This window comes from Oncorhynchus clarkii, chromosome 27, assembly GCF_045791955.1.
Source record: "Oncorhynchus clarkii lewisi isolate Uvic-CL-2024 chromosome 27, UVic_Ocla_1.0, whole genome shotgun sequence".
NCBI classification, from domain to species: Eukaryota; Metazoa; Chordata; class Actinopteri; order Salmoniformes; family Salmonidae; genus Oncorhynchus; species Oncorhynchus clarkii.
In genome coordinates, this window is record NC_092173.1 from 2,054,553 (window position 1) to 2,186,557 (window position 132,005).

The 132,005-nt window shown below is 41.4% G+C and overlaps 5 protein-coding genes and 1 long non-coding RNA gene across 7 annotated transcripts; 4 read left to right on the top strand and 2 right to left on the bottom strand.

Moving 5' to 3' along the window:
* Positions 1-5,253: 5,253 nt before the first annotated feature.
* LOC139386082 (clarin 1) lies at positions 5,254-21,146 on the top strand. 2 transcript variants are annotated; one of them, XM_071131503.1, is made up of 3 exons: positions 5,254-5,750; positions 18,163-18,342; positions 19,921-21,146. In XM_071131503.1, the coding sequence occupies exons 1-3, from the start codon at positions 5,498-5,500 to the stop codon at positions 20,184-20,186; spliced, it is 699 nt and encodes a 232-aa protein (XP_070987604.1). In that variant the 5' UTR covers positions 5,254-5,497; the 3' UTR covers positions 20,187-21,146. The 2 variants fall into 2 exon arrangements, with proteins under 2 accessions (XP_070987604.1, XP_070987605.1); XM_071131504.1 differs by having other exon boundaries at positions 5,367-5,750; positions 18,259-18,342; positions 19,921-21,036.
* LOC139386083 (uncharacterized) lies at positions 10,528-12,111 on the top strand. Its single transcript, XR_011629000.1, has 4 exons — positions 10,528-10,846; positions 10,993-11,128; positions 11,601-11,634; positions 11,988-12,111. It is a non-coding gene; the product is annotated as an uncharacterized lncRNA (long non-coding RNA).
* Positions 21,147-39,549: 18,403 nt separating the features above from the next.
* On the top strand, positions 39,550-65,351 carry LOC139386322 (MINDY family member 4B). The gene is made up of 12 exons (XM_071131845.1): positions 39,550-39,671; positions 39,856-39,883; positions 44,668-44,847; positions 48,307-48,426; positions 50,096-50,193; positions 53,530-53,695; positions 54,156-54,221; positions 54,364-54,434; positions 63,395-63,467; positions 63,787-63,963; positions 64,687-64,867; positions 65,209-65,351. Exons 1-12 carry the CDS (start codon positions 39,568-39,570, stop codon positions 65,349-65,351), a joined length of 1,407 nt encoding a protein of 468 aa, XP_070987946.1. The 5' UTR covers positions 39,550-39,567.
* A 13,721-nt stretch (positions 65,352-79,072) lies between these two features.
* On the bottom strand, positions 79,073-84,066 carry LOC139385895 (TSEN34 tRNA splicing endonuclease subunit). The gene is made up of 4 exons (XM_071131188.1): positions 83,521-84,066; positions 83,125-83,263; positions 82,750-83,034; positions 79,073-82,552 (listed from the first exon to the last, which is right to left on the bottom strand). Exons 1-4 carry the CDS (start codon positions 83,815-83,817, stop codon positions 82,350-82,352), a joined length of 924 nt encoding a protein of 307 aa, XP_070987289.1. The 5' UTR covers positions 83,818-84,066; the 3' UTR covers positions 79,073-82,349.
* A 15,849-nt stretch (positions 84,067-99,915) lies between these two features.
* On the bottom strand, positions 99,916-107,163 carry LOC139385654 (eukaryotic translation initiation factor 2A-like). The gene is made up of 14 exons (XM_071130894.1): positions 107,123-107,163; positions 106,702-106,771; positions 106,533-106,604; positions 106,173-106,291; positions 105,658-105,757; positions 104,783-104,865; positions 104,459-104,532; positions 104,221-104,365; positions 103,977-104,093; positions 103,085-103,659; positions 101,606-101,719; positions 101,292-101,408; positions 100,730-100,795; positions 99,916-100,589 (listed from the first exon to the last, which is right to left on the bottom strand). Exons 1-14 carry the CDS (start codon positions 107,148-107,150, stop codon positions 100,524-100,526), a joined length of 1,746 nt encoding a protein of 581 aa, XP_070986995.1. The 5' UTR covers positions 107,151-107,163; the 3' UTR covers positions 99,916-100,523.
* Positions 107,164-107,578: 415 nt separating this feature from the next.
* Positions 107,579-111,947, top strand: LOC139385821 (stress-associated endoplasmic reticulum protein 1-like). The gene is made up of 3 exons (XM_071131068.1): positions 107,579-107,792; positions 107,965-108,040; positions 111,315-111,947. Exons 1-3 carry the CDS (start codon positions 107,709-107,711, stop codon positions 111,353-111,355), a joined length of 201 nt encoding a protein of 66 aa, XP_070987169.1. The 5' UTR covers positions 107,579-107,708; the 3' UTR covers positions 111,356-111,947.
* The last annotated feature ends 20,058 nt before the right edge of the window (positions 111,948-132,005 follow it).

A 132,005-nucleotide genomic window follows, 5' to 3' on the forward strand; every position in this document is an offset into this window, starting at 1 on the left:
GAGAAGGTACGGTGGGATTCGAGATGGTCAGTGACCTGTTTGTTGACTTGGCTTTCGAAGACCTTAGATAGGCAGGGCAGGATGGATATAGGTCTGTAACAGTTTGGGTCCAGGGTGTCTCCCCCTTTGAAGAAGGGGATGACTGCGGCAACTTTCCAATCCTTGGGGATCTCAGACAATATGAAAGAGAGGTTGAACAGGCTGGTAATAGGGGTTGCGACAATGGCGGCGGATAGTTTCAGAAATAGAGGGTCCAGATTGTCAAGCCCAGCTGATTTGTATGGGTCCAGGTTTTGCAGCTCTTTCAGAACATCTGCTATCTGGATTTGGGTAAAGGAGAACCTGGAGAGGCTTGGGCGAGTAGCTGCGGGGGGGGCGGAGCTGTTGGCCGAGGTTGGAGTAGCCAGGCGGAAGGCATGTCCAGCCGTTGAGAAATGCTTGTTGAAGTTTTCGATAATCATGGATTTATCGGTGGTGACCGTGTTACCTAGCCTCAGTGCAGTGGGCAGCTGGGAGGAGGTGCTCTTGTTCTCCATGGACTTCACAGTGTCCCAGAACTTTTTGGAGTTGGAGCTACAGGATGCAAATTTCTGCCTGAAGAAGCTGGCCTTAGCTTTCCTGACTGCGTGTATTGGTTCCTGACTTCCCTGAACAGTTGCATATCGCGGGGACTATTCGATGCTATTGCAGTCCGCCACAGGATGTTTTTGTGCTGATCGAGGGCAGTCAGGTCTGGAGTGAACCAAGGGCTATATCTCTTCTTAGTTCTGCATTTTTTGAACGGAGCATGCTTATCTAAAATGGTGAGGAAGTCACTTTTAAAGAATGACCAGGCATCCTCAACTGACGGGATGAGGTCAATGTCCTTCCAGTATACCCGGGCCAGGTCGATTAGAAAGGCTTTCTTACAGAAGTGTTTTAGGGAGCGTTTGACAGTGATGAGGGGTGGTCGTTTGACTGTGGCTCCGTAGCGGATACAGGCAATGAGGCAGTGATCGCTGAGATCCTGGTTGAAGACAGCGGAGGTGTATTTGGAGGGCCAGTTGGTCAGGATGACGTCTATGAGGGTGCCCTTGTTTACAGATTTAGGGTTGTACCTGGTGGGTTCCTTGATGATTTGTGTGAGATTGAGGGCATCTAGCTTAGATTGTAGGACTGCCGGGGTGTTAAGCATATCCCAGTTTAGGTCACCTAACAGAACCAACTCTGAAGCTAGATCAATTCACAAATGGTGTTCAGGGCACAGCTGGGAGCTGAGGGGGGTCGGTAGCAGGCGGCAACAGTGAGATACTTATTTCTGGAGAGAGTCATTTTTAAAATTAGTAGTTCGAACTGTTTGGGTATGGACCTGGAAAGTATGACATTACTTTGCAGGCTATCTCTGCAGTAGACTGCAACTCCTCCCCCTTTGGCAGTTCTATCTTGACGGAAAATGTTTTAGTTGGAAATCTCAGAATTTTTGGTGGCCTTCCTGAGCCAGGATTCAGATACGGCAAGGACATCAGGGTTAGCAGAGTGTCCTAAAGCAGTGAGTAAAACAAACGTAGGGAGGAGGCTTCTGATGTTGACATGCATGAAACCAAGGCTTTTTCGATCACAGAAGTCAACAAATGAGGGTGCCTGGGGACATGCAGGGCCTGGGTTTACCTCCACATCACCCGCGGAACAGAAGAGGAGTAGTATGAGGGTGCGGCTAAAGGCTATCAAAACTGGTCGCCTAGAGCGTTGGGGACAGAGAATAAAAGGAGCAGATTTCTGGGCATGGTAGAATATATTCAGGGCATAATGCGCAGACAGGGGTATGGTGGGGTGCGGGTACAGTGGAGGTAAGCCCAGGCACTGGGTGATGATGAGAGAGGTTGTATCTCTGGACATGCTGGTTGTAATGGGTGAGGTCACTGCATGTGTGGGAGGTGGGATAAAGGAGGTATCAGGGGTATGAAGAGTGGAACTAGGGGCTCCATTGTAAACTAAAACAATGATAACTAACCTGAACAACAGTATACAAGGCATATTGACGTTTAAGAGAGACATACAGCGAGGTATACAGTAATCACAGGTGTTGAATTGGGAGAGCTAGCTAAACAGTAGGTGAGACAACAACAGCTAATCAGCTAGCACAACAACAGCAGGTAAAATGGCGTTGACTAGGCAGGGAGGGTCGCATTAACTACACACAGAGCCTGAGTGCGGCTGGGGCCGACAGATAAAACATAAACAAGCATAATGGAGTACTGTGATTAATGGACAGTCCAGCATGCATCAGCTATGTAGCCAAGTGATCAGTGTCCAGGGGGCAGCGGTGGATGGGGCAGGGAAGCTAGACTGGCGAGTATTATCCAGGTTAAAAAAACTGGCTGGCTGTGCAGAAGGTAAAGCCGCTAGCAGTGGCTAACAATGACTAAATAGCTTGTAGCTAGTTAGCTGGTTAGCTTCTGGAGGTTCTTGAATGTGTTCTAAAAATTTAAAAAATTAAAAAATAATAGCGATTCCGTATCACATTGGGTGAGGCAGGTTACCGGAAGGTATAATCGAATTAAAAATCGAAAAGAGATTGAAAGTAAATATGGGTCCAGTAAATGGTTGGGACGCGGCGATTCAGACAGTTAGTAGGCCGAGGCTAAACAAGGTAGCAGTTAGCGGACCGGGGATAAACAAGCTAGCAGTTAGCAGGCCGAGTTAGCAAGCAAGCAGATAGCAAGGGCTAGAAAGTTAGTCTTTGGGGGACGTCGCGATGGGGTGAGTCTGTTTATGCCTCTTCATGCGGTGACATCGATAGACCGGTCGTGGGTCCGGATATTGTAGCCCAGGAGTATGCTTCGGTGGTAGCACAGGAGCTCTGGCCGGGCTAGCTTCAAGCTAAGTGGATGGAAACGCTAGCCAGGAGTAATCATCCGGGGTTGCGGTTAGCTAGTTAGCTAGTTGTGAAGATCCAGCTGAAGATGTTCCGTTTGCGGTGGGAATCCGGAGGGAATCCGGGGATAAAAATAATAGGTCCGTTATGCTCTGGTTAGAGTCGCGTTGTTCGAACTGGCGAGAGCTTTCCGAGCTAAAGGTTAGCTGATGACCAGTTAGCTGATGACCGCTAGCAATGGTTTGCTGGTAGTTAGCTGGCTAGCTTCAGTTGAGGGGTTCCGGATCCGAAGTAAATATGAATACTTTAGAAAAAAAAAGCAGATCCGCGCTACATTGGGTGAGGCGGGTTGCAGGAGAGTATTTCGAAGTTGAGGTTTAGCAAAATGTTTTAAAAGATATGCGAAGAAAAATATGTAAAAAAAAACGATATATACAAGGGACACGACACGACAAGACGTCTGACTGCTAAAACGATATATACAAGGGACACGACACGACAAGACGTCTGACTGCTACGCCATCTTGGATCTCTTAGAGGACAGTAATGGTGTAGAGATGGCAGGAGCAGTGGAATAGAGATACTAAGGGCAGGCAGAGCCCCACTGTTTGTTTTTAATTGGGGGGGGGGCTTGCATGTTATTTTGGCATTAATACGTGTCACATATCAGTTTGCAAACAATGTAAAAACATATATATATACAACTGAGTTAATAAAGCCGCATACAACCATGGTCTCTTTTTTATTTTCTTGAGTAAGGCAGCTCCAAAATGCAAGTGTTTCAGCCTAGCTCAAGGGCTTTCTGTGGTGGTGGGGCGGGCCACCAGAAAATAGGAGCATTGCACCATGATTGGCTCAGTATTGTTTTGGTATTTCAATTTATTAGTTTGTTCTTGTATGACCAGAAGACCTATTTTGTTTACAAACTTATGAAGAAGATTGAAAGCTGTATTTATTTTTTATGTATACAGTAACTAAGATACTGTTTTAAAGGGCATACAGGTCTGCTCTGACTTTACACGGTTATTGTGTCAGGATTTGGCCAGGGTTGTTCCGGTTTTTGGTCACTAGATGCCCCCATTGTGCTTTTTGACCTTTTGTTTTCCCTTGATCCCCATTATTATTTGCACCTGTGCCTCGTTTCCCCTGATTGTATTTCAACCCTTAGTTTTCCTCAGTTCTTTGCTCTGTGTTTGTATGTTAGCACCCAGCCCTAGTATTCTGTGAGATGTTTTCCTGAAGGACTTTTTACTTCATTAAATACACCGTCTCAAGTACTGCTGTGTCTGCCTCATCTTCTGGGTTCTGCCGACTATTCGTGGCTCAGTAGGTTAAGTGACTGTTTCTCACTCCGGAGACCCGGGTTCGTAACCGGGTCCTGACATATTGTTCTATTTAGTTATTAATACTTATTTCCAAAATAGGTCTTAGGGACGTTTATATGTAAAACATTTTGTTATTCAATTATTTTATGATCAGTTTTCATATATACTTAAAATAGTAGGTACCCTTTTATTTAAATTATTTGTTGTTTTATTTCTCAGAATAGTTCCTGATTACACTAAAGAGGGTTTTTAGTCTCTCTTACTACAAGAACCCTTGGTTTGGTCTTGAACATAATTTCCAGTTGAGTTGAATTTCAAAGCCAGATAATGTCTAGCTCAAAGGTTATGGAATAAGCCCACATTTTTAGCAAAAAAATAAATTATATATATATATATTTATTTGTTTGTTTTTAATTGGGGGGGGGTTTTAGATGCCATTCCCTCAGGTGTTGCTATGTTATTCTTGCATGTTATTTTGGCATTAATACGTGTCACATATCAGTTTGCAAACAATGTAAAAACATATATATATACAACTGAGTTAATAAAGCCACATACAACCATGGTCTCTTTTTTATTTTCTTGAGTAAGGCAGCTCCAAAATGCAAGTGTTTCAGCCTAGCTCAAGGGCTTTCTGTGGTGGTGGGGCGGGCCACCAGAAAATAGGAGCATTGCACCATGATTGGCTCAGTATTGTGTCACTCATGGGGACATTGCGCAATCGCCTAGCTTCAGTCCTTAAATTGAATTGTTGTAAACATGTAACAATTACTGACAAGGCAGAATCGGACGGGATTAAAATTACAGATGTGGTGTTTTGTGCTCGTGGACATATTTACATTACCCGACCTCCCCCAGTAAAACGAATATTGTACAAACAGGGCTATACATCTACAGATTAAGTCGATATAAATCCTTCATTCCCTCTGAAGTTATGGAAAAATGTGGAAACTCATTTTGCTGCGAAAAAGAAATGTGTGGGCAAATTCAGGCCTTGTGGGCGGGTTTTGAGAAGTCATTGTGCCAAAAACTTCTCGACGATAGCGAGAAGCACTCTCCCAAATGTAAAACCTTGGTTACTTGGAGATAATGAGCAAGGGGGAAAGACGATCAATGTAATTGAATATGCAACGGCCATTTTAGAACAGCATCACTACGGTATACAAATTTAGCTATTTCAATGACACTTGTCATAATATCCTAACACAGATAATTAGCAACTTGGTTTTGGATTATTTGGGAGTTGGCTACCAACTGGAGATGAATTGAACACCATGGACTGGTCAGACTAATTATTTTTCCACACTTCACACTCACCATGCCAAGTTGTCAAAAGAAAATTATATTCTCTGTTGCCGGAGTGTTGAGTTTCGGTTGCGTCCTCATTATTGCCGCCGCGATGGGGACGCAGTTTTGGGTCCAGGGGACTGTGTTGTGTACAACCGGTGCGCAACTTGTTAATGCCACAGGACAAGAGCTGGATAAATTTGTCGGTAGGGTTAACTATGGTCTTTTTCACGGACAGAGAGTGAAGCAATGTGGACTTGGTGGAAGACCCTTCAGATTTTCATGTGAGTAGAAGACCCTGTGAATTGCATGAAAAGTATGTGAAAACCGGTGTATTTAAAGATTACTGCTGGGTTGAAAAGGTATTCTCATTTGCGCATCTATTATGAAAAGTAAACAATGAGATGAGCAGTCACCCACTACATTAATAATTCAAATTACTATAATTACTACACCCTGTTTTAAGTCCTATCCCTGTGACTTAAGGATCCATTTTACTAAATTAAATGGAATGTTCAGCATAAATTATCTTGGTAGCATTGGCACAAAATATAGCCTAATTATTGGGTGTTGGAAAAAAAGTCACATTTTATAATAAAGTATTTGCAGGCTAACAATACAATACACATAATGTAATTAATTACCCATTGGGCATACGACGTGATAAAGACGTATTTTACTGGTTGAAACCCGGTCTGGACATTATATGACCAGATTAATACGTTTTCTATATGATGTCTTTTTGACATCATGCAAAATACGTCTTATTTTGGTTGATAACTGGTGTGGAGTTCAACCAAAAAACATATCTAAATGCTACTCAATTAATAGAAACCAATCTATATAAACATGTGCATAGTCTTTGTGGGCCATGCACCCATTGTATATAAGATGCTAGAACCATTACAATTATATCAATTTGAGTAATGTTCTTTTTTCAGCAGGGTTTGCATGATTCAGTTTAGCACATTTGGCAAACAACAGCTGGCAGAACTCACCAAAGGGGTTAGGGTCTCGTGGCATACTGTACCCAGTCAACCACTTGAGGTTAGTGGCACCTTAATTGGGGGAAATGGGTTTGTGTTAATGATTGGAGCAGAATTAGTGGAATGGTATCAAGTACATGGTTTCCAGGTGTTTGATGCCATTCCATTTGCTCTGTTCTGGCCATTATAATGAGCCCTTCTACTCTCAATAGCCTCCTGTGCAGTCTACACACTTGACTCAGACCCATTTGAGTACTAGGGGACTGGGGCTCAGGGGGCTTCATGCGGGCCGAGCTCTTCCCGAGTCTGGCAGAATCATATTACTCTGGCCTCCGGCTAAAAGTACTCGGCTCAGCCTACTTCAGTTTATCCGGTCCGATTGACTTTTTCAGGAATAGGGCCATTTGAGGTTTTTAATTCGTCAGAGAAATGTGATATATTTCACCTCCAAGTCATCGAATTTGCTAGGTCATTAAAAGCTCCAATTTATGAATCCTATAGTTATCAGAGATGGCCCCTAATTTAGAGAATCTCCGATGTTATAAATGCTTTTGCTTTTCCTACAGGCTATGTTTTTAGTAGTTGCAGTCCACCCAATTGAAAAGTGCACATTCACTTCCATAACATTTGTTCTAGGCTACCAGCATGTAAGATAAAACCTGAGACATCTGTGGCATTGTGTTGTGTCGGATGCGTGCACACCAAAACACCCTTTCGGTGACATGAGGATAAGGATATTTCATATTTTCAAGTTTTAAAAGTCAGTTCCCAACACTATAAATGTGTTTGCTTTAACATACAGTGTTTTTTATAGTTTCAGTCCACTGAATTGAAAAGTGCACATTCACTTCCATAACAATTGTTCTACGCTACCAGCATGTAAGATTAACATGCACAATAATACAGGATATCCTTACAAAAATGCACTGTTGTTAAAATGCAGTGAAACTGCAGTACAATTACATTATGTCTTTTAAATTTAAGATTATCCGGTGGCTTGCTGTATGGCTTCTAATGGTAATTGTTTGTTTGTGTTAACTAATTGCACTGTTTTATTGTGCTGCACATTTTCTTCTGTTCCACTGAATGCTGTTTTGACGTTCTATTATGACTAACTAAATTTGTTTTCAGAATTTAACAAATAACATGTAGGCCACCTATGTCTTATGGTGGTTCATTTCTTTATCAATTGAGGAGAGACAAACCTATCACACCAGTCAGAGTTATACTTAAACTAAATCTTGAATCACATTCACGCTCAGATGGCTGGTCGATTTCGTTGATTCGAGAGCCCAAGACAAAAGTACAAATGTCTTTTTTATAGCCCAGATACACCCCTTTCAACCTACATGACCAACAACAGATATATAGAATAGGTCACAAGGTTAAGATTTGTATGAAAGATACTTATAATTCACAGCAGACAGTATCTGCTGTGTCAACAGTTATCTTTCATTGTACAGACCAGGGTCTGGCCCTGGGGTCATCTCTACCTGGTACCATATAGAACAGAAACATTAACTCATGCTCTGGAATGCGGTCTCTTTAGGTTTTATCACCCAAAAGACACCATAAATCTCCTGTCAGTGTTATCTCCCAGAGGCCCATCCTCAGTAGAACACACACAGATGAGTGTTATAACAAGCCCTTATTATGTTGCATACAAGAACCATTGGATGCAATAACAGCATTATAACATCATCTTGCAATTTTCCACCATAGTCTTTTATTTCAAATCAAGTTGTATTTGTCACATGTGGCGAATACAACAGGTGTAGTAGATCTTACAGACCTTACTTACAAGCCCTTAACAATGCAGTTTTAAGAAAAATACCTGCTAAGTAAAAAAATAAAAGTAACAATGTGCGGGGGCACCAGATAGTTGAGGTAATTGAGGTAGTATGTACATGTAGGTAGAGTTATTAAAGTGACAATGCATGGTTAATAAACAGAGAGTAGCAGCAGCTTAAAAGAGAAAGGGGGGGGGGGGGTAAAATGCAAATAGTCCTGGTAGCCATTTGATTAGCGGTTCAGGAGTCTTATGGTTTGGGGGTACAAGCTGTTAAGAAGCCTTTTGGACCTAGGTTTGGCACTCCGGTACTGCTTGCCGTGTGGTAGCAGAGATAACAGTCTATAACTAGGGTGGCTGGAGTCTTTGACAATTTTTAGGGCCTTCCTCTGACACCACCTGGTATAGAGGTCCTGGATGGCAGGAAGCTTGGCCCCTGTGATTCATTGGGCCGTACGCACTACCCTCTGTAGTGCCTTGCGGTCAGAGGCCGAGCAGTTGACATACCAGGCAGTGATGCAACCACCACTATCCTACTAAACTCAGCAAAAAAGTCCTCTCACTGTCAACTGCATTTATTTACAGCAAACTTAACATGTGTAAATATTTGTATGATCATAACAAGATTCAACAACTGAGACATAAACTGAACAAGTTCCACAGACATGTGACTAACAGAAATGGAATAGTGTCCCTGAACAAAGAGGGGGTCAAAATCAAAAGTAACAGTCAGTATCTGTTGTGGCCACCAGCTGCATAAAGTACTGCAGTGCATCTCCTCCTCATGGACTGCACCAGATTTACCAGATTTGCCAGTTCTTGCTGTGAGATGTTACCCCACTCTTCCACCAAGGCACCTGCAGGTTCCCGGACATTTCTGAGGGGAATGGCCCTAGCCCTCACCCTCCGATCCAACAGGTCCCAGACGTGCTCAATGGGATTGAGATCCGGGCTCTTCGCTGGCCATGGCAGAACACTGACATTCCTGTCTTGCAGGAAATCACACACAGAACGAGCAGTATGGCTGGTGACATTGTCATGCTGGAGGGTCATGTCAGGGTAAGCCTGCAGGAAGGGTACCACATGAGGGAGGAGGATGTCTTCCCTGTAACACACAGCATTGAGATTGCCTGCAATGACAACAAGCTCAGTCCAATGATGCTGTGACACACCGCCCCAGACCATGACGGACCCTCCACCTCCAAATCGATCCCGCTCCAGAGTACAGGCCTCGGTGTAAATGCTCATTCCTTCGACGTAACTGTGACCTTAATTGCCTGCCGTCTGTTAGTGTCTTAACGACCGTTCCACAGGTGCATGTTCATTAATTGTTTATGGTTCATTGAACAAGCATGGGAAACAGTGTTTAAACCCTTTGCAATGAAGATCTGTGAAGTTATTTGAATTTTTATGAATTATCTTTGAAAGACAGGGTCCTGAAAAAGTGCCATTTCTTTTTTTGCTGAGTTTACAATCCATCAGGATTTACAAACCCTATTTTTATTGCATTTATTTCCATCAATAATTAGTTGAATTATTGCACCTGAATTGCACCCTGAAAATGACTGTTATATTTTTCCTTAAAGCGTTCAAGCAATTAACATAATGTGTCTGGTAATTGTATTTAATTTCATTGGCTACATTTTTTTATAATTGAACCTTTTATTTAACTAGGCAAGTCAGTTAATTGAGAACAAATTCCTATTTACAATGACGGCCTCCTGCAGGGACGGGGGCTGGGATTAAATTTAGGAGGTAGGCATATCTTTTCCAGCTAAAACTTAGATTGGAATCTGTGCTTCATGAGCAGCAATCAATCTGCATGCAGGCAGCCTGCTCCAGCTCATTGGTCAAAATTCCATATGGCAGTTGGAACAGACACAGCTGGAAAACATAGACAGTTTCTGTAAATTTACACAATTTTCTACATTTGACTGCTAAATGGTAGTCCCTGTTCTCCTGCATTCTTGTTTTACTTTTGTAAGTAAAGCGGCAGTTTGTTGGGGAGAAGAATTTCAAGGAAACATTTGCTAGCAATTTAACATTAGCTCTCTGGCTAATCCTCCATGGACATGGTAAGTTAAAATGTTTACCTTTTGTAGGTGTTGGTTCTAGCTAGTCAACATTTTGATATCGGTTTAGTTAATGATAGCAAATGTGTGTATGCGTGTGTTCTGTGTGTGAGATGATGATCACAATAACTTGAAAACATTGTCATGTCAACATTGTCCTGCTAGCTATGTGTGTGTGTTCGGTGTTCTGTGTGAGATTTGACGATGATTATAATCACAATAATTTACAGAAAAGATTTGTACATAAAGGAAACATTGTGTGCATACATGTGTGTGAGACAGTAAACTATCCTAATTCTTGAAGCGTGTACCCCCAATATGAATGTGAAGATTTTCTTGATTCATCAGAGTTCCTTGTATTTTCTATTGGACAATACAATACATTTTGCCTATCCCTGCTCCCCCTCAACACTCATTCTAAAATTACACCTCTCAACTGCCTTTTTCAATTCTTGATTCTCATTTTTTGCAGGAATCTTCTAGCTTGGATGGAGGAAGGAACATAGGGAATGAGTATAGAAATGCAATGCTGAGTAAGAAATGTAAATAGACAGCAAAACATAGGCAGACAGGTGGCGAGAGCTAGCCTAACTGCCAGATTGCTGAGGGGCAACATAGTCAATGTACTTGCTAGTCTAAGTCTAACTTTGTGTTAACCATGATTCGTCTGTATTTACAGTTCCTGAAACATGTCAATGACCTGATGCATGGCCTCTACAGGGGTGCTTGGCCACACACTCAGGTACCAGTGACCTATTCTGCCACATCGCCAGGGAAGGAAGAGAGCAGAACCACTCTTCCATAAATCCATGACAGTAAGTTATGTGCAAAAGTATTTTTATTTTATTTTTCGGTTTGATACTCTGACATTCCGTGTGTATTGATTCCTACTAACCAGCTTTGTAAGAGCTAGATTTGTACTAGCTATGCTGATGGTCATTATCTTTTTTCATTGCATCAGGTCTCACTGAGACTGGATTCCCCAAGAGACATGCTGTTCAGCTGCCCATTATTGCCTGATCTTACCTAGAACCTAAAAAGGTTAATCGTCTGTCCCCATATGAAAACCCTTTCTGTTCCAGATAGAACCCTTTGGTTCCAGGTAAAAGTATTTTGGGTTCCATGTAGAACCCTTTCCGCAGAGGCTTCTACATGGGGACAGCCGAAGAACCCTTTTGGGGAAAAAATGTCTAAGAGTGTAGTGTAATTAGATCCAATTGAAATAGCACCGCTTCTAATATAAAGCAAAAATAAAATCCTATTTTTAACTGGCCTTTTTTATTTCAGGTGCGAAACCCTTGTCCTGATTCATGTAAAGTTGGTGAGTCATGTACAGTTTTTCCCCTTTCTCTCTTGCTCATTCTCCTTGTCACTCACTCAAACTCACACACGTGTGCAGTTGCAGAGAAGAGGAAGCGATTTGCGGATTACACCCATTTCTAACAATGTTTGTTGCAGGAGTGGTAAGACAGACACAACTTTTGAACAAGATTGCCTCTTTTACTTAATTTGTTGCATTTAGTTTCTCTTTTTTTACTGCCACAAAATGATTCAACTAGTACCATGGAAATAATTTTAGCTAGCTGAGTCCACAAATATTCTTCAATTAATGTCCTTTTTTTAGTTTGCTTTTAAAATCTCAAGTTGATAATACGCTGATTCTCTTCACTGCAGATCTGACCCATCAAACGACTCTTCAAGAGGGTCACCACGCTCCAGATCTCTTTCTGTGCTCAGAGGTACTTGATGAGGATCTACCCCATCACACCACTAATGAATTATTAATCAAATAAAACAATGGGCCTTTGTAAAGTCTGTCCCAGTCTTTATTTTTGCATGTAATGTCTGTGGTTGAATTATGAAACGATTTCTGTATGCAGATGTATGTCGTTTAGTTTTTTACATTGCTTGATCTATTTTAAATGTAAGAATATGTTACAGGTTAACTTTAATTGGTGACTATGGAAACAATCAGAAATGTAACGAGCAATGTTTTCAATATCCAACTTTATCCTCTGCAATACGTTTTACCACACTTTTTTCTAAGGGCGCTATCTGGAACCTAAAAGGGTTATTCGGGCAGTTTCCATAGGAGAACGCTTTGAAGAACCCTTTTTGGTTTCAAGTAGAACTGTTTTTGTTTCAGGTAGAACTCTTTTGGGTTCTATGTAGGACCTGTTCCACAGAAGATTCTACATGGAAACCAAAATGGTTATACGTTGAACCAAAAAGGCCTTTCCTATGGGGACCACCGAAGACTCCTTTTGGGACCCTTTATTCTAAGAGTGTAGGTAATAAACTGTAGTCAGGTAGTCCATTATTTTTTTTTAAATTTAATTAGGCAAGTCAGTTAAGATCAAATTCTTATTTACAATCACAGCCTACAAAATTCCATGTTATGATGAGGTCTTAACAATGACCAGTAGGCTACATAATATAGTGGTCAGAATCATGACCAGCTGGTCAGATAGAGGTCACAGTTATGACCAACTGGTGGTCAGAAAATTGTCATATTCTGGTCCAGTAAAAATATGTTTAAAAAACCTTCCCTTTTAAACCAGTTTGCGACCAGAATAAGATGTCATAAAAATACATTTTCAGCCAGAGTTTGCACACTGGGTAGTAACCGAAGCATAGGACAAGATTCAGTAGCCACTGCAGCCTAAAGTAAATGGAAATAAATTTGTCAAAATGTTATAATTACTCCTGTCTATACAGAAATGAGTAAAGTAATACAAGACAAGCAAGACCGAGGACCATTTAGTTTCTTTCAAAGCTGTGGATTGTTTCAAATCCCAAGCATGGCCTATATGACTAGTTGGGAAGCCCGCAATTTGCAGCTGTTAGTGAAAGAGCAATGCATTTAAAATACGTGTGAAGATAATGTTTCTTGAGTACAATTTGAAATGTTGCGAGAAGAAGGGGAGGGGTGTGTGGTGAAGATATTGGTGTCTCTCCAGAATGTGCTCAGTCCTCCAGAATGAACTGAGCTGCCTCCCGCCAAATTCTTGCACATTCATAGTTTTATTGTGTTAATAGTTTGTCCTTAGATTTTTTATTTTTGTATCAATTCCCCATTACATACAGTATATCACCAGTAGTAAATTTGGTTGCATTAATTTAGGTTAATGTATGCATGTATTAATTAGGTCTATTTTTACCGTTCTCATTCTCGGAGTGGTAACATTGTAGAGTTCACAATAACTTTTGTTTTATTAAATATCATTTGACTTCGGCCAGACCCCCTCTCCCCCGCAGAGAGGGGAGCTGGTGGGGAGTTGACTGTTGTAAATCATGGATTGGAACTTTCAGCTATTTGCCTCTCAAAATTCACACAGGAATGTGCCTTTGTTCACAATGGTTTTCCCGCTGAAACTCTTAACATGTTCTAAAGTGAATACTGGAACAATATTTCTAACAGAATGTGGGGAATGTTCAGACGATCTAAAGAAATTGATGTCCTTTCGGTTGTTATTTTGTGATGCATTAAAAATGTTAAAGGAAATACTGTAACTTGAAAAGTGTATATACACTACAGGTACGAAGTCTCCATTCTCTATGTTGTGTATGAAAAATGATTAGTGTTTTTGTTAAGAGAAGGATGTGATCTTAGAAACTATAAGAGGAAATTGTTTCGATAACAAGTGAGTAGTCACCGCCCCCTTGAGTGAAGTCAGAGCCTCACAAACCGCCCCTATTCAATAACTGTATAAAATCAGGGGTTAAAAATGTACATATCAGACCAGAGAGACATTTTAGCTGCGGCTCACATCCAAAGTGGTTTGAACTCTGAAATCTCAGCACGAGGTAGAGAATAAAATCACCTCCCGGACAATCACTGGTACGGCTGATTAGCTGTCCTAAGAAAAGTATCTAGAAAAGCGAATTTAAGTGGGACCATTCTACTATTCTTCAAAACAACATATACTACTACTCTTATCACCACTGAGAACCATCGAGACGGCTGGCTAACCTATCTTCAAATAAGTATCTTCCAGAGCGAGTGGAAGCAGAGTGAGAGCTGTAGTTCTATTCAGGACAGGAGACAGGACAGACAGCTGATCGAACCTTGATGTCTTGGTAATGGCTAATGAAATGACCTTGACTTCTTTCATCCCATCATGTATCACTAGCAGTAGGAAGTGAGCAAAACGGGAGAGTCACCGTCTGGATCTCCGGAGGTTGATGTTCACCTCATCCCATGATACATCCTCCCATAGGTGTTCATCGTCCAGGTTCCCATCTTTACTGTGCTCCTCCTGCTGTGGCAGCTTTACTTTGAATGCACATTTCATATTTCATGTGTTATCTGTGATAATAGGATACTTTGTTTGTGATGCGATATTCATCTGTGATTTCATCACAGCTATAACTAGCTATTTTCTCTGCGCTATGCCGCCCAGTGTACCGCCTTCAGTCTAGGAGGAAGGACTCCAGCTCATTTCTATTTGGGTTGTTACTGTGAGTGGTAACTGAAGAAAGAGCACAAGAATTTGGATGATTCATTTTCTGTGCAAATGCTGCCACACTTGGCTGTGCAGTATCTGGTGTCTGCTGTCCTGCCTTGTACTTCCTGAATCTGAAAATAAATTGAACAAATATTCTATAAAATTTCTGGTAATATTAACATCAAATCTATGAACCTTAGCTAAAGTCGCAGCACCAATTTTAATCACGCGTATTGCAACCGCATTGCATAAGTTGCAATAAACTGTTAAGTCACATAATGATGAAGACATTATGCGAGAAGCAATGTTAATATATGTCTTAATTTAAAAATGCAACTCTGGGCCCGCGGCAGAGATGGCGGAACAGAGTTTTGACTGGGGGTTCAGGATTGTTTTAAAGCCTAGTTTAGATGTTTCTGTTTATTTCTGACATTTTGGTAGGCTATTTGTTTGTCAACTTGTCTATAATTAGATACTCTTCTGTCATTACTTGTTGCCCCAGAAGACTCATTATAAACTGTGTGGTTCGAGCCATGAATGCTGATTGGCTGACAGCCGTGGTATATCAGACTGTATACCACGGGTAAGACAAAACATTTATTTGTATTGCTCTAATTACCTTGGTAACCAGTTTATACACTGAACTAAAATATAAACGCAACATGTAAAGTGTTGGTCCCATCTTTCATGAGCTGAAATAAAAGATCCCAGAAATTTTGAGGGAGAGCATGCAATTGGCATGCTGACTGCAGGAATGTCCAGCAGAACTGTTGACAGAGAATTGAATGTTCATTTCTCTACCGTAAGCCACCTCCAATGTCATTTCAGAGAGTTTGACAGTACGTCCTACCGGCCTCACAACCACAGACTGTGTATGACATCACGTGGGTGAGCGGTTTGCTGATGTCAACGTTATGAACAGAGAGCCCCGTGGTGTTTGGATTATGGTATGGGAAGGCATAAACTACGGACAATGAAAACATTTGCATTTAATCGATGGCAGTTTGAATGCACAGAGATACCGTGACGAGATCCTGAGGCCCATTGTCGTGACATTCATCCGCCGCCATCACCTCAAGGATCTGTACACATTTCCTGGAAGCTGAAAATGTCTGTTCTTCTATGACCTGCATGCTCACCAGACATGTCACCCATTGAGCCTGTTTGGGATGCTCTGGATCGACGAGTACGACAGCATGTTCCCGCCAATATCCAGCAACTTTGCACAGCCATTGAAGAAGAGTGGGACAACATTCCACATGGCACAATCAACAGCCTGATCAACTCTATGTGAAGGAGATGTGTCGCGCTGCATGAGGTAAATGGTGGTCACACCAGATACTAACTGTTTTTCTGATCCACGCCCCAAACCTTTTTTTAAGGTATTTGTGACCAATAGATGCATCTGTATTCCCAATCGTAAAATCCGTAGATTAGGGCCTAATTCATTTTTTGCAATTGACTGATTTCCTTATGTGAACTGTAACTCAATAAAAGTTTTGAAATTGATGCATGTTGTGTTCATTTTTGTTCAGTATCTTAGCAATAAGGCACCTCGGGGGTTTGCGGTATATGGCCAATATACCACGGCCGTGTTAAACCTGATTGCTGACAAGCAAAAAAAATTGGAACTATGTCAACAATGGATTAATGAAACAAATACTAAAATATTGTTTTGGGGTGCAGGTTTTCTTTAACAGTTTAACAATCCTTTAAATGGAACGCAGTTGTCAATGGTTTTAGCGGAACTGGGGGGTCTCTTTTCCCCCCAGCAGCAGGCTAATCGAACGCTCTGCACTTTACTGTGACATTTTCTATATCATGACCTATTGGCATGTAGCTTTGCAGGCTAGCTACATCTCCTTTGCTAGCTAACCAACTAAAGCTAGCACACAATGCACAATCACATCAAGCAACTGAAGTGACAGCAAACTATGAGCACTTTCGTTTGTTTTACCTTTGTTTCTATTGACATTTCTTGAGGTATATCCATTTATAATGATCCTGATAAATTAATTCACCTGGCTCAGAGAAGCTGTCAGTCTCTTCACATTTATATGCATGGCACAGTGTAAATCGCAAAAAAACTGAAACATTTTTCCACAGGTCGGAGAGGCAGATGGCAAGGTTCAGACAAACCCCAACTGTTGCAAACCAAACATTTATAAAAGTACAGACATCAAAATGCTATATCATACACTACAGTTGGGTGAAACATGGGAAAGTTATGCTTCTTTAACATCTGAGAAGCTTGTTAACCCACTAGAGACAAGTAGGAGAAAAATACTAGATCTTGAATCTGGTCACAAATGTTAGCCTAGTGGCATGGGACTATCTAATGGAACTGTTAACAGGCATTACCCGGAGAATACGGGATTGTGGTGCTATAACTCCTTGCTATCAACCAATCATAATCCTGGATTCAAACAACCTGTTTTATGATAATGGTTTTACAGGCTGCGGAGATGCATAACGCTGCTGTAAAAATGCATTGAACATTCACATCTGATACTAGGCTACACATACAGTAAGCCTGTACACAAATGTGGGTCACGGAGACATGGCCACGTGTAAATGTGCACATAGCCTACCCTCGCAGGGGGTAGAAATACCTCAAAGGAATATTTTTAAAACTTCATATTCATCTACAGCACTACCCCAACACCAATGCATTTGAAAATGGCGCATTATCAGTAAACATTTTTGACATAACTTTACTAACCTATGCCAACTCATAGTTGGTTAAAATTCCAATAAAGGTTACAACAGATGATGTAAAAGTGATGTCTAAACTACTGGTAAGCTTAAGTTATGACATACAGAAATCTGTTCTTCATAGAAATCCGTTTTCACATATGATGAATATGAAGTTGACACGTTTTGGAATGTCAGAAGAACATTGTTATTTAGTGTTAACAACAAACTCAAATCAAACAAAGAAAGAGAAATGTAAATGGAGTGAAGAGAAACCTGTTATCAAAATGATGAAGGCTAGCCTTACAGGGGAAACCCAACTGGCTTCAACTAGGTTAATTGGTCATTCATAAGAGGGCATCTCTTATAACTCAGCAAGTAGCACTAAATAGCAGTAAATGCAGTAACACATCTTACACAAGCACAATGGAGTGAATCATCAGCAATTTTTTCACTAATGAGATTTGGCACACACACATTATCTTTTCGCTTGACCGGCAGGCTTGCTAATCATGGTGAGGCCTTTTTAGATGAACAAAAAACAATCTGTTCTCTGACTGTTTGTTCCATCTGCCTTGCACATTAAACTAATAGAATACAGAGACGCATGCATGTGTTTCATCACGTGAAAGTTGTGGGCGGAAAAAATACTATTTAATAATTGTAGAACATTCCCACACCTCTCTATATTGTCCCTCTCCTTGTAGTTTTTCCGAACTTGGTGGACGTCATCCCAGCCAGTCTTCACGTCACTGTGATCTTCTTCTGCGTAGTGCTCATCTTCTTCTCCTCTGTGGCCACAGGCTTCTTTATGTACAATGCCTTTGGTAGTCCCTACGAGACTCTGCACGGACCCCTGGGACTCTACCTCTGGAACTTTGTCTGCTGTAAGCACAAAAAAGTCATAATTTCATAACTCACATCACAGGTAGATGTAGGCAAACAGCTCTCTTACACACGTGCATTCCATCTTCAGATATAAATAGCTCGCAGTACGCTACACAGGAGCCACGTTTATTGGTTCTAACATGTCTCCTTATGTTCCGATCTTGTCCACATTCTGATTGTGCCCACATTTTCAGACAGGTGTAGACAATTAAAAGATGCATTGTGATCTTATTGTGATCAGATCTTCCTGACCACCTCCGGATGTAGTCAGGCACGGATATGTGTAGCCGGATCTGGACATTGAAATCATTTAAATAATCATTCTCCCGCCCTCAAATCATTGACAGGTGGCACCATTGTGTCTTAAAACAAATAAATAAATATTATTTTCTAAGAAAAGCTGTCAAATAATTTGCATACAGGAAGGGATCAGGAATTCTGGTCACGATGTGGATACAGTGTGTAGACTAATTTCTGAAAATGTGGGCCCAATCAGAATGTGGGCAGGATCAGAATGCATGTTAGCCCCAGGTATGAACGGGGCAATAGAGCAATGGTTCTCAACCAGGGGTACTAGTACATTTTGACATTTTTGTCATTTAGCAGACACTCTTATCCAGAGCCACGTATAGTATTGAGTGAAAACATTTTCATACTCTTCCCCTGTGGGAATGAAACCCACAACCCTGGCATTGCTAGCTCCATGCTCTACCAACTGAGCTACACGGGACAGCCGTACCCCTTGGGGGTACTTGGCCTATCCACAGAGGGTACTTGAGAAGACTCATGAGACCATACGCTTACTGGTAAAAAATGCACATGAAAGGGGTACTCTGGACAGAACAAAATGTACTTTGTTGTAAAGTAACCAAAACAAATTGAGAACCACTGCTATAGAGAACATGATTGGGGTCCAACAAAGGTGTCCTTCAACACTTCAACATTAGTTAGAAATGCATATCAGAGACGTTCAAACACAACAGCCAAGCCATGAGTGGTTGGCTGTACGTCACTTTCCTTTTGCCTTTTTCAGCTTTAAAACCAGTATCCGGTAACCTACCATTTATTTAATCAGGACAGTGGGCTACTTGACCTCCCATCCAAATAATGGCACCAATTAAGAAACACAACACCAGAGTTAAAGGAGTTATTTCTCAGTTATCTATAACTGAGACCCTACCTTAGCGGGCCTATTAAATCAAAACCGCTTACCAGGTTTCAGGGGCAAAACTAAACAAACATTTTTATACACTAGAATGCAAGTTTGGATTCATCTGATCAGTGAACCTATATTTACGATGATGTCACATGAAAATTAATCTCTCGCAGCAGTGAATGACCAAAGCTTAATTGTTTTGGTAACCTGTTTGGGATTGCAACTACTGTAGCGTTCACATATTTTCTTTTAATGTGGCGTGGGCGGGAAGTAGTATTCTGCCTTATAGGAACGTGTTTACAGTAACTGATCATTAGGCTGCCTTTTACTTCTTATTTGAACTCCCAGTGTTGTCAACTGTAATAGTGTAATATTGCCTGTCTGTCTGTCTGTCTGTGGGTTTGCCCATCTGTCTGAACAGGCCTCTGCAGCTGCCTGGTGATGATTCTGTTTGCCTCCGAGGTGAAGCTCCACCGGCTGTCCGACCACATCGCCAACTTCAACGAGAGCACGTTTGTGTACAAGACGCTCACAGAGCAATTTGACCACTCCTTCTGGCTCATCTTCCTCACCTTCCTCGTCCATGGCCTTAACATCCTGCTGATCCGTGTGGCCGGGATCCAGTTCCCCTTCCAGGAGGCCAAAGAGTCGGACGTGAACACCGGGGCATCAGATCTCATGTACTGACCAGGGCTTTTGTTTGTTTGTGTGGCCGCTTGCCGGGCCCCCCCACTATAGTGACACTGAGCCTCAGCTATTAGCGTGTCTCAATGGGAGACTTGGGGCCATAGCTTTTATGTGCCCATGTGCTGTTGAAAGGTCCAAGCAAATGTGACCCTCCTGAACCGCTTCTTTTCCGAAATCCAGTGACAAGCTGTCAGTCCTTCAGACGACAACTGGAGACGTGTCCCTGGCCATCTCTGTTAGGGAAGCTGTTTTGAAACTTTGAGTGAGTTGGGTCTTGTTTTTCTTTCCGTTGTTAATTGGTTGTATTTCGTTAGGTGGTGGGCCAATTAAAGGCCAGGATTTCACTCTGTTGCTGTTGAAAAGCAGAGACTTGGTTGGTTCCACTCCATCATGTTTTTACGTGCATTGGCAGTCCTTCCCTTGGCAGTCCAAAGCTTTATCAATGAAGGTGGACCGTTCAACAGTGTGTCACGATTGATTGACCAGAATAGGTACCATGTGTATTATGGATTGACGATATCGTAGCCTTTCAATTTTGCCCCCGAAATGTATTGAAAGACCATAGCTGTATAAAGTAAACCAAGCAGTTTCTTTAGCCCTGAATATTGGTTTTTACTTACTCAGATTTAGATGTTGCTTCATTGTTTGATCAGATGATGTATTCAGAATCATGTGATGTGCCAATTTTTATGATTTTAATGATGATCATTCCTAATACAACATTTATTTTATGAAATGTGTAGAGCTACTTAGATTTGTTGTAGATTTATATGCTGTTATTGGTGTAAGTCCGAGGTATATGTATTCTCTGTCGTAGGAAGAACAATTGTATAAATGTCCACCTACAGTATCTGTGTAAATGTTCCTTGAAGTATAGCTATTTTTGATTGATTGATCAAGTCATTGTATTTCACTATTTAGCATTTTTCTAAGGCACTGAATATTAAAAAACGAATCAAATTTGTAAGTACATTTTATCAGAACTATGAGGTTCCAGATTATTCTAAATCAGTTGAGTTTCAGAAAATGACAAATGTCTTATTTCTTTCCCTTAATTCCACAATGTGGCAATATCTACATACACTATAAAGTACATCAGTAGACAGACCAAATCTTAAGTTAAAACTGAAAAGGGAATTTAACAAATAGGACAGTAAATTTGTACGACAACATCTACAGTGAAAGCAAAGGGTTGTTTTCTGTGTGTAATGCAATACAGCACAAACATGTTGCATTGAAGCACATTAAACATCATTGACATACATGAGCACATTCAAAGAGAAGCCACTCCCATCAGTGCCAAACAGTGCAATAGTGTCCAAACAAGATTCAAAGTTGTCTTCTATGGGGGCTGTGGTTACGTGGTCATGAATATGCAACAGGTGCCCATAAAAACTGCCAGGTTACATTGGCCTTCTGACAGAAAACCTTCAAAGGCTTCATTCAACTTGACTCTTCCCCAGCAACAAGCTTCTACAAAAGCAGCCCAAATAGACTGTCCTAGAGCCTTCCTCACCTAGCTGTTTTAAGTCTACATAGTAGCACTGAGACCCAAGGTAAGTTTTTCTTATTCTGTATTCAATTGGGTACAAGTGTTTCTCATGTTTAATTCATAAATGCTAAAATGCATCTTAATAGAGCCTAATCATTGCATTGACTTCATTGCACTTTAAAATTGAGCTGCATGAAGTGAATGTTATTTTTCTGACTTAGTATCTAATGAAAAATGGGTGTCAGATTTTTATGGTTGATTTTTACTTACTCAGATTTTGAGATATTCTGCATTAAACAACAGATTCAATAATTCAAGTAGTCTAATGTCAAGATGAATCAACGTACCAGCTATATGCCCATTTCCCCTCAACCCGAAATGAATGGAAAGCTGAGCATAAAAAAAGTATGTGGTGCTTATCTAATCCATTCATTTTGGATTGTGGGATGTGACTGGAGCTACTAAACAAGGGACTTATCTCAACAGAAGACCACCTTCGAAGTCTGAAAACATCAGACAAACTTAGATTTTGGAGTGTAGCCTAGTGGCATTTTAATTATGGTAATTCAACTAGGTAAGACACATAAAAGTGGTTGCAACTCCTCAAGAAAATTGTTGGAACTAAAACTCAAAACACTTCAACGTTTCAAGTGGAAATATAACACTGTACAGGTCCTGGTCAGCTTTCAAAGATTTCACACTATCTGACTTGATGGTTTTCAAAACAAATATTTTTTGTTGTATAATTTAGCGCAATAGCGTTTACTTGTTTTATTGGGTTACAAAATATTCCACGTGTTAAGGGACGAGGCACATCTTGTTATTTTTCTTGTTGCATTCACAAGTGCTTTGAATGCAATGACACTTCATCATACAGAGGTACTCCCATAGATCATGTTTAATAATAATATTTCATTAAGTTCTGCAGGTGCAAAACTCCAGTGACTGGTTCGTTCATTCAGTAAGAGGGGGGTAGTGACAGAGAAGTCTATCATTTCTGTTTCCTTTTTTAGCCTCACAAGACATTCTGTATTTACTTTCTAATTGGACAGGCTGGTAAGGGTCTTACCTGAGGGGAGTGGTGGAGGCTTTAGCCAAGCAAACTGCTTTTAAGTCACAATCATGGTCTTCACTGTCCCCTGCAGTGGGGAGAAGATTTGCAGGGTTAAGAATTGTGCATCGTTTCAGAGTAACATGGGACATTGTCAACAGAATGTTCTGATAGCCTAGCAGTCTCGCAGGTGTCAAATGAGCCGTTCTTGCCTGTGTAATATTGCGTGCACAGCATGAGGCACATGGATGGTTAGGGGAGACATAGCCACAATAGCAGAACATGCCAAAACAGACTCAGTAGCAGTCGCTACCGATCTCAAACAGGAAACCCTTCCCTTGAATCGTCTAGAATAATAACCAAAAGGTCTATATCCCACACCATCATGTGTCAAAACTGCTGACATAAACCCACCCGTCTCAGAAACAAACAGATGAAAAGGTTTTGTATGGTCTGGCAGGCCCAGGCATGGGGCGGACATCAGAGTGTGTTTCAATTTTACCAATGCCGTCTCAGTCTCATCCGTCCAGACCACAATTTCACTCGCCTCCATCTTTCTCCCATAGTTCAAACATAACAGGATTGTATTTATCTCTGCATTGTCTTTCAACCAAGGACGGCAGTAACTAGCCACACCCAACAAAGACATCATGTGCTGCTTAGTAACAGGTTTAGGCAAAACATGAATTGTCTCTAATCGATCTTTGGAGCTGGTGCGACCTTCAGAAGTAATGTCATGGCCTAAATAAGGCCCAGCATAACTGCATGTTACTTGGGGAAACTTTACGACCATTTTCTGCTAAGAAAATCAACAATGCTCAAGTGTCCTCGTGACATCTCTCCTCTGACTGTGAGCAAACCAACAAATCATCAGCATATTGAACCAAAATGTTTACAACAGGGGCAACAAAACCCTCTTAGCTTCCGAGCTATTTCTTGGGCAAAGATCAATGGTGATTCAACATAATCCTGGGGCACTACGCAAGAATCGCAAACTAGAATCACTCCTGTGACTCTTCAGCCACAGGGATACTGAAAAAATGATTTGCCAAATCAATCAGTGAAAAACAACAACTACCTGGAGTCACCTGGGATAAAATGGTAACAGTGTTAGGCACCAGGGGTGCTCTAGCATGTACAGCATCGTTTACTATTCTAAGGTTTTGCACAACACGATAATCACCAGCTGGTTTCCCAACAGGTAAAATTGGTGTGTTACAGGGTGAATTCAGACAGGGAATCAAAGATACCTCTTTCAGCTAACTCACTGTGAATTGGAGTAATACCCTTTTTGGCTTCTTTGCTAAGAGGGTAATGAGCTTTGTAAGGCCTGTGGGTGCTTTTTGGAACGGCCACAATTGGTGCCGTTTCGTTAACACCCACATCTTTCCATTGATTTCCAGGAGCTTTTGATAAGCTACAATGGGGAACAGAGCCAGGGACTTCATACAGACTTCTCTTAGTATCTGTCAACACTCCAGCTGCTACAAAGTCTTCTCCTCTGTATATCAAATTCATGGTTATCTCAACTTTCTCTTTTTGGTTTAACCATCTCTGTTGGTATTCAGGGTCTCTTCAAAATAAGGGAACAGCAGCAGTACAATGTACAATGTTCAGAAACTTCCCAGTTAGCATGCAGTGGTGAAGAGAGGGATTGATCTCTCAGCTGTCCCTCAACATGTTGATAATTTAAATGCCAAGCATAGTAACAGTTCATTAGGCAGAGGGAGATTCCATTTTCTCTCGATCCCAATGACAATCTTTCTTCAGTACATGCAACAGATACATTCATTTTACACATTGAATCTCTTACTTATACATTCAGGCAGATGAATATAGGAATTGGTGTTTACATTTCCACTCCCCCTAAGGGAAAGGTCAAACATTCTTCAGAGGGAATTCCAGACGCTCCAACTGTGCGCATTGTTTTCTTTGAGGGGAAAACAGATAGCCCCAGAAACCGTGGCCCCAGTGTCCACCAAAAATTCAATTTTATGGTTTTTACCTAAAATGTCAATCAGGAGGTTTTGGGTTGACATGGTGGTCAATTTTAACACTTGACAGGTTTCTTCTGCTTCTTCTTCATTGTTTTCTTCATTAGTGTCTTCTGTTTCCACCTCATCCTATGTTTGGTAGCCCCCTTGAACTCCTCTTCCAAATTTTATGTATTTATTTATTTCACCCTTATTTAACCAGGTAGGCAAGTTGAGAACAAGTTCTCATTTACAATTGCAACCTGGCCAAGATAAAGCAAAGCAGTTCGACACGAACAACAACACAGAGTTACACATGGAGTAAAACAAACATACAGTCAATTAACAGTAGAAAAATGAGTCTATATACAATGTGAGCAAATGAGGTGAGATAAGGGAGGTAAAGGCAAAAAAAGGCCATGGTGGCAAAGTAAATACAATATAGCAAGTAAAAAAATAAACACTGGAATGGTAGATTTGCAGTGGAAGAATGTTCAAAGTAGAGATAGAAATAATGGGGGTGCAAAGGAGCTAAATAAATAAAAACAGTAGGAGGAGAGGTAGTTGTTTGGGCTACATTAATAGATGGGCTATGTACAAATGGGTTGTCAACCTGTACACCAACAGATGGGGAAGGCCAATCGTTTTGTTTTTCTCCTCCTTCAGGACAATCTCTTGAGAAATGCTTCCCACAGCTCCAGTCTGTCGTTCTGTCAGCCACAGCAGGGGCCCCTCGGCCTCTTCCTCTGCCTCTTCAGTGTCCACAGTTACCACAATTTCATTCTCTTCTTCTTCCAGAGTAGTACATCAGCTGTGCCTTCTTCAGTGTCTTTCCGTCCTTTAGTTTCATGTTCATTCAACTGTCTTTCTGAATGCATGATGTATGGCTTTACATCAGGCAGTGGTTTTGTTTCCCATTCGTTACAGCTGTCTTCAAATCTTGTCTCAGGCTGCTGTATTAGTCTTGGTCAGGCGTCAGGCATGAGTGTTGGAGGAAGACTGTCCCTACTCTTTCCATGCAGTCACTCAATTTTTCATCAGTTACCTGTTTGGTAGAATGGATTTTCTGCCACTCTGTGTGTTTAGGTAGAGCAGCCTTTATAGCTGTAAACACTGCATCCAGCTGGTCACCACGATACATCGCAATCCCACATATGTTTATAGTCCTTCCATTTAAATTTTTAACAGTGGCAGAGTATTTCTTCAATTTCTATGGTGGTGGGGTTGTACATGGAGATGATTGTTTTTACCTCTTCTTCGAACTTTACAGCATCAGCTGGGTCAGTGACATCACCCACTAGCTCTTTAATTTCATCAACATCCCAGTCTCTTCAGTTCTTCAGTTCCAACATGCAACCACCATCATTGAGGTTTGGGTAGCATATTATCGGATATATTCCCAGGGGATGCTTTATCTTCTTTCTCGTAACTTTCCAGTTTTTTTCCCTTGTTGCTGTCCTCACTGCTGCTTGTTTCGTCTTTTTCGTATTGGCTACTTTCTTCTTGACTGACATTCTTCCTGCTGCTTGCGCTTCTTAAGGGTTCCCTTAGTGAGAAGGGCTTCTTCTTCTCTTCATCCTCCTCTTTCCTCTCTGGTAGTTCCACTTGTTTCACCATCAGTCCTCTTACAGCTTTATCCTCTGCATTTTCTGCTTCCCTCCCATTTTCTGAAATTGTCCCACTTCACTTTCACTTTACAGTCTCTTTTCTCTCAAGTTGGCTTCTCACAGTTTAGCAGTGCTCAGTGTCACGTCAGCTAGGAAATCTCCAAATGTCCATTTTGTCCAATCTTCTGTTTGGTTCAGTACCCCCCTACTAAATGTATTGGACATTATTTTACGCAGCCCCCTTGGTTCCCAGTTTGGATTGTCCATGACCCATATTTCAAGCATTTTGAGAAAAAATAAATCAAAACACAGCTTTCACACTGGAGCTAATTTCCTGTTCAGTAAATTAGTCAAGCACACAATACTCCTACATTGCCTTGAAACTTCTTATGGTATAGGAGACGCTTGCGTCCCACTTGGTAAAAAAAACAGGGAAAATGCAGCGCGGCAAATTCAAATAATGATATAAAATCAAACATTCATTAAATCACACATGTAAGATACTCAATTAAAGCTACACTCGTTGTGAATCCAGCCAACATGTCCGATTTTAAAAAGCTTTTCGGCGAAAGCATAAGAAGCTATTATCTGATGATAGCACAATGTCAACAAAGAGGGTAGCATATTTCAACCCTGCAGGCGCTACACAAAACGCTGAAATAAAATATAAAACATGCATTACCTTTGACGAGCATCTTTTGTTGGCACTCCAATATGTCCCATAAACATCACAATTGGTCCTTTTGTTCGATTAATTCCGTCCATTGATCCAGAAAAAAACAGATGCCAAAAAACGCAACGTCACTACAAAACATTTCAAAAGTTGCCTGTAAACTTTGCCAAAATATTTCAAACTACTTTTGTAATACAACTTTAGGTATTTTTAAACGTTAACAATCGATCAAATTGTAGAAGGAGCTATCTGTGTTCAATACAGCAAGTAAACAAACCATGCTCCTTTTTACATCTTGCGCAACTCTCAATAGTGTAACGTTGTTCCAGGATGTGCTTCTTCTTCGTTGCACAAATGAATAACCTCAACCAAATTCCAAAGACTGGTGACATCCAGTGGAAGTGGTAGGAACTGAAAACAGATTTCTATGAAATATCTCTTGGCAAAGACAAGTCAGGGAACAGTCAGGGGCAAAAAATAATAATAATTCTGAAGAGTTAGTCCTCTGGGTTTTGCCTGCTACATACAGTGCCTTGCGAAAGTATTCGGCCCCCTTGAACTTTGCGACCTTTTGCCACATTTCAGGCTTCAAACATAAAGATATAAAACTGTATTTTTTGTGAAGAATCAACAACAAGTGGGACACAATCATGAAGTGGAACGACATTTATTGGATATTTCAAACTTTTTTAACAAATCAAAAACTGAAAAATTGGGCGTGCAAAATTATTCAGCCCCCTTAAGTTAATACTTTGTAGCGCCACCTTTTGCTGCGATTACAGCTGTAAGTCGCTTGGGGTATGTCTCTATCAGTTTTGCACATCGAGAGACTGAAATTTTTTCCCATTCCTCCTTGCAAAACAGCTTGAGCTCAGTGAGGTTGGATGGAGAGCATTTGTGAACAACAGTTTTCAGTTCTTTCCACAGATTCTCGATTGGATTCAGGTCTGGACTTTGACTTGGCCATTCTAACACCTGGATATGTTTATTTTTGAACCATTCCATTGTAGATTTTGCTTTATGTTTTGGATCATTGTCTTGTTGGAAGACAAATCTCCGTCCCAGTCTCAGGTCTTTTGCAGACTCCATCAGGTTTTCTTCCAGAATGGTCCTGTATTTGGCTCCATCCATCTTTCCATCAATTTTAACCATCTTCCCTGTCCCTGCTGAAGAAAAGCAGGCCCAAACCATGATGCTGCCACCACCATGTTTGACAGTGGGGATGGTGTGTTCAGGGTGATGGGCTGTGTTGCTTTTACGCCAAACATAACGTTTTGCATTGTTGCCAAAAAGTTCCATTTTGGTTTCATCTGACCAGAGCACCTTCTTCCACATGTTTGGTGTGTCTCCCAGGTGGCTTGTGGCAAACTTTAAACGATACTTTTTATGGATATCTTTAAGAAATTGCTTTCTTCTTGCCACTCTTCCATAAAGGCCAGATTTGTGCAATATACGACTGATTGTTGTCCTATGGACAGAGTCTCCCACCTCAGCTGTAGATCTCTGCAGTTCATCCAGAGTGATCATGGGCCTCTTGGCTGCATCTCTGATTAGTCTTCTCCTTGTATGAGCTGAAAGTTTAGAGGGACGGCCAGGTCTTGGTAGATTTGCAGTGGTCTGATACTCCTTCCATTTCAATATTATCGCTTGCACAGTGCTCCTTGGGATGTTTAAAGCTTGGGAAATATTTTTGTATCCAAATCCGGCTTTAAACTTCTTCACAACAGTATCTCGGACCTGCCTGGTGTGTTCCTTGTTCTTCATGATGCTCTCTGCGCTTTTAACGGACCTCTGAGACTATCACAGTGCAGGTGCATTTATACGGAGACTTGATTACACACAGGTGGATTGTATTTATCATCATTAGTCATTTAGGTCAACATTGGATCATTCAGAGATCCTCACTGAACTTCTGGAGAGAGTTTGCTGCACTGAAAGTAAAGGGGCTGAATCATTTTGCACGCCCAATTTTTCAGTTTTTGATTTGTAAAAAAAGTTTGAAATATCCAATAAATGTCGTTCCACTTCATGATTGTGTCCCACTTGTTGTTGATTCTTCACAAAAAAATACAGTTTTATATCTTTATGTTTGAAGCCTGAAATGTGGCAAAAGGTCGCAAAGTTCAAGGGGGCCGAATACCTTCGCAAGGCACTGTAAGTTCTGTTATACTCACAGACATGATTCAAACAGTTTTAGAAACTTCAGAGTGTTTTCTATCCACATCTGCTAATAATATACATATCTTATATTCCTGGCATGAGTAGCAGGAAGTTGAAATTGGGCATGCTATTTATCCAAAAGTGAAAATGATGCCCCCTATACCTTAAGAGGTTTTAACAAAGTTATCTCATACACTAGTGTTCTATTCATACAGGTATTTAGATATCTAGACTAGTTGGTCTATTTAACAGCATATTTGGAATAGTACTCATTTCTTTCATAACTCCACATACATAATAACGTTATACATCAAACTCCACCGATGAGACATGTTATCCTCATGTAATCACAAAAAAAATAGTCATGTTACCCTCAGAGATATGTTATCCTCATGACTAACGAGACATGTAATTCGAGACATCCTCTGAGACATGTTATCTCAAATGAGATTTTTGAGTTATGTTATCCTCTACCTGTAGATAAGGTAGATAACGTTGTAGATCAGCTCACATAGAACTGGAAAAATCAGCTCACACAGAACTTGAAAACTCAGTTCATATCCTCTCCATATTAACACAACTTTCACATCCACATTAATTTAGTACTATTCCCAAACAATCTCTGTAATCTGCTTATTACCCTATGTGCATCATCAACGATTCTCTTGTCGCTACTTGCTACACATATACATAACACCCCTTATGAAAAAATACTGCAGACCACATAGACATTTCTTCTAAATGCCTAAAGACAGCTGTCAGTGGGGCTTTCCATGGTACCATTATGCCCTCGCTCTAGTCTTCTCTTAAAACTAGTGAATAGTCTTCTCTCTATAAGACTATGGGTACCTTTTTATGTGTTACACACTTTCATTTTTTTTTCCGTTTAAATTGACTTACTGAAATTCAGAAGATATGTCCCTCAGAAGTTCGCATATCAGGTATCTTCCCCCAGGCAGCTCTCAGTTAAAGTCTGTTCTGGGCGGTTCCACGTAGTCTTTGGTCAGATGGGAATTTCCCTTACACATTCCCACTAAGGAATGCTGCACCGGTGTCTCCCATGCAGACCTTCACTGGGATGCTCTACAGGTGGAATCACTGATCCTGTTTGTTGACGCCAAATTGTTGTGGAAATTATTATACGGGGACGCTCTAAGTCAATCTTAAATGAATCATCCTTTATTATCAGCTCACTGGAGAGGTTCCAACCAACACTATGCACCATAGTACACATGTCAATCAGAAGCTCTACTGGGGCAGTCCCAGCAGTTGTCTTATATAAGGCAATACACAGACAATGTTTTTGCATGTTTTTGCATGATTTAGTATAAATCATTCATCATTACCATTGTGTTTCATTCATGTAACCGACCAATACTGGTTCATAACATGTGACAGACCAATACCTCACAAGGTTTCTTCTCTCTAAACTGAGATGTCTTTCGTACTCAAAACAAGGTCCGGGTGTACTGCCAAGGATTATTTCAATCAGACCCTTGCATAAACACAGAAATTGGTTATTAGAACAGCACATGAATAGAACACATAAATTAGTTATAAGAAAAGCCCATGTATAACATTTCCATCCCAATATGATATGCATGGAGTACACAGTGCAATGAAACACTTACTTGCAGGTTAACCTCTCGACAATGCAAGAACAATAGACAAGTAAGTAGCTATGTGAATAAAAATAGTAATAAAATAAAATCTCAATGAAATAATTTCACCAATTCAATAGTGGGTCGTTTTTTTAAACGAATAGTTACATAACCTATATGGAAATAACTGTAACGATTGTCGTCGGGAGAAGGAGAAGAGGACCAAAGTTCAGCGTGGTACGTATTCATAATACTTTTAATAAAGTGAATACTGAACAAAAACAATAAACCGACAAAAGAACAGTTCTGTAAGGTGCAACAAAAACACTATACAGAAAATAACTACCCACAACCCATAGTGGGAGAACAGGATGCCTAAGTATGGTTCTCAATCAGAGACAACGATTGCCAGCTGCCTCTGATTGGGAACCATACCAGGCCAAACACATAGAAATAGAAAACATAGAACACAAAACATAGAATGCCCACCCCAACTCACGCCCTGACCAAACTAAAATAGAGACATAAAAAAGGAACTAAGGTCAGGACGTGACAATAACAGACATTTGCCACGCATGTTTACCTTTAGAATGGATTAGGTTATAAGACCTCTATGATTAATTTTGTTTTGTCAGTTCTACATTGCTCATTTTAAAAAAGGATTTTAAGCATGAGTTTTTACTCAACAAAAAAACAACACAATGTGTTGGCAAAGATTTAGAAATATCACGATCTGGTTACCTATAACAACAAACATAGTTACTGTTTTTTTGTGTTTTTTTTAACATATTTATTAACTTATATCCGGATGTCTTCGGAACTACCCCTAATGCACTATTTTTCAAGGTCATATGCCGGATCTGCTCTGTGCTATCGAGTTCGTATGCTAGCTCGGTAGCTAGCTCAAACTGCCTAAAGTTAGCCACACGTCATGCTCTTCATGGACTTCATGGCTGTGTTATCTAATGGGAACCCATTAGCACTGCAGGCTCTGTTGCCTTCTTGCCGTGGGCTCAAAACAAAATAAAAAATCACACCTGCTTAAAACAAACAAAGAAATCACACCTGCTTGCTCTAATTGTGTAATGGTGGTACCTCGTCTATTTTCCTTTTTGTTTTGTCAATTTCTCGGCATGTTCTCTGTGATGTAGGCTACGGGAGTTTTGTTACTTTTACACCTTAGCTTAATGCTAGAACGCTAGCTGACTGACACTTACCCTGATGGTAACCGAGCCATTAATCTGTAAGTTTCTGCTCTTTTGATCTGTGGTTATCTTTTAGTTGTGTTGTGTTCAAACTGGTCTCCAGTATTAGGGCTCTTGCATGCCAACCATAGCCGTGCTGGTTGGCAAGGTTGGCTAGGCTAATAGCTCCTAACGTTAGTTGGCTAAATAGCTAACATTAGCTGGCTGGCTAATATAGCTGCATATTAAAGGTCTTCTCGGGTCCGTTCCAATTTCCTCCCAGGACCCTACCCAAATAAATAAAATGTTAAAATATGTAGACCCGAGGACAATCAGACAAAGGCCCTGTATAGACCCGGTCAGGTTCAGACCCAGTCTGATCCGATCCAAGAGAAGCAGCAGAAAATATATATTTTAACTACGTTATTAACTGAAGCTGTTAATGCATGCACCGGGGGAGAGAGGAACAGAGGAGCTAGCAGTAAGCGCCATGCCTTGTGGTGTGTGTATGTGGCTGATGGTGCAAGTATGTACGGCAGTACAAAATCGGAAAGATAGATAGGTGCAAGCCCATTTAATGCTTTGTAGGTTATCAGTACAGCCTTGAAATCAGCCCTAGCCTTAACTGTAATATGATCAAATGTTTTGGTTCTAGTCAAGATTCTAGCAGCCGTGTTTAGCACTAACTGATGTTTATTTTATGCTTTGTCCGGGTAGCCGGAAAGGAGAGCATTGCAGTAGGCTAATCTAGAAGTGACAAAAGCATGGTTAAATAATTCCTGGTTAAATAAAGGTTAAATAAAACAAAATTGACAATGTTCTCTCTCCCTCCCTCCTGCTGCAGTCGGGTTTATAATGTTATTACACATACCCGTGACAATCAAATCAGATCCGACCCAGATCCGAAGGTCAACTACAGAATTGCAGGTCCCGAGTTTGGCCCCAGGTAATCGGATTCGGGTGGACCCGTAAAGACCTCTACTGCATATACAGTGTATTCAGAACCCTTGACTTTTTCCACACTTGTGACTCACCACCTGGATTCGATTTATGTAGCAAGAAGTAGAGATTCAGAGCTACAAAATGGTATATCATACACTGCATTTGAGGAACAATGGGAAAGTAAATCGCCTTTGAATGCTTTAGTATCTAGTGAAGAGCTCCTCTTTGTCTACATTCAGCGTCATTCACACCCTCTCAAGCTTTAGTCCCACCGATCTCGTTTCGCTCTCGGAGCGCACACTTGGCGCTCTGGCCGATGATTTGTTTACCTCTGGATTACACGAAAACAGCCCAACCAGCTCTGCTGGCAACAATTAGTATGTTTTTTTGCAGAAGTTTACTGACACCGGCCATATTCAACGGGTGTTGTACACATCTCACGTAACATTAGCTAACGACCCAGCCAGCTAACGTTAGCTAGTTAAGCAACAATGAACAAAGTGCCAACAATGCCACAGTGCTGGGAGCTAACCAACCAAGTTCAATGTTAACTAGCTAACAATAGACTCTAACTAGAAAAAAAAACGGCTCAGGGGAACAAATAATAACGTCTGCTAGGGAGCCAGCCAGCTAACATTAGCTAGCTAGCTATCTAAGTATGGTTCTCAATCAGAGACAACGATAGACAGCTGTCCCTGATTGAGAACCATACCCGGCCAAAAACTAAGAAATACAAAAACATAGAAAAAGGAACATAGAATGCCCACCCTAGTCACACCCTGGCCTAACCAAAATAGAGAATAAAAGCCTATCTATGGCCAGGGCGTGACAGCTAGTGGGAAGGTTTCTACTTCTTCTGTGGCTTAACCATCAAGGCTTGTAATTATACAATTGTATTCGTATTTACAGATGGCATACAAGTTTGTTATTAAGGCACATGAATGTTCACATGTTCGAGAAGGCATTTCTGCCAAAAAAAAACACATTTAGATTTTTTTTTAAATTATGTTCAAATGGCTCTCCTGTGAAGTCGTGACTTGCGACATATGCCTAGTTCCTGAATCGGGTCATATTTTGTTACGTTACAGCCTCTAAAATTGTTAAAATCGCTTTTTTCCCCTCATCAATCTGCACACAATACCTCATAATGATAAAGCAAAAACTATTTTTTGACATTTTGCACATTTATTAAAGATATATATTGACATAAGTATTCAGACCCTTTACACAGTACTTTGTTGAAGCACCTTTGCAAGCGATTACAGCCTCAAGTCTTCTTGGGCATGACGCCACAAGCTTGGCACATCTGTATTTGGGGAGTTTCTTTTATTCCAAAAAAGTCAAGGGGTCTGAACACTTTCCGAAGTCACCATAGCCAACATTTTTTTATGTTTAGTTAGAAGTCGTTATCTAAGCTACAGTTGGATTGGAGTCATTAAAACTTGTTTTTCAACCACTCCACAAATTTCTTGTTAACAAACTATAGTTTTGGCAAGTCGGTTAGGACATCTACTTTGTTCATGACACAAGTAATTTTTCCAACAATTGTTTACAGACAGATTCTTTCACTTATAATTCACTGTATCACAATTCCAGTGGGTCAGAAGTTTACATACACTAAGATGACTGTGCCTTTAAACAGCTTGAAAAATTCCATAAAATGATGTCATGGCTTTAGAATCTTCTGATAGGCTAATTGACATCATTTGAGTCAATTGGAGGTGTACCTGTGGATGAATTTCAAGGCCTACCTTCAAATTCAGTGCCTCTTTGCTTGACATCATGGGAAAATCAAAAGAAATCAGCCAAGACCTCAGAAAATAATTGTAGACCTCCACAAGTCTGTTTCATCCTTGGGAGCAATTTCCAAGTGCCTGAGGTATCACGTTCATCTGTACAAACAATAGTACGCAAGTATAAACACTATGGGACCACGCAGCCGTCATACAGCTCAGGAAGGAGACGCGGTCTGTCTCCTGGAGATGAATGTTCTTTGGTGTGAAAAGTGCAAATCAATCCAGGAACAACAGCAAAGGACCTGGTAAAGATGCTGGAGGAAACAGATACAAAAATATCAATATCCACAGTAAAACGTGTCCTATATCGACATAACCTGAGAGGCCGCCCGGCAAGGAAGAAGCCACTGCTCCAAAACCGCCAAAAAAAGCCAGACTACGATTTGCAACTGCACATTAGGACAAAGATGGTACTTTTTGGAGAAATGTCCTCTGGTCTGATGAAACAAAAATATAACTGTTTGGCCATAATGACCACCATTATGTTTGGAGGAGAAATGGTGAGGCTTGCAAGCCGAAGAACACCCTCCCAACCGTGAAGCATGGGGATGGCAGCATCATGTTGTGGGGGTGCTTTGCTGCAGGAGGGACTGGTGCACTTCACAAAATAGATGGCATCATGAGGGACGAAAATTATGTGGATATATTGAAGCAACATCTCAAGACATCAGTCAGGAAGGTAAAGGTTGGTCGCAAATGGACAATGCTTGGTCTTTCAAATGGACAATGACCCCAAGCATACTTCCAAAGTTGTGGCAAAATGACGTAAGGACAACAAAGTCAAGGTATTGGAGTGGCCATCACAAAGCCCTGACCTAAATCCTATAGAACATTTGTTGGCAGAACTGAAAAAGCTTGTGCGAGCAAGGAGGCCTACAAACCTGACTCAGTTACACCAGCGCTGTCAGGAGGAATGGGCCAAATTTCACCCAACTTATTGTGGGAAGCTTGTGGAAGGCTTCCCGAAACATTTGACCCAAGTTAAACAATTTAAAGGCAATGCTACCAAATACTAATTGAGTGTATGTAAACTTATGACCCACTGGGAATGTGATGAAATAAATAAAAGCTGTCATAAATCATTCTCTCTACTATTTTTTGATGTAATGTAATGACTAAAAAAAATTTAATGTGAGGTGTAACTTTGCATTGGGACTTTTGAAGCGTATGCTAATGCAAATCCACATGTGGTTATGTTTATGCTACCTACCCTTTAAATATTATGTTGTAGTTCAGCTTCAGTCAACAGGAAAAAAGTTCTATCATCTCTTCGGTCTCAGCTAGCTAGCCAGCCAGTAGCTACCGATGTGGCTAGCCAGTCAAGCTAGCTACAGAAATTAAACCAATCAAATACACTTGTTGGAAATAAACACTTTCCTAATATCATGACTTACATCAACAACCTTAGCTTGCCCATTCACTGAATATACGGTTAAATAACTCTGAGTGACACGCAAAAGCTTAAGGATGCTGAGCGCTAATGCTAGCTTATTAGCGGTCGACTAACTAGTTAGCTAATCAAATCAAATCAAATTGTATTTGTCACATACACATGGTTAGCAGATGTTAATGCGAGTGTAGCGAAATGCTTGTGCTTCTAGTTCTGACAATGCAGTAATAACCAACAAGTAATCTAGATAACAATTCCAAAACTACTACCTTATACACACAAGTGTAAGGGATAAAGAATATGTACATAAAGATATATGAATGAGTGATGGTACAGAGCGGCATAGGCAAGATACAGTAGATGGTATTGAGTACAGTATATACATATGAGATGAGTATGTAAACAAAGTGGCATAGTTAAAGTGGCTAGTGATACATGTATTACATAAAGATGCAGTAGATGATATAGAGTACAGTATATACGTATACATATGAGATGAATAATGTAGGGTATGTAAACATTATATTAGGTAGCATTGTTTAAAGTGGCTAGTGATATATTTTACATCATTTCCCATCAATTCCCATTATTAAAGTGGCTGGAGTTGAGTCAGTGTGTTGGCAGCAGCCACTCAATGTTAGTGGTGGCTGTTTAACAGTCTGATGGCCTTGAGATAGAAGCTGTTTTTCAGTCTCTCGGTCCCAGCTTTGATGCACCTGTACTGACCTCGCCTTCTGGATGATAGCGGGGTGAACAGGCAGTGGCTCGGGTGGTTGTTGTCCTTGATGATCTTTATGGCCTTCCTGTGACATCGGGTGGTGTAGGTGTCCTGGAGGGCAGGTAGTTTGCCCCCGGTGATGCGTTGTGCAGACCTCACTACCCTCTGGAGAGCCTTACGGTTGTGGGCGGAGCAGTTGCCGTACCAGGCGGTGATACAGCCCGCCAGGATGCTCTCGATTGTGCATCTGTAGAAGTTTGTGAGGGCTTTTGGTGACAAGCCAAATTTCTTCAGCCTCCTGAGGTTGAAGAGGCGCTGCGGCGCCTTCTTCACAATGCTGTCTGTGTGGGTGGACCAATTCAGTTTGTCCATGATGTGTACGCCGAGGAACTTAAAACTTACTACCCTCTCCACTACTGTTCCATCGATGTGGATAGGGGGGTGTTCCCTCTGCTGTTTCCTGAAGTCCACAATCATCTCCTTAGTTTTGTTGACGTTGAGTGTGAGGTTATTTTCCTGACCCTCACCTCCTCCCTGTAGGCCGTCTCGTTGTTGTTGGTAATCAAGCCTACCACTGTTGTGTCGTCCGCAAACTTGATGATTGCGTTGGAGGTGTGCGTGGCCACACAGTCGTGGGTGAACAGGGAGTACAGGAGAGGGCTCAGAACGCACCCTTGTGGGGCCCCAGTGTTGAGGATCAGCGGGGTGGAGATGTTGTTGCCTACCCCCACCACCTGGGGGCGGCCCATCAGGAAGTCCAGTACCCAGTTGCACAGGGCAGGGTCGAGACCCAGGGTCTCGAGCTTGATGACGAGCTTGGAGGGCACTATGGTATTAAATGCCGAGCTGTAGTCGATGAACAGCATTCTCACATAGGTATTCCTCTTGTCCAGATGGGTTAGGGCAGTGTGCAGTGTGGTTGAGATTGCATCGTCTGTGGTCCTATTTGGGCGGTAAGCAAATTGGAGTGGGTCTAGGGTGTCAGGTAGGGTGGAGGTGATATGGTCCTTGACTAGTCTCTCAAGGCACTTAATGATGGCGGAAGTGAGTGCTACGGGGCGGTAGTCGTTTAGCTCAGTTACCTTAGCTTTCTTGGGGACAGGAACAATGGTGGCCCTCTTGAAGCATGTGGAAACAACAGACTGGGAAAGGGATTGATTGAATATGTCCGTAAACACACCAGCCAGCTGGTCTGCGCATGCTCTGAGGGCGCGGCTAGGGATGTCGTCTGGGCCTGCAGCCTTCCGAGGGTTAACACGTTTAAATGTTTTCCTCACGTCGGCTGCAGTAAAGGAGAGTCCGCATGTTTTGGTTGCAGGCCGTGTCAGTGGCACTGTATTGTCCTCAAAGCGGGCAAAAAAGTTATTTAGTCTGCCTGGGAGCAAGACATCCTGGTCCGTGACGGGGCTGTTTTTTTTTTTTTTTTAATCCGTGATTGACTGTAGACCCTGCCACATACCTCTTGTGTCTGAGCCGTTGAATTGAGATTCTACTTTGTCTCTATACTGACGCTTAGCTTGTTTGATTGCCTTGCGGAGGGAATAGCTACACTGTTTGTATTCGGTCATGTTTCCGGTCACCTTGCCCTGATTAAAAGCAGTGGTTCGGGCTTTCAGTTTCACGCGTTTCTGGTTTGGGAATGTTTTAATCGTTGCTATGGGAACGACATCTTCAACGCACGTTCTAATGAACTCGCTCACCGAATCAGCGTATTCGTCAGTGTTGTTGTTTGATGCAATACGAAACATATCCCAGTCCACGTGATGGAAGCAGTCTTGGAGTGTGGAATCAGATTGGTCGGACCAGCGTTGAACAGACCTCAGCGCGGGAGCTTCTTGTTTTAGTTTCTGTCTGTAGGCAGGGATCAACAAAATGGAGTCGTGGTCAGCTTTTCCGAAAGGAGAGCGGGGCAGGGCCTTAAATGTGTCGCGGAAGTTAGAATAGCAATTATCCAAGGTTTTTCCAGCCCTGGTTGCGCAATCGATATGCTGATACAATTTAGGGAGTCTTGTTTTCAGATTAGCCTTGTTAAAATCCCCAGCTACAATGAATGCAGCCACAGGATATACGTTACAGTCTCTGATGTCCCTCTGGAATGCTACCCTTGCTCGGATTTCATCAACCTTGTTGTCAAGAGACTGGACATTGGCGAGTAGAATGCTAGGGAGTGGCGCGCAATGTGCCCATAAGACCGCTTACCCTGCACAAGCCTGTGGCTAACTCTGCTGCTTCTGCTGCACTTTGACTTTCTGACGGTTATGTCCTCTTCACATCATTCACTGCTGCCTCAACTTGCTCAACCTGCTCGCTTTTTTGCGACTGCTTTCGGAAGATGTTCCGAATATCCATATTTGCTCTGTGCTATATGCTCATCCAATCACAGCAGGCATCACGTCACTCCAGGGACTTCTTGTAGTGTCTGCTACTGCCTAGCGCAGTATGTTGTATTATTTATTTTTGTCAGTAACGTGTAATACTGCATAGCGCAAGTGATGGAAACTCATCAGACGGAAATAAAAATGAGAATTTTTTGGGGTACGAGGAAAGGCTGAAGCCCTAGAAGCCCAGGCCTAATGACGTCACTGCTACTGACAGGATAACAGAAGCCATAGGGGGTCAAGATGGAGCACGGTCAATTGGCCTTTGCACACCTTTCTCGCTGCTGGCATTCTGGTCCCATCAGTATAGAGGAACTCACACTAATGCCCTGGACCAGAGCCAGCATTCTCCTAAATATTTCCCTCCAACATGTCAGGGTTCACAACTGTTTGCTTTATTATGTCCCTCACTGCAGATGGAAGAGGATCCCAACATTGTGAACCGCAACACCGAGCTGGATGACATCCTCAGACAAATATCAGAGCTGGACAAATGGAGAAACATCTTCAACTCCCGTGGGTAAGTTGGAGAAGTCAATTTCACCTTTCAAATGATTGTTTTCTTTGGGTCATTCCATAGGCCTGTGCAGTAATTATGAGAAGTCTGTGCTCTTTTATAGCCTTAACACATCTAGTGCATAAAGATATATTCAAGCAAGACCATGCACATTACTTTAAACTTATCAGATCATATTTATTTACAGGTTGGAATTACAAGATTGTATCATTAAAGTAAGTTGACTGTTTTCTTTTACATTAAATGACTTGAAAATGCCAAAATGAACTTTGGGTCATTCTTGAATCTGGATTTCATTCCCATAAAATGCCTTGGCATGGATTCATTGCTCACCAATGCAATGAATAGAATGTGATTTTGTTGAATACATTGAAATACATAAAACAGTTGAAAAATGTTTTAGATATACACTGAATGTACAAAACATTAAGAACACCTGCTCTTTTCATGGCAGACTTACCAGGTGACTACAGGTTAAAGCTAAGACCCCTTATTGATGTCAGTGTAGATAAAGGGGAAGACAGGTTAAATAGGGATTTTTAAGCCTTGAGACAGTTGAGACATGGATTGTGTATGTGTGCCGTTCAGAAGTTTTATGGGCAAGACAACATATTTAAGTGCCTTTGAACAGGGTATGGAAGTAGGTGCCAGGCACATTGGTTTGCATCAAGAACTTTAACACTGCTGTGTTTTTCACACTCAAGGCAGTTTCTCGTGTGTATCAAGAATGGTCCACCACCCGAAGGACATACAGCCAACTTGACACAACTGTGGGAAGCACTGGAGTCAATGTTGGCCAGCATCCCTGTGGAACGCTTTCGACACCTTGTAGAGTTCATGACCCAACGAATTGAGGCTGATCTGGGGGCAAAATGGGTGGAGTGTGCAACTCAATAAAAGGAAGGTGTTCTTAATGTTTTGTACACTCAGTAGCCTACTTATAAATATAAATCAATTTAAAAGAGGTTCTTAGTTTTATGACATTCTCTTTGTGAATCCATAACCATGTATTGTGACCACAAGCACTTGCACACCTGCATCTCCCATCTCACCTGCACTTCTTGCATAAGTCAGTTAGGCTAAAGCTTACATTTTCAGTGTGATAGCTGATCCTATGCAGATGCTCTTCTCAGATAACCGCATGTCACTCCTATCCAATCAGACAACGTGGTGCAGTGTGTGTGGAGGGGTGGGGTGGGGGAGGGCTTTTCGTCACTGAACCTGATCTGCCTCGGAAAGACCAGAAGCGGAGAGAGGAGAGAGAGAAGATAAAGAGAGAGAACTGGGTGGGGCATATACGTTTGCTGCTCACCCAGCAAGGCTTACTCTATCTCTCCCTCTGTCATCTATCTCTCTCTGTATCCTTCGCTCTCTGCCTCTCTTTCCCTATTTTAATTTCCCCTATATATCTCCCTGTGTACCACACCTCTTGGCGACTTCATGTGGAGAGTGTGTATAGTATAGGTATCGTCGTGCTGTAGTTAGGGTTAAGGGTGTCGAGGCCCCGTGGCGTGATGACAGACTACCAGGAGCTCCTACAGACCATCCGGGATCTGCAGCCCTCCAGACTTGGCTACATCGAGATCCTTCAAGAGGAGGTAAAGAGGAACCAGGATGTGAGTGATGACAAATACCTCCGGCAGTGTTGGGGCCAATTAGTTTCAGTTCAGAACGCAAATTGGCAATAAAGTCCATTCAGGATGTGAATTGACGGAATTTAAATTAAATTGACTCCAAACCTGACCTCCACTATCTCTGCGCTGGTCCCCTCCGGAGCCAGCATAACTTTTCCACAACATATTTGTCTCTATGTCTGTCCTTCTCTTTCTCTGCTTCCATTCCTTTCTCAGCATACCTTTTGGCAACTACATGTAGAGAGTGTGTATAGACTCCTAGAGAGTATGTGTATGGCCCCATCCAGTCACATGACAAAACAACGATATGCTATAGAACTGGGTCATTCAATGCCTTCAGAAAGTATTCACACCCCTAAATGTATTCCATATGTTGTGTTACAGCCTGAATTCAAAATGGATTAAATATTTCTTTACTCACCCATCAACACACAATAAACCATAACGACAAAGTGAAAACATGTTTAGACATTGTTGTGGTAATTTTCTGTATTACTAAATGAGGAGAGTTTACAAACAACACACAAGTCAGAGTTATATTTTAAAGTCCATCTTTAATAACATGAGCTTCACCATAGCCCTTTGACTCTCAGATCAATTCAGTGTCTATAAAATAATTATCTGAGAGTGCTTACAAAAGAATACTTGAGAGAGGAGTATCCCATAGCCAGATAGCATTAGCTATAAATTATCATTCAGTTTGGTCTCTTAGACGAGGTTCTACTTCTCGTTCTTGGTACTTCATAGTACCAAAACATTACCTCATCCAATGGCATATATCAATTGTCAATTCTAGATACTCCCATCTCAAATACACCCCCTCCTGGACAAGCTCACGGAGGGGAGGGGGCCTCTAGGTCATATACTAGGTCAAGATTCATGCAACATCAGAGGGGTAATACAATGGTTCCAGACACTGCCATACTCCTCCCCCCAATGGGAAAAGGAGGGAGTGACTGGAGTACAGACATGGTGGAGCCCTTCACATGGTTTAGGAATAGTTACAGACACATTAAAATATGAAGACAATGTTCAAACCTGACTTCTCCCTTTCTGTTATTCTGCATATTACCAGACATGTAAAATACAAGCCTGACCTCTCCCCTCTCTGGGCCCCAAGTGACTTTTCCCTAGAGAAGAAAGGAAAATGCAACTGCCAACAGTATAGTCCAAAAGAAGACATTCTAATGACAAGTATAAAGTAAATAAAACATCTTATTTATCTATGTTACCTAACTAATTCTGATTCAGCTACGACAACATGGACTCCAGTTGAGTGTCATGAGGCGCAGGTGTGTGATCATTGTTGATCATTGCGAGACAACCATTTGTCACGACTTCCGCCGAAGTTGGTCCCTCTCCTTGTTCGGGCGGCTTTCGGTGGTCGAAGTCGCCGACCTTCTAGCCATCGCTGATCCTCTTTTCATTTTCCTTTGGTTTTGTCCTGTCTTGTATCACACCTGGTTCCAACCCCATTCATTACATGCTGTGTATTTAACCCTCTGTTCCCCCTCATGTCCTTGTCGGTGATTGTTTGTTTGTAAGCATTGTGCAAGATATGTTCTGGTGTGCGACACGTTTTTCTACCCATTTGTATTATTTGTGTATTTTGGTTTTCTGAGTTTTTTAGCACTTATTACACTGCTCTGTTTTATACCAAGTTCGATCTCCTGCGCCTGACTTCCCTGCCACCAGCATGCACCCTTACACATTTACAGGTTTTGCCATAGATTTTCAAGTAGATTTAAGTTAAAACTTTAACTCGGCCACTCAGGAACATTCACTGTCTTCTTGGTAAGCAACTCCATTTTAGATTTGGCCTTGTGTTTTAGGTTATTGTCCTGCTGAAAGGTGAATTCATGTTCCAGTGTCTGGTAGAAAGCAGACTGAGCCAGGTTTTCTTCTAGGATTTTTCCTGTGCTGAGCTCCACTCCATTTCTTTTTTTATCCTGAAAAACTATCCCGTCCTTAACGATTACAAGCATAACATATGGAGAGTGGTACTCAGTAATGGTTTGTATTGCATTTGCCCCAAATATGAAAAGGTGATTGCCTTGCCAAATATTTAGCAGTATTACTTTAGTGCCTTGTAGCAAAAATAATGCATGTTTTGGAATGCTGTACAGTCTTCCTTCTGTTCACTCTGTCAATTAGGTTAGTGTTGTGTAGTAAAACTCCAATGTTGTTGATCCAGCCTCAGTTTTCCATCACAGCCATCAAACTCTAACTGTTTTAAAGACACCTTTGGCTTCATTGTGAAATTCCTGAGCGGTTTCCTTCCTCTCCGGCAACTAAGGTAGGAAAGACGCCTGTATCTTTGTAGTGACTGGGTGTATTGATACACCATCCAAAGTGTAATTCATAACTTCACCATGCTCAAAGGGATATTCAATGTCTGCTTTTTTAAAATTTTACCCATCTAGCAATAGGTGCCCTTCTTTGCGAGGCATTGGAAAACCTCCCTGGTCTTTGTGGTTGAATCTGTGTTTGAAATTCACTGCTCGACAGAGGAGCCTTTATAGATAATTGTATGTGCGGGGTACATGAGGGGTAATTGAGGTAGTCATTCAAGAATCATGTTAAACACTATTTTTGCACATAGAATGAGTCCATGCAAATTATTATGTGACTTGTTAAGCACATTTTTATTCTTAAATTTATTTAGGCTTGCCATAACAAAGGGGTTGAATACCTATTGACTAAAGGCACTTCAGCTTTTCAATATATATATTTTTTAAACATCTCAAAAAACATAATTCCACATTCACATTATGGAGTATTGTATGTAGGCCAGTGAACAAATCTAAATGTCATCTCTTTTAAATTCAGGCTGTAACACAACACAATGTGGAAAAAGTAAAGGGTTGTGAATACTTTCTGAAGGCACTGTATATGTGCCACAGTGTCGAAACTGAATGGAAAACAAAACAGCCATGAGGGCAACTGTGTTGACAGCTGAGAGATGGAGACAGAGAGACACATAGCGGCAGAGAGTTTAACCATATGTTTACCATCATCTCATTCATGTAACCTTATCATATTGCAGGTTCTTGTTGATTGGATTATTGTCAAGATTCAATTCAAGGATTGTTATAGAGCAGCAAACTAGACTGCTGAAAATGTACCCTTTGAAAGGTATTTTCCCAGAGATCGCAGTCACGGTAAAGGCTGTGCATGTCAGCTCAATTGTTATTTACCTTTAAAAGTCTGTTACAGGGTGCTGCGGATTGACACCTAGCCTGAACCTCTTTTAAAGAATGTGGGGCTTTCTCAAAGAAGAGGAATTGTGTGTTGTTGGAATATGTGGGACATTGTGAACGATAAGGTGGGATCTTTCTGAAGGTCTCTGTCACGTCTCTCTGCAGAGGCCTCTGGAGAGGATTAAGCTTGAGGAGGAAAGCGAGGATGGCACAGGCAGGCCACCGTCCACAGCACAGCCGCCTTGTGGAAACACCAACCTATCGACAGTGCCCTACTCTATCCCCCGGGCCCTGACTGTCTCTCCTAGCCTAGGAGGGCTCCCTATCACACCCGAGTTAGCTGGGGTGAGTCTGCACTAGCAACATGAGCTGGTCACTTGACACCTGCTGCTTCCAATTGCTGTGTTTGTGTGTTTCACTGTGTGTGAGTGTGTATGTGTGCGTGCCAGAGACAAAAGAGCAGCAATACAGATACCTTATTTATTCATGGTCTTCTTAAGCAATGGATTGAGTTAGCAAGTGTGGTCATCTGAAAACAAGTTAACAAGGTCTTTTACTACAGCCAAATTATCTGGAAACTGTTTTTGGGTAGTTGTTTTCTGTACAGTCTCTGTTGACATCTGTCAAAACTAGGACTGTGGAGGTCATTACATTTTGTCAGCTGGTGATTGTCAAGCAAATAACTTCCGGTCTCACGGTAATTAACCATGAATTAACATAAACACATTTAGCATCTCCTGGTTTCCACGTATAGCTTACAAGCCACTGATGCAGACCTTTGGAACATCTACATTCCAAAAAGTAGTAATAAATCCGTGTAATAGACTACACCATCACAATAAACCCATTATTTATTTTAGACAGGGCTAAAGAAACACTATGATATGAAGAAAATGTAGTGTATTTCAGAAGAACAGAACAGCATACTCCGAGTTGTCCTTATGTTAGGGCCTAATATGGCTTTGGCATGTGGCTGTGGGCTACACTAGTTCAATTAGCAAAAAATATTTGATTAGAATTTTGTGGCATTATTTTATAGTATGAATAATACAATTAAACATAGCTGAATAAAACAGAAATAATATTTTCTCCAAACGATTTCCGAGGGAGTGTACACGTGGCTATTCGGTGTTGAGCAGTTAACAAAGACACACGTCCTCATATATGCTTAATTTAGAGTTATTTATGCAACTTTAGTTGCGATACAAACGTTGGGCTATGTGTTTTGATTTTTAATACATTCATGTCTGCATGATGCGATTCTAATGATGATTTGAAAAAAAGCAGCATGAAAGGCATAAGCTCTGCTCCTTGTGCAGGCTGCACACACTTCATCAGTTTCATCAGTTTCTCATTCACAATTTGACAAGCACTTGATAATATTCTCACCAGGCCTCAAATCTACCGGCGCATCAACCTTGTGTGTCATCGAAAAAAATGCTCATGCCTTTTACAGCCAAAGTGGCCATTGTGCCCTTGGGCTGAATATAATCATTTTAATTCCCTTCTCCCAGCAGCCTGCTCCGAAGCACCTCTCACTCACAAGGCGCTCTCAGATATTTAAATTCTTATTAGCCAATAACGGTCACTTGATGGGGTTGTTCCCACAGCCATCTCACCTCCAAAGTAGGCTACAAGTGAAGACAATCAGGGACGCAACTCTGAGCGTCCCTCTTATCGAATTCCAACGCGCATATTGAAGATGTTAGAAGCATTGTCCACATTTACATCACTAGACTACTATACCTTATAATACAAAAGTTGACCTATTCTATTGCTTAACTTGTCCTTCTGCGCAAAAAATAAATATTCCAAACATACTCTGGGACAGTCGTGGGATGCGATAGATCACAAATTAATACAACCACTCGCCTCAAAAACACCTTTCAAAGCAATGAGGCTGATGCAACAGATCAGAACATTTAGCTTAAAATGTTGATAAAACTGTTAGTCTATTTTTTCTTATTATAAACACAGTAATGCACACACGGCAGTAGGCTATAAGTGGAAACGTACCAAAATGCAAAAAAAATTGTTTTCAAAAGTGACTGCAAATGCTTTATTATAAAGGTGCATTTTTATGGTGAAAATTATCTTCCCCAAACTTTAAACTGCTACGCTACCTACGTATGCCAGTTAAGCTGTTATTTGGCCACATTAGTTTGATACAAACCTTATCAAATCATACAGGCCTATGAGCTAGGCTACATGAGGTGTGACTATGATTGGAAAAGTCGCAACAAAAGGCATGCACTGTTTCTTGCTTTACTGCACAAGCTGGGAATCATTCGCAAGTGATAACACATAATTCACAAGTGATAGTCTAATATTGTCACCGATCAGACTATAGCCTACTAAATAATATGCTGTATGTGTGATATTAGTTTTCAATGGACCATTATCATGCACGTGTCTCGGAACAGGGGCAAGGGGAAAAAAGTATTCAGACTCCTTGACTTTTTCCACATTTTGTTACATTACAGCCTTTTTTTTGTTTTTGTTCCGTCATCAATACCCCATAACTACAAAGCAAAACAGGTTTTTAGAAATTTTTGCAAATGTATATATTTTTTTTTTAAGTATTCAGACCCTTTACTCAGTACTTTATTGAAGCACTATTGGCAGCAATTACAGCCTTCTTGGGTATGACACTACAAGCTTGACACACCTGTATTTGGGGAGTTTCTCCCATTCTTCTCTGCAGATACTATCTAGCTCCGTCAGGTTGGATGGGGAGCGTAGCTGCACAGCTATTTTCAGGTCTCTCAAGAGACGTTAGATCGGGTTCAAGTCCGGCTGGGCCACTCAAGGACATTCAGAGAATTGTCCCGAAGCCACTCCTGCGTTGTCTTGGCTGTGTGCTTATGGTGAACCTTCGCCTCAGTCTGAGGTCCTGAGCACTCTGGAGCAGGTTTTCATCAAGGATCTCTCTGTACTTTTCTCCGTTCATCTTTCCCTCCATCCTGACTAGTCTCCCAGTCACTGCTGCTGAAAAACATCCCCACAGCATGATGCTACCACCCCCATGCTTCACCGTAGGGATGGTGCCAGGTTTCCTCCAGACCGGATACATGGCATTCAGGCCAAAGAGTTCAATCTTGGTTTCATCAGACCAGAGAATCTAGTTTCTCATTGGTCTGAGTCCTTTAGGTGACTTTTGGCAAACTCCAAGCGGGCCTTTTACTGAGGAGTGGCTTCCGTCTGGTCACTATTGGCAGAAGTGCTGCAGAGATGGTTGTCCTTCTGGAAGGTTCTCCCATCTCCACAGAGGAACTATGGAGCTCTACCAGAGTGTCTATAAAGTTTTTTTAGGCTACTAATGACCATCAGCAGCATCAGAGCTTGGAGAAGCCTAGTTACCGTGACTAAACAGTCATGTGGAATTTGACTGTGGTCATGACTCGTGACAGCCAGTGTGGTGGTAATACGATCACCATAACAGCCCTAGTCTAAACGAATGTGAATCTTGCATGGACGGACAGGGACCAGAAAAAGGCCGGGCATTTCTAATAGGCCCATTTTTTTTGTCCTTAAAGCCACCACATTGGCCTATTTTCTTCCTTGACACTAACACATTATTTGCCAAATACTGATACTTTTGCACAAAAACCCCAGTTGAGACAGGCCCACTGGGCGAAAGATGGACCAGCCCATCTGACATTTGCCAAAACTGTCCTTTGCCTTTAGCCTCTCTAAATAAGTAGACAATTACCTAGAGTTGAATTACAGAGGTAGAGTTTAGTTTAGAAATATATAAAATAGACGTCAAGCTCTGGTAGAGGATACGTTTTTTTTGTCTTTCAGAACCTCAGGAAGATTTTGTTCGGCAATACTTTTTACGTCTTCAACTATGAGTGGAAGAAGTCCTTCTTCAAATTCAGGGAGCCCTACTCCAACCTATCCTATGCCCTGGAGGCCGAAAGAGTGAGTAAACAAACAGTGTGTGTGTGTCTCAATCTCCCCTTCTTCCTGAAGTGTGCACTCATTCAATATGAAGCGAACAAGTGCACACTTCAGAAGAAAGGACCGATTTATTGGGATTACAACCAGTGTTAAGGAGGGGAACTTTGAAACAGGGTGGAGAGACTTTGGTCAAGAGTAGCAGTGTGGACTTTTGATCATTGAAGGATAATTGACTTGAATAGACTAGTAAAACTTGCCCCTACAGAACCAAATCGTTTTTTAAAAACCCTATATGCTAATTATATATGTTTTTATAGTCATCATAGTGAAAATACTTGCATTTAATGAACTCAGGTTGATGGTGTCAACAGTTGATGCTGTTCTTAGGAAGCTCTGTCTTCCCCCAATGAATTCAATATCAACTGCGGTGTTTTCAGGTCCCCATAGACTTTACACTGGGCCAGTTTCTGCATGCCTAGCCAGTTATTGTTGATATGGTACACACTGCCCTTCCCATCAAAACAAATGATTTAAAGAGTATTGAAGGCATTAAAAGGGATAGTTCACTTTTTTAAAGTTAAGCAAATGTTTTGCATACCTCGGGTTTGGTTGCATCCAAACCATTTGAAATCCAATAGTTGATTTATCAACCTGCGCCATAAATGCTAGCCAGGAGATTCTGGAGGCTTCTAACCAGCTAACAAATTTAGAAAAGGTATGAATGAAATGGCAGCACTGTATGTTGTTTACTATCATTCTAACCATGTAGAATTGTTACCTTTTTTTACATATACCCAGAAGAATCAAATGCGGTTATTTAAAGAATTACAACAGCCGTAGGCAGCATTGTAGATGGTTTCATAAGGGCCTCATTAAGGTGATGAAACTAATCACAACGGCACGCCCTGTATTTTTGCCCAATCTGAGTCTAATTTAAGAGATAGTTATACCTGTTAAATAAATGCGATGATGACACAGTTGTTATCCCAGTCAGAGGATCGACAGTTGATATTCCTACAAGCTGAAAAGATCAGACGTTATATAACAGTTGCAATCGGAGACCGGGGTCGTATCTGTAGTTCTGAAATAATGCCGCCCCCCTCCTTGTGATGCCTCAGTCCTAAGACCCATACTGCTACACGTACATGTCTTCATTAATCAAATGTAGCCCTACCCCTATCTCTTAACTGTAGTAGAATTAGGTTCCACAAACTCATTGGGTAATGGGGTATGTAACTTCTGCCCAATTTCAGTGAGTCGGATGTCGAGACCCTCTAGACTAGAGGTTAGTCCAAACCAATCAACTGAGATAGACTGCTAAGCTGTTTTCTGGGTGTGAAATCATCAATCAGTTACACCATTAGCCAGTTGCTGTTAGACTTAATTATAGACCAGTGTCACCATTATCTTAGGATGTGTCAAGGTGTCTGGTCTCACATAATAAGGTTATTTAATGTTTAGTGTTAAATGTGACTTAATGTTAAACGGCTGCCTGTACAAGATTAGGAACGAGAATTAAACCATGACTCGGAAGGTAAAATTAGCGATAATGTAAAGGATCTTCCTCAAACAGGGAACTCGTTGTAGGAAAAGTTCCTAAAGTCATAATCCATTTATTTTTCCTTAAGGCCAAACTCAAGGCATTTTGTTCAACAGTAGTTTTAATGAAACAGCATATTTTTTTCTTTAGGGAGGATCCCGTGCCATTCAAATGGTGGTCCAAGCGAACATTATCAAATACTTGCTCTTCACCCGCCAGACCAACTCAGACTGTTGCAGACTGCAAAGGTGAGAAAATGGCTCAAATTTGACCGAATCAAGTCAAATGAAACCCATTCGAACGTCACCCAACTAGAAACAGTCAAATTCATTTTCACACTATGCCTGCTCCTTGGACATGGATGGGTCGGAGGCCATAGTCTTAGCCCTGCGTCTCAATAGTCATTTTTACCGTAGCATGCACTTGTTCTCTTCTCTTAAAAGGAAAGGACTGATAAAAGAAATATGGATGAAACTTGTCTTACACCAGTACAATGCATTTACAGTTGGTCGGAAGTCGGAAGTTGACATACTCTTTAGCCAAATACATTTAAACTCAGTTTCACAATTCCTGACAATTAATCCCAGTAAACAAAACAAAAAAATATATATATTTTAAAAAATCGCTGTTTTAGGTCAGTTAGGATCACCACTTTATTTTAAGAATGTGAAATGTCAGAATAACAGTAGCGAGAATGATTTATTACAGCTTTTATTAATTTCATCACATTCCCAGTGGGTCAGAAGTTTACATATACTCAATTAGTATTTGGTAGCAGTGCCTTTTAAATTGTTTAACTGGGTCAAATGTTTCGGTAGCCTTCCACAAGCTTCCCACAATAAGTTGGGTGAATATTGGCCCATTCCTCTTGACAGAGCTGGTGTAACTGACTCAGGTTGTTACGCTCGTTTAAATATGAATTAGACCAAGGAGCAGCGTGGTAGGCAAACATCTTACTTTTATTAAAAATTAACACAAAAAAACCCAAGAAAAAACAAACAAAGTTCTGCAGGCTATATACAGAAACTAACAAGATCAAGATCCCACAAACTAAGATGGAAAACAGGCTGCCTAAGTATGATCCCCAATCAAAGACAACGATAGACAGCTGCCTCTGACTGGGAACCATACCCGGCCAACAAAGAAATAGAACACATAGATTGCCCACCCAAGTCACACCCTGACCTAACCAAACATAGAGAATTAAAAGGATCTCTAAGGTCAGGGCGTGACACAGGTTTGTAGGCCTCCTTGCTCACACACGGTTTTTCAGTTCTGCCAACTTTGGAAGTATGCTTGGGGCCATTGTCCATTTGGAAGACCCATTTGCGACCAAGCTTTAACTTCCTGACTGATGTCTTGAGATGTTGCTTCAATATATCCACATAATTTTCTTATCACATGATGCCATCTATTTTGTGAAGTGCACCAGTCCCTCCTGCAGCAAAGCACCCCCACAACATGATGCTGCCACACCCGTGCTTCACGGTTGGGATGTGGTTCTTCGGCTTGCAAGCCTCCCCCTTTTTCTTCCAAACATAACGATGGTCATTATGGCCAAACAGTTCTATTTTTGTTTCATCAGACCAAAGGACATTTCTCCAAAAAGTACGATCTTTGTCCCCATGTGTAGTTGCAAACTGTAGTCTGGCTTTTTTTATGGTGTTTTTTGGAGCAGTGGCTTCTTCCTTGCTGAGTGGTCTTTCAGGTTATGTCGATATAGGACTTGTTTTACTGTGGATATAGATAATTTTGTACCTGTTTCCTCCAGCATCTTCACCAGGTCCTTTGCTGTTGTTCTGGGATTGATTTGCACTTTTCGCACCAAAGTACGTTGAGCTCTAGGAGACAGAACGCGTCTCCTTCCTGAGTAGTATGACGGCTGCGTGGTCCCATGGTGTTTATACTTGCGTACTATTGTTTGTACAGATGAATGTGATACCTTCAGGCATTAGGCTCCCAAGGATGAACCAGACTTGTGGAGGTCTACAATTTTTTTCTGAGGTCTTGGCTGATTTCTTTTGATTTTCCCATGATGTCAAGCAAAGAGGCACTGAGTTTGAAGGCAGGTCTTGAAATACATCCACAGGTACACCTCCAATTGATTCAAATGATGTCAATTAGCCTATCAGAAGCTTCTAAAGCCATGACATCATTTTATCGAATTTTCCATGATGTTTAATTAAAGGCACAGTCATCTTAGTGTATGTAAACCTCTGACCCACTGGAACTGTGATACAGTGAATAAGATAAATAATCTGTCTGTAAACAATTGTTGGAAAAATTACTTGTGTCATGCACAAAGTTGATGTCCTAACCGACTTGCCAAAACTATAGTTTGTTAACTCTTGGAACTACCCATCCCGGATCCGGGAGAATTGTCATCAACTACACATAATTAGCATAGCGCACCGGTCCAAAAAAAATTATAGAAAATATTCATATTCATGAAATCACAAGTGACATATAGTGAAACACAACTTAGCCTTTTGTTAATCACCCTGTCATCTCAAATTTTGAAATGATGCTTTACAGCCAGAGCAAGACAAGCGTTTGTGCAAGTTTATCGATAGCCTAGCATAGCATTATGTCCAGCTAGCAGCAGGAAGCTTGGCCACGAAAATCAGAAAAGCAATCAAATTAACTGTTTACCTTTGATGAGCTTCGGATGTTTTCACCCACGAGACTCCCAGTTAGACAGCAAATGTTCCTTTTGTTCCATAAAGATTATTTTTATACCCAAAACACCTCCGTTTGTTGGTCACGTTATGTTCAGAAATCCACTGGAAATAGCGGTCACGACAACGCAGAAAGAAATTCCAAATTATATCCATAATATCGACAGAAACATGGCAAACGTTTTTTATTATCAATCCTCAAGGTGTTTTTCAAATATCTATTGGATAATATATCAACCGGGACAATTGGCTTTTCAGTAGGAGCGAGAGGAAAAATTACTATCTCTGTCTTTTATGCAAGAATCACTCTGAGAGCCCTCAGCTGGCCACTTACGCAATGTAGTCGTTTACGCTCATTCTTCAACATAAAAGCGTGAAACTACGTCAAAATGCTGTAGACACCTTAGGGAATACGTAGAAAATGGAATTTGGTTGATATCCCTTTCAATGGCCTATAGGGGTGCATAGGAACACAACAGTTTCAAAATAAGAGACACTTCCTGATTGGATTTTCCTCAATATCAGTTCTGTTATACTCACAGACAATATTTTGACAGTTTTGGAAACTTTAGAGTGTTTTCTATCCTAAGCTGTCTATTATATGCATATTCTAGCATCTGGTCCTGAGAAATAGGCGGTTTACTTTGGGAACGTTATTTTTCCAAAAACAAAAATAGTGCCCCCTAGTTTCAAGAGGTTTTAACAAGAAATTTGTGGATTGGTTGAAAAACGAGTTTTAATGACTCCAACCTAAGTGTGTGTAAACTTCCGACTTCAACTGTAAATGTGTGAGGAGGAGTGAACGAGTGTACACTTGGGTAGAAAGGACAGACCATTAAGACAAAGGGGGAAAAAGTGAAGAGACTGTTGACTGTGCTCTCTCCCTCCGTCTCTGCTCCTGCCCAGTCTGAGTGAGGTGGGTGAGAAGGAGCAGGAGAGGGCCCTGGCCGTCGCTCTGACTGACATTCTGTGGGCAGCTGGTGAGGAAAGGAGCGCCACCATCTCCTTAGTGACATCAGACTACTGTTTCACCCCCCACCTGGACTACAAACTGGACAACTTCACTGAGAGAGTATGGCCTCCATCATAAGTTGCATGCCAGGGCATGATCCACAAAGAGTAGGAGTGCTGATGATAAGATCAGGTCCTCCCTCTTATTCATCATGATTTAAATGGCAACACTGATCCTAAATTGATTCTACTCCGAGACACTTTATGAATAGGGGTCCAGACCTGAAATAGCCTGTGGTCATAATAAACACACTCATTGGGGAATGGGGTATGTAACTTCTTTGTCTAATTTCAGTGAGTCGAATGTCGAGACCCTCTAGACTAGATTCTAGCCCAAACCAATCAACTGAGATAGACTGCTAAACTGTTTTCTGGCTGTGAAGACCTTTATTCATGTATCATGAAGTTCTAGTTTTCACCATCACTAAACCTTCTGCTGGACAATAGTTGGAAAATGTCTCTCGTGTGTAGTGACATCCATCCTGTGTACTGATAATTTGTTTTTCACTCTTTATTTCCAGCTACAGCTTTTTAGTTTCAACAAGAAAGAGGATGTCAAGAAATTTGTCCATGAGCACATCCAGTGTGTGAGTAAACAAGTAATTTTTAGCTAATATGTGGGTAACATTTCCTACTACTGGCTGCCCAGGTTCCAGAGTTTCTGGGCCAATACAAAAATGACCTGTTTTGGATGGTGTCATGTTTCTTTTCCCCCCCTCCTGCCTGCAGTTTGAAGATGAGGGGAGTCATGGAGTCATCTTGTTTCTCTACAGCTTAATCTTTTCAAGGACTATCACCAGGTATACAACCACCAGTCCAATACACCGGAGTTCCGTCAATTGAAAGCAATTGATGGATTAGGAGAGACTGCAATCCACGCTTTGGATTTGTTTACCTAGCCACTGTTTTTTAAATTTATTTTTTTATTTAAAAAAATTTAACCTTTATTTAACTAGGCAAGTCAGTTAAGAACAAATTCTTATTTTCAATGACAGCCTAGGAACAGTGGGTTAACTGCCTTGTTCAGGGGCAGAACAACAGATTTTTACTTTGTCAGCTTGGGGATTCGATCTTGCAACATTTCGGTTACTGGTCTAACCACTAGGCTACCTGCCTCCCCACTGTTACCAACCACCAGTGCTTGACTTGGAATGAAATATGTGCTGGTACTCATTATTTAGATGCAGGAGCTCCACAATAATGTTGTGCTAATATTTTATGAAATGTGCAGGAGCTCAAGCAGTAAAACATTTGAGGTGCCGGTACTCAGTACCGGTGAGCTCCTGCCCAAGTCAAGCACTGCCAACCACTGACTATAGCATTTTCTAACCAAAACCCATTGGAATGTACCCAATATTGGCAAGTTAAACAATTCAAACCCAAAGAGTGGATTACACTCTTGGCTCTATTCTAACAAACCTAACGCGATGGTAAATCTTAGTGCTGGTGGTAGCGTTATAGGTTCGGGGGTGTATCAGATTATTATTATCTATTTTCACAACCTGAATTATGGGTGCATTAGCTGGCAGTGGCACGAAAGTGCTTGGTTTTGATGGGGGGAAAAGTTGTAGGTGTGTCGAGGCTTGGCCCCTCACTGACTAATCAGAACATACTCCATGGCTAAATATGTGGTTGCTTCAAGTTGTCTTTCATGTATTTCTTTTTTTTTAAAATTTAACTAGGCAAGTATTGCGGTGTCATCGACTACAATTCGAAATAACAAAATGTAGGCCTATCCCATATTTGCTAAATATTTTGAACATGTTTGCAGTCCACATTGTTCTAAATAATTGCATGGCTTCATGATGGAAATATGCTGTTAAACATAGCATTCCCACTCAGGGGCAAAAGTCTGAGGGGGGAAAAAGTATGTGATGATGGCTGGGCGGGTGGAAATTGGAGAATTTAGCATTTTTCAAACACCTGAAACCACTTTTTCCTGAAATCTAGAGCCATAATTATTATGCTTAATTATATGTTAAAAAAAATCTGTATATTTCTCTACATATCTAAGCATACCTCTTGAGCTGCCTGGTTTTTCTAAATAAACTAAATATGGTTCTCCGCATCTCTGCTAATGTCTGGGTAAAAGATTGAAAGGACATTTAGTACATTTAGTAATTGCTTGCTTTTCTAAAGTGTACTAACCTTGCCAACCTTGCCAGGAAACAAAGACGTTTGGCCCCGACAGAGATGGTCGCCCAGCTTCAGGTCATTAGAAAACTATGCAGTTATTTGTTTTTTTAATGTATTATTTCATGTATTATTTCTTACATTGTTAGCCCAGGAAATCTCAAGTGTTATTACATACATCCAGGAAGAACTTTTGGATATAAAAGCGATGACAACTTACCAACATTACGACCAGGAATACGTCTTTCCCGAAGCGGATCCTTTGTTCGGACCTCCACCCTGGACATGCAATCTTATCTCAGAGGTCGACCCAAAACAACGCGGTCACCGCAGGAGAGGCAGACGGAGCGGCCTACTGGTCAGACTCAGAAGGCGAGCACACCATCCACCGCTCCCGAGCATATTTCCCGCCAATGTCCAATCTCTAGATAACAAGGTCGACGACATTAGGGCATGAGTTGCCTTCCAGAGAGACATCAGAGATTGCAACATTCTCTGTTTCACAGAAACTTGGCTCACTTGGGATATGTTGTCAGTCAGTACAGCCACCCTGTTTCTTCATGCATCACGCTGACAGGAAACAAACATCTCTCTGGTAAGAAGGAGGGCGGGGGTGTATGCCTTATGATTAACGACTCATGGTGTAATCACAACAACCTTGTTGGCCCTGAAAGAACTTCACTGGACTCTACGTAAACTGGAAACCATACATCCTGAGGCTGCGTTTATTGTAGCCGGGGATTTTAACAAAGCTAACCTGAGAACGAGACTTCCTAAATTCTATCAGCATATCGAATGCGCGACACAGGCTGCTAGCATTCTGGATAATTGCTACTCTAACTTCCGCAATGCATACAAAGCCCTCCCCCGCCCTGCCTTCGGCAAATCGGACCATGACTCCATTTTGTTGCTCCCAGATTATAGACAGAAAATAAAATAGGAAACGCTCAGGTCTGTCCAACTATGGTCTGACCAATCGATTCCACGCTTCAGGATTGCTTCGATCACATGGACTGGGATATGTTCCGGACAGCCTCAGACAACAGCATTGATGTATACGCTGACTCGGTGAGCGAGTTTATTAGCAAGTCCATTGGAGATGTCGTACCCACTGTGACTATTAAAACATTTTATAACCAGGAACCGTGGATTGCTGGCAGCATGCGAGCAAAACTGAAAGCGCGAACCACCGCTCTTAATCATGGCAAGGCGACCGGAAATCTGACCTAATACAAACAATGCAGCTATTCCCTCTACAAGGCAATAAAACAAGCAAAGCATCACTTTAGAGACGAAGTAGAGTCACAATTCAACGGCTCAAACACGAGACGTATGTGGCAGGGTCTACAGTCAATCACGGATTACAAAAAGAAAGCCAGCCCAGTCGCGGACATCGATTAAACAACTTCTTTGATCGCTTTGAGGACAATTCAGTGCCACTGACACGGCCTGCTACCAACGCCTGTGGGCTCTCCTTCTCTGTAGCCAACATGAGTAAAACATTTAAACGTGTTAACCCTCGCAAGGCTGCCGGCCCAGACAGCATCCCTAGCCGCGTCCTCAGATCATGCGCAGACCAGCTGGCAGGTGTGTTTACGGACATATTCAATCAATCCCTATCCCAGTCTGCTGTCCACACATGCATCAAGATGGCCACCATTGTTCCTGTTGTCAAGAAAGCTAAGGTAACTGAACTAAACGACTATCGCCCCGTAGCACTCACTTCTGTCATCATTAAGTGCTTTGAGAGACTAGTCAAGGAGCATATCACCTCCACCCTACCTGATACTCTAGACCCACTCCAATTAACTTATCACCCCAATAGGTCCACTGACGATGCAATCGCCATCACACTGCACACTGCCCTATCCCATCTGGACAAGAGGAATACCTATGTAAGAATGCTGTTCATTGACCAGAGCTCAGCATTTAATACCATAGTACACTCCAAACTCGTCATTAAGCTCGAGACCCTAGGTCTCCATCCCGCCCTGTGCAACTGAGTCCTGGACTTTCTGACGAGCCGCCCCCAGGTGGTGAAGGTAGGAAACAACATCTCCACCCCTCTGATCCTCAACACTGGGGCCTCACAAGGGTGCGATCTCAGCACTCTCCTGTACTCCCTGTTCACCCATGACTGCGTGGCCATGCACTCTTCAAACTCAATCATCAAGTTTGTAGACGACACTACAGTGGTAGGCTTGATTACCAACAACGACGAGTCAGCCTACAGGGAGGAGATGAGGGCCCTCGGAGTGTGGTGTCAGGAAAATAACCTCTCACTCAACATCAACAAAACAAAGGAGATGATTGTGGACTTCAGGAAACAGCAGAGGGAGAACCCCCCCATCCACATCGACGGGACAGCAGTGGAGAAGGTGGAAAGTTTTAAGTTCCTCGACATACACATCACGGACAAACTGAAATGGTTCACCCACACAGACAGTGTGGTGAAGAAGGCGCAACAGCAATTTGGCTTGTCACATAAAACACTCACAAACTTTTACAGATGCACAATTGAGAGCATCCTGTTGGGCTGTATCACCGCCTGGCACGGCAACTGCACCGCCCTCAACCGCAAAGCTTTCCAGAGGATAGTGCGGTCTGCACAGCTCATCACCGGGGGCAAACTACCTGCCCTCCAGGACACCTACAGCACCTGATGTCACAGGAAGGCCAAAAAGATCATCAAGGATAACAACCACCTGAGCCACTGCCTGTTCACCCCGCTACCATCCAGAAGGCGATGTCAGTACAGGTGCATCAAAGCTGCGACCGAGAGACTGAAAAACAGCTTCTATCTCAAGGCCATCAGACTGTTAAACAGCCATCACTAACATAGAGAGGCTGCTGTCAGCATACAGACTCAAATCTCTGGCCACTTTAATAAATGGACTTAATAAAGGTATCACTAGCCACCTTAAATAATGCCACTTTAATAATGTTTACATAACCTACATTACTCATCTCATATGTATATACTGTTCTACACCATCTACTGCATCTTGCCTATGCCACACGGCCATCACTCACCCATATATTTATATGTACATATTCTCATTCACCCCTTTAGATTTGTGTGTATTAGGTAGTTGTTGTGAATTTGTTAGATTACTTGTTAGATAGTACTGCATTGTTGGAACTAGAAGCACAAGCATTTCGCTACACTAGCATTAACATCTGCTAACCATGTGTATGTGACCAATAAAATGTTATTTGATTTAAGATAGAGTAGCTAGTCTGTCTAACTAACTTGATTGATAGCCTGAAATATCTTCTTGGAGGCTGGGAGAATGCTAGGTGGCTAGTCGTATTAGAGAGAAACAACAAATGTAGTGTGTGTCTGTGTCTATATATATATATATATATATATATACATATATATATATACACATATACATACACACATATACATATATATATATATATATATATATATATATATATATATATATATATATATATATATATACACACATACATATATATATATATATATATATATACACAGACATACATATACATATATATATACATAAATACAGACATACATACACGACCGATCAAACGTTTTAGAACACGTACTCATTTCAGGGTTTTTCTTTATTTTTACTATTTTCTAGATTGTAGAATAATAGTGAAGACGTCAAAACTATGAAATAACACATATGGAATCATGTAGTAACCCATTTTTTTTTTACAAATCAAATATGTTATCTTTGAGATTCTTCAAAGAGCCTCCCTTTGTCTATATGACAGCTTTGCACACTCTTGGCATTCTCTCAACCAGCTTCATGAGGTAGTTACCTGGAATGCATTTCAATTAACAGGTGTGCCTTCTTAAAAGTTAATTTGTGGAATTTCTTTCCTTCTTAATGCGTTTGAGCCAATCAGTGTCAGTGTTGTGACAAGGTAGGGGGGTATACAGAAGATATTTGGTAACAGACCAAGTCTATGTTATGGCAAGAACAGAACAAATAAGCAAAGAGAAACGACAGCCCATCATTATTTTAGGACATGAAGGTCAGTCAATACGGAACATTTCAAGAACTTTGAAAGTTTCTTCAAATGCAGCAGCAAAAACCATCAAGTGCTATGATGAAACTGGCTCCCATGAGTCCCTGGCGGCGTAGTGTGTTGCTGATGGTAGGCTTTGTTACTTTGGTCCCAGCTCTCTGCAGGTCATTCACTAGGTCCCCCCGTGTGGTTCTGGGATTTTTGCTCACCGTTCTTGTGATCATTTTGACCCCACGGGGTGAGATCTTGCGTGGAGCCCCAGATCGAGGGAGATTATCAGTGGTCTTGTATGTCTTCCATTTCCTAATAATTGCTCCCACAGTTGATTTCTTCATACCAAGCTGCTTACCTATTGCAGATTCAGTCTTCCCAGCCTGGTGCAGGTCTACAATTTTGTTCCTGGTGTCCTTTGACAGCTCTTTGGTCTTGGCCATAGTGAAGTTTGGAGTGTGACTGTTTGAGGTTGTGGACAGGTGTCTTTTATACTGATAGCAAGTTCAAACAGGTGCCATTAATACAGGTAATGAGTGGAGGACAGATGAGCCTCTTAAAGAAGAAGTTACAGGTCTGTGAGAGCCAGAAATCTTGCCTGTTTGTAGGTGACCAAATACTTATTTTCCACCATAATTTGCAAATAAATTAATTAAAAATCCTACAATGTGATTTTCTGGATTTTTTTTCTCTCATTTTGTCTGTCATAGTTGAAGTGTACCCATGATGAAAATTACAGGCCTCTCTCATCTTTTTAAGTGGGAGAACTTGCACAATTGGTGGCTGACTGAATACTTTTTTGCCCCACTGTATTTAGAATTCAAGGTTGTGATGACTCTGAATTTGCCTGAACCGTCTCAGTGCTTCTCCTTCCAATAGGGCGCTTCCCTTTAATTCCCAATTAAATAGCCAGCATCAACTGTGCAAAAAGTGGGGTTGCGATGGAGACGCTAATGAGAATGTGTTCAACTGTCACTTCCAAAGCTTCTTTACTCCGTTTGTTTTGTTATATTTAAAGTGTGCTTTGTAGCCTTGTCTCAAGTTTAAACAGGATCGGATCCACTCATTGTTTCCTTTGGACTACACATCTCAGTTGTTCTCCGCTGGTTCTTCATGGCCTTTCTCCTCTGTTGGCGGATAGGATTGTCTGATTGACCACAACTTTTTTGCATACGGTATTTCATTTGTTTTAGTGTGATGTATACCGTGATAATTTATGCGGTCAGTTGTAGTTGAAAACGTATTAAGATTTGATACGCTTTATGCTTGTGTGGTAAAATAGTTGATATTTTGATTGTATGATTGAGACTAGGTTTACGCTACACTTTCATGAACGGACAAACATTGCGTGACTAAGGTCACTTGAGTTCCCCGAACTCCTTTACCGGGCTGGACTCTTTTAGGCCCAAGGTACAGGACTTTTCTGGAGGAACCAGAGCTCATTATTTGTTATATTATTGTGTGATCATTTATGTTAATACAGCCCATGCAAAATAATACAATTGTTTGGAAGTTATTTCCAATGTTTTAAGGGTTTGTGAAAAGTGTATGTCCATCCTGACTTTCTACATAAGTCCTTTGTATTGGTGTAGACTTGTCGGACCAGACGAGACTCATTCCCTTCTAAACCAAAAGGAGAAATCAACATTTTCTCTGGTAGGCACAACCTACCTGGCACCCCATATAAACAATAAACTCAAGTCAAAACCGTTACAAGGCACACTTAACCAGCATGGTTACCACAGCATTCTGCAGCGACATGCCAGCCCATCTGGTTTGGGCTTAGTGGGACTATAATCTGTTTTTCAACAGGACAATGACCTAACACACCTCCAGGCTGTGTAACGGCTATTTTACCAAGGAGGAGAGTGATGGACTGCTGCATCAGATGACCTGACCTCCACAATCCCCCGTCCTCAACCCAAATGAGATAGTTTGGGATGAGTCGGACTGCAGAGTGAAGGAAAAGCAAGTGCTCAGCATATGTGGGAACTCCTTCAAGACTGTTGGAAAAGCATTCCAGGTGAAGCTGGTTGAAAAAAATGCCAAGAGTGTGCAAAGCTGTTATCAAGGCAAAGGGTAGCTATTTAAAGAATCTCAAATATAAAATATATTTTGATTTGTTTAACACTTTTTTTTGGTTAGTACATTATTCCATGTGTGTGTTATTTAATTATTTTGAAGTCGTCACTATTATTCCACAATGTAGAAAATAGTAAAAATAAACTCTTGAATGAGTAGGTGTTCTAAAGCTTTTGTGTGTGTGTGTGTGTGTGTGTGTATTTTAACAGGACAAACCTGAGGGGGCACGTGCTCCTGTGCCCCTTTTAGGCATGTTGCCTCTGTTTGCACTGATATAGGCCTACTGTAAAATGCATTATGTCTGAGCCATGGACATGCCCAACTTCAATTAGCAAGATTAAATTCACTATTAATAAGACCTAAAAAGACAATCATTCACTAATAAATTATTAGTAGGCTATGTCTAAATATAGTTACATGCCCCGTGGGCATATAATATTAAGACAACTTAGTCTATGGCGGGTTTTACGCACATCCATACTTTTCACAGGAGCTGGAAAAATATCCAATGTAAAGATAAAGGGGTAATGTACACACCATTATACTGCTCCCAAATAAATATACAGTATGGCTATAGCCTACCATCGGAATTGATATGGCTAGTATGACTTTTCCACATGAAAGGTAAACAAACAGGCAAATATAGCCTACAAGTGGATGCAGCACCACAGCGATCGGAATTTCCAAGATTTGACAGTTACTGTAGGTCCAGAAAGTGGAAGATGCATTTGTTTTTACAAAATGATAAATGACCGACAATAAGCAGTCTATAAATAACTTGATGTTCCTGAACAGGCTTCTTATAGTGCAGTCACTGACACCTTTCATGCAATGGGTGTCACACATAATGACTCCAAACTTTTCACAGAAGCTGGACAAAAATGAATGTCCAATATAAATAAAAAAGGTAAATGCAAACTGTTTTGCTGCTCGTGATATTTTAATAAAATATTGGTGAGGTACATAAGGCTACTGTGTGCGCCTCCTCTGGCAAAATCAATGCCTTAACCTTATTGCGTTACCACTAACACCAGCTTTTGGTCGACCTTAAATATCCCTAGTTGTGCTGACTGAAATTGGCATATTGGCGCACATTTTTAAGGTCACACCTCAAATATTTCCAAGTTTCTTCTTAAGTATAGAGTTAAGAATATATATTTTTTTCTTAAGGTTTTGTGAATCTGGGCCCTGATGTTACGGTTAAATTGCCGAGCCTGGTGTAAGGGTTGAAAAATGTTAGTGTGCCAGTTTTTACATGACGAAATTGCAAACTAACGTGCGTTTGACACTTGCGACTCCTTAGCGACAGCCACAATGCACCAACCATTTCATGATAGGTGCATTGTGGTTTGTGAATCATTCAGGAAATGTAAAGACAGTTAATACAGTATGTATGTTCTATGTAAGAAAATACTTTGTGGTGTTACACACCATCCTGACAACAATATCATTGAATAATCTGGACATTTTCTATTCATCTCATTTTTGGAGAGAAAAGATTAACTCACTAACTAAATCAAGGCATCTTTTTTGGAAGGTTGAGGGAGGATCTTGACTGTACCACCTCCCACTTGCTTCATTTGAGCCTTGGCAACTTTGTGTGTCGTCAGGTAAGCGTGAAGAGTGTTTCTTTGTGGGCCATACTCTTGCTTGTGGGCTTCATGCACAAACACCTTGCTTGATCAACAGTTGCTATAGCAGCAACGCCTTGCTTTACCAACAGTTGATAGCAGCAGGCAGCACAGCAGTTTAAAAGAGCCTGCTTTATGCCCTCCCTCAAGATAGACCTCCTGGCATAAATGTGTTATTGTGCAAAAACAGATTCCATTATATCATTATATACAGTAAATAGCTATTGCTTTGTATTGGAATATGGCTTAGCCATCACACAAGCATCATGCATCTGCTGTGTCTCTATGTATTCACCAGGCACTAATGAATCTTCTGCTAACTGGCCGAGCCAGTCCCAATGTATTCAATGGAACTCTGCAGTGTGGTGACGACGGCAGCCCTCTGGAGAAGCCGCTTCACGGGGTCCTGGCTCGCAGTGCCGTAGGCTACCTGCACTGGAGCCGCGAGCTGCTGGAACGTACAAAGCTGCCCATGGTACAGTAACAGTGCCTTCCTGTCTTTTTGTAACTGCTGCTAATCTCAGCACCCAGAACCGAATCTCGTGCGCACTCGCCAGCTAATTATTCATTTTGTCATGAGACAATAACCTGCTGCTGACCCTGCATCTACTGCATCTACAGCTCTACAGTCTATCTGTTCGTCTGTCTGCCTGCCTGTCAATCTTTGATCTATTGATCAGCATCACTCTTCCAAAGTTATCATGGTGGTCCCACAGGCACTAAACTCTCCATACTTTCGCAGCCCATCCTTTGATCTTTCATTAGTCATTTAAGGGCTGAGGCTGAGCTACTAGAAATGACTCCTTGATCAGTGTTTCTCTATCCATGGCCCGGCACCGGTCCTTAGGATGTTGCTAATCGGAACCCCAGATGCTTAGTTAACACTGATTTTGTCAGTTATACAGTGTTCATTTTGATCTGCAGTCCTCCAAAGAGGCAGGATCATAGCTTGCTGGTCCCTTGTATCAAAAAAGGATGAGATGCACTGCTCTGGGCCGATATCCATAAAGCGTCGCAAAGCAGGAGTGCTGATCGAGGGTCAAGTTAGCCTTTTAGACCAAGTCTCCCCAATTTTAACAAAGCTTAAGACTACATGGACATGGGGGACCTGATCCTAGATTAGCACTCCTACTCTGAGACGCTTTGTAAATATTGGGTCCAGGTGTAGATCTCATCTGTGCCCTATGGCGCCCTCTAGGTTGGAAGCATGCTGAAAACACCAAAGTTGCCCATTTGGGTGTGCAGTATCAATGGCACCTACAGCGTCCTCTTCAGTCCCAACCGCTCCCTGCTCTCTGACTGGAAGATGGAGCACCTGTTCCACATGTACTTCTACAATGGCCAGCCATCGCAACAAAGCACAGCCCTGCTGACCATTGGTAGGATGGACTACATGCACCTGTATCTCTGACTATCATTTGATATATTCACATACATTTACCCCTCAGTCTCAATATTGAGTATAATATAATGTATCATGTGAATTTTATTGTATCTTAATTGATTGGTCTAATTGATTACACTTTTGCTTATCAAAGCTAAATGATGGCTTGATTGTCATCTCACAAGTAACAATGGGCATAGGGCCCAGAATTATTCCCTGCTTACACTTATTCAACCCTCTCAGATCTACACAAGTGCCTAGAGGTTAGGGGCTAGGGGTTGATTTGGGATTCAGCACTCATGTCTTTACTGTTAATTAACACCTCTCTTGTTCCAGACACTCACTCCCACCACTGGGAGGTAGGGATCAAGGACACCCAGGGAGACCCAGAGAAGAGGTTTCCCTCTGTAGAGATGGCCGTTAGGACCAAATGGGAGGGAGCTGCCATCGACTGGAACGGAACCATGCCTTTTTTCTGACCAGGGAGGATACTTGATGATCGTAATGTTCTGGATTCCTAATCATTTTTGTTACGCATCCGTTTGTCTGGTTTGAAGGCGCCCTTATGCTACCAACCACAAAAAGTGTGTTTGCAACTTTTACAGCTTAGGCCAGGATTCAATCCCATCATGCTTTGCGGAAATGCACAATTTAATGGCTATATTCCTGCGTTCACAGTAAACACTGCATATACAGTATGTCAGCTCAATCGGAAACGACCTTTAAATGGAGCATTATCGATAAAACGCGATCGGATCCCGGTCAAAGAAAGATAAGAGGTCAATGTAAAGAATTTCTTACTGTGTAATATTTGTCAGGCATTCTATTGTACTTTTTTATAAGATGTTCTGTAAAATAGGCCTATACTTTAATGTTGTTGAGCCATCATAGGATACCCACGTTATTCAAAAAACAATACCTGCAGAATTACATTTATTGACAGTTTGAGAAGCTGTTTAATTGAGTGAGTATATTTACATGTCTTTTCAATACAGCATAACTATTTCTAGTATTTGTGGCGCAGCCTACATTTGTCAGTTTTGGCTGTATTTTCTTGGTGTCATCGTTAGCCTAATATTTTGATAAGAAAACTTGGGTTAGTAGGCTTATTTGAAAATTGTGATTTTAAAAAATATATATATGCCTATTATAGCCCCAAACCTTTTCCAGGCATATATGAAACTTGGTTTTGCGGTCATTGTAATCTATAGGGATTTTACAGTGCCTTCGGAAAGTATTCAAACCCCTTGACCTTTTCCATAATTTGTTACGTTACAGGCTTACCCTAAAATTGAGTGTTTTTTTCCTCATCTACACACAATACCCCATAATGACAAAGAAAAAAATGTTTTATTTTTTTATTTTTGCAAATAAAAATAAAATAAAGAACTGAAATATACATTTACATAAGTATTCAGACCCTTTACTCAGTACTTTGTTGAAGCACCTTTGGCTGCGATTACAACCTTGAGGCTTCTTGGGTATGGCACTACAAGCTTGGCACACCTGTATTCGCAGAGTTTCTCCCATTGTTCTCTGTCTCTGTTCTCAAGCTCTGTCAGGTTGGATGGGGAGTGTTGCTGCACAGCTATTTTCAGGTCAAGTCCAGGCTCTGGCTGGGCCACTCAAGGACATGCTTCACCACCATGCTTCACCGTAGAGATGGGGCCAGGTTTCCTCCCATCTCCACAGAGGAACTCTAGATCTCTGTAAGAGTGACCATTGGGTTCTTGTTCACCTCCTTGAACAAGGCCCTTCTCCCCAATTGTCCAGTTTGGCCGGGTGGCCATCTCTAGAAAGAGTCTTGGTGGTTCCTAACTTATTCCATTTAAGAATGGACACTGTGTTCTTGGGGACCTTCAATGCTGCATAATGTTTTTGGTACCCTTCCCCAGATCTGGGCCTCGACACAATCCTGTCTCGGAGCTCTACGGACAATTCTTTCGACCTCATGGATTTTGCTGTGACATGCACTGTCAACTGTGGGACCTTTTTATAGACAGTTGTGTCTATAAAAATTGTCTAATCAATTTAATTTACCTATTTTTTTATTTATTTTTCTCTTCTATTTAACCTTTATTTAACTGTGTACTCCAATCAAGTTGTAGAAACATCTCAAGGACGATCAATTTCAAGTCTCATAGCAAAGGGTTTAATATTTGTAATACATTTGGTAAAATGTCTAAAAACCTGTTTTCACTTTGTCATTATGTGGTGTATTGTCTGTAGATTGCTGAGGATTTTAAAAAAAAATCAATTTTAGAATAATGGTGTACTGTAACAAAAGTTGGAAAAAGTCAAGGGGTCTGAATACTTTCCGAAGGCACTGTATGTTAAAGTTATATTAAAAAAATTAGATGTGGTTGTAGGGTATACTGTATGTGTACTATGTTCCCCTTATCCAGTCTTGTCAGACAGTGAAACTGACCATATTTGCAATGCTGTTACTCTGTATGACAATAGGTCTATAACCAGGCAACAAAATATTGAAACAAAATGATCCCTTACTTTGCAATTTTACATTACATTTCATTACACAAACACAATAAGGTATAAGTGTTGTTTTCATTAGCTATGAATCAATCAATAAACAAGTAAACAAGATGACATTTTATGGCGGAGGGTAGCCTTGAGGTTAGAGAGGCGGACCAGTAACCTTAGGTTGCCGGTTAGAATCCCAGGGATGACTAGAGAGATCTGGCGTGATGTGAGCTGCCTATCTACTATATAAAACAAACAACAGGACATTTAGGTTTTGCCACAAATGTTCTTTAAACTTACTGTTGGGGCAACCTTACAATTACCACCTGGAGTAGAACTGAACTGAACTCGTCCTATAGAGTCTACACCACATTTGGTACTGTATTCATATGCTACTGTATCCATAGGCTGCTGTAACTGGAGGGGGCAGGAGTAGTGTAGTTTATGGGCAGGGGCTGGACACACAAACTATAGGCCTACATTCTTGTGTAATCCTCGCGCCGTGGGTTATGTTTACACAGGCAGCCTAATTCAAATATTTTTTGTCCGCTAATTGGTCTTTTGACCAATCAAATCAGATTTTTTGACACCAGATGTTTTTCAGGTTTGATCTAACTGGTCAGAAGAGCAATTAGTAATTGGGAATTAAATGTGTCCACCATAATCATGAGAGATGACGAAATTAGACGCTATTGCAAAATAATTTTTATGTCCTTGGTGATTTTAATAAGGAATCGTGCAGCTGAGTAGGTGATATCAGTAGTCTCCTGACTGTTGAAATTTTACATCTTAGATATTCATGGCTGTCAGCCAAATCAGTAGCAAATTTGGGAGTTCCGATCTTTTACCAACGATGAGTGGCCCGTCCATTATAGTACCCGGTGCCAAGATCTGCATCAAAGAGCATCTCTCGCCCTCACCGGCCACCCAGACCTCCCTGACGATACAACCAAATGGCAACCTCGGCTGGCCTCATCCCTGATGAGGAGGATGAACAGAATGAATGTTCAATGCATTTGTGTTTTGCATTTGTTCTTCTGTTAGTATTTTGAGGTACAGTGGAATTGCAACAATAACAGCAATGAATGATTCCTGATAGTGATAATGGTGTGATCAACAAGTGTTGACCCCAGAGGGGCATACTACAAAGCAGGATTAATGACTCAACCAGAAAACTTGCCTAAATATTCTGAAATAGTGAGCTTGAAATTGACATGGTCTAATTGACTCATCAACCAAAGTCTAGCTTTCTTATTGAACCCGAAAATAAATTGTTATTTCTGGTGGTTTACCAAAGATGGTTGGCTAACTCATTGATCCTGTTTTGTCTTATACCCCTCGGGTCTACTCTGCACTCCACTAGAGTGTATTAGCCCACTGAGCTAAAGCCTGAAGGCATTAACTTGGGGAGACAAAATTTAAATTGTCACACAAGTGTGGTTCTCAACCATTCCTGGTTATAATGGAATAATGTGAGCTTAATAAGTGGGCTCCCGAGTGGTGCAGCGGTCTAAGGCACTGTATCTCAGTGCTAGAGGCATCACTACAGACCCAGGTTTGTTTCCAGGCTGTGTCACAACCGACCGTGATTGGGAGTCCCATAGGGCGGTGCACAATTGGTCCAGCGTCATCTGGGTTAGGGTTTGGCCGGGATAGGCCGTCATTGTAAATAAGAATTTGCTCTTAACTGACTTGCCCAGTTAAATAAATACAAATGAAAGGTGAAAGGTATAAACACTGTAAACATCAGTAGACTGTCCAACTGGCCTAACCTATGGCTACAGTAGCCTACTGTTCTGTGTACTGTGCAAGATGAAAAGGAGATAGTTACGATGATGGCATGACAAATTAAATCCACCAAATTAGAGACCAAATTCTATCTATTCTGCTTTGCAACTGGAGTTAACGTTGGTTGTATTGTACCAGAACATTGAGCTTGTCCAACAGCTGATAAAACTAGCACTGTAAAAGTGTGATTTTTTTGTTGTTGATCCAATTTATTTCTTGACACAGGACCTTCTAATCAGCAGGTTTGCATGTGCGAGAGTTTTGTCTTGCGTGGTGATAAATGTGTTAATATTGATCAACGGAGGGTCGGAGGCAAATTAGAACAATAAGAGTTTCAAACCTCTCTGCCAATAACAGCTAGTTTTCAGTTTTCCCTCCCCTCTCAGACCACTCCCAGACAGTCTTGCTTTTTTACATTTTAATGGAAAACTGTTACAGTTTATTACATTAAGATACTCAAGAAAACGAAGGTAACAGAACTAAATTACTTTCACCCCATATCACTCACTTCTGTCATCATGAAGTGCTTTGAGAGGCTAGTTAAGGAGTATGTCACCTCCACATTTCCCGACTCCCTAGACCCACTTCAATTTGCATACCGCTCCAATAGATCCACGGACAATGCAATCGCCATCGAGCTGCACACTGCCCTATCCCACCTGGACAAGAGGAAAACCTATGTAAGAATGCCTTTTCATTGACTACAGCTCAGTCTTCAACACCATAGTACCCTTCAAGCTCATCATTAAGTCCGGGGCCCTGGGTATGAACCCCGCCCTGTGCACCTGGGTCCTGGACTTCGGGCCGCCTTCATGTGGGGAAGGTAGGCAACAACACCTACACTACGCTCATCCCACAAGGGTGCTTACTCAGCCCCCTCCTGCACTCCCTGTTTACTCCCTGTTCACCCATGACTGCGTGGCCCTGCACGTCTCCAACTCAATCATCAAGTTTGCAGATGACACAACAGTGGTAGGCCTGATTACCTACAGTGAGGAGATGAGGGCCCTGGCAGAGTGGTGCCAGGAAAATAATCTTTCCCTCAACAAAACAAAGGAGCAGATTGTTGACTTCAAGAGGGAGCACGCCCCCATCCACATCGATGGGGCCACAGTGGAGAAGGTGAAAAGCATCAACTTCCGTTCTGTACACATCACTGACAATCTGAAATGGTCCAACCACACAGACAGTGTGGTGAAGAAGGTGCAACAGCGCCTCTCCAACCTCAGGAGGCTGAAGAAATTCGGCTTGCCCCCTTAGACCCTCACAAACTTTTACAGATGCACCATTCAGAGCCTCCTATCAGGCTGTATCACCGCCTGGTACGGCAACCACACCGTCTGCAACCACAGGGTTCTCCAGAGGGTGGTGAGGTCTGCCCAACATATCACCGGGGGCACACTGCCTGCCCTCCAGGACACCTACAGCACCCGATGTCAAAGCAAGGCCAAAAAGATCATCAAGGACATCAACTACCCGAGCCACGACCTGTTCACCCTGCTACCATCCAGAAGGCAAGGTCAGTATAGGTGCACCAAAGCTGAGACCGAGAGACTTAAAAATAGCTTCTATTTTCCTTAACTAGGCAAGTCAGTTAAGAACAAATTCTTATTTACTATGATTGCCTACCAAAACGGAAAAGGGCTCCTGAGGGGACGGCGGCTGGGATTGAAAAAGAAAATATGGGACAAAACATACATCATGACAAGAGAGACACCACAACACTACATAAAGAGAGACCTAAGACAAACACACAGCATGGCAGCAACACATGACAACATGACAACACAACTTAGTAGCAACACATGACAACACGGTAGCAACACAACATGGCAGCAGCACAAAATGATAACAGCACAAAACATGGTACAAGCATTATTGTCCACAGACAACAGCACAAAGGGCAAGGTAGAGACAACAATACATCACATGAAGCAGCCACAAGTGTCAGTAAGAGTGTCCATCATTGAGTCATTGAATGAAGTGTCCAGTTTGAGTGTTTTTTTGCAGCTCGTTCCAGTTGCTAGCTGCAGAGAACTGAAAAGAGTAGCGACTCAGGGATGTGTGTGCTTTGGAGAACTTCAACCTCTTGAAGCTAGGGGGCACTATTTTTATTTTTGGAAAAATAACGTTCCCAAAGTAAACAGCCTATTTCTCAGGACCAGATGCTAGAATATGCATATAATTGACAGCTTAGGATATGAAACACTCTAAAGTTTCCAAAACTGTAAAAATATTGTTTGTGAGTATAACAGAACTGATGCTGCAGGCGAAAGCCTGAGAAAAATCCAATCAGGAAGTGACTCTTATTTGGAAGCTCTGTGTTCCTATGCATCCCTATTTACCATTGAAAGGGATATCAACCAGATTCCTTTTTCTGTGGCTTCCTTAAGGTGTCTACAGCCTTTAGACGTAGTTTCAGGCCTTTATTTTGAAGAATGAGCGTAAACGTCCACATTGCGTAAGTGGTCAGTTGTTGGCTCTCAGTGTGATTTTTGCGCAAAACAGAGAGGTAGCCATTTTTCCTCCCGGTCCTAGTGAAAAGCCAACTGTCCCGGTTGATATATTATCGAATAGATATTTGAAAAACACCCTGAGGATTGATTATAAAAAACGTTTGCCATGTTTCTGTCGATATTATGGATATAATTTGGAATTTTTGTCTGCGTTGTCGTGACCGCTATTTCCGGTGGATTCCTAGGCATAACGCATCAAACTAATGGAGGTATTTTGATATAAATAATATATTTATGGAACAAAAGAAACATTTGCTGTCTAACTGGGAGTCTTGTGAGTGAAAACATCCGAAGATCATCAAAGGTAAACGATGGGTGGTTCCAAGAGGTTAACAGAATGTGACTATCAGAACGGGTGTTGTATGTGGAGTATGAGTCCTGCAGTAGGTATCTCAGATAGGGGGGAGTGAGTCCCAAGAGGGTTTTATAAATAAGCATCAACCAGTGGGCGTACAGAGATGACCAGTTTACAGAGGAGTATAGAGTGCAGTGATGTGTCTTACAAGGACCATTGGTGGTAAATCTGATGGCCGAATGGTAAAGAACATCTAGCCGCACGAGAGCAGCCTTACCTGCTGATCTATTACGTCTCCATAATCTAGCATGGGTAGGATGGTCATCTGAATCAGGGTTAGCTTGGTAGCCGGGGTGAAAAAGGAGCGATTACGATAGAGGAAACCAAGTCTAGCTTTAACCTTAGCCTGCAGCTTGGATATGTGCTGAGCGAAGAACAGTGTACCGTCAAGCCATACTCCCAAGTACTTGTATGTGGTGAGTACCTCAGATGTTATTACTACCCTCAGAGGTAGTAATAACACCTGTGGGAAGAGGGGCATTCTTCTTACCGAACCACTCGACCTTTGTTTTGGAGGTGTTCAGAACGAGGTTAAGGGCAGAGAAAGCTTGTTGTAGACGTTTAACACCAAATTCCAGGGAGGGACCAGCTGAGTATTGTGATGTGGTGAGGTTGGACCCAGGTCCTGAGAAGAGAACAGACAAGGAATCAGTGGTTAAGTATAAATATAATACTTTACTGAAAAACGATAGTCGCAGGATCACAGTAACACTTGAAAACAACAAACACTAAGTCTCGAAAACTCACTCAGGAAACGAATGCACACGGTTAACAATTCAAGCATCTGCAAAGGACAACAGAAAACACACCTCTTTTAACAGGGAAATCATAAGTAAATAGGACACACCTGAGTGTAGTTAGTGTTTCTAGGACAGTCTCTGCCTCCCTCTGGTGACAGGTGGAACCAGGAGCGATTCAAGCTGCGGAGCTAGGGCGACCACCACGCAGTTGGTTGAAGTCCCGAACAAGTCCCAGATTCAGGATGTCCTAGCCCTCCCAGTCCACCAGGTATTTCTGGGTGCCTCACACCCAATGAACCTCCAACAGACGCCGGACAGTGTAGGCCAGACGACCATCAACAAGTCAAGGGGGTGGAGGGGCAGGTGTGGGGGAGAGAAGGGACTGGTCCTTACCAGCTTGAGATGGGAGACATGGAATGATGAACAGACTCTCATAGACCTGGGAAGCTGGAGACGATAGGTTGATGGGAACACGAACTGACACTTAAACGGCGACAGTCCAGTGGAAGAGTTCGACAGAGTGTTGTGAGCAAACTCTGCCCAGACGAGGAACTTTCTCCAGTTGCTGCCTGGGTGGAGACGAAACAGCAGAGGAACTTCTCCAACTCCTGGTTAGCCCGCTCCATTTGCTCAATCAACTAGGAGTGGAACCCCGAGGAGAGACTCACCGACGCCCCCAACTGGGAGCAGAAGGCTTTCCAATACCGTGCGACGAACTGGGGCCCACGACCCAAGGCAATGTCCTGGGGAAGTCTGTGTAGTCGAAAGACTAAGGCGATGGAATGAGATGCCTTGGAAAACCAATCGACGACCACCAGGATAGTGGTTAGCCCTTGGGATAGGGGTAACCCTGTGATAGTCTATGGGCAGGTGGGACAGAGGTTGGAGCAATCCAGCTGGTCACTGTCGTGAGGACTTGCTTTGGGCACAGATGGAGCAGAAGGAATGAAGGATCTCACATCCTCAATCATGTTGGGTCACCAGAATTTCCACATCAGGAACTCCAGTGTCCAATTAAGCCTTGGATGCCCAGTTAATTTAGTGGAGTATCCCCATTGTAGTACTCAGGAACGGGCTGATTGCGGAACATAAAGTCTGTTAGTGGGACCGCCATCGGGATCAGGTTCTCGGGTCTGGGCTGGTTGGACGGTGGTCTCAATACTCCCCAATCACGGGACCCACAATGCGGGAGCTTGGGATGATGGGCTCGGAGTCCCTCTCCTCGTTAGAGACATCGTGTTGGCGAGACAGGGAGTCTGCTTTCTGATTCTTGGATCCCGGGCGATAGGCTAGTGTGAAGTTGAACCTGTTAAAGAACAGAGCCCACCTAGCCTGGCGATCGTTCAATCTTTTGGCATCTTGAATGGAGACCAAGTTCTTATGGTCCGTCCAGATCATGAAAGGATGAAGTGCCCCCTCCAACCAGTGTCTCCACCCCTCAAGGACCCACTTAACTGCCAAAAGCTCCCGTTTACCTACATCATAGTTGTGTTCCGCTGGTGAGAACTGCTTGGATAGAAAGGCACATGGGTGCAGTGAAAGGACCGTCCCTGCTCCGGTGTCCAAGGCGACCACCTCTACCATGAAGGCATGGGTAGGATCAGGATGAATGAGGATGGGTCCGGAGGTGAAACGTCCCTTGAGCTCCCTGAATTCCCTGTCTGCCTTGGGGGTCCAGCAAAAATGGTTCTGGGACTTGCAGGTTAGGGCTATGAGAGGCGCTGCCATCGCACTAAAGTTGCATTTAAAAGGAAAAAAGTTGCATGTAAAAATTGGCAAACCATAGGCTCTGCTGGACGGGGCCAGTCGGTGACTGCTCCCACCTTTACGGGGTCCATTTGGATGCCAGCGATAATGTGGCCAAGGAAAGAAACTTGAGACACATGGAACTCACACTACTCTATCTTGATGTATAATTGACTCTGCAGGAGGAATCTCAGGACTTGGTGGACGTGCAGGATGTGTTCCGGGAAGGGTCTTGGAGTAGATCAGGATTTCGTTGAGGTATACAAAGACGAACAGATGTAATTGTTCATGACTGCTGCTTCAGGGGTTGAGAGAGAGTACAGACGGCCCAGGGAAAGGGTGGAGCCGGGTAGGAGTTCTATGGCACAGTTGTATCGACGATGAGGAGGGAGGGTGGGGAATTGCTTCTTACTGAAGGCCTCATGGAGGTATCAAAGCCAGGTATCGAAGCCAGATAAATGGCTATGGCTGCGTTTACACAGGCAGCCCAAATCTGATCTTTCACTAATTGTTATCTGTTTGGAGTCCTATCTTGTGTCATGCCTATAATTTTGTGAGATTGAAATGCATCCACAGTCATAATCATAACCCTCGTCAATTATATTACCTGGCTAGCTAGTAAAATCATTTATAGTTGCTGATGTTACACATTTGCTAACAAGTTACAAATGCCCTGTCCGATGATACCCCCGGACAGGGCCAAACAGGAAGGATATAACTCCACCCACTTTGCCAAAGCACAGCCCCCACACCACTAGAGGGATATCTTCAACCACCAACTTACCATCCTGAGACAAGGCCGAGTATAGCCCACAAAGATCTCCGCCACGGCACAACCCAAGGGGGAGGCGCCAACCCAGACAGGAAGATCACATCAGTGACTCAACCCACTCAAGTGACGCACCCCTCCTAGGGACGGCATGAAAGAGCACCAGTAAGCCAGTGACTCAGCCCCTGTCACAGGGTTGGAGGCAGAGAATCCCAGTGGAAAGAGGGGAACCGGCCAGGCAGAGACAGCAAGGGCGGTTCGTTGCTCCAGAGCCTTTCCGTTCACCTTCACACTCCTGGGCCAGACTACACTCAATCATATGACCCACTGAAGAGATGAGTCTTCAGTAAAGACTTAAATGTTGAGACCGGGTTTGCATTTTCTCACATGGGTAGGCAGACCATTCCATAAAAATTGAGCTCTATTAGGAGAAAGCCCTGCCTCCAGCTGTTTGCTTAGAAATTCTGGGGACAATTAGGAGGACTGCGTCTTGTGACCGTAGCGTACGTGTAGGTATGTACGGCAGGACCAAATCAGAGAGATAGGTAGGAGCAAGCCCATGTAATGCTTTGTAGGTTAGCAGTAAAACCTTGAAATCAGCCCTTGCCTTGACAGGAAGCCAGTGTAGGGAGGCTAGCACTGGAGTAATATGATCATTTTTTGGTTCTAGTCAGGATTCTAGCAGCCGTATTTAGCACTAACTGAAGTTTATTTAGTGCTTTATCCAGGTAGCCGGAAAGTAGAGCATTGCAGTAGTCTAACTTAGAAGTAACAAAAGCGCGGAAGGGCCCTTCCGCGCCCTCCAGTCGGCAAAACAGATTACTGCATTTTTCTCATCCCTTCCTATAGGCAGAAACTCAAACAGGAAGTACCCGTGCAAAGGTCTATTCAACACTGGTCTGACCAGTCGGAATCCATGCTTCAAGATTGTTTTGATCACGTGGACTGGGACATGTTCCTGGTAGCCTCTGAGAATAACATTGACATATACATTGACACAGTGACTGAATTCATCAGGAAGTGTATAGTGGATGTAATTCCCACTGTGACTCTTAAAACCTACCCAAATCAGAAACCCTGGATAGATGGCAGCATTCGCGCAAAACTGAAAGCACGAACCACCGCATTTAACCATGGCGAGGTGACTGGGAATATGGCCGAATACAAACAGTGTAGTTATTCCCTCCGTAACGCAATCAAACAGGCAAAACGCCAGTACAGAGACAAAGTGGAGACGCTATTCAACGGCTCAGACATGAGATGTATGTGGGGGGGTGGGGTCTACAGACAATCAGACATGAGCCAGACAATCACGGACTACAAAGGGAAAACATGCCACGTCGCGGACACCGACGTCTCGCTCCCGGACAAGCTAAACACCTTCGTCTGCTTTGAGGATAACACAGTGCCACTGACGCGGCCCGCTCCCAAAGACTGTGGTAATTTGTTCTCCTCGGCCAACAAGAGTAAGGCATTTAAACAACCTCAGGAGGCTGAAGAAATTTGGATTGGCCCCTAAGACACTCACAAACTTTTATAGATGCACAATTTAGAGCATCCTGTCAGGATGTATCATCACCTGGCATGGAAACTTCACTGCCCGCAGGGCTCTCCAGAGAGTGGTGCGGTCTGCCCAACACATCACCAGGGGCACACTGCCTTTCCTCCAGGACACCTACAGCACCCGATGTCACAGGAAGGCCAAAAATACCATCAAGGACATCAAGCACCCGAGCCACGGCCTGTTCACCCCGCTACCATCCAGAAGGCAAGGTCAGTACAGGTGCATTAAAGATGGGACCGAGACAGAAAAACAAGGCCATCAGACTGTTAAATAGCCATCACTAGCTGGCTACCACCCGGTTACTCATCCCTGCACCTTAGAGGCTGCTGCCCTATATAGACATGTTACATACTGCTTTACTAATTTCATATGTATATACTGTATTCTATTCTACTGTATTTTAGTCAGTGCCACTATGACATTGCTCATCCTAATATTTACAGTTGAAGTCGGAAGTTTACAGACACTTAGGTTGAAGTCATTAAAACCCGTCTTTCAAACACTCCACAAACTATGGTTTTGGCAAGTCGGTTAGGACATCTACTTTGTGCATGACACGAGTCATTTTTACAGTAATTGTTTACAGATAGATTATTTCACTTATAATTCCCTGTGTCACAATTCCAGTTGGTCAGAAATTAACATACACTAAGTTGACTGTGCCTTTAAACAGCTTGGTAAATTCCATAAAATGAGGTCACGGCTTTAGAAGCTGCTGATTACTTTGGAAGTATGCTTGGGTTCATTGTCCATTTGGAAGACCCATTTGCAACCAAGTTTTAACTGATGTCTTGAGATGTTGCTTCAATATATGCACATAATTCTCGTCCTTCATGATGCCATCTATTTTGTGAAGTGCACCAGTCCCTCCTGCAGCAAAGCACCCCCACAACATGATGCTGCCACCCCAGTACTTCACGGTTGGGATGGTGTTCTTCGCCTTGCAAGCCTCCCCCATTTTCCTCCAAACATAAAGATGGTCATTGTGGCCGAACAGTTCTATTTTTCTTTCATCAGACCAGAGGGCATTTCTCCAAAAAGTATGATCTTTGTCCCCATGTGCAGTTGCAAACCGTAGTCTTTGCACGACTACCCCATCTCTGTACCCCACCCATACAATTATCTATAAGGTCCCTCAGTCGAGCAGTGAATTTCAAGCACAGATTCAACCACAAAGACCAGGGAGGTTATCCAATGCCTCACAAAGAATATCCCTTTGAGCATGGTGAAATTATTAATTACACTTTGAATGGTGTATGAATAGTGTATCAATACACCCAGTCACGACAAGGATACAGGCATCCTTCCTAACTCAGTTGCCAGAGAGGAAGGAAACCACTCAGGGATTTCACCAGGAGACCAACAATTAGAGCAGTGGTCACCAACCCAAGGCATTCCTACTCGATTACCAAACATTTCTATTGAAAATCCAACGGTTTTCTTATTTTTTGTGTTGTGCTGTTGGTAGGTGCACTTTCTTTATTATTGAATATTAAAACATACAATCTACTTGCAGTGAAGCCGCTCAACATTTACATTACATTCAGTCATCTAACAAACTCCCATCCAGAGCAACCCACAGAAGCAACCAGGGTCAACGCCCTGCTCAAGGGCACGTCGACAGATCTCCCACAAGGTCAAAAACGGGAACCCGAACTAGTGAACTATCAGCCACCGGCCCAAGCTCCCAACTGCCAGGCCACCAGCCCTCCAAGTTCCCCCCACAGTTCCACGGGAGCTGCCCCTCAACCATCCAAGACTCCCCCAACAGTCCAACCCCCCACACAAAAAAACATAATAAAATAATTCCATTCCCCACCTACGCAGCCCCATCTCCAAATTCACCAACAACCAACAAAATGAACAAAAGAGAAAAGACAAAGACAAAGGAAAACAGAAAACAACAATGCAAACAACAAAAGACATCAAGAACAACAAAAATCATGGTAGGTGCACTTGATTCAGAAGCCCTGTGCACCGTGTAGGCATTTTTGGACTATTTCATTATTCTGAAAAGACAAATGAACTCTACCCAACAGACCAGAAGATCTGTGGCTAAATCAAATGTATCTACTGCTGGTCAATCAGATAGCTCAAATCACTGTGCTTACAGATTTTACGACCCCAGCCACAGCAAAGTTTGATACTAGCCTACGTGAGATGTTATCACTTTTAAAACCATGACCAGAGACAGACTGTCAAAGAATACAGCAAAGAGCTGCTGTTTTTATGAGTGAGTTCATGTTTAAGTTTTTATTCAGCACTGTCAAAAGTTTTTATTATTTTACAAAACACGCTTCTCACTACTTCCTCCCATGCTGCAGCTGCAGTGAATGAGTAGGCAAGTGTATCGATAGCTCTGCGTTTTTACTATTATTAGCAGCTCGTCATGTCTATTTTAATATCAAGGAATATATCACTTTCTCTGGTCATAGGAAAGACATGAATTTGTGCATGAGGCCGATGCAGATGCGTTGCGATTTGAGTTTCACCATCAGGTGGAAGAAGGTGTCCACTCTCTCTGTTCAGTCTTACCGGGAGAGGGACAATGAGAGGCAGACACTCTGCTGCGCTCTCCCTCCCTCCTCTGAGACTGTTGGTGCATTCAAGACAACTGGGAACTCGGAAAAATACGAGGTCAAATCATGACGTCAGTGATCTTCAGGTCGGAAAGTCAGAGCTCTAGAAAGAGGCCCGAGTTCCTGTGTTGCATGACCCTTGAAAACGATTTTTCCCCGTCTGAGCTCTGACCTGAAGATTACTGACATTATGATTTTACCTCTTTTAAACACCCGCCCACTTAGCCCGGAAGCCAGCTGCACCAACGTGTCAGAGGAAACACTGCTTTATGATAACGCTGCCAAGAGGGAACATATATAAACTGAACAGTACTGGACCCAAAATCGAATCTTGTGAAACGCCACGTGATATTTATTTCCTCTGAGTTATGTTCACAAAGAGTGACAAAAAACTCTTGACTGGTTAAATAGGCCCTAAACCAATTTAGAACTGGACTGGAGAGGCCATCCCACCTCTCCAGTCTGTCCAGAAGGACATCATGGTCAACATTGTTGAATGCAGCACTTAAATCCAAGAGTACACGGACAGAGAGCTCATCATTTACCACTTTAACTAAGGCTGTCTCTGTGCTGTGGTGGGCCCAAAAAACAGATTGTAATTTTTCCAAAATACAGTTGGCACAAAAAAAATGATTTAGCTGTTCGAAAACCAATTTTTCCAGAAATCTGCTTAAGCATGTAAGGTTGGAGATTGGCCAAAAAAAACTAAGCGCTAAATAATCTGTATTGAACAAAAATATAAACACAACATGTAAAGAGCTGAAATAAAAGATCCCAGAAATGTTCCATACGCACAAAAGGTTCTCTCAAATTTTGGCAAGAAATGTGTTTTACATCCCTCTTAGCGAGCATTACTCCAGTTTTGCCGAAGCATGCAGTTGGCATTCTGACTGCAGGGATGTCCGCCAGAGCTGTTGCCAGATAGAGAAATTAACATTAAACTAACATAAGCCACCTCCAACGCTGTTTTGAAGAATTTTGAATTAAATCCAACCCGGCCTCAAAACCCAAGACTATGTGTAACCACGCCAACACAGGACCCTCACATCTGGCTTCTTCACCTGCGGGATCGTCTGAGACCAGCCACCCAGACAGCTGATGAAACTGAGGAGTATTTGTGTCTGTAATAAAGCCCTTTTGTGGGGGAAAACTTATTCTGATTGGCTGGGCCTATCTCCTAAGTGGGTGGACCTATGCCCTTCCAGACCCACCCGTGGCTTTGCCCCTGCCCAGTCATGTGAAATTCATAGAATATGGCCTAATGAATTGATTTCAATTGACTGATGTCCTTGTATGAATTGTAACTTAGTAAAATTGTTGAAATTACTTTTCTTCAGAAAGGTTGGCTTTAAGAGTTGGCTGATAGCTGTGGCTGATGGCTGATAGCAGAAAACTGAGGATGGATAACCAACGTTGTAGTTACTCCATAATACTAACAAATGATGTAAATTATCATATGTTTGGGGCAAATCCAACATATCATTGAGTACCACATATTTTCAAGCATAGTGGTAGCTGCATCATGCTATGGGTATGCTTGTCATCAACAAGGACTAGGGAGTTTTTTAGGATAAAATAAAATGGAATAGAGCTAAAACACAGGCTAAATCCTAGAGGAAAACCTTATTCAGACTACCTTCCATCAGACACTAGGAGACAAATTCACCTTTCAGCAGGACAATAACCTAAAACAAGGCCAAAAACACTAGTTGTTTACCAAGGCGACATGGAATGTTCCTGAGTGGCCTAGTTAGTTTTGACTTAAATCAGCTTGAAAATGTATGGCAAGACTTGAAAGTGGCTGTCTAAAAATGATCAACAACCACCTTCACAGAGCTCAAAGAATTTTGTACAATCCAGCTGTGCAAAGACTTAACCAGAAATACTCACAGCTGTAATCGCTGCCAAAGGTTATTCTAACATGTATTGACTCAGGTGTGAATTCTTGTGCAAATTAGATATTTCTATATTTTATTTTCAATAAATGTCCAAAACATATTTTCACTTTGTCATTATGGGGTATTGTTTATAGATGGGTGAGAAAAATCTATTTAATCAATTTTGAATACAAGCCAACAGTAAACCGAACTGAAACTGAAACTGAAACTGAAACCAAAAAGTAAACCGAACTGAAACTGGGAGGGACTACCTGGAGTGTTCATGAAGAAACACTCATTTTTGTTTTCCACCGCAAAATGTTTTCAATTGCATTTCCTAATGCAAGTGCTTTCCTTTTCTTCTGTGGTGGTAACTCTCTGATGTCAGGTCTTTCTGAACACATATCAGCACTCAAACAATGTTTACACAAAAGTGAAGTGTCTTCAATTATATTTTCAACAATTGTCACAATGCACACACTTCAAAGTAAATATTTTTCCAAGGAAACGCCCACCCCACTCAAGCCAAGCCATGACCGTTGGCAGTATTATCGACGTTTCATCTTTGATAAAAACCAAGCTACCTTACCAAAATCATACACTCTTATTCACAAACTCCTACTGTACTGCTGCTAATTGTGGTACAATAATAGTAGCCTCCCCATTGGACTGGAGAGCAACGCACCAGGGGTGCATTCATTAGTAGACACTAGCTAAATGTTTTGCAACGAAAACAAGTTTCTTATTGGACAAATTCAGATAAATTCCACCCCGTTTGCTTCCTAGCGAATACACCCCTGCGGTCTGTAACCTTTCCACCCCCTGTTCAGTGGCTGAAATTACAAATGAACCCTAAACTCTACACCCTTGGCACTCCTGTTGTGTTGAATGAATTTGAAAGATATAAGCATTATGACAACTTCCGGCTAGGTGAAAGATATCGCCATATATCTGTCCTCTGTGGTGCTGCCTACAACATTCCACTACACTGTAGTGATGTGTAGCCTCTGGCTAGATGAGAGATGTTGCCATCGTGCTTCCACATAGTCTCCAACGGTGATCCTACACCATTCCACTCCACTGTAGTGATGTGTACACCACCTCCTCCCCGTCATCTTCCTGGCTTCCCCCTAACGAACACAGGAGGACAGTCTTCTTCACATTGGACCCTAGCCTAGCAATGGCCAGAACGTCACACAGGGGCATCGATTCGTCCATGGAGATGCACACGACAATGAAATAGGCGTGGAAACGGAGGGGGTCACCTGAGAGAAAGGGGATACAGAAGAGAGGAACAGAAAGACTGACATGACCGTAGGTTCTCTTTTGTAGAGAATGATAGGCTACCCAAGTCGGTAAGATTGGACAAAAAAAAGACACTTTGAAACTACTGGAATCATGCACTCAGCTGAGCTCAATCAAATGTAACCATAAATCAATGTGATTGAAGTACGGAGCTCACCTGGGTACACCAGGTAGTCTCCCCCAAACTTCCCGGCCGAGGTGAGGTAAAAGCCCTGGCGTCTCAGGTCCCTGAACACTCTGAACCGGGTCTCGGACCTCTCGTCCCGTGGTATGGGCCAGTCTGCGGCCAGGAAACGGCGCACCTCGGGACAGTGAGAGAGTCCTGCTCGGGCTGTGCACAGTTGTACTGCCATGGCCGTGCGAGGGAATGAGAAGCCGTGGGCCAGAGCTTCGAGACGGTCTCTCACCGCACCGTCCGAATCCTCCTGGCTTCCAGAATTCTCTAAGAGAAAACATAGTGCTGTCAGAGCCAGGGCACTTGATTCACTTGTCTCGCACAAATGCCTGTATGTGAGTGGTGATGTCTCCTCACCGTTATGCTTCTCAGTCATAACTCTCATTAATGTTGTTTTCCTGTCCTCCAAGGCCAAGGCCCCCTGTTCCTGAAAGCTGTTCTCCAGTCCTGCATGATACTGCTCCACTTGCACTGGATTCACCTCGGGATCCTCATTCTGTGAGGATCAATTGACCAAACTGAGTGTCTAGGGCTTGAACCCACAACCCAGTTATATGGCAAGACACTACCCCCTGTGCCATAAATGTATTTTATACTATGCTCACTAAATGGCTAAATCGGTCTTTTACAATCACAACCACCAATTGCTTTATTTATACAGTACAAATCGTAATGCCAAAGTATTTGCAGCCAAATAGTTATAGCATCACCACTACACTTGAAAGTACTGAACAAGTGATACAAAGTATTTACTGTAGAGTCAGGAATAACTGCAGCTCTCCCCATGTCCGCCATCAGTCGCCCCTCCTCCGGCAGCAGCTCGAGGGGTCTTCCCAGCCGGGTGTTCTGCCTAGGTTGTCGGGCCAGAGACCCCACCAGGGTCCCTATGATTCCCAGTTCACGGACCGATTTCAAATCGTCCGCACGCCACATTAGAGGCGTGGGCCCACAGAAGTTTATTCCGATTACCTGGCGGCTGTTCGCCATGCTTTCTTTACTCGCGTCCACTCTGGACACAGTTTTCGTTATCTTTTGCTCCGGCGAATCCATCTGACTGTAGCATACCCAAACGTATGATACTTTTGAGGTCGATTTTGAATTAAATGTTCACGCACTTAAAGTGGTGTCCACATGCGTTATCATGATGCGTATTGGCTGAAAAGCACAATAATTGAATGATTCCTTGGGTTTAAGAAGCTATTTGCAACAGTAATATCGAGAGAAACGACACGACAATCTCTTAAATATTGAGCGTGCAGTTCCAGTGCGGTGAGCTCTGGTACTTCCTTGTGTGGGAACAACTTCTTATTCGATGAGGTTTAACGGCGGTTGGCATACAATATGTTGCATTACCGCCACCTACTAGACTGGAGTACAACTCTCTTATAACTTTGCTTGTAAAATAAATAAATACCCTACCATCTAACACTACACTCACATTTTTTTTACAAACCAAATAAATACTCCACTATTTACATCTATTTAGACCTACCTCATGCCAACAACCTGATAGGATAGGACATCACCACTTATCCCACCCTGTAACTCTTCTGATGTACAGATCTACTAGTCACACCACTCCTCTCAGGATCCCTCCACCTTGACCCATCTTCCTCTACTTTCTTCACTCAAAATAACAGACAATGTCTCTTCTGTTTCACCACTCTCGCCACCCTGTCTGCGTCGCACAATAAACAACGAGCATCACAACATCAGGAATCATCCCCTTCAGTTGGTCAACTTTAACATTTACTGCTACCCATGTAAATCACTCCTTTCAATGGCGCCCATTGAGAGCGAAACAATTCTAATTTCTTGCCCCCAATTGTTTAACGCCGAGCACCTTCTCCCTCTGATCAGCAGAAACACAAACTATCACAAGACCTCTTCTGGTTACAATACCCAACTCTGTTTTTACCCACCCTGAAACCACAAATGGATCAGTCAAAAGGCAAGGGTCCCACTTTTTCCCAATACCTCACTCCTACTGTCACAGACTCATCTCTATCCTGACCCTCGGTGCAAGCCTCGGGCTCCGAGAACTTCACCACACCTACCCCCTCCGATACCTCGCCCTCATTCACTTCCATTTCTCCTCCTGTCTTCTGCTCCCTCTGCTTACACTTTCTACCATTCTTCTGCCATTTTTAACCAACCATCTTCTTCTCTCCCTCTCTTAGACCTCCTCTGCCTCTCTTTTTCCCTCCATTCATCCTCCGTATTCCAAATACACGTCTCCTTATAATACTGCACTTCTCCTGATATACACTGCTCAAAAAAATAAAGGGAACACTTAAACAACACAATGTAACTCCAAGTCAATCACACTTCTGTGAAATCAAACTGTCCACTTAGGAAGCAACACTGATGGACAATACATTTCACATGCTGTTGTGCAAATGGAACAGGTGGAAATTATAGGCCATTAGCAAGACACCCCCAATAAAGGAGTGGTTCTGCAGGGGGTGACCACAGACCACTTCTCAGTTCCTATGCTTCCTGGCTGATGTTTTGGTCACTTTTGAATGCTGGCGTTGCTTTCACTCTAGTGGTAGCATGAGACGGAGTCTACAACCTACACAAGTGGCTCAGGTAGTGCAGCTCATCCAGGATGGCAGATCAATGCGAGCTGTGGCAAGAAGGTTTGCTGTGTCTGTCAGCGTAGTGTCCAGAGCATGGAGACTCTACCAGGAGACAGGCCAGTACATCAGGAGACGTGGAGGAGGCCGAAGGAGGGCAACAACCCAGCAGCAGGACCGCTACCTCAGCCTTTGTGCAAGGAGGAGCAGGAGGAGCACTGCCAGAGCCCTGCAAAATGACCTCCAGCAGGCCACAAATGTGCATGTGTCTGCTCAAACGGTCAGAAACAGACTCCATGAGGGTGGTATGAGGGCCTGACGTCCACATGTGGGGGTTGTGCTTACAGCCCAACACAGTGCAGGGCGTTTGGCATTTGCCAGAGAACACCAATATCGGCAAATTCGCCACTGGTGCCCTGTGCTCTTCACAGATGAAAGCAGGTTCACACTGAGCACGTGACAGACGTGACAGAGTCTGGAGACGCCGTGGAGAACGTTCTGCTGCCTGCAACATCCTCCAGCATGACCGGTTTGGCGGTGGGTCAGTCATGGTGTGGGGTGGCATTTCTTTGGGGGGCTGCACAGCCCTCCATGTGCTCGCCAGAGGTAGCCTGACTGCCATTAGTTACCGAGATGAGATCCTCAGATCCCTTGTGAGACCATATGCTGGTGTGGTTGGCCCTGGGTTCCTCCTAATGCAAGACAATGCTAGACCTCATGTGGCTGGAGTGTGTCAGCAGTTCCTGCAGGAGGAAGGCATTGATGCTATGGACTGGCCCGCCCGTTCTCCAGACCTGAATCCAATTGAGCACATCTGGGACATCAGCTCCATCCACCAACGCCACGTTGCACCACAGACTGTCCAGGATTTGGCGGATGCTTTAGTCCAGGTCTGGGAGGAGATCCCTCAGGAGACCATCTGCCACGTCATCAGGAGCATGCCCAGGCATTGTAGGGAGGTCATACAGGCACATGGAGGCCACACACACTACCGAGCCTCATTTTGACTTGTTTTAAGGACATTACATCAAAGTTGGATCAGCCTGCAGTGTGGTTTTCCACTTTAATTTTGAGTGTGACTCCAAATCCAGACCTCCATAGGTTGATAAATTTGATTTCCATTGATAATTTGTGTGTGATTACGTAAAGAAAAAACTACGTAAAGAAAAAAGTATTTAATAAAAATATTTCATTCATTCAGATCTAGGATGTGATATTTTAGTGTTCCCTTTATTTTTTTGAGCAGTGTATATCTTCTTCTTGCTTTCTCAAGGGATGCCATTTAACCGGCTGTCACAATCTCTGTACAATCAGCCCAAACCCCGTAGGATCACCTCCTAGAACAATTACTAGCATTAACCCCAACAACGTTTACTATATGCAATTAAGATTAAGACTTGGGCAAAGCCTTTGTGTGGGACCTTCTATTATATGACTGCGGTTGCAAACAAACATTAAAGGTGCATGCCGTTACCTACTGTGCTGGAGCGTGTGGCCAATCACAGTTTACAACATTAAATCCTCCTACCTAACTCAGTACTACTGGGAAAATAAAAAACAGCCCTATTAACTTCTAATAGACCCCATCCCCCAACCTCAATGACCCATCTCTTCTGCCACACAATCAAAATGGCTCTGATATTACATTTGCCCTCACCTTTACCCAGTGGAACATTAATATCATTTATATATCTCGTTTTAAATGGTCTACAATTTCATTCCCTTCCACACCCGAATGGGCTGGGACCCAGCAGAATCTCACTACTACACCCATTCTCTCAATTCTCCATAATAACATGAATTCCTCCAATAGTAGGTCACTCCTATTAGATGTACCAGATGATAAACTATTCAATACAGACAGGGAATCGGAGCATCCTATAATTCTAACAGGTTGTACGTCCTCCACCCACTAGAGGGCAACTATCATCACCAACAGTTCAACTGAGTATACTGACATCAAATTCATCAAATTCAGGAACGTCAACACCTGCTCCTGTGCGCCATCTATCTGGGTCCTTGAATCCATCTGTAAAAAGTGGAAAAAGCATAAAAACTTCTACCATTGTAATTATCAACCAGTTTCCATATATCACTGACTTCTGACCAATCTTTCCTTTTCTCTGCCAAGGTTAGATCAACAATAGGATCTGGGAGTGACCATGGAGGAACATCCCCTATCACCACAGAAGGGCCAACCTCCAACTCCCTCAAACCACTCTCATCAGCAAGCTTTCCAACTGTCCAACCAAAATCACTACCTTGTCTACTAGTATATTCCCAACAGTCATCTAGAACAGTAGCAGTGAGATGACCAACCTCACAGCCTTTCAGCCTAACCTAATAATGACCATATTTTACGTCGTATATCCAAAGGCATCTCACCTGCCTCCATTAGTAATGCATCATACAGATGTTGAATTAAATGCACCAATACATATCCTTAAAGCTGTATACTGGATTCTGTCCAGCCTCTGAAGCCTAGTCTTCACCTCTGTTCCATAAACTATACACCTGTAATCAATTGTCGTCCTGATCAGAGCTCTATAAATATCCATCAACGATTGTCTGTCAGCACCCCATTCATAACCTGAGACCGAGCGCATAAGATTCACCACCTTCTTACACTTTGTTTCAACATTTATGACATGATCTTTCCATGTATATCCCTCATTGAACCATAGACACAAATATTTGTACTCAGAAACCCTCCCCATAAGCTGTCCATACGGAAACAACTGTATATTATCAGCAACTTCCTACTTTCGAAAGACTTTGCCACTGACAATTTAAAACCCTAGTCAATCGACCATCTTTCAACATACACCATAGCTTGTTGAATAGACTTGGTCACGAGAGACATTCCTTCGCCTCTTCCAAATAGCTCCATCATCAGCATATAGGGAAGTCCCAATACCCCTACCTACATTCGAAAACACATTGTTAATCATAATGTTGAACACAATCGGACTGATAGCACTGCCTTGACGAATGCCATTGTCAACTCCATAGGCATCCGATAAAATGGATCCTATTTGAATTCAAAAAGAGTGATTAAATAAGAAGGCCAAAACCCAGTTATATAATCTCCCACCAATACCAAGTATTTCCATCTTAATCAGAAGGCCTTCTCTCCACAGAGTTGTATGCCTTTTCAATATATAAAAAAAACAGCCATTACATCTTTCATGACCAGGGTTTTTTCAACTTCATTGCTTACCTTTACTTATGCATCCAAAGTAGATGTACCTTCATAGAATCCACTTCGACATTGACTCAATAAACCTTTATGTTCCAGGAAATATGACAATCTGTTGACGATCATCTTTTCACAAGTTAGAGGTCAGTGCTATTGGTCTATAACTAATCAGCACATGAAGGGTCCAGGCTACCAGGCTTTACAAAAGGTAATATGAAATCTAATTTTGTCACATGCGCCGAATACAACAGTGAAACGCTTACTTACAAGCCTTTAGCCAACAATGCAGATTTAAGAAAAAAGTTCAAATGTAAAGAAATAGAAAAATCTCAAATAATTAAAGAACAACAAAAAAATAACAATAACGAGGCTATATACAGGGGGTACCGGTACAGAGTCAATGTGCACAGGTTAGTCGAGGTAATTAAGGTAATATGTAGGTAGAGTTAAAGTGACTATGCATAGACTATAAACAGAGAGTAGTAACAGCATAAAAATGTGTGTGTGGGGGTTCAATGTAAATAGTCCAGGTAGCCATTTGGTTAGCGGTTTAGGAGTCTTATGGCTTGGGGGTAGAAGTTGTTAAGAAGCATTTTGGTCGCAGACTTGGCGCTCCGGTACTGCTTCCTGCCATACGGTAGCAGGGAGAACAGTCTGTGACTGGCTAGGGTGGCTGGAGTCTTTGACCATTTTTAGGGCCTTCCTCGGACACCGCCTGGTATAGAGGTCATGGATGGCAGGAAGCTGGCAGGAAGTACTGGGCCATACTCACTACCCTCATTAGTGCCTTGCGTTCGGAGGCCGAGCAGTTGCCATACCAGGCGGTGATGCAACCAGTCAGGATGGTGTAGCTGTAGAACTTTTTGAGGATCTGAGGACCTATGCCAAATCTCCTGAGGGGGGAATAGGTACTGTCGTGCCCTCTTCAAGACTCTCTTGGTGTGTTTGGACCATGATAGTTAGTTGGTGATGTGGACACCAAGGAGCTTGAAGCTCTCAACCTGCTCCACTGCAGACCTGTCGATGAGAATTAGGGCGTGCTCGGCCCTCCTTTTCCTGTAGTCCACGATCATCTCTTTTGTCTTGATCACGTTGAGGGAGAGGTTGTTGTCCTGGCACCACACTGCCAGGTCTCTGACCTCCTCCCTATAGGCTGTCTCCTCAGGCCTTACTGCACATTTCCAAATAGAAGGTATAACCCCCTCACTCCAAATCTTATTAAATTATCCCAGGAGAACATGTATGACCTCATCAGGTAGATGCTTACACATTACATAGCACAACTGATCATGACCTGGGGCTGTATATCCACAGCCTATTAAGGCTGAATGCATCTCATGTATGGTAAAATCAACATCCAAAGAAGAGTCAACAGTATCCCTTGTCTTATACACATTAACATGAGCATTAAAAATCTCACACGCATTGCTTATATACTTCATCCAAAGTAACCCCACTATGTACCCTAACAAATGTCTTCCCCAACAAGTCAGCTTTTTCTTTATTAGTTACAGCCATCTTTTGACCCACAAATAAAATTGGAATTCGAGTGGACTTGCTTCTCCCAGTCATTTTCTTGAACATAGACCATACATCCCCCAGCTCTGTAACCCTGCCCATTGTAGAGCAGAACTGTCTCCATGCATTTCACTTGAAAGACTTAATGACCCTACGAACTAATGCTCTCATCCTTTGGAAATCAAGTAGATTCTCAGGAGTCATAATCCCTATGCAACATCCTGTAAACACAATTTATTTTCTTGAATAGATGCAGTGCACTCTTCAGTCCACCAAGGAACCACCTTCCTTTTCTCACCCGCTTCATTTACTGGCAAATATAAATTCACAGCACTCAAAATCAGCGGTCACGGAGGCAGCACATACATCAACCAGCCTCTCTAAAGATAACTGTCCAACAGACTTTAAGCAAACAGACTTTAAGCATATCACATCAGGTTTGATCTCTAAATCAATGTTTCTTAAACTCCTGACCATTAGCAATAAGTCTTCTGGCATTCCACTGAAGGATAACAAAAACCATAACTTGGATTATAATCATACTGAGATATTCCATCATTAGTAATATTAGGAGCAAACATATCAACAACCACAGTGATAGTAACATTCCATCATTAGTAATATTAGGAGTCAACATATCAACAACCATGGTGATAGTAACATTCCATCATTAGTATAATTCGGAGTCAACATATTAACAGCCATGGTGACAGTAACATTCCATCATTAGTATCATTAGGACTCAACCTATCAACAACCATGGTGACAGTAACATTCCATCATTAGTATTATTAGGAGTCAACCTATCAACAACCATGGTGACAGTTACATTCCATCATTAGGAGTCAACATATCAACAACCACGGTGATAGTAACATTCCATCATTAGTAATATTAGGAGTCAACATATCAACAACCATGGTGACAGTAACATTCCATCATTAGTATTATTAGGACTCAACCTATCAACAACCATGGTGACAGTAACATTCCATCATTAGTATTATTAGGAGTCAACCTATCAACAACCATGGTGACAGTAACATTCCATCATTAGTATTATTAGGAGTCAACCTATCAACAACCATGGTGACAGTAACATTCCATCATTAGGAGTCAACATATCAACAACCACGGTGATAGTAACATTCCATCATTAGTAATATTAGGAGACAACATATCAACAACCATGTTGACAGTAACATTCCATCATTAGTATTATTAGGACTCAACCTATCAACAACCATGGTGACAGTAACATTCCATCATTAGTATTATTAGGAGTCAACCTATCAACAACCATGGTGACAGTAACATTCCATCATTAGTATTATTAGGAGTCAACCTATCAACAACCATGGTGACAGTAACATTCCATCATTAGTATTATTAGGAGTCACCCTATCAACAACCATGGTGACAGTAACATTCCATCATTAGATTATTAGGAGTCACCCTATCAACAACCATGGTGACAGTAACATTTCATCATTAGTAATATTAGGAGTCAACATATCAACAACCATGGTGACAGTAACATTCCATCATTAGGAGTCAACATATGTCAACATATGAACAACCACGGTGATAGTAACATTCCATCATTAGTAATATTAGGAGTCAACATATCAACAACCATGGTCACAGTAACATTCCATCATTAGTATTATTAGGACTCAACCTATCAACAACCATGGTGACAGTAACATTCCATCATTAGTATTATTAGGAGTCAACCTATCAACAACCATGGTGACAGTAACATTCCATCATTAGTATTATTAGGAGTCAACCTATCAACAACCATGGTGACAGTAACATTCCATCATTAGTATTATTAGGAGTCAACATATCAACAACCATGGTGACAGTAATATTCCATCATTAGTATTATTAGGAGTCAACATATCAACAACCATGGTGACAGTAACATTCCATCATTAGTAATATTAGGAGTCAACATATCAACAACCATGGTGACAGTAACATTCCATCATTAAGAGTCAACATATCAACAACCACAGTGATAGTAACATTCCATCATTAGTAATATTAGGAGTCAACATATCAACAACCACGGTGACAGTAACATTCCATCATTAGTATTATTAGGACTCAACCTATCAACAACCATGGTGACAGTAACATTCCATCATTAGTATTATTAGGAGTCAACCTATCAACAACCATGGTCACAGTAACATTCCATGCTAGTATTATTATGAGTCATCATATCAATAACCATGGTGACAGTAACATTCCATCATTAGTATTATTAGGAGTCAACATATCAACAACCATGGTGACAGTAACATTCCATCATTAGGAGTCAACATATCAACAACCATGGTGACAGTAACATTCCATCATTAGTATTATTAGGAGTCAACATATCAACAACCATGGTGACAGTAACATTCCATCATTAGTATTATTAGGAGTCAACCTATCAACAACCATGGTGACAGTAACATTACAGCATTAGTATTATTAGGAGTCAACCTATCAACAACCATGGTGACAGTAACATTCCATGTTAGTATTATTATGAGTCATCATATCAACAACCATGGTGACAGTAACATTCCATCATTAGTATTATTAGGAGTCAACATATCAACAACCATGGTGACAGTAACATTCCATCATTAGTAATATTAGGAGTCAACATATCAACAACCATGGTGACAGTAACATTCCATCATTAGGAGTCAACATATGTCAACATATGAACAACCACGGTGATAGTAACATTCCATCATTAGTAATATTAGGAGTCAACATATCAACAACCATGGTGACAGTAACATTCCATCATTAGTATTATTAGGACTCAACCTATCAACAACCATGGTGACAGTAACATTCCATGTTAGTATTATTATGAGTCATCATATCAACAACCATGGTGACAGTAACATTCCATCATTAGTATTATTAGGAGTCAACATATCAACAACCATGGTGACAGTAACATTCCATCATTAGGAGTCAACATATCAACAACCATGGTGACAGTAACATTCCATCATTAGGAGTCAACATATCAACAACCATGGTGACAGTAACATTCCATCATTAGGAGTCAACATATCAACAACCATGGTGACAGTAATATTCCATGTTAGTATTATTATGAGTCATCATATCAACAACCATGGTGACAGTAACATTCCATGTTAGTATTATTATGAGTCATCATATCAACAACCACGGTGACAGTAACATTCCATCATTAGTATTATTAGGAGTCAACATATCAACAACCATGGTGACAGTAACATTCCATCATTAGTATTATTAGGAGTCAACCTATCAACAACCATGGTGATAGTAACATTCCATCATTAGGAGTCAACATATCAACAACCACGGTGATAGTAACATTCCATCATTAGTAATATTAGGAGTCAACCTATCAACAACCATGGTGACAGTAATATATCATTAGTATTATTAGGAGTCAACATATCAACAACCATGGTGACAGTAACATTACAGCATTAGTATTATTAGGAGTCAACCTATCAACAACCATGGTGACAGTAACATTCCATCATTAGTATTATTAGGAGTCAACCTATCAACAACCATGGTGACAGTAACATTCCATCATTAGTATTATTAGGAGTCAACATATCAACAACCATGGTGACAGTAATATTCCATCATTAGTAATATTAGGAGTCAACCTATCAACAACCATGGTGACAGTAACATTCCATGTTAGTATTATTATGAGTCATCATATCAACAACCATGGTGACAGTAACATTCCATCATTAGTATTATTAGGAGTCAACATATCAACAACCATGGTGACAGTAACATTCCATCATTAGTAATATTAGGAGTCAACATATCAACAACCATGGTGACAGTAACATTCCATCATTAGGAGTCAACATATGTCAACATATGAACAACCACGGTGATAGTAACATTCCATCATTAGTAATATTAGGAGTCAACATATCAACAACCATGGTGACAGTAACATTCCATCATTAGTATTATTAGGACTCAACCTATCAACAACCATGGTGACAGTAACATTCCATGTTAGTATTATTATGAGTCATCATATCAACAACCATGGTGACAGTAACATTCCATCATTAGTATTATTAGGAGTCAACATATCAACAACCATGGTGACAGTAACATTCCATCATTAGGAGTCAACATATCAACAACCATGGTGACAGTAACATTCCATCATTAGGAGTCAACATATCAACAACCATGGTGACAGTAACATTCCATCATTAGGAGTCAACATATCAACAACCATGGTGACAGTAATATTCCATGTTAGTATTATTATGAGTCATCATATCAACAACCATGGTGACAGTAACATTCCATGTTAGTATTATTATGAGTCATCATATCAACAACCACGGTGACAGTAACATTCCATCATTAGTATTATTAGGAGTCAACATATCAACAACCATGGTGACAGTAACATTCCATCATTAGTATTATTAGGAGTCAACCTATCAACAACCATGGTGATAGTAACATTCCATCATTAGGAGTCAACATATCAACAACCACGGTGATAGTAACATTCCATCATTAGTAATATTAGGAGTCAACCTATCAACAACCATGGTGACAGTAATATTCCATCATTAGTATTATTAGGAGTCAACATATCAACAACCATGGTGACAGTAACATTCCATCATTAGTAATATTAGGAGTCAACATATCAACAACCATGGCGACAGTAACATTCCATCATTAAGAGTCAACATATCAACAACCACAGTGATAGTAACATTCCATCATTAGTAATATTAGGAGTCAACATATCAACAACCACGGTGACAGTAACATTCCATCATTAGTATTATTAGGACTCAACCTATCAACAACCATGGTGACAGTAACATTCCATCATTAGTATTATTAGGAGTCAACCTATCAACAACCATGGTCACAGTAACATTCCAGCATTAGTATTATTAGGAGTCAACCTATCAACAACCATGGTCACAGTAACATTCCATGCTAGTATTATTATGAGTCATCATATCAAAAACCATGGTGACAGTAACATTCCATCATTAGTATTATTAGGAGTCAACATATCAACAACCATGGTGACAGTAACATTCCATCATTAGGAGTCAACATATCAACAACCATGGTGACAGCAACATTCCATCATTAGTATTATTAGGAGTCAACATATCAACAACCATGGTGACAGTAACATTCCATCATTAGTATTATTAGGAGTCAACCTATCAACAACCATGGTGACAGTAACATTACAGCATTAGTATTATTAGGAGTCAACCTATCAACAACCATGGTGACAGTAACATTCCATCATTAGGAGTCAACATATCAACAACCATGGTGACAGTAACATTCCATCATTAGGAGTCAACATATCAACAACCATGGTGACAGTAATATTCCATGTTAGTATTATTATGAGTCATCATATCAACAACCATGGTGACAGTAACATTCCATGTTAGTATTATTATGAGTCATCATATCAACAACCATGGTGACAGTAACATTCCATCATTAGTATTATTAGGAGTCAACATATCAACAACCATGGTGACAGTAACATTCCATCATTAGTATTATTAGGAGTCAACATATCAACAACCACGGTGATAGTAACATTCCATCATTAGTAATATTAGGAGTCAACCTATCAACAACCATGGTGACAGTAATATTCCATCATTAGTATTATTAGGAGTCAACATATCAACAACCATGGTGACAGTAACATTCCATCATTAATAGTCAACATATCAACAACCACAGTGATAGTAACATTCCATCATTAGTAATATTAGGAGTCAACATATCAACAACCACGGTGACAGTAACATTCCATCATTAGTATTATTAGGACTCAACCTTTCAACAACCATGGTGACAGTAACATTCCATCATTAGTATTATTAGGAGTCAACCTATCAACAACCATGGTCACAGTAACATTCCAGCATTAGTATTATTAGGAGTCAACCTATCAACAACCATGGTCACAGTAACATTCCAGCATTAGTATTATTAGGAGTCAACCTATCAACAACCATGGTCACAGTAACATTCCATGCTAGTATTATTATGAGTCATCATATCAACAACCATGGTGACAGTAACATTCCATCATTAGTATTATTAGGGGTCAACATATCAACAACCATGGTGACAGTAACATTCCATCATTAGGAGTCAACATATCAACAACCATGGTGACAGTAACATTCCATCATTAGTATTATTAGGAGTCAACATATCAACAACCATGGTGACAGTAACATTCCATCATTAGTATTATTAGGAGTCAACCTATCAACAACCATGGTGACAGTAACATTACAGCATTAGTATTATTAGGAGTCAACCTATCAACAACCATGGTGACAGTAACATTCCATCATTAGTATTATTAGGAGTCAACCTATCAACAACCATGGTGACAGTAACATTCCATCATTAGTATTATTAGGAGTCAACATATCAACAACCATGGTGACAGTAATATTCCATCATTAGTAATATTAGGAGTCAACCTATCAACAACCATGGTGACAGTAACATTCCATGTTAGTATTATTATGAGTCATCATATCAACAACCATGGTGACAGTAACATTCCATCATTAGTATTATTAGGAGTCAACATATCAACAACCATGGTGACAGTAACATTCCATCATTAGTAATATTAGGAGTCAACATATCAACAACCATGGTGACAGTAACATTCCATCATTAGGAGTCAACATATGTCAACATATGAACAACCACGGTGATAGTAACATTCCATCATTAGTAATATTAGGAGTCAACATATCAACAACCATGGTGACAGTAACATTCCATCATTAGTATTATTAGGACTCAACCTATCAACAACCATGGTGACAGTAACATTCCATGTTAGTATTATTATGAGTCATCATATCAACAACCATGGTGACAGTAACATTCCATCATTAGTATTATTAGGAGTCAACATATCAACAACCATGGTGACAGTAACATTCCATCATTAGGAGTCAACATATCAACAACCATGGTTACAGTAATATTCCATGTTAGTATTATTATGAGTCATCATATCAACAACCATGGTGACAGTAACATTCCATGTTAGTATTATTATGAGTCAGCATATCAACAACCATGGTGACAGTAACATTCCATGTTAGTATTATTATGAGTCATCATATCAACAACCATGGTGACAGTAACATTCCATCATTAGTATTATTAGGAGTCAACATATCAACAACCATGGTGACAGTAACATTCCATCATTAGTATTATTAGGAGTCAACATATCAACAACCATGGTGACAGTAATATTCCATCATTAGTATTATTAGGAGTCAACATATCAACAACCATGGTGACAGTAACATTCCATCATTAGTAATATTAGGAGTCAACATATCAACAACCATGGTGACAGTAACATTCCATCATTAGATTATTAGGAGTCACCCTATCAACAACCATGGTGACAGTAACATTTCATCATTAGTATTATTAGGAGTCAACATATCAACAACCATGGTGACAGTAACATTTCATCATTAGTATTATTAGGAGTCAACATATCAACAACCATGGTCACAGTAACATTCCATCATTAGTATTATTAGGAGTCAACATATCAACAACCATGGTGACAGTAACATTCCATCATTAGGAGTCAACATATCAACAACCATGGTGACAGTAATATTCCATGTTAGTATTATTATGAGTCATCATATCAACAACCATGGTGACAGTAACATTCCATGTTAGTATTATTATGAGTCATCATATCAACAACCATGGTGACAGTAACATTCCATCATTAGTATTATTAGGAGTCAACATATCAACAACCATGGTGACAGTAATATTCCATCATTAGTATTATTAGGAGTCAACATATCAACAACCATGGTGACAGTAACATTCCATCATTAGGAGTCAACATATCAACAACCATGGTGACAGTAACATTCCATCATTAGGAGTCAACATATCAACAACCATGGTGACAGTAATATTCCATGTTTGTATTATTATGAGTCATCATATCAACAACCATGGTGACAGTAACATTCCATGTTAGTATTATTATGAGTCATCATATCAACAACCATGGTGACAGTAACATTCCATGTTAGTATTATTATGAGTCATCATATCAACAACCATGGTGACAGTAACATTCCATCATTAGTATTATTAGGAGTCAACATATCAACAACCATGGTGACAGTAACATTCCATCATTAGTATTATTAGGAGTCAACATATCAACAACCATGGTGACAGTAATATTCCATCATTAGTATTATTAGGAGTCAACATATCAACAACCATGGTGACAGTAACATTCCATCATTAGATTATTAGGAGTCACCCTATCAACAACCATGGTGACAGTAACATTTCATCATTAGTATTATTAGGAGTCAACATATCAACAACCATGGTGACAGTAACATTTCATCATTAGTATTATTAGGAGTCAACATATCAACAACCATGGTGACAGTAACATTCCATCATTAGTATTATTAGGAGTCAACATATCAACAACCATGGTGACAGTAACTGTTACTCCTAAATACTTTATTGCTGCTTCCACAATGATCTTTAACTTGGCAGTTGTTCTTTCCACAAACCCAGTCAGGTTGGTAACCTTTCCAATTAAAGCTATGAAGTCAATCTGATTATCTAACAAGGTGTCCTTTGACACAACACATTTGTGAGAGCAAGATTTCTAAAAAGGTCTGGTATCTGTGTCTGGACCAATATAAGCAACATTTCCTACCGTCGTTCCACTTATTCCAGTACTGACCCCATTAACTCCATCATTCTGTCTAATAGTTCCACCAATCTGCCTTGCAGCCTCTGCATAAGAAACATTAGTTATTTTATATATATATGGGCCTCTAGCCTCTTTCTGCACCTGGCATCCACCAAATGCTGCACTGTGTTGTCCCCACTATTACAACAGTTAACCTTGATATTGTTTCCACATTCACCATAATCCTGTTCCCCTCCCACTTTACACATATTTTATTTTCTTTGCACAGAGACACTACACGTCCCATTCATTAGCATTTAAAACACCTTAATGGAGGCGGGACAAACTCTCTAACAGCGAAAGCCAGGAAGCCCATCTGAACTTCCCTAGGCAAAACCTTCTCAAACATGAATACTGCTGTCAGGCTTTCACTTCTCTGCCCCTTTCTTATTGAATGGCCTTTTGGCTTCAACCACTATGCTCCCTCCGCACTACATTTTATTTTATATCATCTATGGACATAGATAGTGGAACCCCAGAAATGACCCCCCTCAGCTTAGCCGAAGCTCCAGGGACATAACTCGTTTTTTTCTTCCCATTGAGAGTATTAATTTTCAGAATCGTCCTGTTGAACATGGTCAGCACAGAATATTAACAGTCTACCATTACCAACGAATCAGGCTATTGCGACTTCACCTATCTTTCTTATGCCCTTGGTTAATCGAATAGGTTGCACAGTAGATGAGGCCCCATGGTCTCATCAAACACGATTACAACTTTCCACTTCGACACATTACTTTCGTTTTCCACTAGCTTCACCCTCGCAACACTAGAAGTGCCACTGCTGTCAGCAGCGCTTATAGAAGGGTCATTCTTTTTCACCAGACCATCCAGGTCCATGACATTCATCATCCCCACCCATACCGTCAGAACTATCATCCATGTTGTGTACAGTCCAGTACAGCTGTTGCTAAACGCCTAACCCAATATAGAACTATGGATTCTAAATTGCTTCCCCACCGACCCTTGAGACAACAAAAACGTTTTCTACATAACAAATGTTTATTTTTCTCGGTTTACCTTTCGGGTGGTTACAATATCACTGGTGTGTTGTGTGGTTGCCAATGGCAAGGAAGAACCGTGGTTGGCAATGCTCTCGTGCAATGATAACCCAATTCAATCAGTACTAGTGACATCACACAAACTATTCTCAATTATACTTTTTTTTGTGGCAATTTATGAAATTAGCACCCTTTTCTTGGAACCATGAAGAAGAACAACTGTTTTGACAGCATACCTTTTTTTCAGAATCTCAATGAACTGAAACTAGTTAATTCAATTTAAAGTAAAAACCAACGTAACATCTAGCTGTTGAAACAGTTAACTGCTTACTATATACATCAAATTCTAAATAATATGTATTATCACTGGCTTTAATAACCTGTACATACATTGCATAGCAATAGTGCCTTGATGTTAAGTTTTCAAGGCTCAAATTGACTTTAAAATGTGACAAGCCTTCCCGAGTAGTAAAAATGGTATGAGATCCGAATTTGTGTCCATTAAATATAGCTTTGGGAGTGCTCTTGGATCTTGATCATATGGCAAGGATGTTTTGTGTTTTATTCATGAACAAATTCAGTCATTTCTTTTACACTTTTAGTTGAAGATCCTCAAGCTCTTTCATGAGTTGAGCCTCCTTTTCCATCTTTTCAAGCTAAAAGAGAAATGACAAGGGAGAAAAAGAGAATACATATTTGAACACAATTCTGTGATATTTACAAGTTGAATATACAAATGTATAAACTGTGGATATTTATTGACGGTTTGCGTGACAATAGTTTGTCAGAATAATACCTGGTTCTTTTGAATGGGTTTCCCAGTTGCTTGCAGCGCTTTCAGCTCGTCTATAGCTTTCAGTTTCTAGGAGTTTGAAATGAACAGAATTAATGTACAGCTAAGCCATTCTCAACACCAAGGGCAACACTTTACGTGGAACTTACTCAAAGAGTCATTTGTCTACAGTATGCTTGTGATAAATCATTTTCATAGGAGTAAAAAAATTAAAAGGTAAAGTACAGAAAGAAGTAAAACTCGCTTTCCCACAGACATTTGGGAAACCAGTCAACGGTTTCTCTTTATTTTTTACAATTTTCTACATTGTAGAATAATAGCGACTTTTTTGGTTACTACATGATTCCATGTGTTATTTCATCATTTTGATGTCTTCACTATTATCCTGCAATGTAGAAAAACTCTTGAAAGAGTAGGTGTTTCAACTTTTGACTGGTAGTGTATATTGCATATGGGAAATGACTGTAAAGTAAATTTGTAAGTAACAAACAGGTTACTGCAGGTACTTCAGCCACCAACTGATACAGTAACTCCTGAGTAATAAACAGTGACCGTGTTTTGTTACCTTTTTGACGCTCTTGATCTTCTTGTCAGTCTCTGGGTCGCCACAAGAGGTTTCAGGTTGAGCATTACTGGCTGGAGATGGGTCTGACTGGGGCTCAAGGGCATCTGGGTTTATCTCCTACACAAGCAGAAAACATAACTTGTTCAAACCCTAGAAGGCTTCAAACGTCACAAAAATAACACACACAACTTGAGATCGCTTACCTCGCTCTAACTCCCACTCTCCCCATCTGATAACTTAGACAAGAGCAGTAGCTCTGAGCTATTCTCCACCTCACTCACTCATTAGGAGAAGATCATGCAAAGCATCTGTACCTGTTTGGCTGCTTTCTTTGCCTCTCGTTTTTTTTGGTTCTTCAGAGCCGTCTTGGACAGCTGCTTGTCTCCGGTGGCGCCAGGCCTCATGTTCTGTGGAGGCTCCTCTTCATGCTGACAGAGAAAAGGGTGGATATTTATGGATATTCCCTCATCACTATTAGGTTTTTCTCCTCAGGGGTGGATTCAATACAACTTTATTTGGCCCTTTAACCCATCAGAGTTTAAGCCAGGGGAGGGGTGTGTGGGTTCTACTAAGCTATATGGAATTGTTTTAAGATGGTCATAACAGGGATCATTTAGTTATTTGATTTGACATTTTAAGACCCCAAAAAGCATATTCGATTTTTTTTTTAAATGTCCTTACTGCTACTAGCCCATACAAACGCATTGAATAACAGATTCACTACATGGAACAACAGATAGTCCCAAAAATATCGAAAGGAAGTTTGCTCTGAAGTGTCTCTCCTATATATGTTAAGATCAGGAGAAAAAAAAGTGTTGTCATACATGTTTTTAACCATATTTTTGACACTTTTTTGGTTACTACATGATTCCATGTGTTATTTCATAGTTTTGATGTCTTCACTATTATTCTACAATGTAGAAAATAGTCAAAAATAAAGAAGAACCCTTAAATGAGTAGGTGTCCCCACAGTTTTGACTGGTAATGTACATGTTGGTGAGAATCTCACCTTTGCAGAGGGGTAATATTAGTGTGTAGCCCAAACGGTTTGGACGCTACAGACAGAAGTTGGCAGATCGGCTGTACCGACTTCAGACGAGTCTCCTGACACTTGTGATGGTCTTAGAGCAAAATGGTACCATCGTGTTCGTGAGAGTCTCATCTTTCCATAGAGGGGTCATAATAGTTTGTAGGACAAAACGTTCAGACGATTTTGTGAGAAGACCGATTCTCAGGATGTCTCATGGTCTGACAAACACCGCTCTAGCTCTGTCACCTTTCACCACAGATTCGGAAGTGCAACATAGGCGGGCGGATGTGGTGGATTGAGACGCATCCAATGCAAAATACATTTCTATCTTAAACTTTAAAAAAAAAAATGTATTATGCTAATTCGATTTCCACGCCGACATTGACCTTAGGGGGTTAAAAGGATAGTTCACCCACATGACATCATGGTTTCTTTACTCTGTAAGCAGTCTATGGACAAGGTAAGACAGCAATCCATGCTTTGGTTTTGTTCACCTGGCCACGGTCTCCAAATGCTAACTTGTCAGCATTTATGGCACAAAACCAATGCCTGGTATCACTAATATTAGCACCAATTCATTTTATGTCCAAATCATCCCAAAGTGTTTCAAACTGATTGTGTAGCTCAATAAAGTCACTTAAAAGATGATTGGACATGCTAATTCGAATTTGGGGAACTCTCTCTTTAAATGCACATTTTTGTTTTACAATTGAATGTCTACTGAAAACAACACAAACCTGACCCCTGGACCTCCTCTACTCACCAGTTTGGAGCTGGCTGTGACCGGTTTATTCCGCAGGGCAGGTGGGCGGTAGGCCTGGGCCGGCTTGGCCTCTGTGCTGCCCAGCTCGCTGGGTGCTGCCTGGTACTTCACCGGCCTCTCAGGGAACGTCCCGTCTGGGAAGGGCTGCCACACAGTCTCCCAGAGCTCTGTTCCCGTCGGCGTGTCCTGCTTGTACAGAACCGTGCCAGTGTAGTGCCAGATCTTATAGCCGTTACTGACACGTAGCCGGGGGGCACAGGTCGACGTGACGACATGTTCACCGTCCGGGCACCAGGCGAAGTGGGTGGAGTCGGGCACCTGGGGCTTGGACACCTGCTTCCACTTCTTGACATCCCACACCTCCATCTGGCCCCGTAGGTTCCCGAAGCCAGCCAAGACCAGGATGTGGCCCTGGGGGCTGTAGTAGACGGCATTGCGGGGGCCCGTGCCGAAGTCGAAGACAGGGTCACACTTGAGGTTGTAGACAGTAGCCTTGGCGGGCATGAAGCCATAGACCACGCAGAACTCTGTGGAGCTTGGGCTCCATGCCACATCGTAGATGGGCCCGTTCTTCTCTGTTCACAACACAGATAGATACCACACGTTTATGAACAACAGAGCATCAGCTAAATTCATTTAAATGAAACCTGGGCGTAAGCAGCGTGGCTCGGTCAGAGGTTCGAGCTGCTCAGCGTACAATTGCACTGTGGTTCTATTTTTTTTAAATAACGCGCTGCTCACGCCAGATAATACTTATTAATGTGCTCGTGCTCCCGCCCGGCAAAATCTACACGTCCAGTGTAACAGCTAAAAACATACCGAATGACCATGCCTTCAGACATACAAATAATGGTGGAGTAAAAACACACTATATAGAAATCTGCAGACTCACGTAGCTGCACAGCAGCAGTCTCCCCATTGGTGGCCAAGTAGTGTAAAGTTTGTTCTCCGTAGTATGAGGCTCCTGTTTTATCCACCTCTATGCTGGCCTGCACCAGAACCGCAGTGGCTGATGGGAAAAACAAAAGCCGTCATGGCAGTAATCTTCTACAACTACAAACTTTATTAGGATAACGCAAACCACACATTCTCCATAACATTTACTTAACATAATTCTATTATAAACGTTGACCAACCTTTTTTGTTCCATAGCATGGTCACCCTGTCGGCCTTAAAGAAACTCTTGTTGGCCAGAGCACAGGTCGGGCCACCAAAGTTGGGGTATTGGTATAGCCGGACAAACGAGGGGGCACCTTTGCTCCCAGGGACATAAACAGCCACCTTCAGCAGAAACACAGTGGCAAATGTCAGTACCCTCTTCTACAGTCAGCTAACCAAAATGATATATGGAAACAAGATAAAACAGAGGTATACCTTACTAGGCTGACTTCCAGGGGACAGCATAAACTCTGACACCTTCTGCAAGTGAAGCTTATTGGCAATGTTGACTGGGAAAAGAGATGATTAACTAATACAACTATTGGTACTTGTACAATATAAAGTGCATAAAATCGCTACCTAGTTCTCTCAATAAATTCTTGGTTCTATGTGTGACATCAGTATGGAGCTGCCATCATAGCTTGTTCTATATTGTTAAGGAGATCTCTTGACCTCAATGGGAATTCCTGGTTGATTAAACTTTCAATAAATAAATACAATTTATGGTGGACAAGAAAGGGGGCAATTGAAGACACTTACTAAAATCGTTGTTTTCGAAAAAGTGAAGTTCATTGTTAACACTCCTGACCGCAATCTTCTCGTCATCTGACCAACTTGGACACCTGTACACATTGACAAGATAAAAAATGATCTGTTCAGAAAATAAAGGGCTTGATGCAAACATAGCTAAAAACTCAACATTTTCAGTTTCTATTCAATGGAGCGAGGGGTTATAACGATCGACAGTTGGACAAAGTGGTGGCAGACGTTATCTAGCCTTCCCAAGTCCATCATTAATTAAATCACACTCACATGATTAGTAGCTTAGTGGGCACACAGGAGATCCTGTTTCTAACTCAGTCTGTGCATCATTGATGGGCAACACATACTAATGTATTTATTTACCCTTCTTTTTAGAGGTAAGTTGACTGAGAACATATTCTCTTTTACAGCAATGACCTGGGGAAGAGTCACAGGGGGAAGGAAAGGGGATGAATGAGCCAATTGGAAGCTGGGGATGATTGAAAGGGGCCAGGATAGGAATTTAGCCAGGACACCGGCTAACATCCCTACTTTTATGATTAGTGCCATGGGATCTTTAGTGACCACAGAGAGTCAGGACACCTGTTTTAATGTCCCATCTGAAAGACGGCAACTTACGCAGGGTAATGTCCCCGTCACTGCCCCGGGGCATTGGGATCTCCTTAGACCAGAGGGAAAAGTGCCCCCTACTGGACCTCCAACACCACTTCCAGCAGAATCTGGTTTCCCATCCAGGGACCGACCAGGACCGACCCTGCTTAGCTTGAGAGGAAAGCCAGTAGTGGGATGCAGGGTGTTATGCTGCTGGCTAATCCTCTGCATTTCTTTACAGATGGACAAACACACAATAATACAACACTGTGCAAACTCACCATCCCTGAACCTTCTTCTGGTAGAGAGCCTTGAGGCAGGTCCCAGTTTTCAAATCCCACAGCTGCAAGTTGGCATCTCCCTGTGGGTTGTCCTGCGTCTCTGACAAGAGAAAGGGAAACTATAAACGTTACTAATTGTAAAGTGCTAGTGCAGCACAAACAACCACAAACCATACATTGCAATGGACATGACATTCAAATTATATCTAGTTTCAAACTGAACACATTTCAACTCCCTACTCGTGTTCCTGCTTGAGGGCTCTAATACACTAGGCAAACAGAGTAACGTATAGTCCGTTCCAAAAACTCTGTGAATAAAAGGTACATAGAACTAGGTAGAAAGTAACTCTCCGTCACTCCATTTGCATAGTGTGTAGAGCCCTTTAGCCATAAATAGATTCCTGAAATATGCTAAGGAGTACAATATCAAGGGTCAGTGTTTTCCATTTATCATCATCTAACCAAACCTTATAATAAATGTTTTATTGCATTTCTATGTAGTTATGGAAACTTACTGCTATACACCTGCCATGTAGCCAGCACAGTGTTCAGCGGAGAGAACTCCAACATTGCAGTCTTTGGAAGGTCAAACGACCTGACTTGAGAGCCATCTGCAACCTTCACAACAGTGACCCTGACAAACAAAACATGGGCATGACAACTACTGTAATCGGAACAGTCTCAACGCATGCAAAATATTCCAATGACTGAAGAGGTAGTCTACAGGACTAATGTCATTCAAACTACAGCATGCAAGAGTTGTATACTAATTCTGCATACGGATACATAGGGCTCGGGGCAAAAGTGGTGTATTATATAGGGAATAGAGTGCAATTTTGGACGCAGACATAGTGTCATGATGTAGCTTTTATTACTTCTCTCCATTGCACCATGCAAACAATGTCCCGTCCTTGCTGAACGCCACATATCTACTTTGCCGAGGGTCCCTGAAATTGAAAGGTTTAGTAAATAAAAATGGAATTCGAAACAGTTGCACAGTGATTGATTTGGCTAACAATTTAAAATTGATGGAAGGGGAATGACCTTTGAAAATCTGCATTCTTCTCGCAGTTTGGTGGTCCACGGAGCAGCACTGTCCCGTCAGATCCCCGGACTGTGTGATCACAATAACAGCAGCAGTTAGTCTAAAATCACTGATGTAATAGCTCTGGAAGATTAAAGAATTGGCCATATTATCATCAGCAGGAGGTGAATCTGATTGGAACGGAATTTTACTTGCATGCTACAGCATCTGCCAAAATATTTATAAAGCATTTGGCTAGCTTGTAACATTATTACTCTGACAACAGCAGGTCACAGTCGACTTGAAATTAAGGAAATTCCAACATTCCAACTCACGTGACAGTTAAGATGGGCCGTTGCGTATATTCTACAACCCAGGTTAACATGTAAAACAACACGTAAACAACAAATAAAGAGTTTACTCTTCAATAAAGTAACCCACCTGCTAAAATAGGTATGGGGGGCGCCATGATGTACCGGAAAGAGAATAATTTGCAAAAAGAAATGCGGAAGTCTCAATAAAAAAGGGGCGTGTCATTGGAACATTGGCCACATCATCATGAAATATGTGACTAATCACATTTTATGTCCAAAATAAATTCACTCCTAAATTGAATGTTGTTTATGATCAAATACATACTGATCTATAAAAAAATTATGAAATGCTTTTAGCCATTTTGTATTCTTTCTAAGAAAATAAAAAACATTTGTGGAATGACACGACCACGGAATAGCCCTTCCTGTGTGGGAGTGGTCTACTTTGTGTGTACGTAGACAAATTCGAGACACCCTGCCAATGGTGGAGTTTGTTTTGCATGATCCGGTGCCCCGCTGAATCGAGATTTTAATGAAGGACCAATTGGAATGGTCTAAAGTCTATTACGCCCGGGTACCGGGGCATGCAAAACGGACTCCCCTCACTCATCACCAAACGGCGACCGAGCTCTGGAAATTAGCCTACTGTCTACATTTGACAGACACAACTTCATAAATAATCAATAGCTAAAAGGCTACAATTATCTTAAACAATGGTGGCAAAACAGAGAATACGCATGGCCAACGAGAAACACAGCAAAAACATCACGCTGAGAGGCAATGTGGCCAAATCCACGGTAAGTTTTTGGGATACAAAGAATCAATAGTCAGTGAAGACTGTACTAGATACATTTCTATTTTGTTTGAAAATAATAGCCTAGTTACTTGTTTGAATCGTTTCAAAATATCTAAAAGTTTACTTCAACATTTTGATGTATCTTGATGTTGGTTTCTGATCTATTTCTGCAGAGAAATCCAGGTGAAGACAAGGTGGCAGTGGGACCATGGCTTCTGGCGTTATTCATCTTTGTCGTCTGCGGATCAGGTAAATACATATGTACAGTGTACACGTTTTTTCCCAATGATGTATACATTACTATTGGTTTATTTCTCTCGGCCTATGTCTCATGATAAACCAATTGTTTTACGCGGCTAATATTATGTGATTCAGGTAAGGAGTTCCCCATTCATAGACACTATAGCTATTTTTAGCGCCTATTGATGAAGGTATCTTCTTCCCGGGGGACTTTAGCCCACCCTTGGTCTGAACTAGCCCAATATGTACTCTTAAGAAGCCTAACGTTACCAAGGACCTTATGTTATTTTCAGAGGTAGACTTGCTCTAGCAGCCAAAACAGCCAAATACTCCATCTAAACGTTAATCGATTCTAATTTGCAATACAGTTCTAGAAACATAAAACCATTTACTTTCATATCACATCTAAATAATTGTACAAATGCAAAATACACACATACTGCACACTGTTAACCGCCTTTATCATAGTTGCAGCCAACAGTATTTTTCAGTGACAACACGTTTCTGGTGGCCTTCTTCTTTTACACACAGGTGTTCGGAGCATGCTATAGATAACTAATTAGCACAGGGGGTCCCTCTGTCTTTCGTAAACACTTAACATGGATATATGGCTTTGTGTGAATACTAACTGCATAAAAGGTGTGAATCAATGTAACGTTTTGTTTTTTGGAGAAAAAAAATACAGAAGAGGCCTTCATTCAAAGACTCTTATTTGTAAAGGAACTGAGAGTCATGATCAAAAGCTAGGTTTCAACGTGAACATGCATGGCTTGCGGTACAGTTTTGGAAACATAAGGAACATATCTTTCATATCAGCGATAAATAACTTTCAAAAAACAAAAGGTGAAATTACTACACACCTTTTTATAGGGTTTGGGTTAGTGTTCCCACACAGCCTTGCCAGAAGATACTGAACCTACCATTACACCGGTTTACACTGAGCTGCACTGAGGTCAGAACGCAATCATGGTTACATTAAGACACCGTAGAGCTGGCGCGAGATATGGGTCAGAAAACTTACCTCAATGCATTTTGCAATGGCAATTGCGTTCCGACCTACAGCTGATACCGTCGGCTGTAACTGCAATAAATCCAGATAAAATTATGTACATTAAGGGTATATTTTGCATTTAAGAAATTGTTTTGATTTGATATGAAAGTAATAGGTTTTTTGTTTCTAGAACCGTATTGCAAATGAGAATCGATTAATGTTTAGATGGAGTATTTGGCTGTTTTGGCTGCTAGAGCCAGTCTACCTCTGAAAATAACATAAGATACTTTGACCATGTCCATCTTTCCATGTCCATCTGACATCTGCATTGGTCGTGCAGCATTTAAGGTGATACGGCCTCTGCAGACGTCAGGGCATTCATACTTCATGCGCTTTGTGGAGTAACGCAGAGCTGTTGTCAAGGAAGTGAGTTTGTGTTTATACAGGACCTCCCGCCCCCACCTTTCGTCAACCAATCATCTCATTGTGGAGCTATACTGCGCCCTCATTGTTACAGCATTTTGAAGACTCATGGCGATGCGGTACGGAGCTCAGTTTGGCCTCTGGATGCTCCACAATTGCTTCACACCCCCCATAAGGAGCCTCCAACCACATTTTCAAATCAAACATAAATTGGCTTTAAGGAGTAACGGTATGCTTGCCTACACTCCTTAAGAGTACATTCTTTGGCTAGGTTAGGAGATGCAATATGATATCAAACATCAGTTTCTCAAATAAGTGCTGTTTGACTGAAAGGTTGAAGTTCACCACTGTATCCACTAACTCTCTCAAACCTTGAGCTTAGGCCCTCTGGCTGTGGACAGTTTTAGATAGTTAAACTTCCTGTCTGTACCTAATAAGCATAAGTGTAGTGTTACTTTTGCAAGGTCCTATCCAACAATCAAACATTTCGCTACACCCGCAAAACATCTACGTATGTGTAGGCGACCAATAAAATGTGACTTGATTTGTATGATGTACAGTGATACCATAGCCAGTAGGCTACTGCTGAATAGGAGCACATATACATTTTTCAGATTCAAATAAAATGTTATTTTACACATATTTTGCAGATGTTATTGTGGGTGTAGTGAAATGTTTGTGTTCCTAGCTCCAACAGTGCAGTAGTATCTAACAATCTAAAAGTAAAAGAATGGAGTTCAAAAATATATAAATATTAGGACGAGCAATGTCAATAGGCATTGACTAAAATACAATAGAATACAGTATATACATATGAAATGAGTAAAGCAGTATGTAAACATTATTCAAGTGTCTAGTGTTCCATTATTAAAGTGGCCAGTGATTCCATGTTTATGTATATAGGGCAGCAGCCTCTAAGGTGCAGGGTTGAGTAAACGGGCGGTAGTCGGCTAGTGATGGCTATTTAACAGTCTGATGGCCTTGAGATAGAAGCTGTTTTTCTGTCTCTCTGTCCCAGTTTTGGTGCTGTAGATGTCCTGGAGGGCAGGCAGTGAAGCGTTGAGCAGACTGCACCAACCTCTAGAGAGTCGTACGGTTGCAGGAGGTGCAGATGGGTTGGGGCATTGTGATGGGGATTGCATCGTCTGTGGATCTATTGGGGTGGTATGCAAATTGAAGTGGATCTAGGGTGTCAGGTAAGGTAGATGTGATATGATCCTTAACTAGCCTCTCAAAGCACTTCATGATGACAGAAGTGAGTGCTACGGGGCGATAGTCATTTAGCTCAGTTACCTTTGCTTTCTTGGGTACAGGAACAAGGGTGGACATCTTGAAGCAAGTGGGGACATCAGACTGGGATTGAATATGTCCTTAAACACACCAGCTAGCTGGTCTGCACATGCTCTAAGGACGCGGCTAGGGATTCCGTCTGGGCCGGCAGCCTTGCGAGGGTTAACACGTTTAAATGTCTTACTCACGTCGGCCATGGAGAACGAGAGCCCACAGTCCCTGGGAGCAGGCCACGTCGGTGGCACTGTGTTCTTCTCAAAGCGGGTGAAGAAGGTGTTTAGCTTGTCTGGGAACAAAACGCCATTTCATCAATCTAATCTAACCATCCCCCTGCTATTTGATAGAAGCAGGAATAACCTCTGTATTTAAATACAATCTAAAGATAAGATGGGTTTGAATATGCTGCATCATACTATCATGCGTGTTTTTTTTCTTCCACAAGTGGGATAAATAAATCAGTCAATCAAGAGTACATAAACCACAGTGGAACTATCAGTTTATGTAATGTGATTGAGGGCCCTATTTAATGTTCCTCTCTCAAACACATCGAATGCTTAATAGTGTTCTGATATTTTTCAGCAATCTTCCAGATCATTCAGAGCATTCGAATGGGAATGTAATATCAGGAGCCCTACCGCCATCACCTGTTTCCAGCATTCCTCTACACATCAAGTGGTTTCATGGTGCCTCACAATACTGAAGATGATCAACTACCATCTGTCCATTCCTTTTTTCCACTATTTCTCTTTTTCCCCTCTTTGGCATAGCCAAGCAGGGTAAGCACACCCTTGTCATCTTTGCCTTACATAAATTAAGAAAAAAAAAAAGATTGGAGATGTTGTTGTTTCAGGGAACTACATGGGTATTTGTACAGTGATGACTGCTGTATGTGTTGATTGATGTGCCAAAACCAAATGGAGTGAATGTCTGATATTCTCCTGTGGTATAAATTCCAGAACACAAGACCACAGTGACTTCATTCTAGGACTAAACTCTTCTTCTTGGTTGTACACGGCCAGTATCTGGTGTCTTATACCCTTTATATTATAATGAATATTATGTGACGCCTTTGCTGTATTTACAGTCATTTCTTCAGTTACGAAAGGAAAGTAAAGGTCTTTTGAATCAGAAGATTTGCACTGTGTGGCTAAGACAATGACATCTACTATTTCTGCTTAAACAAATAAAAAAAGGTGTATCCTTGTTATTGTTTGACGTGTTATTTTCTTGAGTGGCTGCATGCCAAATAACATTGTATGGATCATGCACTTCAAATGTGTCACGTTGTATTGAAAGAGGAATATAAACAAACAACTGGTCCTGTGTGGCTCAGTTGGTAGAGCATGGCACTTGCAACACCAGGGTTGTGGGTTTGATTCCAATAGTGTATGTGTTCTAAAATGTTCTTATGGGATTAGTGTTACTGGTGAAGCTCAGTCTGACTGTCCTGTCTGAATCTGCCATGTCAATAGTTTTTACTTGGTAGGAAGGTTTATTATCCCAGCCATAAAAACCTACTGTTTTTTTTGGCAAACTGGTCCTCTGATAATACTTATCCTGTGCGAATCGTCATCCCTGTGTTTTGAGGGATATTAGAGTTTAACATGTGCTGCACCCAGTTTGGGTAAGAACATGGGAAGAAATTGATGCCTAAAACAAAGTGCTATACACGTAGCCTACAGATGAATGCTCTGTTTTGTCATATCAACTTTCTTAGTGACTTCTTTTAAAAGGTGAAGTGGACAATATTGTGCCAATGAATTGATAAATTGCCAAATACGTCAGGTAATTAAATGTCTGCATAGGTTACAGTTCATGGTTCTTATTGATATGCATTATTATTTAGACTTTTACCCAACTGAAGGCCATTAGACCAATATTAGGATACCCCTAGATGTGAAATATCTTCACTCCTTGAAGGGCCTCCAGGCTTCTGTCACAGTCCATTTTGAATGAGGGAAAAAAGATTTACAGGGGCAGTTTGGTAAAACTAATCCCGTCCGAATCGTCCACTGCAACAACGGACATGCTGGGGTAATAATTACATAACCGACGTTCCATAGTAATACTAGTCCTGTGCAAATTGGGCTTTTAGTCCCTAGAATTGGAAAATGTGTAGTAGCAGTGCAGCATTGGTAGCTTTTTGTGTATTATTACTCTTTCATCGCGCCATCCCATTAATTTTTCCCATAGAGATTAGCACCCTATGACAATGTCCGTATTCAAGTTATTGCTTACTTATACCCTTTAATCACATATCATTGGAAAGCTTAGATTCACAGCTATCCATAATCATTTTCGGAACGTTCGGGTCAACAGAACTTTGGCCTTTAGTGGACATATCAGAATTACCTGTATAAATGGCTTTAAAAATGAAACCCTGATACATTTTAAGTAATGTTTGACAAGTCCTAAAAGGTAATGAAATTATATAACCAACTTTTCTTTTTTTTTACCCCTTTTTCTCCCCAATTGGTAGTTACAGTCCTGTCCCACATCTGCAACTCCTATACGGACTCGGGAGAGGGAAAGGTCGAGACCCAACCCCCTTAACCCGGAATCCAGCCTCACCGATGCTCAGGGGAAACACCATACACCTGGCAACTGTGTCAGCATGCATTGCACCCAGCCTGCCTCAGGAGTGCCTTAGACCACTGCGCCACTCGGGAGGCCCAATATAATCAACTTTGAAAGAAAAGCTTCAACTATTGTTTTAAAATCCCATATTGTACCATTGACATTAGAATGTTGGAAGCTTAGCCATAGAATTCCATGTAATGGGGCAGCTATGTTTTGGATTGTAACTTTGGCGATAGAGGCACCAAATTGCACACACACAGTTAGAACAGGGTTTTAAAAAGATTTGTAGAGCCATCACAGAATTCCCTCGTTAACCCCACAGAGGCAATTTTTTCCAATATGGCCACAAAACACCTCAATGGGGTTTTAGTGGAAACTTTTGCATGACCATTCCTGTATGAAATATAATTGTTGTTTATGCCCAACATTTTTCATAGTGATGTAGAATGCACAACCACATGAGCCAGGTGCATCCAGGTAAATGCTGTGATCCCTTATTGAGCTCACTTTTCAAATCCACTTCAATCAGTGTAGATGAAGGGAAGCGGACAGGTTAAATAAATATTTTTAAGCCTTGATGCAATTGAGACATGGATTGCGTATGTGTGCCATTCAGAGGGTGAATGGGCAAGACAAAAGATTGAAGTGCCTTCAAATGGGGTATGATAGTAGGTGCCAGGCGCACTGGTTTGTATCAAGAACTGCAGTGCTGCTGGGTTTTTCACACTCAACAGTTTCCTGTGTGTATCAAGAATGGTCCACCACCCAAAGGACATCTAGCCAACTTGATACAACTGTGGGAAGCATTGGAGTCAACATGGGCCAGCATCCCTGTGGAGCGCTTTTGACACCTTGTAGAGTCCATGCCCATACGAATTGTGTCTGTTCTGAAGGCAAATGCTGAAATCGACACTGTACCTATCAAATCCTTGCATGTTTAGAGAAAGTGCCACGTGTGTGCAGGGGCTTGGTTAGAGGTTTCGTCTGGGCAGGACTTGCTTATGCCATTGTGGCTTTGCTGCATTGGATTTAGTCGACTTCATCTAATGTATGCAAATGCATGCGTAACGGTCAGCTTCTCCCTTCCTCGCACCCACACAGCGGCCACAAGGCATCTCCTCCACTTTTGACATCATCACTCGTATCATCCGCAACTACGATGTGTATGTACACATAAACCTGCAGAGGCACCGCCAAAGAGCTCAACGTTAGCTTCATCAATGTGAGTTTTTCACCCTTTCTAGCAATGTCAGTCAACTCCACACGGATGTATAGATTTTAGACCATAGAAATGGATATCCAAATAATACATGTGTCAATGTCTTGAAAAACAAAAACCCCACTTAAGCTTGCATTCTAAAACAAGTGTAGAAAAACGCACTCTAGAAAAGGCAGGCGACCGACCTTGACCTTAGTTCTATTTTTCAGTTGCAGTGCATCAAACTTGAATTTCTTAAACTGTATTCATAGTTGGAGGCACAAACGTGCATCACAGCAGGTAGCCTAGCTGTTAGAGAGGTAAGAAACCAGAGGGTTGCCAGTTCCAAATTCCCGTTCTGCGGGAAGTGAGCTGGCAACCAGGGGGTTGCTGAAATCAAATCCTTGATGCCACTGCCTATGGAACGCTGTTTGGGTCTTTTCATTTGACACGTCAAATAACAAAATTCTATGAAACACCGTTTGCGTCTTTGCTTGTCAAAAAGAAACACGTAAAATAACAATATTTGACGCGTTAAATAAACTTTTAATTTGACACGTCAAATAACACAATTCTATCATAGAAATTTGTGTGTGCTGAATTTGTACGTGCAAACCAAGCGCCACCGAATGATCAACAAAATGTGCAATTATTTTTGATACAGATGTTATTAGCAACTTCTGGAGTACCTAGATAGCACCAATGAAACCAGCCTGAAAACAATGACTGCATTCATTTTCAGTATTCTTAGCAATGATTTAGGAATCGTTGTGAGTAAGTATTCGCTAGGTAGTTATTATAGGAATTATAGGACTATTTCTCTCTATACCATTTGTATTTCATTAACCTTTGGCTATTGGATGTTCTTATAGGTATTGCCAGTGTAACAGTATAGCTTCCGTCCTTCTCCTCACTTCTACCTGGGCTCGAACCATCGAACCATCGACACAGCCACCCTTGAAGCAGCGTTACCCATGCAGAGCAAGGGGAACAACCACTCCAAGTCTCAGAGCGAGTGACGTTTGAAACACTATTAGCGCGCACCCCGCTAACTAGCTAGCCATTTCACATTGGTTACACCAGCCTAATCTCGGGAGTTGATAGGCTTTTTTTTTTTTATTTACCCCTTTTTCTCCCCAATTTCGTGGTATCCAATTGTTGCAGTAGCTACTATCTTGTCTCATTGCTACAACTCCCGTACGGGCTCGGGAGAGCTCGGGCACCCTTAACCACTGCGCCACCCGGGAGGCCGGGAGTTGATAGGCTTGAAGTCATAAACAGCGCAATGCTTGAAGCACGAAGTGCTGTTTGAATGAATGCATACGAGCCTGCTGCTGCTCAGTCAGACTGCTCTATCAAATCATAGACTTAAGTTATAACATAATAACACACAAAAATACGAGCATTAGGTCATTAATATGGTCGAATCCGGAAACTATCATCTCGATAACAAGACGTTTATTCTTTCAACCGTTTTAACCATTCCATATTTTATCTGGCATCCATAAGTCTAAATATTCCTGTTACATTGCACAACCTTCAATGTTATGTCAGAATTACGTAAAATTCTGGCAAATTAGGCGGCCCAAACTGTTGCATATACCCTGACTCTGCGTGCAATGAACGCAAGAGAAGTGACACAATTTCACCTGGTTAATATTGCCTGCTAAACTGGATTTCTTTTAGCTAAATATGCAGGTTTAAAAATATATACAGTGGGGCAAAAAAGTATTTAGTCAGCCACCAATTGTGCAACGAAGGAGTGGCTTCGTAAGAAGCATTTCAAGGTCCTGGAGTGGCCTAGCCAGTCTCCAGATCTCAACCCCATAGAAAATCTTTGGAGGGAGTTGAAAGTCTGTGTTGCCCAGCAACAGCCCCAAAACATCACTGCTCTAGAGGAGATCTGCATGGAGGAATGGGCCAAAATACCAGCAACAGTGTGTGAAAACCTTGTGAAGACTTACAGAAAACGTTTGACCTCTGTCATTGCCAACAAAGGGTATATAACAAAGTATTGCGATAAACTTTTGTTATTGACCAAATACTTATTTTCCACCATAATTTGCAAATATATTCAATAAAAATCCTACAATGTGATTTTCTGATTTTTTTTCTCACTTTGTCTGTCATAGTTGAAGTGTACCTATGATGAAAATTACAGGCCTCTCTCATCTTTTTAAGTGGGAGAACTTGCACAATTGGTGGCTGACTAAATACTTTTTTGCCCCACTGTACTTCTGTGTATTGATTTTAAGAAAGGCATTGATGTTTATGGTTAGGTACACATTGGAGCAACGATACGCACCGCATCGATTATATGCAACGCAGGATACGCTAGATAAACTAGCAATGTCATCAACCATGTGTAGTTAACTATGATTGATTGATAGATTGTTTTTTATAAGATTAGTTTAATGCTAGCTAGCAACTTACCTTGGCTTACTGCATTCGCGTAACAGACAGGCTCCTCGTGGAGTGCAATGTAATCAGGTGGTTAGAGTGTTGGACTAGTTAACTGTAAGGTAGCAAGATTGAATCCCCTGAGTTGACAAGGTAAAAATCTGTCATTCTGCCCCTGAACGAGGCAGTTAACCCACCGTTCCTAGGCCGTCATTGAAAATAAGAATGTGTTCTTAACGGACTTGCCTAGTTAAATAAAGATTAAATAAAGTTTAAAAATTACAAATAAATAAATAAAATATTTGGCCAAATCGGTGTCCAAAAATTCAGATTTCTGATTGTTATGAAAACTTGAAATCGGCCCTAATTAATCGGCCATTCCGATTAATCGGTCGACCTCTAATCCTGATGCAATAGAAAATGCAGTTATAGCATTAAGGGCATGGGCGACCTGGTCTTTGTCTCTTAAGAAAAAAGCCAGTTGGGAAATGTTGATTTCTTTGTTAAAAATGGTTAAGCCATGCAAATTTGCATTATTCAGAATATCTAGCGATAGAAGTTCCACAACCAAAATTTATAAAGATGGCGAAATTGGGCATCCCTGTCGTACACTTCTGTTGATACTGAATCGTTTGGAAATATTAAGGTTTAGTAACACAGAACTATTTATATATTTGTAAAACATGCGAATGACTGATAATATTTTAACCGAATCCAAAAAGTTTAAGTGACCTACAGAGAAATTCAAGTTCAATTGTGTCAAAGGCTTTACAGAAGTCCAAAAATAACACAACCACATTTGAGTCAATTGCATCTGAATAATCTGTAAGGTCCAAGAACATTCAACGGATATTAGAGTTTATGTGACGGCCCTTCATAAATCCTGTTTGAGTCTCATTTATAATGGTATCTATTCCTTTCTTTAATCTTTTGGCATAAACCAGAGCAAGCAATTTGTAATCAATATTTAATAAAGTAATTGGTCTCCAATTGTCAATGAGAGAGGGGTCTTTATCGGGCTTTGGAATCAATGAAATAAGGCCCTGTTTCATAGTGGAGACCATTTCCCCACTTTTGATGCAATCTTGAAACATATTAAAAATCGGGTCTTCTAGTAACTCCCAAAACGGTCTGTATAACTATGTAAAATGTATGAACATGTGAAATTATTATGTGACGTGCAGTCACATTTAGGTCCTGATTGGTCAACAAGCTTATTTGACACATCAAATAGTGTTGTTTGACGTGTATCCGGCAGTCACGAGTCATGAAGGCAGTCAAATTCCACATGACCTTTTAGTCACAGTAATTACACGGAACCCAAACTGGCTGTGCGCGTGCGCCATTGTGCACCATCGTGCATAAACGCGATCACGACACGCAGGTTAAAATATCAAAACAAACTCTTAATTTGGGGACAGGTCGAAAAGCATTAAACATTTATGGCAATTTAGCTAGCTAGCTTGCACTTGCTAGCTAATTTGTCCTATTTAGCTAGCTTGCTGTTGCTAACTAATTTGTCCTGGGACATAAACATAGAGGTGTTATTTTACCTGAATTGCACAAGGTCCTCTACTCTGCCAATTAATCCACACATAAAACAGTCAACCGAATCATTTCTAGTCATCTCTCCTCCTTCCAGGCTTTTTCTTCTCTTGACTTTATATTGCGATTGACAACTTTCATAAATTAGGTGCATTACCGGCACTGACCTCGTTCATCTTTCAGTCACCCACGTGGGTATAACCAATGAGGAGATGGCACGTGGGTAGCTGCTTCTATAAACCAATGAGGAGATAGGAGAGGCAGGACTTGCAGCGCTAACTGTGTCAGAAATAGAACTGACTTCTATTTTAGCCCTTGGCAACGCAGACGCTCGTTTGCATGCGCGAGCAGTGTGGGTGCAATGATTGAATAACATGTATGTCAAAATGTATTTTGCAACGTGCGCGAGCGGTGTAGTCAGCCTGTTAGGCTTCTCCTTGCTCTGATGCTGCTGATGGTCATTAGTAGCCTACCAAACTTGTTAACTGCCTGGGACTAAGCACTCTATTGTCCCTCTAATCACTCTGACATCATTGCAATGCAAATGTAAGTCAAAAATTGAATCAAACACTTCATGAGAGCACATAAGCTCATGTTGTGCAACATTTCTATAGGCTATGCAATTGTGTGAAAAAACATAGTGATGGCCTCTACTAAAAAAAGGAGGCTCCCATCAGCTTTCTATAGGCTAGGCCTACAATATTTATTTCTCAACTTTCCTAATATTAAGCACATTGCTTATCTATACAACAGGAGTATAGCCTACCTGGCTTGCATGAAAATGAACCACAGGAAAAGCGATCTCCATTCGCTAATTAAGTGCGTAGATGTATTTTTTCCCGCTGCCCCTGTTTCGAGACAGGTGCATGATAATGGTCCATTCTAAATCAAAAATGAATATCACACATATGTTATTTAGTATATGTAAATACAATAATAAATCAAGAATAGTCTGATGGGTGACAATATTAGCCTATCACTTGTGAATTATATATTATCACTTGTGAATGATGCCCAGCATAAGGTTTGTATCACAACTAAAGCGTCCAAATAACTTCTCAAAATTAAGCACATTAATCCGCTTTACAAAGGTCGTAGAGCCTAACTGGCATACATAAGCAGTGTGCTTCATGTTTGGGGAAGATCATTTTCACCATAAAAAATGCACCTTTATAATAAAAGCATTACATGCAGAATCGCATTTGCGGGCACTTTTGAGAATGGTGTTTTCCCGCTAATGGAACATTCACGCTTGTAGCCTTTCTGCGCTTATAATGTGCAGGAATAGCCTAATAGTTTAGCAACATTTTAATTTGGGATCTATCGCATCCCACAACTGTCCCAGACTATGTTTGGAATATTTATTTCTCGCACAGAATAGAATAGGTCAACTTTTGTACTATGGGGGACAGTAGATTGACATAGGCTAGTGCTTTTGCAGTTCATTAGGCCTACTCATCTTGTTAGCTGATGCAAAGTAAATGTGGACAGTTCCTCCAATATCTTCAATATGCACCTCGGAATTGGATAAGGATGCACGCAGTCGCGTCCCCGATGTGTCTGTCTTCACTTGTAGCCTGTGAGAAAGATCCAATCACGTGATGGAGAGCCATGTGAGTGAGATGTGTGGACTCTTTTAATGTGCATTGTGGCCACACAAAGGGGATGTCGCCGTAAAATTTGAGGAATTATCAAGTGCTTGTCAAATTGTGAATGAGAGACTGAGTGTGTACAGCCTGTGCAAAAAAGCAAAGCCTTTCAAGCAACCTCAAGCAAATTATCATTAGAGTCGCATCATGCAGCCTTACAATGTATTACATTTTCAAAACATATAGCCCAATGTTTTTAGAACAACTGAAGTTACATTAATAACTCTAAATTAAGCATATAGGAGTACCTATTTCTTTGTTAACCGAGAATAGCCACATGTTCGGACTCCCTCAAATCGTTTGGAGAAAATATATTTTCTATTTCATTTAGCTTTGTTCAATTGTATTCTTCATACTATAAAATAATGCCACAGAATTCTAAGCAAATCTTGTCTGCTAAATTAACTAATGTAGCCTAAAGCCATTTGGTATAGCCAGATCGGGACCTAACATAAGGACAACTCAGAGTATGCTATTCTATTCTTCTGAAATAGCCTACATTTTCTTCATATCATGTTACTTTAGACCTATCTAAAATATGTAAAGGATTTATTGTGAAGGTGTATGCTATATATCATGGATTTATTTAGACTTTTTTTAAATGTACATGTTCCAAAGGTCTGCATCAGTGGCTTGTAGGCGATGTATGGAAGCCAGAAGATGCTAAGTGTGTTTATGTTAATTAACGTTCAATTACCGTGAGACCGACAGTTATTTGCTTGACAATCACCGGCTGATGAAATTTGGTGGCCGCCACAGCCATAACCACAAGTGCTCACATGGAATTGAGTATTCACGTGCCCTTGTATTAGGCTGCCATGATCAGTTTTTTCCTATCCCCCTCACCGTGGCAATACTAGTTCTCTTTGCCAGCCTTTGTGTCAATCAGGCATTTGCCAGAGAAGTTTGAACAAGTGATAACCGGTACTTTCTGTAAATAAGAACTTTCCACTTTCCCATTGAATTCAGTCTGAATCTTCCTTATGGGAGTTAGATGAAGTAATTGTTTGTTAGTCTGGATTTATTTTGCTTCTCTGGTGAAAGCATAGCTCACATGGATAACAACAATGGATAACACGACAATGGCTAGTAGGGGCTGTTCATCGTACTGGAGTGTAAGGAGCCCCTTCCCTATTCCAGTCTAAAAATAGCCAGCACCTCATACCAGCTGCCTGCCTCTTTATCCTCCCTCCCCTCGTAGATGCGTTCTCTTCAACTGCCTCAACAGAAAAAGACAACTTGGGACAAGGAAGGCCTTGCAGAATTCCTAATACCCCCTTAGTCCCCCCTATCACCCCTTATGGCCTAGGCACTCCTGCAGCTCTGAAGGGATGGGATAGCTTTTGCGTTCTTGCTGGGTGACATTTTCACCATGTTGGATACACCTATTCAGGCCTTTTAGGCCTAGGATACACTGAGGTTGTACAACGCATTTGAGTTAACAGTTGTGATGCAATGGATATTTTTTTTAACTACAAGGTTTACGGTATTGTTTTTTGGGAGCGGTTGTGTAAATATTTTGGTGTAGACAAATGCATAAAAATACCTGTTTTATCACAACTGTTGTGTCATATGTGTGTCACAGGCCCAAGATCAGCGTCTAAGGGCAACTTCACCATACTCCGCTTAACCTCCCTACACTGTAACTGTAAATGTGTTGAGAGAGGACATTTGACTTCATTGGTCACCTGGTTGAGTTGTTTTATACTCTCTTTTTTCTTTTTACATCACATGATCCATCTGTAATTTACTTTATTTAATACAGCGCATTCGGGAAGTATTCAGACCCCTTCCCTTTTTTCCACATTTAGTTTCTTTACAGCCTTATTCTAAAATCTTCAATCTACACACAATATCCAATAATGACAAAATGAAAACAGGTTTTTGGAAATGTTTGCCAAATGTATTAAAAACAAAAAAAACCATAAGTATTCAGACCCTTTACCTTGAGACTCGAAATTGATCTCAGATGCATCCTGTTTCCATTGATCATCCTTGAGATGTATCTACAACTTGACTGGAGTCCATCTGTGGTAAATTTAATTGATTTGACATGATTTGGAATGGCACACACCTGTCTATAGGAGGTCCCACAGTTGACAGTGCATGTTAGAGCAAAAACCAAGCCATGAGGTCGAAGGAATTGTCTGTAGAGCTCAGAGACAGGATTGTGTTGAGGCACAGATCTGGGGAAGGGTACCAAAACATTTCTGCAGCACTGAAGGTCCCCAAGGACACAGTGGCCTCCATTATTCCTAAATGAAAGAAGTTTGGAACCACCAACTTTGGAACCTAGAGCTGGCCGCCTGGCCAAACTGAGTAATTGGTGGAGAAGGGCTTTGGTCAGGGAGGTGACCATGAACCCGATGGTCACTCTGACAGAGCTCTACTGTTTCCCCTGTGGAGATGGGAGAACCTTCCAGAAGGACAACCATCTCTGCAGCACTCCACCAATCAGGCTTGGAGTTTGCCAAAAGGCACCCAAAGGACTCTCAGACCATGAGAAACAAGATTATCTGGTCTGATGAAACCAAGATTAAAATCTTTGGCCTGAATGCCAAGCGTCACGTCTGGAGGAAACCTGGCACCATCTCTACGGTGAAGCATGGTGGTGGCAGTATCATGCTGTGGGGATGTCTTTCTGTGGCAGTGACTGAGGGACTAGTCAGGATCGAAGGAAAGATGAACAGAGGAAAGTACAGAGAGATCCTTGATGAAAACCTGCTCCAAAGCGGACCTCAGACTGGGGCGAAGGTTCACCTTCCAACAGGACAACGACCCTAAAGACTGTTTGGGATAGGGGGAGGCATTTTCACGTTTGGATGAAAAGCGTGCCAAGAGTAAACTGCCTGCTACTCAGTCCCAGTTGTTAATATATGCATATTATTAGTATATTTGGATAGAAAACACTCTGAAGTTTCTAAAACTGTTTGAATGATGTCTGTGAGTATAACAGAACTCATATGGCAGGCGAAGACTTGAAAAAAATCCAACCAGGAAGTGGGAAATCTGAGGTTTGTAGTTTTTCAACTCTTGGCCTATCGAAAACACAGTGTCTATGGGGTCATATTGCACTTCCTAAGGCTTCCACTAGATGTCAACAGTCTTTACAACCTTGTTTGATACTTCTACTGTGAAGTGGGGGCTCATAAGGACTCTTTTAGTCAGTGGTCTGGCAGAGTGCCAAGAGCCAGTAAAGGGGGCTTTACTATTCTTAGGCGGCAGAATGACTTTAGCTTCCCTCCAGGCCTGATGGCGCACACTTTCTAGTAGGCTTAGATTGAAGATGTGGCAAACAGGAGTGGCAATATCGCCTGCTATTATCCTCAGGAATTTTCCATCCAAGTTGTCAGGCCCCAGTGGCTTGTCATTGTTAATAGACAACAATAATTGTTCACCTCTTCCACACTCACTCTACAAAATTGAAGATTACAATGCTTGTCTTTCATAATTTGATCAGTTATACTTGGATGTGTAGTGTCAGCATTTGTTGCTGGCATGTCATGCCTAAGTTTGATAATCTTTCCGTTGAAAAAATCATTAAAGTAATTGGCCATATCAGTGGGTTTTGTGATGAATGTGCCATCTGATTCAATGAAGGATGGAGCTGAGTTCGCTTTTTTCCCCAACATTTCATTGAATGTCTTCCAAAGCTTTTTACTATCATTCTTTATTTCATTTATCTTTGTTTCATAGTATAGTTTCTTCTTCTTTTCATTCAGGTTAGACACGGGATTTCTCAATTTGCAGTATGTTTTCCAATCGGTTGTGCAGCCAGAGTTATTTGCCATTCCCTTTGCCTCATCCCTCTCAAGCATACCATTTTTCAATTCTTCTTCAATCCACAGGGATTTAAGCGTTTGTACAGTCATTTTCTTAATGGGTGCATGCTTATTAGTAACTGGAATAAGCAATTTCATTAATGTGTCAAGTGCAGAGTCTAGTTGCTCCTCATTCCACACCACAGACAAACAAATATTCTTTACATCAGCAACATAGGAATCATTACAAAACTTTTTGTTGGACCCAGCCTTTAGTTTTCATAATGGTAGGGATTTACTTGAGCAGGGTCATTGTATTTGTCCTGTAAAAAGATCCATGTTTTTATGTGGATCCCATCCTCCTTATAAAACAAGCTTTGTTTCTAGAAGGTATCAAATTTTCAATGAATGTTACACCCACAGAGCTGCAATAGTCACGTAGCCAGTTATGGAGGGCTACAAGTCGGCTGAACCGTTCAATGTCACGATTTAGGGAGGGCACACAGGTATTATGGGATGTTAGTTGGTGTCAAGCAGAGACCCAATCAGTTCTTTAAAATCCATCATCAGCTGTTCTGAGCTGCCCTTCGTAATGCCATTGAATCCCACATGAACCATGATAGACTAAATTTCCTGATGCAGGTTTAAAATGTTTGGGAGCAGCTTATTGATATCCTGATGTTGTTTTAATATGTTTGGGAGCAGGTTATTGATGTCCGGATGCTGGTTTATAATGTTTGGGAGGAGGTTATTGATGTCCTGATGCAGGTTTATAATGTTTGGGAGCAGCTTATTGATGTCCTGATGCAGGTGTATCATGTTAGGGAGCAGATTATTGATGTCTTGGTGCAGGTTTATAATGTTTGGGAGCAGCTTATTGATGTCCTGATGCAGGTGTATCATGTTACGGAGCAGATTATTGATGTCTTGGTGCAGGTTTGTAATGTTTGGGAGGAGGTTATTGATGTCCTGATGCAGGTTTATAATGTTTGGGAGCAGCTTATTGATGTCCTGATGCAGGTTTATAATGTTTGGGAGCAGCTTATTGATGTCCTGATGCTGGTTTATAATGTTTGGGAGCAGATTATTGATGTCCTGATGCAGGTTTATAATGTCAGGGAGCAGATTATTGATGTCCTGATGCAGGTTTATATGTCAGGGAGCTGCTTATTGATGTCCTGATGCAGGTTTATAATGTTTGGGAGCAGCTTATTGACGTCCTGATGCAGGTTCATAATGTTTGGGAGCACCTTATTTATGTCCTGATGCAGGTTTATAATGTTTGGGAGCAGATTATTGATCAAATCAAATCAAATGTATTTTGTATAGCCCTTCGTACATCAGCTGATATCTCAAAGTGCTCTACAGAAACCCAGCCTAAAACCCCAAACAGCAAGCAATGCAGGTGTAGAAGCACGGTGGATAGGAAAAACTCCCTAGAAAGGCCAAAACCTAGGAAGAAACCTAGAGAGGAACCAGGCTATGTGGGGTGGTCAGTCCTCTTCTGGCTGTGCCGGGTGGAGATTATAACAGAACATGGCCAAGATGTTCAAATGTTCATAAATGACCAGCATGGTCAAATAATAATAATCACAGGCAGAACAGTTGAAACTGGAGCAGCAGCACGGCCAGGTGGACTGGGGACAGCAAGGAGTCATCATGTCAGGTAGTCCTGAGGCATGATCCTAGGGCTTTATGTCCTGATGCAGGTTTATAATGTTTGGGAGCAGCTTATTGATGTCCTGATGCAGGTTTATCATGTTTGGTAGCATGTTATTGATGTCCTAATGCAGGTTTATCATGTTAGGGAGCATCTTATTGTTGTCCTGATGTAGGTTTATAATGTTTGGGAGCAGCTTATTGATGTCCTGATGCAAGTTTATAGTGTTGGATAGCACAAACAACGGTTCTAGGACCAGGAGGTATATGAGTTAGTGACAGGATTTCATTGGTGTAAACGTTGTTCATGTGACTGCTTCCATTCATGTGTGCTATCCAGTGGCAGGCTTATGAGATTGAGGCCTGCCACAGCACAGCACCCTCCTGTTTCTTAACATTTCCTCGTTGTTTCTCTGCCCTTTCCTCTTTACTAATGCTGCAGCAATCTGCTTGAAAGCAGCATCCAGATCCATCGGATGTAGTGATCACATTATAGTAGCCATATCTAGGAAAACCACAGTTCCAAAGGCTGGACCTAATATATTGTATAAGAGGTCATACAATACGTTTTGTAGTGATTCCTATGTTGTTGGTGTAAGAATATCTGTTGGTCTGTGGTGTGTAATGAGGAGCAACCAGATGCTGCACTTGACACATTTATGAAATTGCTTATTCCAGTTGCTACTAAGCATTCACCCATTAAGAAAATGACTGTTAAAAACTGTTGAATCCCCATGGATTGATGAGGAATTGAAAAATTGTATGGTTGAGAGGGATGAGGCAAAAGGAATGGCAAATAAGTCTGGCTGCACAACCGATTGGCAAACGTATTGCAAATTGAGAAATCCCGTGTCTAACCTGAATGAAAAGAAGAAGAAACTATACTATGAAACAAAGATAAATGAAATAAAGAATGATAGTAAAAAGCTTTGGAAGACATTCAATGAAATTCTGGGGAAAAAAGGCAAACTCAGCTCCATCATTCATTGAAACAGATGGCTCATTCATCACAAAACCCTCTGATAATGCTAACTACTTTAATGATTTTTTAATTGTCAGGTTTAGCAAGCATAACATGCCAGCAACAAATGCTGGCACTACACATCCAAGTATAACTGACCAAATTATAAAAGACAAGCATTGTCATTTTAAATTCCGTAAAGTTACTGTGGAAGAGGTGAAAAAATTATTGTTGTCTATCAACAATGACAAGCCACTGGGGCCTGACAACTTGGATGGAAAATTACTGAGGATAATGGCAGATGATATTGCCACATCTTCAATCTAAGCCTACTAGAAAGTGTGTGCCCTCAGGCCTGGAGGGAAGCTAAAGTCATTCTGCCGCCTAAGAATAGTAAAGCCCCCTTTACTGGCTCAAATAGTCGACCAATCAGCCTGTTGCCAATCCTTAGTAAACTTTTGGAAAAAATAGTGTTTGACCAGATACAATGCTATTTTACAGTAAACAATTTACAGTTCACAATTGCTTAACAACACCATCAACAAGGCAGGACCTACAGGCCCTAGTTTCTACCTTCTTAACAGCACTGTCAACCAGGCAGGTCCTACAGGCCCTAGTTTTGTCGCACCTGGACTACTGTTCCGTCATGTGGTCAGGTGCCACAAAAAAGGACTTAGGAAAATTGCAATTGGCTCAGAACAGGGCAGCACGGCTGGCCCTTGGATGTACACGGAGAGCTAATATTAGCAATATGCATGTCAATCTGTCCTGACTCAAAGTGGAGGAGAGATTGACTTCATTACTGCTTGTATTTATGAGATATATATGGTGAATGCACCGAGCTGTTTGTTTGAACTACTGGCACACAGCTCGGACACCCATGCATACCATATAAGACATGCCACCAGAGGTCTCTTCACAGTCCCCAAGTCCATAACAGACTATGGAACAGGCACAGTACTAAATAGAGCCATGACTACATGGAACTCTACTCCACATCAAATAACTCATGCAAGCAGAAAAATTAGACTTAAAAAACATTTAAAAAACACCTTATGGAACAGCGGGGACTGTGAAGCACCACATAGGCACAGGCACAGACACATGCATACATACACACCTAAAGAAAATCAAATCCAAACCTGGCCAAAAGAGCACTCTTTCTTGGCTAAATGGATAAGTCTGGAAATTGATGCAAGAACGAGATTATGCTCTAAAAACAGCCCTAAAATTCAAATAAGAGCATGAGAGACGTAGGTTTACCATGTTGAGAAATAAGGTGATGAAAGAAATTAGACAGGCCAAGGCAAACTTTTTTATTAACATAATTGGTGAAGCAAGGGAAATTCTAAATTGATCTGGGAGAATCTGAAAAAGTTAACAGGGAAAGACCATAGTAACACTGCAAAAAGACTAGAAATCATGGTGAATAACAATCTAACACAGGATGCAGTCGAAATAGCAATAGCCTTCAATTCCTACTTTATTGACTCTGTCAGGGTACTGACACAGAACCCCTCCACTGGTTTCTTGGGCTCAGTGCTAGTAAATGACGCTCAACCTGTCTTCATCATAGGGGAGGTTTCTGAGACAAAGGTGAACAAGGTGATTAGCTCACTAAAGAACTCTAAAGCCAAAGATGTGTTTGGGATGGACTCTACCTTTCTTAAAAACTACAAAGAGTCACTCATTGGCCCCATTACTAAGGTCACCAACACATCTATTGGTCTGGGGGTGTTTCCAAGGGTATGTAAGTCGGCCATAGTAACGGCCATCTTTAAATCGAGTGACCCTGCTGACGTGAGTAACTACAGGCCCATTAGTATACTTCCTGTGGTGTCGAAGGTTGTTGAAAAGTGTGTAGCAGAACAACTGATTGCCCACCTCAACAACAGCCCCTCCACATTACACTCCATGCAGTTTCTCTTCAGAGCGAAACACTCCACAGAAACGGCCAACTGATTTCTTCTGGAAAATGTGAAGTCCAAGATGGACAAAGGGGGTGTTGTTGGGGATGTGTTTCTGGACCTAAGGAAGGCTTTTGATATTGTTAACCATTAGATTCTCATCACAAAATTGTCCAAGTACAAGTTTTCCCCAGATGCCTTGAGATGGATGAAATCTTACCTTGAAGGCAGAACTCAGTGTGTCAGAGTAAGCAATGAGCTGTCGCCCACTCTTAGCTATGATGTGGGTGTGCCCCAAGGGTCAATACGGGGGCCCCTCCTGTTCAGCCTGTACATTAATGATCTGCCTTCTGTCTGTACTGGGTCTGAAGTTCAAATGTATGCAGTTGATACAGTGATATATTTTCATGCAAAGAGCAAACAACAAGCTGCACAAGAACTCACTACTGTAATGGTCCAGGTTACAAAGTGGCTCAGTGACTCGTGTTTGCATCTCAATGTGAAAAAAACTCTGCATGTTCTTCACAAAGAGGGCAACAGATGCTACTGAGCCAGATTTGCGTCAGGGGAGAAGCTCCAGGTGGTATCTGATTTTAAGTACCTTGGCATCATACTTGATTCCAACCTCTCTAATAAAAAGCATGTGAAAAAGGTCATTCAAATAACCAAATTCAACCTAGCTAATTTCCGATTTATACAACATTTTTGACTGCAGAGGTAGCAAAACTGTACTTCAAATCTATGATACTCCCCCACTGAACATACTGCTTGACTAGTTGGGCCCAAGCTTGCTGTACAACATTAAAACCTATTCAGTCTGTCTACAAACAGGCTCTCAAAGTGCTTGATAGGAAGTCCAATAGCCGTCATCACTGTTACATCCTCAGAAAGCATGAGCTCGTGAGTTGGGAAAATCTTGGAAACACTTTGTTGTTTTTATGAATTTTGCCGTGTTGCTTTTTGTGCTATGTTGCTCTGTCTGTATGCTATGTCTTGCTTGTCCTATGTTGCTCTGCGTGTGCTCACTGCTCAATGATTGTCTGTATTGTTAATTGTAATTGTTTTTAATAACCTGCCCAGGGACTGCGGTTGAAAATTAGCCGGCTGGCTAAAACTGGCACTTTTACTGAAACGTTGATTAATGTGCACTGTCCCTATAAAAAATGTAATAAATTCAAACTCAAACACACGATAGCATCCGTTACTATACACCCGTACACATGGATTCTGTACTGTATATACAGTGCCTTGCGAAAGTATTCGGCCCCCTTAAACTTTGCGACCTTTTGCCACATTTCAGGCTTCAAACATAAAGATATAAAACTGTATTTTTTTGTGAAGAATCAACAACAAGTGGGACACAATCATGAAGTGGAACGACATTTTTGGTATTTCAAACTTTTTTAACAAATCAAAATCTGAAAAATTGGGCGTGCAAAATTATTCAGCCCCCTTAAGTTAATACTTTGTAGCGCCACCTTTTGCTGCGATTACAGCTGTAAGTCGCTTGGGGTATGTCTCTATCAGTTTTGCACATCGAGAGACTGGCATTTTTTCCCATTCCTCCTTGCAAAGCAGCTCGAGCTCAGTGAGGTTGGATGGAGAGCATTTGTGAACAGCAGTTTTCAGTTCTTTCCACAGATTCTCGATTGGATTCAGGTCTGGACTTTGACTTGGCCATTCTAACACCTGGATATGTTTATTTTTGAACCATTCCATTGTAGATTTTGCTTTACAGTTTTATATTGTTATGTTTGAAGCCTGAAATGTGGCAAAAGGTCGCAAAGTTCAAGGGGGCCGAATACTTTCGCAAGGCACTGTACAATGGTCTATGTTTGGCAATGTGTTGTTGCATATTTCTAAAGTGGTGTTGGTGCATATACATTTCTGGCAACCATTCCGTGTTACACAGGAGTGAAAATATCTGAATTCTAAATTTTTTCTACAATATATACCAAACAATTTAACATGGTACAAAAACATCATAGGCAATAGTATTCACTTCAATTGCAGTTTTCACATGTTGCGTTAAATATAAAAATGAATAACATTGTCATTTTATTTTCACTGATCTGCACATCCTTTAAAGGGAGAGACAAAATATAGAAATGTTCTAAAAATGAATTTCTGCTTGAATGCATACATATTCACCCCCTTTCCTGTGGCAAACCTAATCCATTCAAAATTGCAGTAATGTCCTTTAACTAGTCACTAAATAAATGTAATGGAGTCCATCTCTTTGTGCAACAACATTTGTTTACATTATTTCAGAATAAATACCCATATTTGTGATAGATTTCAAGCAAATATTTAACCTCAAAGCTACCCTGGAGCGTTCAGAACATCCATTAATAGATTTATAGGCAGGTACAGATCAGAAGGGGGTCCGTTAAGCATGGTCAAGTTAATAATTAAGCTGTGACTGATTTATCACATCACCCATACGACACAAAGATCTGTCCATCTATCCTAACTGAGCTGCCGGAGAGGAAGGTAAAATGCAATGTCACCGCGAGGCCATGGTGATTGTGAAATAGCTAGAGTTCCTTGGCTCAGATGGGGGGAAAAAAGATAAACAACATTGCAGTCACTCCACAATACTAGCAGAGTCAAAAGAAAAATGGTGCAAAGCCCAGGTAAAACATATTCAGTCTGTTGAACGCCTGGATAAGAGTTTCACATTTCACCAGGACAATAACCCAGAATAAGACCAATGTTTACATACACCTTAGCCAACTACATTTAAACCCAGTTTTTCACAATTCCTGACATTTAATCCAAGAACAAATTCCCTGTTTTAGGTCAGTTAGGCCACTTTATTTTAAGAATGTGAAATGTCAGAATAATAGCTGTTATTTCTTTCATCACATTCCCAGTAGGTCAGAAGTTTACATACACTCAATTAGTATTTAGTATAGCATTGCCTTTAAATTATTTAACTTGGGTCAAACATTTCGGGTAGCCTTCCACAAGCTTCCCACAATAAGTTGGGTGAATTTTGGCCCATTCCTCCTGACAGAGCTGGTGTAACTGAGTCAGGTTTGCAGGCCTCCTTGCTTGCACATGCTTTTTCAGTTCTGCCTACACATTTTCTATAGGATTGAGGTCAGGGGTTTGTGATGGCAACTCCAATACCTTGTCTTTGTTGTCCTTAAGCCATTTTGCCACAACGTTGGAAGTATGCTTGGGGTCATTGTCCATTTGGAAGACCCATTTGCAACCAAGCTTTAACTTCCTGACTGATGTCTTGAGATGTTGCTTCAATGTATCCACATCATTTTCCTACCTCTGTCACGTTCTGACCTTAGTTCCTTTGTTTTGTCTTTTGTTTTAGTATGGTCAGGGCGCGAGTTGGGTGGGTTGTCTATGTTAGTTTGTCTATGATTTTCTATTTCTGTGTTTGGCCTGGTATGGTTCTCAATCAGAGGCAGCTTTCAATCGTTGTCCCTGATTGAGAACCATATTTAGGTAGCCTGTTTTCCATTGTGTTTTGTGGGTGGTTGTTTCCTGTTTAGTGTTTTTGTTTCACATTTCAGGAATGTTTGATGTTTGTTTATCGTGTTTGTTGTTTTGTCTAGTGTTGCATATTTCATTAAATAATATGAACACT

Coding starts and splice junctions, on each gene's coding strand:
- LOC139386082 (XM_071131503.1), top strand. CDS start 5,498: ATGCCAAGTTGTCAAAAGAAAATTATATTCTCTGTTGCCGGAGTGTTG. Junction 5,751..18,162: donor AAGACCCTTCAGATTTTCAT/GTGAGTAGAAGA, acceptor CTCTCCTTGTAG/TTTTTCCGAACTTGGTGGAC. Junction 18,343..19,920: donor CCTCTGGAACTTTGTCTGCT/GTAAGCACAAAA, acceptor CTGTCTGAACAG/GCCTCTGCAGCTGCCTGGTG.
- LOC139386322 (XM_071131845.1), top strand. CDS start 39,568: ATGGAAGAGGATCCCAACATTGTGAACCGCAACACCGAGCTGGATGAC. Junction 54,222..54,363: donor TCCATGAGCACATCCAGTGT/GTGAGTAAACAA, acceptor TCCTGCCTGCAG/TTTGAAGATGAGGGGAGTCA. Junction 63,964..64,686: donor AACGTACAAAGCTGCCCATG/GTACAGTAACAG, acceptor GGCGCCCTCTAG/GTTGGAAGCATGCTGAAAAC.
- LOC139385895 (XM_071131188.1), bottom strand. CDS start 83,817: ATGGATTCGCCGGAGCAAAAGATAACGAAAACTGTGTCCAGAGTGGAC. Junction 83,035..83,124: donor TATGACTGAGAAGCATAACG/GTGAGGAGACAT, acceptor GTTTTCTCTTAG/AGAATTCTGGAAGCCAGGAG. Junction 82,553..82,749: donor AGACTACCTGGTGTACCCAG/GTGAGCTCCGTA, acceptor CCTTTCTCTCAG/GTGACCCCCTCCGTTTCCAC.
- LOC139385654 (XM_071130894.1), bottom strand. CDS start 107,150: ATGGCGCCCCCCATACCTATTTTAGCAG. Junction 104,094..104,220: donor CATGCTATGGAACAAAAAAG/GTTGGTCAACGT, acceptor TTTTCCCATCAG/CCACTGCGGTTCTGGTGCAG. Junction 100,590..100,729: donor AACCCATTCAAAAGAACCAG/GTATTATTCTGA, acceptor TTTCTCTTTTAG/CTTGAAAAGATGGAAAAGGA.
- LOC139385821 (XM_071131068.1), top strand. CDS start 107,709: ATGGTGGCAAAACAGAGAATACGCATGGCCAACGAGAAACACAGCAAA. Junction 107,793..107,964: donor GCAATGTGGCCAAATCCACG/GTAAGTTTTTGG, acceptor CTATTTCTGCAG/AGAAATCCAGGTGAAGACAA. Junction 108,041..111,314: donor CTTTGTCGTCTGCGGATCAG/GTAAATACATAT, acceptor GATATTTTTCAG/CAATCTTCCAGATCATTCAG.